This window comes from Semicossyphus pulcher, unplaced genomic scaffold (genome assembly GCF_022749685.1).
Source record: "Semicossyphus pulcher isolate SPU_LCO1_2020_fin unplaced genomic scaffold, fSemPul1.0.p SCAF_12, whole genome shotgun sequence".
In the NCBI taxonomy this organism is placed as follows: Eukaryota; Metazoa; Chordata; class Actinopteri; order Labriformes; family Labridae; genus Semicossyphus; species Semicossyphus pulcher.
The window spans coordinates 26,164,687-26,294,775 of record NW_027211626.1 but is presented as its reverse complement, the minus strand read 5'-3'; the positions used below and the strand labels follow the sequence as shown (position 1 = coordinate 26,294,775).

General features: G+C 41.7%; 1 protein-coding gene across 1 annotated transcript; it reads right to left on the bottom strand.

Annotated features, from left to right (window-relative positions):
- Positions 1-8,539: 8,539 nt before the first annotated feature.
- Positions 8,540-56,926, bottom strand: LOC138588300 (gamma-aminobutyric acid receptor subunit pi). Its single transcript, XM_069658333.1, has 9 exons — positions 56,881-56,926; positions 25,606-25,718; positions 23,641-23,708; positions 22,437-22,654; positions 18,893-18,975; positions 14,095-14,232; positions 12,162-12,314; positions 11,803-11,993; positions 8,540-9,872 (listed from the first exon to the last, which is right to left on the bottom strand). The coding sequence occupies exons 2-9, from the start codon at positions 25,643-25,645 to the stop codon at positions 9,507-9,509; spliced, it is 1,257 nt and encodes a 418-aa protein (XP_069514434.1). The 5' UTR covers positions 25,646-25,718; positions 56,881-56,926; the 3' UTR covers positions 8,540-9,506.
- Positions 56,927-130,089: the final 73,163 nt, after the last annotated feature.

The window sequence follows — 130,089 nt, the reverse complement described above, 5'->3', positions numbered from 1 at the left end:
CAGGTTTACGGTGCGAAAGGTCTGTCTCTATGTGTCAGCCCTGTGACAGACTGGTGACCAGTGTACCCCACCTTTCGCCCAATGACAGCTGGGATAGGCTCCAGCCTTCAACGGAGTCGCTGATCAATGACTTATAGTCACACAGTGTGACTATAAGTCATTAAACAGTTGTAAGACAGTAGTAGTACAAAGTAGTGTAGTGTTTGTCAGCCACGTTAACTACACGCTGCTGGGTCGTATCCAACATGACATCATGAATACCTCCAGAGCGCTGCATGCCAGAGACCGGAGATTAGCGCTCCAGTGCGATCGTGCCCCTTTCAGAAGCTCTGTAATCCAGCCTGAACTGCCGTGTCTGTTTGGAGACTTTGTCAAATAAAGTGAAATAAATCCTCACTTGAAGGGGTGGGGGGAGGTGAGGACGGTAGCGCTTCCTGCACCTGCCTATCGGTAGCCTATTTGGGACCGTGCAACCACGAATCAGATGGGCTGTTCCAACATGAAGTGGGCCGTGGCCGACAACTTGATAATTTTTTTTTTCTCCTACAATTCCCAAATTCTGTAAATGCATGTGTTTTCTTCTTATGGATCTACTTGTGTGATATTTCTGTCTTACACTGACGTGTGTGTGTCCCTCCCACCCAGGTTTTAAGCACCTAGAGTCCAACAAACTGCTCCTGTGTGATTATAGCACCTGGCAAAAGCTTTGAAAGGCTTCTCCTCCATCACTCTCTCAGTTAGCACACTGCACAAGAAGTGTGTCCTCACACCATCGTTTTCTTTAATGATCCGGAAGTGATCTTGTTTGGTTTTGCCCAAAGGTTCAAGCACACCTGTGTTTTCTTTGCTTCCTTGTTGTGTTGTTTGGTAAGTAGCAGTGTTTCTTTGTTGTTGCACGGTGGTGTTATTTAGCTAATATCACGGTAAAGGCCTGGACTCTGTCTGAACTAAGACAACACTGTTCTTTGCAGTGTTACACGTGTTAATTAGCTCTCTCTGCTGACAATAAAGAGGTGGTTTCTGTGTAGATAGAGCTAAACTGGGGGTTTATACACAAATACAACCTGTCAGGTCGGTTTGTGTCACCTTGATTTGTTTTGTTAGGTTTCATGTTTGGGTTGTTGCACATGACAATGTGGCACCTTTAGCTTTTAAGTTTTTTCAGAATGAGATTTTTGTTCTTGTAAATTGGTTCGGATGATTTGGTGGCGAGTAAACCACTGAGCTGTTTAGAGGAAATCTTTTTTAGTAACTTTGTTCTGAATCTTTGGTAGCTGGAGTTTGGTTAAAAGATACTTTGTGTACCAGAGGTGAAAAGCAACCAAAACCTGTCCTTGAATCAAGGTATCAAGTAGAGGTAAATGTCGCTATTACAATGACTATAAAAACCCTGAAACCACACTTTGTTTACTACTTTATTTTGAAAGAGAAGAAGAGAACCGCATCAGAGTTTTTGCCTGTTTAATCGACCAGAAGTGCAGACTGCAGTTTCAACCTGACAAATTAGTGCTGACCTACGAGTTGACTTTTGCAGGCAACATCAGCTTGAACTTAAAACCCATCTTGTGCTCTGCTCTCCAAAGGTTAACAGGTCTGAGTGTTGATTTCCCACTGAGTGTGAAGCCTGGACATATTGTAGCAGACTGCTCTGAGTTGTGTGAGGACCAGAAATAATGCTCAGCCTATTGTAAGGTTAAACTTTGTAGTTCCTTTAAATCCCAACAGCAGAGTGAATTCTCCCCCATGATGAGAATCACCTTGTTCCTCGACCTCACCAATAAAGGTTCGACCTGTCCTAAGCTCATCTGTGTGAGATCTTTTACTTTTAGTTTTGAAACATGTAAACAGGTCTACACCAGTAAATCGTTGACATTTCATCATTAAAACGACAGCATAAACAAAAAAAGCACTTACTAATTTTTTCTAAACACATAAAGACATAAAACAAGCATGAGCATCGTTGTGTGTGTTCTGAGTGGTTCTCTTGAGGTGGAGTCTAATAAACAGATTCAGATGCAAAACAGAACCAACCTTTCTGATCATGGTCCACAATTATTTTTCTTATTCATAGTTTCAAAACCATAACCAGGGTTACACTAGCAGTGTCCTCCACATTGTCGGCAACATTTTAATGCTTTTGTAACATTTCAGGGGAAGTCAGGATACGCAGCAGGGTCCACGGCTGAGCTTTACCTCCTGCAGAGATTCAGAACAGAAGTATAAATCAGGGGGCGCTGTTTAGCTCAGTCGGTAGAGCAGGTGCCCCATGTACAGAGGCTACAGTCCTTGTCGCACTGATCGCAGGTTCGACTCCAGGATGCTCAACACACCAGCACTTCTGCTTGAATAGCTTTTTTCCTCTGTTTTGTTGTGCCTGAACGCACCCTGGGCTTATATCCATTATCCATTATATCCATATTTTATCACTGCCTGCCTTCAGATTCCTGGTTAAAAAAAAGGCGAAATTTTATCTTTCACTCAAAATCATGTCCTTACAATACAAAGTTAAATACCCAGTAAATGCTCAGTCTTCAGTGTTACCAAATAATGCTTTTTTTTTTTGTTTGGATTTCTCATTGTAACATAACGTATGGAACACCTGTGTAACACTTCCATTTGAGACTGTATTATTTGTATTTAGAGGGACACAGCATTTTCAGTTTATAGAAAACATTCTTTCTTATTTCTACCTGAAATGACTGCTGCAGAGTTTTGTTGAGAATAAGCTGCAGTTTACTGTTTGATAACGGCTTTTTTATTTGGAAATGCAACAATGATTTTAATTCATTTTGTGTGAAGAGTTCAGCAACTTCCAAATCTTTCCTCTGTTCTGACTCCAAGCTGATTCAAATCTCTGCAGCTGCTTCACATGTATCAGAGTGGAACATGACGCTGGTCGTGTGATTGCTCGGGAGATTTCACATGATGATGGAATGAAAAAAAATATTTGGAATTTCAACCACGGTTTTTTTCCCAATAAGGTAGTAAATCAAAGTGATGGCTGAAAATTCTGCTCAGGACGGAGTCATGTCCCGAAAGTACTGCAGCCTTTCAAAACCTCTTTTTGTACGTGTGCTTTTTAACATTAATATAAAAGACTGGAAAAGTGTAATAAGGTTTGGTTTCAAAGGAGTATCGCCTTTTCAAAAAAACAAATGAAATACAATGAAAAATAACTGTAAGTGTTATAGTAGTAGGTACTGTATGTGTGCCTCTGTGATATATTGTAAGTGTCAGAATAAAGGGCTACCCAGAACTCTCCATATGTGGCGGGTTAGAGAGGGTTGTGCAGATGTTGTAATTATTTCATGATTAAATGTCATAAATGTTATAAAGCTGCATTGTTCATAATGTTTTGGACATGATTATTTAAAAACTTAATGTGTGACTTCACCTCCAGGTCTGAGCCTGACTCCATCAACAGCATCATTTAGTAACAAACGGGAAAGAAGCGGGGGAGGTGGGTATTAACAGCCTACACGGTTCAGGGCTGATTTAAAACGGTAGATTGTAGTAGTTTTTCATTTTCAACACATGAAATGCAGATTTTTTAATGTGTGGTAAGAAATGTCAACATTAAAGCCAGCCTCGTTGTGTTTCTTCGTTGTCATATTATTTGGCTTAAAGCTTAAAAACACGTAAAAATGCAGTACGACTTCAAAGCGTGATTCACCGTCACACATCTGTGAACAAAGCTGAACATAAAATATCTGATGAGGACATATGAAGGTCAAACCGTCACCTTTGATCTGTGAGCGCTCTCTCATTATGACACGTTCCCTCTGTGATCTCTGAGTAAAGGGATTTTACAGATTGATTATGTTGAGAATCAGGATTTACAGCTTGAGGATTATGAAGATAAACAAAAGCTTTGACATGAGATTATGGTCGGGCCTTTTGATCTTCATCAATCAGAGGAAAATCTCTGACATGACATCAACTCACATTTGTTTTAAAAGGCAGCTTTGCTCTAATTCCTCTCCACTGCAGTGCTTACTGAAATAAGTTTAGCCTCAGATGTCACTGTTTTCAATTTTTTTATGTATTCATTACACTATGTCAATTCACTTCAATAGGACCCTCCCTACCCTCAATAACCTATGAAAATGTGCACACGCTTGGGTTTTATGCATGAGTGTGGAAACATAGCTATAGTGCACCCTCCCAAATGTAGTAGTAGCCTCCAAAGTATGTTTCACCCAGATCTACACATTTTGAATGCTTGTGTCACATGTGAGGACCTACAAACCCTCTTGGAACCACAACCTAAACCAAACAGGAAGTCAGCCATGTTGAATTCAACTAGTCACACACCAACGTGCATGACTGTGTGAGGGCCTGTTCAATGCTTCTTTTATTTTTTTTCAACAGGTTAATGAATACAGAAAACTGAGTCATCATCCGACCGACCAAAAACACAATCAGCTTTAAAGAATCTGAGCCAGCATCAACTGTAAAACAGTTATTTCGTCTGCTTGAGGAAAGTTCATTGTTTACTCAAATATAATACTTTTAAGTAATAGAACATAGAGCATCTTTGTTTCCACTTGCAAAGGAGCAAAGTTGCCTAAAGGAAAGTATCTTCCCCCAATTACACACCCATTAAAAAGTAAAGTATGTACAGTACAACAATCTTAGATCATCTTCTCACTCTGTTTTCTGCTGACTCAGAATTAACACAGCTGCAGGGAATTAAGCACCACTCCCGCTGGGACACTGCTGCTCCAACATCTGCAACACACAAACACACATTTGCATTTCATTTCTGCGGGCTAGCTCGTCTTACCCGGGGCCCGTCTCATTTAAAATTCCAAACAACTTTCTTAAAGTGTAATGTCATCTCGACAAACTAATGCACCGCAGGCTGTTTTCATCCCCAAGGTGTTGATGGATTGGTCAGACCACGCAGGACTCAGGTAAAAGTCCCAAAAGTGTCCACATTAAGTTATCATTTGAACTTATACCCATATGTGATTCCTCAAGCTAACAAAGTTTGTGCTTCAAACAAAGCAAACCGACAGTTTCATCTTATCCACATGTTAGAATGGAAGTAAACAGAGGCTTCTCTCCTCTCTTGAAACAGAACATAAACAGACGCTACCTTCTGCATCAATTTGAAATGCTAAAAGTTGAAAAACACAACAAGGTATTATTGCAAGGTAATTGATTCAGGAACTACAAATGAAGGAGACAATATTAAATTGGGAAGCTACCATTCTGAGTGTTTGTATGTTACAGGGTACAATTTTAGGTCCACTCCTGTCCCATATTTGAATCAACAATATGTAGTCCTCTTCGACAAACAATTCCATCAGTATGCAGATGATACAGTGTTGTATTGTTGAGCTGAATCTATTTATCGAGCATTTGAAAACCTGAAGTTTCTTTATCATTGTGCAAAATTAGACCCCACCCACCTGAGCATAATTTAGTCCATCTAAATGTCAAGATATTTCTACATATTTAGTTGTAGATATTTTCTGGTATAACTTTATGAAGTTCAGTGTGAAAATGTTCTAGTCTAGTCACGATTGAAATCGATCAAGTTGTAAAGTTTAAAGGCGGAAAAATCTGTGTATCTTTCTAAATTGATCAAAACACAAAATCATCTGTTTTAAGTTATAGGTCTCTTCAAAGTATAATCTCAGAGCTAAGGTAAAGATTGGGTGCAGCTTTTTAGGTTGAGGTTTTGGTACTATACAAAAAAAAGTGACGAGAACAACCAATGAGCCAACGAGTGTACACAACACAACACTGTGAATGATGCAGGACATAAGGAAGCACCCCCAACTGACATACAGTGTCTTGCATACAAAGGAACCATCTGCATCTGTATGAGGTTTTAAATGGGGTCACTGGGGTGAGGTGTTGCTATTGGACAACAGGTGATGACAATGTGTTACACATACCAAATGATGCAATATATAAAGTGAGTGTCAACAATACACACTTTGAACCTGTTTTATTGCTATCATCCATATTCATACACCAAATAAACATGCATAGTGTTACTACCTATTTACAACAGATTAAGCAAACTGATGCCTATATATTAACATGTTACTACAGTATATAAATACATTTCACATGAAGATGTCCAAGGAACTGTGAGGTTGGCAGTCAACGTCACCTTGAGGCATTATTTGACACGTCCATCAACAGGAAAGACAGGGCAGTCCAACGGAAGCCATTTTCCTTTTACTGTTACCCAATGTTGCTGAGAAGTTGCTCCGATATGTCCTGGCAATGTTGCCCTTCATGTTCCTTTGTTCCTGCAATGTATTCTTACCTTTGTTGCGTATTTGTAACCATCTCAAAGGGTGTCCGTTCACAACAAAGCAGCACTGAAAATGTATTCGCAACCACGGAGCCGTCGGACAGTTGATGCTCTTGAGGCTCGGATCAACTTCATCATTGGGTGGCAAAACATATTACTTGCACCCACACCGACAGGAAGCTTTCGTGGTTGCTCTTGTGGTTCTTTGGCTCCATATTGGCATTCACCCCTTGTACTGTTCACTGAGAAGAAACTATCAAAACTACTACCTTGGTGCTATATTGTATAAAACCTGACAGTCTGTGTTTTATCACATAAATCTTCTACAGGTCAATGCGCATTTCAGCCACTCATCCTGTCAAAGAAAAGCTTTAAATAACAAAAAAAGAGAGGTTTGAACATCCTGCACCAGCAGAGAAAATTAGTAATCAAAGTAGAATCCTTACATTAGCCTCAGCTGAACATCTCATGATGATTCTCCTCCATCACATTAAACCGAAACAAAATCAGGCAAAGCAGAAGAAACTAAAGTTACACTTGATAATCATGCAGGAAGAACAGAATCAAACGTTTCTATTATCATCAGGCAAGGAGAGCAATCAAAAAGGTCGGTAGCAAAAGCAGATAAAAAATGAGAAGCTAAAATCAGAACATAAACAGTTTAAAATGAAGCATTAAACGTTTCTGACAATTTAGCTTGCAATTATGTTAAATACACATCCAATGATATTCTTCAAAGTGGAATGACTGAGAGTATGTTACAGCAATATTGAATAAATAAACATGCATCTCTGTTGTTTGAACTGAACCCTGTTTCTATCTGAAATGTAAAATGTTTGTCTGCTGACTGACTGCATGCTACAAACATGATATTCACATTTGAAAATGCACCTCAAAGCTGCTAGTCAAGAACCTAAAGGGAAACCAAGAGTAACAGCAAATCAAATTGGAATCTTTGGTTCTTTGGTTCACATCATGAAAGCGTACACACCGTGTCACCTGAGCTGAGACACTCACACAGCGGAAGATGACAACAGCCTGAGGAAATAAGAGTCACCTCATGCGTAACATATCCAGCTCTCTCCGTTTGGATAATGCACAAATGACGACATCCTGTTGAAACATTTTGACCATTTCATTCATATTCAAATCACTCTACAATGTGTAACACGTCTTGGTCCGTCCACGGCTTTGTGTGCTACAAAAGAAAGGTGAGAAACACTACCAGCAGCACACAGGGAGTCCTTCATATGTCACACGTGTCTGTGTCTATCCACTATAGAACATGAGCTCTGCCCAGTTTGTGTGGAGCCCCAAAGTGGTCAATATTATTTAAATAAAGATGTATTAAATAACCATCTGAATAAATAAACATATATAAATGAACCAATGTATTTCAAAATGATATGATGCTATTTAAACGTAATCACTGTTGTGTGTGTTGTTTAATATTTATGTATAAAAAGTGTTATTTCAAAATGTTTAGTTTTCCTGCTGACACCTTGACTTAGTGTCACAATTTATTGGCATTTACCTTTAGAACAATCCAACTCCCCTTTTCTCACCTTCCAGCTAGCTAGAATTCAGTGTGTTGTGTGTGTTTGTGTGTGTATCTGTGCGTGTAGGTGGATATCCTAAAAGACATGGAGGGAAGAGAAAGCCAAAGGGATACAAAGGAAGACACAGAGCAAAGAAGAAAGAAGAAGAAGAAACGTGTATCTTAAAGTTAGAAAGGTCGTGGACAGCGTCTCTGTTTAGGCAAAGAAGTGTCTGGTTTGATGATTCACGTTATGTCACAGCAGCATATTTTCTTTGTTTGCTTGTTTCATCCCGTCCAAGTCTAGAATGTATTCTAGCTGACTATGTAGGTAGCATTAGGGCCCGATCAGACAGAACGCGTTTTAGCAGCTGGGGGCTTTTTTGTCATTGTTTTCAATGAGAGCTGCTTTTGCATTGCAGAGCGTTTTTTTGTTCTATGCGCCTCATGTTCTTAAGGAAACGCTCTGAGCACCTCGAGTTGAAAAAACTTCACTCAAAGCAGAAAAGCGATTTCTGATTGTCCAATTGGATAAAAGGAGAGGGTGCGGTGCGCCTCGCGTTTTACAGCCTGCAGAACGCGCTCTGTCTGATCGGGCCCTTATCTAGCCTTCCTATTCCATATCAAAGGAGAGGTTAACTTCCTTCAGGGTGTTTTTGCAGTAGCAGTTAGTTGCTTGATTTAGATTTACTTGTGATCAATGCTGTTCAATCTAACAGGAGTAAGCTGGTTAGAGGCCCATGAGGGGCTTTATTCATATACATAACATTATAATATCATAATATCATTTACAGTTCTACATTAAGTAGATTCATGTGTTTCATAATTGGCCTTCCTTGTGAAACTGCAGCACGGACATGTGTGTTGAAAAGAGCCATCATGGCCTGATTATCAGAAAACAACTGAGGGGTCAAAGGGCGCTACACTTATAGTGTCAATGAAAGCAATGAACGCAGACACAGAGAAACAGCACGGCTCTGTGAATTAAAAAACTAAAGGACACAAAAAGAGTAAATACAAGAGTGATGGTGCAGTGATGTTGTCTTTGGGACACTGGGATAAAGATTTTAACACACTCTCCTTATTGACTCGTATCTCCAGCCCCTCATCGCTCTTTGTCATCCCTCCTCTCACATCCATTATTTATTTCTCTCTAAACGTTGTACCTGCAGGCAGAAATGGAAAATGAACTTGTAAAGTATCAACGATCAATCTATCACAGCAGAGAGTCAAGCAATGCCAGCTTCATAAAGCCTGAAGTTACAGCTCCACCTTCCCCGTGTCACAAAGTGATTATACTACAGCGTCCAATATACAGACCAGTCGATTCTTTGTCAGCATCAATGTTTTCATCTCAAGTTGTACGAGCATTTATCAATTCTCACCAAGTGTCAGCTCAGCCTAATTCCTAAAGAAAATCAGTGTTAATCAGTGTTAAGTGTTAATTGTAAAGCAAATAGACATCATTATTTCAAATGGAGCTGTAATTATAAACACTACTCCCCCCCCCCCTGAAAACTACCCTGTAGGAGTATGCTGCGTCGCTCATGAATCCAAAGTTAGAAATTTTACACACTCATCTCAAACACACCTAAATAACACTTACTGTACATACATATGTTAAAATACAGTTGTTGTCTACATACGCTGTATCTCACACTCTCTGTGACACATGCTACACTCGAGCAAGTGCTAAAAGTACAGATAATATGTCCAGTAGAGCAGGTTAACCATGACGAAGGAGAGGGGGAAGGTGACTCTGGAGTAGTTGTCTATGTGGTGGGGGTTCTCTATCCGACAGCAATATAAGGCGCTGAGCACTTTGCGGACGGTGGCCAGAACAGTGATGCACCAGTTGGTGGGCTCTGGAGGCGACGCCTCGGGCTTAGGCTCGCTGCCAGAGGGGCTGGAGGGGCTGACAGTGAGCTCTAGAGAGGCAGGAGCTGGGGTAGGAGTGGCTGCGGGCTCCTTGCGTCTCTTGGCCCTGTTGTTGTGAGTAGAGATGGTGGTGAGGATGCCGTTCATTTCATCATCAAAGTCGTGCATGTGGTGGCCGTACTGCAAGAGAGGGGAAAAGAGAGAATGGACTTAATAGAAACAAAAACATAAAACATCTGACTGAGCGTTTGTAGCGTTGGTCAAACTGGTGATGGTCATGCTGGCAATGACAACAACAACAATGTCCACCATCAGGAAGACATTGGGCCCTATCGTCCACCCAGTGCAAAGCGCCAAAGCGTCATTGCTCTTTTCCACCCGACACAGTCGTCATTTACACGCCCAGCGCCCACGTTGTGTAAATAGCAAGTGATCTTGTGCTCATGTTAGAGACTATGGATGTGTTGGTCTTAAAATGAGGTGTGGTCAGGCAAAAGGGTGGCGCGTTGCTGTCTTATGGATGCAGAAAGTGACTCCGTCTTTGACAAACAAAAACCTAGTCTAAAGTCTGAAGTCTATGGTGCAATATGTTCCTGGTATTTAGAGGACGCATTATGGTCATACATCAGCGAGTTTAAAACACAAGTCTGTTTGTCACTCACACGGGGACGCACACTTCTACTCATGAGTAAAAAGCAGTGTGTTCGCAGATACAATGAAAAAACATCGTTTAAGGGACAGGCTGCAAGCTTTTGTTTCCCTCGTCTCCTTAAATCATGATGCTGCTTTCGGTTTGTTACCGATCTGATGAGAAGTGCAGGAAGACGTGGACAAACTCACCGCTGCGTCCACACACACCTTCACCTCAGGGAGATTCCTGCGCAAGCCACGCACAGGCCAAAAACTACAGAGACACAAACTCTCCATCTCGCACGCTCATTCTGATGCGCGCTCCCTGTAATACACTCCAGTCCAGTGTCCATTACGCACGCACTGGAGAATACAGCTATGTGATCCAGCAGCAACAATAAGTAAATAAACATTTACAGCCGATCTTTCTTTGATGGTCAGCACACAGAACTTTAATAAACATGAGATCCTGTCTGTCTGGAGATTTAAATAACTATTGAAGGTTACGCTGCTGTGCCTCATGTGTAAATGTACAGGTCTCGCTTCATTTTCGTGTCTGTTGGGCTGTGAGATCACTTCAGTGTCTTTAACATCAATCCGTGCTTCGACATGTATCGTACAGTAACCTGTGTTTTTTCTGCGTTTGTGCACAGTGGAAAGAAATAAGTTGAATATGCCGGTCTGAGTCCAGTTAATATAAGAAGAATGACTGAAAGCTGCCGTGTAAATAGCAACACGCTTGCCTGCAGGCGCACCCGTCTCTTAAAGGGAATGAGAGCCGACACTCTGATTGGTTACATTCATGTTATGCCGAAAACACGCCTATGAATAATCCAGGGACTGAAGCCAACCTCTTTGCACCTTGCGCCTCGGTTTGTGCCCAGATTGTGCGCTGTGTAACCAGCAAAAGAGCGTCAGACACGCCCTGAATCACTTAGCACCATGCGCTTTAGACTGTGCGCCTCCCGCCGTGTAAATACGGCCCTTAGACTTGTGCCAGTCATAAGACTACAAGACTATTTAGTTTATAACACATTCAGACTACTGATTCTAATTGCATTTATTTTTTCCTCACATTACATCAGACTCACACTGCCTTGATTAACCAATCAGGAGTTGATTTAAGTATAAAGAACTGCTCATAAGCCAGCTAGCACTAGCATCTAGCAATTAGGCTGCCTAAGCACCAACCATCTATTCTTGGAGTGACGGCGCTGTGGCTTGGAAGTGCCAAAAAGAAAGACTTGAATTACAGCAATAATTGTCTTTTTGATCAATGTATTTGTTATATTAAATTAATATATATATAACTGTACAGTGTTTGAAAAAATAAGGGACTGGGATGCTTCAGGGAAAGTCAGCTCAAATAACAATACACGAGTAAATGAAGGTCATTTTTACCTGTACGACTTTTGTTCATGGATGAGTGAAAAAGACCATGTTGAGCCCTAAAAATACAGTGTATCCAGGAGGGTCTCACCATGAGCATGTGTGCGTCGGCGTGAGTGAGGGTGCAGAAGTGGGCCACCGCGTATTCAATGAGCGCTCCAAAGATGAAGCTGAAGCAGATTCCCAGGTAAACATCGATGGCCTTAATGAAGCAGTTTGCGTTGGGCAGGGACGTCCGGGCTCCCATCATCAGAGTGGTCATGGTCAGTACTGTGGTCACTCCTGCAACAAAACACAGACACAAACACACACACACACACACACACACACACACACACACACACACACAGATACTGGTGAAATTGGATGGACTCTTTATCAAATTACAAAACTGGACACAACACCTAAGGTTAGGTTTAACGCCATTTAAAGGACATTTGCTGACATTACCTATACAAATACGTGCTGGAACAGAGGACAAGGAGATCCAGAAGGACACCCATGAGAGGACAACGAGCAGGCTGGAGGGGACGTAGGTCTCCAGGATGAAGTACAGAATGCTCCTCTTCAGCTCAAAGTGGAAGACCAGCTTCGGGTAATTTCCTTTTAGAAGTGGGACGAAAGTTCGTCAGTGTGTTTGATAACAGAAAGCATGTGATGTGAATCAGAAATATTCTGCACAATAGCTCTACTTTTACAATATCTTTTATTCTTACGTTGTTTAAACATTATAATCAGATAGATTGCTTCAGTGGTGGCGGCAAATGGGCTGAAATGGCTGCATGTGATGCTTGGCAAATGCTTTCAATCCCAGTACGTCCACTAAAAGTGCTTGTTTTACCACTAAAGGGCTCCCATTGTTACTGAAATTGTCTGACAGCTTTAAAGAGAGGATCCCTACTGAGACAGAGCTTTTTGTTAAAGATTAAGATGCACTTTTGAAACCACAAATAACCGTTACTTTGCTTTCTTCCCTGCCACCAGACTCCATTAAGAAAAACAGCAATTTAACTTTGCAGAACAAAAATGTAGCTGGTCTACCATTGAATCGAACTGATAGTTCTTTGTGTTTTTATGTATTACAAAAATATTGTGTTGGATCCAGTTTAGACACCAAAGTCTCACAACATAACAAACAAACTTATCGACTTAGCTGTTGACCTGCATGTTTTGCGAGGTAACATTATCGTTTTGGGAATGGAGTCTGGTAGCTTTGTAATAGGAACATCTTGTTCTGGTTTTAAAGAAAGATCTTCCTCTTCCTGCACTTAGAATAACAATCTGAGCCTGTCAGTGAAATAGGCTCGTTTAGAGGATATACTTTGGATAACATTGCAGCCATTACTGCCTGTTTCAAGGCTGAGACTATCTGTTGGAGTAAATCTAAAAGTTATGCATGTATTAGTCACTTAGATCCAAAGATAAGTGACAATCAGGGCCAGGTTAAAAGTAGGGGAGACATTGTTAATATTTTCACCATAAGAGGGCGCTACTTAAACGGTGAATACTAGTTTTGTGCATCTACTTGGTCCGATGTCATGTCTTTTCTGTGACAAGCAAAGCACGCTGTTAACCGAGGTGAGGACTGATTTACCATTTTTCACATTCTAAAGTTAAAAAAAAATAACTTGACATTTTTTGTTATAATCTTCTTCTAGTTTAAAATCTTGACAATTATATATTTGTACTCTGTAGAGGAGAGAATGAAGTGTCTTGTTATACTTTTGCTAATGACCAGCTTTAAGCTAGCTTTAAGATATAGCAAACAATAGCCAACATGGTGGTTTGAAATGTGGGGGAAACAAATCTATAATCTATCTAAAAACAAATCTAAAACACCAAAGAAGGCAGGTATAAAAAGAAAGACTCCAGGTGCATCTTCATCCAGTGAAGATGAGTGCCTGTGCCTCGTTTGTGTGGAGCCATTTGCAAACAGCTGTCCAAGATAGACTTGGGTCGCAGTGCCATGGCCATGTTCCAGGATTGATTTATGTTCAATGACTGATCCATTTTTTCTGTAGCTGAATTTAATTTTGAGTTTGAAGTAAAAACAATAACCAAACAATGAATTGGTTCTTTTTTTATTTGTTGAAAAATCCAGTGTGACATCCTACCCCACATAGTGTGACAACTTACCCGCTCATGGGGCAAGGTGTCACATGTGCCTACTCACTGTTTATATGCCTATAACTCTGTACTGAAATAAGATATGAAAATGAAATGAATACATAATATATGCCTGAGATTTTGTTCTTTCATTTGGTATGCAGTTTTTAACACTAGGATGTATTGATCCCAAGATATATAAAAGAGTGTGACAAGATGCCCCGGTCTCCCCTACCTGATGTCCCCTATAAGTAAAGGTTGTGAAGGTCATTGTTACCAGTCTCATAAACGGCCTCTGACACAGATGTGTAGTGGTCCTCCACCGTGTACTGAGCCAGCTGCAGAGTGTCCAAACCACTGACAGACTCGTTTCCTCTGGTCCAGTAGAACATGACGTCATTGATGTTGTAACCCCCTGAGGGAGAAAAAGGAGCGGAAAATTACTAAATGAAATAGATTAAAGCTGCATCAATCAATATCTTTACATTAAAAATGGATTAAATAAGTTTGTGCGTGAAATGTGAGTTGTTCACAGTGAAGAAGCAACTGAGAACTATCAGCCAAAGCTTTCCTTTCTCTCAGCTCAGTCTGGACTGTGGTCTAGATCACATACCTTGAGCCTTGAGAAAAAAACTGTTGATGTGTAACAAAAAAAGTTTTGCTGTGTGAAAAATAAAATGGCCACACATTTTCTTTACAGAGGTTAAAGTGGACTTCAGCCTGTTTTGGCCAAGAAGAGTATTACAACAACAAACATTAACCTCCACATTGAAAAAAATGTAAGGAAACCCCCTTTCCTCCATCTGTGCCTAATTCATAAACACAGGAGACAAAACAATGACAGAGACAGGGCTTCTGTTAGTACACACTGCAGCTCCCCTCACACAGTACTGTGCATGGAGTAGGCAAATGAAGGGGACATACAGCTCCGGAAAAAATAGAGAGACCACTGCAAAAACATGTTTCTGTCTGGTTCTTCTGTTTATAAGTGTGTGTTTGTGTAAACATGGAAGACTGTTCATACTCATTCATTCATTAGCATCATTCATTCATGTCACGTTCTCTCTCTCCCTCTCTCTCCTTCCTGTCTGGTGATCAGCTGATTATGGGCGTATACTATTTAAGTACTAAACCAACCAGATTCAGCCTCGACGTCTGTCGACCAATCATCCCTCTGCTGTCAAATGTTAAATCTGCTCTCCTCTCTTCGCTGTCAGTTTGTCGTTTCAGCTCGATCATTGCGACACTCCTCCTCCCCGTTCACCTCCAATCCATCTCATCAGTGTCCAAGTCCAGCTCCTCAGCTCGTCCTGTCTTCACCATCATCACCACCACCAGTGTCTAGACTCCTTCGGGGGGGTATCCTATCCTGCTCTCTGCCTCTCGACATCTTCAAGTACATGAAGACATCACGATGGAGTCTAGCACAGACTTTGCACATTTCATTCTTTCCAAACTTGTAAATAAATAATTGTTCAATCTTAATTAAGTCTCTCCTGATTGAAATGTTCTAACTCAGGAAGAGTTCACAGATCAATATCTGGTGGAATAACCTGGTTGTTAATTACAGCTCTCATGCCTCTCTGCATGCTCTCTCCACCAGTCTGTCACAGAGCTGTTGGGTGATGTTAGGCCGCTCTTGGCACAGCTCGGTCGATCACATTCAGGATGTTTTCAATGGTTCAGGTCCGGATTGGGCTGGCTATGACATGTAGAGAGAGGTGCTGATTTAAGGAACATTTGGAGTGGACTCTTCAGATTTTCCAGAGCTAATCGTCGTGACATTGTGCCTTCAGGATGGACGCAAAAAGCACTGTTCCCATGGGCCACCAAGCACATTATCATGGTGTCACATTTTGGTGGCCCATATGTAAACTGATAACGCTAACTCAAAACCAAAGAGACAGTTTAACACAGCTTCCTTCACTGTGACACCTAAAATGACCATGAATTTAAATACATGAACAGAATGCCTTCTTAGTTCAGTCTCTCTTTTCTCTGTTAACGTGGAGCCCTGGCCTTTAACTGTGATGCTCTCGCTCATACATTGCAGTGCATCAGTCTGTTCTCTTTCAGCAGCTCTGTCGATGCACAGGATTGTGGGCCACAGTTTTTTACATACTGGATTTGACACACATACATTGAGAAATATAAAATCTCTTCCTGACAGGCTAAGTATACAGAAGTGGAGAGGAAAGCACCTCAGGCCTGCTGAAAGGAGAGTGGATAAAACACACACCTCTGAGTTTCTCTCTGTCTGCTGGATGTATGCAGAGTTTTTTACTGACTCATTAACGATTCATTTACACTAGGTTAAACACAGCCATTACATTTACATCTCCTGACGAGCAGATTACATTTACCAGACTGCTGCTATGATTCATAATGACTGTGGTGATGGCGATGAAGATGTTATAGAAGCAGTATTAGTGGTTTTAACTGAACCCCACAGCAGCCTCGGTGCGAACAGCTGGGAATGTTAATTGCTAAAGCTATGCTAAAGTGTGATCCTCTTATGGTTGAGTTGTTTGGGATTGCAACACATAGTGGGTGGTAAAATCCCTCTGAAGCTACATATCAGCACAAGAGGAACATTTGGCAAGAACCAAAGAGAATGTGAGAGCATCCAGTGTAAGATGTTATTTTACCCCTGAGAAGCAGACGGGGAAAGAAGCGTGCACTGCGCAGTGCTTCAGCATGTAAACAGTGAAAGTATAAAACACAGAAGCACATGGATGTTTCAAAGTGCAACATACGATCTCAGTGTTTCATGTGTGTTCTTCCAGTCACAGAGGAACTAGACCACGATTCCTTCTAACACTGTTTGACACTCAGACATCCAACAGGATCGCTAATGGAAATGCATTTGTTGTGTTCATCTTGCTCTAAAATGATGAAGCGCTTAACTCATAGCAGACTAATCATGTATTCTGCACGCGCCCAGGAGAGCCCTGATAACCCAAATACAACTTCATACAGTATGAATGTAGACAAAGACAGGGCTAAGTGTGGCCGAGCTTTTAAGAGAACAATGCAATTATAATGCTATCAATTAATGAGACCCAGAGCGGCTCCTCTGACATGTGCTGCTGCTGTTTCTCTAATTTATCTGCAGAGGGAGCAAGAGAATAAGAAGAGTGAGAAGTGCAGCCGGCTGAAGCTGAACACACACCTCAATAATCTGCTGCACATGAAGCGTTCATTAATGTTCTGTTGCTGTTTTCATGCATGAAACATGGAGCTGAGGAGGAGAAGCAGAGGCCTTACTGCTTCTTTCAGAAGATTCATTTCACATTTTTAAACCTTTGGAACATTAACAAAACAAATAATGATTTCTACTGCTTCTTATTATGTACATTTTGTAATGAGGAAGAGGAAGAGCATTGTTTTTATATGCTGCACATTTGTGGAATAATATCCTAAACTGGCTAAAACTTGCCCACAAAAATCAGTTTCCTCTCTTAATGTAATAATCTTAAGTTATTTTCCTCACATTGAACATGGCTCCCTGAAAAGAAGAAGCCGAAGCCACCATCAAAGAGGTAAGAGCCTCCACCAAAAGCAAAATTAAATCAAAGATCACAAAAGGCTGCGACTCTCCTCCGACTCTTTCTGTCACTGAATATTTAAACCACAATCCTGATCTAAACACCCTCCCACCACAAAGCTCTCTAAACCTTCATCCTGTGCAGAGGATCCACTTCTGGCACTGCGTTTAAAGAAATAAATCGTTGAATATACGTCTTCATAAAGAGAGATAAAGACTGAACAACAGGGAGAGCGAAGGGGTAGAGAGAAAACAGGAGCGACCGAGCAGCGAGATGAGACAAAGATTGTCAGAGATGTTATAGAAGTGAGACAGACGAAGAGATAGAGAGGGAAGGAGCCATCATCCTCTCAGTTACCCAGCTCCAACCTCCAGATGTCTTTTTGTCTGCTAAGTGGGACTGGAGCTGCCGTTAAACGTTTTATTTGGCACCGGGGTCCTGGTGGGCTTCTGGCAGGGATCAGACTTAGCTTAGCCTGGCTGGCTGTCATTTAATAGCAGGGAGCGAAAGCGAGGTGGAAAGTAAAGATGGCAGATGAGCGAGGGAGGTTGAGAGACAAGGAGGAGGAGGCAGAGAGAGGAATTTTTTCTCCTTCCATCTCTTCAACAGCCAAAAAAGCGTCTCGTCATGTTATTTAAATTTAATAACAATTTGCTTCATTTATAAACATCCTGCTGCTGCATTTCCCTCAGAAACCTTTGAAAATCTGTCAAAATGATGCAAATGACTCCACTAACATGGCAAGATATTTCACTGTTCTGAACAAGTGAATAGTTTCCGAAGGCTCCCGGCAGAGGTTTGATTTCTTAGGGTTTTAAAATTAGGTTATAGAATTCATAAAATATGCTTCCTGAGGGCGTGTTGGGGAAATGGCTGCTATAAAAGCAGATTTGGGAAGGTAAAAGACTGGGGTCTCATTTTTTGGAAAAAGTGAAGTGAAAATGGATATCACTCTCAGATGTGAACATGATAGAACTGGACATTATGCACATAGCTAACCAAGCTATAGTATGGTCACTTTTAATGTAAAATAGCATGACAACAACCTAAACGCCAATCCACAAACCACTCGACAACAACGCGATGGCTAAGACAAGTTTTTAATGTGTCGGTTTTTGGTGCATATTCTTGTTCTCCACAAAGCTGCATTTCCTTTCTTATTAAACATTTGCAAAGTCAGTTTTGAACCAGACCAGCGATTGTACTGCTTTAAGTTTTTACACTAAGCTAAGCTAAGCTAGCTAACAGTCTCAGTCTGCACGCACAGGAGAATACAGCATTGTGGCCTGATTTGCCCTTGTTTTGTCTGCTGTGTGTACTGTGTTAAGCATACAGTCTACACACACACACACACACACACACACACACACACACCCGAGCAGTTTAGAAGATGAGAGGAAGTGATCTGTTTGATCCTTTGGTTTGATCACATTCATCTGACATCACGCCCACCCACCGCCTCAGAGCCACAGCTTCAAGCTGCGGCTCCGCTCCACTCTCTCTTTATTAGATCTGAAGGGTCCTTACAGCTCTCCAGTTGGAGCGTGCAGGTCTGCTTGTCCATGGGGTACTTGGTCAGGTCCATGTTGCAAGCCACGGTGGTGGTGATCCTGCAAAACACAAATGTTTTTGTTGTTAAAGATAATGATGTGATTTGTGCTGTAGGTTGTAGCAGAGTGGTGGTTACGTAACATAATCCTGCTCTCTGAATGAAGCTGTGAAGAATCAGCTTGGTTGTTTTTTGGTTCTGGATGAAATCCTGCATGAAACGAGCCCTCTGCGGCACACGGCAGAAGATCATCATGTCTACCAGATGCATCGGTGTCCTGCTGTATGTCTGGGGCAGATATAAAGTTCAGTTGTATGTACAGTAATGGTTACTTTACAATAACCCACTCATTTGAAATCATTATGAATCATGTCACAAATTGGATATAATCGTATTGCCAACAAAACTACTGTATCCTCTATAAGCTTCCCTCCTACAAGCATCAATATATGAAGTCATGGAAGAGTTCAACACATCTAATGATGTGTCGTCTTCATAATGACAAAGTGTCCATGGGGCTCTGATGCAGCCATGAAAACATCATCTCTGGAGACAGTCTATTGGCTGGTAGTGGGGGGTTATTTTAGGAGGAAGTAATTGCTGTCCATATTTCACAACAGACGCTGAAGTGTCCCCTACTCAATTTAATTCTTGTGCGACTTTGACCATTAGATGCCCAACTGTCTCTGGTGAATGGCTCACTGTTTTAAAAATGCAGATGCTGGCTGAAATGTGTCGTACTCCAGCAACCCGACTTAAACAGATTCAATTGTAATTAGTTGTTTAAAAGGACGTCAGAATAACAACATTATAAAAAGCTCTGTCAGGGCCGAACACAAGACAAACAAAGACCTTTGATATGCAGATGTTTTGTAAGGAGATCCGATCAATGATTTCTGATGCACTGCAGGATGTTCAAAGGACTTTGGTAGAATCTCCGTGTTCACACAAATATTTACTCGTCTTTGCATTGACTTTGTTTGCATCACGCCATGCAAAAAAATGCACATTGCTTCAGTCAGTTTTTAACTGCTTTGAGGAATGAAAAAAAAAAAGTTAGGACCATCAAAGTGGAGTTAAGACCATCAAGATCTTAAGTTTCACACATACAGCCCCTGATGTGGATTCACTATCACTGAAAGGTACCGACATTCTGTATGAGACCAATTTTGGTGAGAAGAGGGAGGTAACAATTTCTAATTCCTCTATTTCCTATTTTGCATCCCCGATAAGAACTGGACGATCCTACACCATGAAAGCATCTCACAGTCATTCTAACTGAATCTCACTCTAACTGCTAAACATTACGCTCCCATCACCTCAGTGCTTTCTTATGTATTTTCCTCTGGCTCAGCACTCAAACATGTCCCACAGCTGTCCTTCTCCTTCACTCCACTCTGTCCCTTTTCACAGCTCCGATTCCCCGAGGACGCCGTCCCTCTCCTGACTCTCTTTTTTTTTACTCTCGCTCGTCCTGCTCTGTGACTGTGAAGCGCTGCCCTCCTCCACGTTTCCTCTGACAGGGTGACAGAGCAAACTCTGTAAGGAGGCGAAGAAATGCAGAATTACATTAATGAACAAATGGAGTCGCTGTGTGCATACGAATCTGATAAATGAAAGAATAAATTAAAACTCACAGATAAGACAAGTGTATAGAGACAGGATTAACTGAACTGAGCCTTAAAGCCTGACCCAATTCACTGTAATATGACACCCCCGAACACCCACTGATATTTTACCAGTGATTCTCCCATGTGATGTTTTTATCTTCTCTCTGTGACAAGAACATATGAAGCCACAAAAACTGCATGCAGGAGAAGAAGAACAGCGCCTGAGTGTCGTGCAGTAAAACCATCTCGGTTTTGCTATAAGATTTACAGAGACAAAGGGCAGCCAGTCATACTGTGTAAGCTGTGCCCACTGGTGCGAAAAAAAAGGGCCACAATATCACAAGATGCCTGCAGCTCATAAAAACATTAGCTTTTAGTGTCCTTTGTCCACCAGAGACTAAAAGGTATATTGGCAAAGTCAATATTTGCTTTTCTCTCTCTCTCTTCTCTCTCCTTTGTTTTCTAGGAAAAATGACCCAACTGAATGGCCAGAAGTCACTTCAATATTTAGCGCTGTTTGATCATAAGTTAAGCTAACAAAGATCTTAATCAGGCCTTCCATAGCTTAGCGTCACCCCCATAGTTTGTGTCAGGATCCCACAGATTTCACGTTCTCCCTGCTGATGCCTCTGGTTGTATAAGACCTACTTTTGTCATCTTTAAGCTTCAGTGTTTCTGTTTCTGTTTCAGCTTGTGGGCATTTTTCTGTTGTTTTCTTGCATAACAACATGAGAAGACAACACTTCTAACAATACAAGGTCAATGGAGCGTGGTGGACTGTTTCCCCCTCAGGTGTGAGCAGGCGTTAATTGTGCTTTCTCTCTCAAACAATGATAAACTTCAGACATGTTTACTGCACAGGATCTAACAGCCTTTCACAGAGCGGAAAGACAATAGCTTGTTAGTCTGCAGTAATGGCCCACTTCCCACTGCAAGGCACTGTTTGAGCGGTGAAGAAAGTAAAGGAGTTGGCTCTCTGGTAGGTCACCTGGTAGAGCACATACCATTAGAGGCCTGATTACAGCGGCCGAGGTTCCATTCAAACCCAGACTTTTTTGCTGGTCGTCATCCCCACTCTCGCTCTCTCTCACATTCACTGCGTCTCATCAGTTGTGACTAAAAGGCAAAAATGCCAAGAAATATAACCTCAACAAAAAAGAAAGTGGATGTACTCTGTAAGGAGAAGAAATACGACTTGAAGTGAGTTGTAAGAGACTTCCGGTTATTCCTGTTTTTTCAGGCATCCATCAATATCAGGTTACTCTTCAAACTGGCAGCATTGGTAATAAACGTTGATATTGATGTACATGTATAAAGAAAAGCTACTTGTGACATTGTTTTTGCCATACGGCCCAGCCCTAAGCTTCTGAGATGAAGCAGTAAAGCAGCGAGTGAGTGAGGGAGTGGAGTGAAATCAGGACCATGGATAGCTCTTACACAATCCATACACAGGCTGAGGTTACAGCATGTGACATAAAAAGAGTAGGATGTGTAAATCCCATCATCACGGACTTAAAGACCTGAACAAATTGACTTCCTGGATCATCTTTAACCTTTCTATGTATAACCCGTCTGCTTGGCCCAATCAAAAAACCACAGCGAATTTCAGAAGCCTGCCAACAGCTCGTCAGACGTTAAGCTCTTGCACACGAAGCAATAAATGCTGGAGAGATGCTAATGTGAGTTGCTTTGATAGCCCACATGTCTTTCTATTGACAGATCAAAGACCCTGCACTCATACAGTCCAATACCCAGAATCGACAAAACTACCTGCTTTGCATGCACATTATTCAACCCACGCTATCTCCCTCAGACAACTCCTTCTGCATTCCCCAGCCTGCGTTTCATCGTCTGTTGGAGCAAAAACCCCAACACATCGACCATTAAACCAACAAGTTGTCCATTTTCCCACCTTAGCGCGTAGAGGACGGTCCCGTTGGGGAAGATGCGGATCAGCCTGTTCTCCACAGTGATGTCATGGAGGAAGGACTTCTTGGAGTCGACGATGAAGGTGTCAGGGACCCAGAGCAGCTCCACCAGCCGCCCGTCCAGGCTCAGGCTCTTGTTGCCTTCAAACACCAGGCGCTCGTCCGTCCAGCGCTGACGGAGGAATATGGTGGCGGTGTAGTCCTGCAGGATCAAGGCTCAAAGGTCACACAGAGCTAATGGACATTTAGCAATTTTTAACAAGCATGTCAATAATATGCTGATGTTTTTGCAAACCAAGCTTCCCCTGTGTGCTTTTATTTCATTAGTCAGCTTGTGGGTTTTTGTGCATTGTTGAGTATTGATGGCGTCAGGTCCCTGAGCCCTTCTGTGGCTGGAGCATCAGCAATGCTTCAAGTCAGCAAGACTCGGAACATATTCTGTGCAGCACTCTCAGTCCTGATGTTACATCATGTGTAGCTACGTGCAGGGGCTGTACTGGGATCTGTTCTGTGGGGCTACTCTGTGTTTTTAGGGTTTCCAAGGATGCACATGTGTGTGTGCATAGAATACAAAATCTGATTCATATGAAGACGACTCTCACAACTGCTATGAAAACAGACCAACCAATGCTATGCAAGAAACTGATGGCAGAGCAGCTGATGACAATGAAAAGAAGCTAAGTCTTTCTCTATCCTTCATTTAATTCTACAAACACATTTAACCTTTTTTGATTCTTTTGAATTCTTGATTTAAAGTTTAAAGACCACAAGATAATTCCTTTCATCAGGTAATGCTTTAGCTAGGAGTGGTCAAACTAGCCTGGATTACCTGGCCATGGTGTCATTTGAGGTGCTCTGATAGCCTGCCTAAACAACGACTGTCCAGACGATGCTGAGCGACTTTAATACATGCGAGTTTGTGAGACAGTTCAACTCAAACTAGAGCTTGCCAGCTGGCTTACTGTTAGCTTTCAAAGATTGGTGGTAACCTTAGAATCAGAATCAGAATGAGAAATACTTGAGCGAAAAACAGGACCTACCTTGTAGTATCTAAAATAAAACATTGTTTAAGCAGAAACAAAAGTTCAAACCAATGACATGGATACAAAGCCGCTTAAAGTCAACAATTATACCAATCAAACCACAGTGAGGTTTGTTTATCAGTAGATAATAAAACTATTGTCTCACCATGTTGATCTCTGAGATGGTGTCAATGCTGGCGATGTCCAAGCTCATCCCCACCGTGACAGGGCCGTCTGCAAACACAGAGGAAACCAGTAAACTGCAGGCTGTGCCATCTCACATCTCTGCATCTGGAGCCCGCAAGGCTTGTGGCGTACACGGGACTAAACAGAGTACATTTAAAAGGCATAGCTATTTGAGGTCGTATTAGTAAGCACAGTGTTGTATAATGAAAGGTTACTGAAGGACAGAATATTTAAAAAGACCCCACATCGCTGGCACACCAACACCCGCAGTCAGTGGAGTGTGAACCTCCATGAGGGATTTAGTTCTCCCTGATTCACCATCAAAGAAGAACTTTGCTGCTCTCTTATGTTTCATCTTCCCATTCTCCCTCGCTCTCACGTATCAATCTTCATTTCTGTGAGAGAGATTAATGAGCCTCTTGTCATATTGCAGATACTGTATGTGCCTGGGTTTGAGTATATCTTTACATCTTAAGTCTTCACACAACATTAAAGAAGAAGAAAACCTTTAAATGAATCTGTTTGTCTTTTTACTGAACTTAAGCTTTACGTAAACACTTTTTAGTCTTTCTTTCTAATAACTGGTGTTTGTCCTGGACGTGAACCTGAGACTTTTCACACCTACAGCAAATCACCAACACCATGTGGAAAGAGCCAAGCCAGCCGCTTGCTCCTGCGTCCAGCTTTAATGTTAGGCTACGCTAAGCATCTGCCGGCTGTGGCTTTGTAATTAGCCTACAAAGTGCTGTAGTGGCATTAATCTTCTTATGAAGAATAGCATAATAAGTGTATTACCCAGAGGTCAAACTAATCCTTTAAGGTTGCTTTGGCATAAGAAGTAATGATTAAGTTTTGAGAAAGGGGGTAAATCCTCTTCAGAAGTGTCTTGTCAGACTGTGCCTGAGGCTGGCCAGTGGACATAGTCAAGAAAACCTGAAATACAGCATAACAGAGGAGTGCATGATAACAGCAGTACAGGAGAAACACTTTTAAAGCCTCGTCCAGGTAAAATCAAGTGTTTAACCCTTTAAACATCTCCAACTGGACATATCAATACATAAAAGGTATCAATATGTCCAGTTTCTCTCCCTTTCTCTGATTCAATATCATTTATGGATAACAGCTTTAATTAAGACTTCATCAGGTTGTAACTTTTATCTCTAAATGTTGATGTTTCTTAATTTGTATCTACCTTCCTCACTTATTACCAATCATTTCTATTTTGTTTTAATACTATTATTATTATTATAATTATTATTTATTTAATGATTTTGTCCTGTATCATTTTTTCTCTGACAGGTGAGAGAATTCATTTAATCAATGTGAGTTTGCACAGTGCTCGCAATGCACACACACGTGTGCTTTTATCATGGGGGTGTGCCAGACGTCGGCGCTCCTCGGCCGGAGGACTTATGAGTATGATGATTAGAATTCGCCTCGCTGAAGTCTGAGATGTTATTACAGATCAAACAGCGAGCAAACAAACCATAAAACCATTCTGATGGATTCCCGGAGCCGGAACAATAACGCCAGCGAGGGATTTGCAGGGAATGACATAACATCATACACTGATGGACTTTGTTTCTCTGTTGCACGCAAATTGCCTGTTGAAAATTGGAATGTAAATCACAGAAGCAGCTGCCATCTGGGTTTAACTACTAACAACATTATACTTTTAGATTTATATTTAAGTATTAGCATTTAATGCACTCTTTTACTGGCTGAATTAGTTATGATTCAGACCAATTGCTAAGATAAACTTGACTCAGTCTCATGTGACACACACATACGCAGTATATTAAAATGTATGTGTGTCAGCGTATACTGCTCAGAAGGGACAGGCAGGAATGAAATTGCAGTATGAACCCTCTGCTCTCCGTCAAACCCACATTTCCCCTGAGTGCTCTGCCTTTTCCATGGCTGCATGTGTCTGCAGTTTCCTTACTGTCAAAGAAAGGCCTGAGGTACTTGTTGTATCCTTTCATCAGCCTCTGAATGGTAGGAGGCAGAATCTCTCCTTCCTTCACTTCTGCGTTGAGCAAAGAACTCTCTAACAACCTGGGAACAAAGACAGGGAGAGAAAAGCAGAAACAAGGATTATTTTTCCTTTCAGCTCCTGTTGTGCGTTTACCAGGTGGGTTTGTCTTCAGGAGCAAACACACTATTCACTGAATCTGCAGGGCGTCGATTGAGTTCCACAGCAGGTTTTGAAACCCATGCTGAGGCAAAGAAAAGATTGAAATACAAACATGGAACTGGAGACGTAAAGAAGACGAATAAAAGCACAAAAACACTTCTTTAAATATGAAATTACCTCGAATTGACCGAGTTCAGAATATTTTAAACCATCCATCTGGCTGTTTTTCTTTTCACTAACGCCTTTCAAATTACTGTTTGCTTTCAGGAGATTTCTATCCCCCCGTTGTTTCTGAATGCTATCCTTAAAGGCACATTGAAGTGTGGGAAGATGATTATATTGCTGGCAATTGCAGCAGGGGAAAAGAACACACTTATTGCGCCTTCCCCTAGTGGTGTGTGTGTTTGTGTATAAATCAGGCTCTAAATAGAGAACGCCCGCTCTGTAGAGAGGAAGCCCCGGGGCACGTGCCGTGATGCAAGAACGGGCTGCAGCAAGACAGATCAGGCCATGTGCAGAGGAGGGAAAACATTCATCTGTACATACTGACGGAGTCCTTGTCTGTCACTGCTGTACTCAAATGTGTGACAAGGAGAGCAGGATCGTTATCATACAGCGGCGTATGCGTAATGGACTTTGGTTGAGATAATCGGGAGAATCCTTCAATGTCAGTGTGACTGTTTGCAGCTTCAGGTGCTGTGAAACGTCCGCTCTCTGGTTGGTGTTGCTTAGAAACCTCCCGTAGCTTTCCGTCAGCCGACCCTGTGGGTTTCTTCCTCGTGGTGGTGACCTTGTTTGTAATTATAGAAACATCTCAAGAAGTATGTAATAATTTATTAATGATATGATGCTGCCTGTAACCCATTATAGCTTAGTTTACTGGAGTAACACAGCCATTGCACTTTGTGGAACAAATGTAGAATCTAAAGGCACACATCACATTCATATGTCGGCCATCTTCCTAGTCTGCTAAGCTGGGAAGGAGAATAAAGTACAGTTGTGTTCCAGGTTGCAATTCGTACAAATCTCACAAATAGTTATTTAGACTATTGACAGTGAATATCTGGAGGGACATTGTGCTTCATTTCAAGGTAAAAACAACAACCCCAAAAACTATGTGAGACTACGGCTAATGTTAGCATTCAACCACGTCCTTACTAACATCGCTGTTTCATCATTTACAGTTTGGTCACAGCCGGCTGTGATTCATTTGTAGGCACGAGGCCGCAGGTACAACATCACGACCTTCAGTGTGATAGTGCTTTCATACAACAGTTATACACGCGGCAAATAGTAGTAAACAGTAACAATCAACAACAGATTCCTCAACTTAACTGAAACTGGACTTTTGTTGCTAAGCAACCCAAACATCCTCCTGCACTCTGTGTCTACTGGTGACCACAGATCAGCTGTTTTTATCATGTACATTTATCTGTTTGTTTTAATTTACCATCAACCAGTGAAACAAGAGTCTGCTGTGTGATTCAGAGGTACCAGCTTGATTAATGTAGACATACAGGGTCTGCTGTAACGTTAACAGTATTCAGAACACCTGGCTGAGGCGGAGTTATACACACAGTGAAAAGTCCCAGTGATGTTAGACTTAGACTTAGACTTAGACTCAACTTTATTGATCCCTTTGGGATGACTCCCTCTGGGAAATTCAGTCTCCAGCAGCTTATACAGTACAATACAATAGGAAAGAATCAGCACACAGAGGGTAAAAAATAAAGATCAAAATATATATATCTATCGATATATATATATATATATAAAAAAGTACAAAATTAGATAACAAAATATATAAAATATACACTCTTAGAAAATGTACAAGTAAACAGTGGGTAATAGTTCAATTAAACTAAATTAGGTTATTGCACTGTGGTATTAGGTTATTGCACTGTGGTGAGAGATTATTGCACATTGACAGATTTTTATTGCACATATGACCCTTTGAGAAATAAATAAATATTACTATTGAATAAAAGAAGTTAACTACTATTAACTTTGTGAGCTGAATTAGTGGCTACCGCTTGTGAGAGAGTCTGTCCCTGTTACCTCCTCCCCCTAAGTGAGGAGTTGTACAGCCTGATGGCATGAGGGACAAAGGAGTTCTTCAGTCGGTTAGTCCTGCACTTTGGAAGGAGCAGTCTCTCACTGAACAGGCTCCTCTGGTTGCTGATGACGGTGTGCAGAGGGTGGCTGGCATTGTCCATAATGTCCAACAGTTTGTTTAGTGTCCTTGTCTCTGCCACCGTCACCAGAGGGTCCAGCTTCATGCCGATCACAGAGCCGGCTCGCCTGATCAGTTTATCCAGTCTGGATGTGTCCTTCTTGGATGTGCTGCCTCCCCAGCACACTACAGTGTAAAAGAGGACACTGGCAACCACAGACTGGTAAAACATCCGCAGCAGTTTGCTGCAGATGTTAAAAGATGTTGTTCTCTATATCAGCGCTCGTGGAATGCCTCTTATCCAATCAGATTACTTGGTCGGAACATGCTGTTGTATAAGTAACACCATTAAATGATTACAGTTTAGCTGTTATGTAATGAAATATGTTGTTTTTCTTGAATATGTCCTGATATCCTTCAGATTTTCATCTTGACAGCATTCCAACCCTGAGCGTCATGTTTTTCAGTGTTATTGTCTCTGTTGTGATAGATCCAAACTAACTATTTAAAACAACAAAGACACACAATAACACAAACAAACTCACCAGAACAGTTAATGGCAAACAAGCAACAGCTCTGTTCTGGGAGGTAATTACTGTTTTTCATCATGGAGTCTAGTGGCTCTGAAGAAAACGATGTAATGGCTGTTTCCAAAAGAGGAAAAATAGCCTTCAACAAAAAGGTCTATCTCTGTAGGGATCCTTTCTATAATGTTGTCAGACACTTAGAATAACAATCTGAGCCTGTCAGTGGAAACAACAAGAACTTTTAGTGGATGCACTTTGATTGGGAGCATTTGCCAACAAGGATTACGTTGCAGCCTGTTTCATTGCCTGCTGAAGCAATCTGCTGGAGCTATCTCAAACCGTTTTCCACCAGCTGGTCATTTAGACCACAAAGTGTGTAAAAGTAGGCACCATGTTTAAAAACACGAGCATAACCCTTTAAGCGTCGGTCAGATTTACCGACAACCAGGGCGCTCGCATTGCTGGAAAATGTCTTTTGACAAAAGTATGATTAGCAAATTCAGCTTCAGTGAAATGTTGCCTTGGACGGTTTTGTTCACAAGATCATGAACACCATGTCCTTCATATAAATCATTACCATTTTACTGACTCACTGCTCACGACAGAGATCGAGAAATGAATCAAATCATTAAAATAACATTAAAGTTATTGTTAAAATCCGTCTCTTCACTGGTCCTTCCCCTGTCTCCCTCATGAGCAGACAGGCTGCTGAGTCCTCCTCACAGCCTCAGAGATGAACTTTAAGATGAGACAGGCAGCCACAGGAACGAAAAGCCAAAGAAAAAGTCCTCCTCATGAATCTCAGAACTTGTTTCACCTGACTGTGTCAAATCAGCTTAGACGGTGGGGTAACTGGCTCCCAGCACACTGTTGCTATGCTGCATAAAATCTCACTCACATGGCTCCCAGCCTGTTGTTTCAGCTGCTGCAGTCTTGGATTGGAAAGCCGAGTTAGTGACGGCAGTGACAGCACTCTGCCTGTGGCACACTGCATTATCAATCTGGGTCGCCCTGTGTGACCCTCATTACATTCACAAATGCTTTTTCATCTGTGAAGCTGTGTAAGTGGGTTTGTGTGTGCGTTTTTAAAAATAGCTCTCTGCAGTGACATTGGTGGAAAAACACGTTTCAAAAGGAGGATGTGATAAAAAGCATACATGAAAAGGGGCTGCTTCCTCGAGTTTCATGATTCCAATCATCAGTCTAAAAAACTCAATTTGACTCACAGTCAGTCAAATATCTGCACTTTAGTTTTTTTAAGCTGTGTCGTTTTAGAGCTGTAAACTTTACAAACCCAGTCTCAAGACGACCCCATCAGTGTTCATCATGGCAGCCAAACTGTCTGCAAAAGTCTCCACCTTTCAAAAGCAGATGGACCCATAATTCCCAACAGTAAAAACACTGAATAAAGAAGCTCCGTGTTAAAAATCAGTATCTCTCTGACGCTCTTCTTCATCAGACACAGGACGTCTGGAGGAGCTGCAAGATGAGCTGCAGCGAGCTTGTTTCTAGGGATTCCTTCAGAGTCTATCGCTCTAAATTCGGGACGACACTTTATGTTAAGTTACACATGTTCACCATTAACTAGTTGCATTTAAACATGCATATCTGCAGCACATTGGCCTTTTATTAGTCATGAATAAATCACTAATAGAAGCTATGATCTGCATATTTCTGAGAGGTGAAACTGAGACTCATGTTGGCTGAAATAAGAGATTGTGGTGACGCTGAACTGAAAAAATGAGTAAATAAACGATTTCTTCCATTTGCCACACGTAGATCACAGGATTGATTTCCTAGCACGGCAGAGCTCTTCAACCTTTGATGTTTAGTGTCAGTGTTTTGCAGTCTGACAATGAAACACTGCTCCTCTGACTCTATCCGTCTCTGTAAATCCCCAGACTCTCTAACTTTGGCTGTCTAAGCCTTCACCTGCAGACGTACTCCAACCTGCCAAACAGTCGCTATCCACTGAGCCCTGACAGCGGAGAGAAGAGAGATAGATCCTCACAATCCTTCCAGAATCACACAGGATACTAATGTTAACAACTTTGTTATTATGTGCAAGGCGGCATGGGAAGAAGACTAGAGGAGTTTTAAACTGTGTGTGCCACAGTGCACTGCAAACATGCACACACTCACACTTTATAGCACACACACACACACACTGAACACACACGCACAAACAAACATGGCTCATATTTATGTAGTGTAGTGTACCTCTCTCCCCAGATGGAAGCTCGCTGCACAATTTCCCAGAATGCACACTGACAGACCCGACACACCTGCCCACCCGGCTGCCAATCAAGAATAACAGGATGGCACACTGAATGCACACAACTGATCTGAGCAGGGCCTGTACCATACTAAGTCACTGGCTTCAATACAATAGAAAAACATTAAGATGCAAATATTTAGATATCCAAAAAACAACCAGCAGACTTCTGAGCGGAATATTTGAATAAAGCAGCTTAAGCTGAGGAGCACATCACGTTATCTAATGTGTAAGGTGGAGGTGGTGGAAGGAAGGCTCACTGTCACCTCACACCTCGTCATGTTGAAGCCCCCGATGGGCCTCCGCCTACAGACTGAACACATGCAGGTTAAACTTGGACTGCCTGCAGGTGAGATTGTTTTCTTCTGTCTGTGAGTGTTAGCCCTGTGATGGACTGACAGCCTGCCCAGAGTGGACACTGCCTGTGACCTGCTGCATCCTAGGATGGACTCTGCAAGCTTGGACTTCAAACAGGACCAACTTTATTCAAATGGATCAACTGATCCATGCATCATTTATTCAGCTTCAGCTATTCAACTTAAAGGGTCATTCCTTTATGGGTTTTTTTAACATGGGCCCAATTTCTACATATTCTACATATACATCTAAATGACTCAAAGGTACAAAAAGTTTTCTAATTGCTCCAGTAGATTGCTTCAATCCAGCAGCCACCAAGCAGTGTGTAATAGGGACTTTAAGCAGCAACGGTTGAAGAGACAGCTCCAAGTTCCACTTCCACACTTTCTGTTGTTGTAGCCCAGCCGTCTGCTACGGGAGAAAGACTGGTTTGCCGGCGTCAGTACAACATCATAGTGTAAGCAGGTATTTATGTGTCTGACAACATTACAGAAAGGATCCCTACAGAGATAGACCTTTTTGTTACAGAGGAAAATGATTATTTTAACCACAAACCAACGTTACATCGCTCTCTGCAAACACACCAGACTCCACTGACAAAAATGGTAATTTATACTAAAGAACATGGGAGTCGATAGTGCCTTGACTGATTCATTTGTTTGTTACTGTGTGATTTAGTGTTTTTAAATGGTCAGTTTGGATCCAACACAATATTTGTGTATCAAGGCAGAAGTAGACTAGCAACTCCAATGTGCGTCAAAGTAAAACGACCGTTTTTTTCAATGGAGTTTGGTGTGTTTGCAGAGAGCGATGAAACGTCTGTTTGTGGTTAAAAAAATCATCTTCCTCTGTAACAAAAATGTCTATCTCTGTAGGGATCCTTTCTATAATGTTGTCAGACACTTAGAATAACAATCTGAGCCTGTCAGTGGAAACAACAAGAACTTTTAGTGGACACACTTTGATCAATGCCAACTGAAACAATATACTATTATTCGATAGACTAGAGTTATAGAGTTGGTATAAATATAAGGTCAGTAAAGTAAGAGACTCCAGCATAGTGCACTTTTTGACTGACAAGTAATCTCTAGTTAGTGCAGTGCGAAAACAGCGGAGTAGCAGAGTAATTGACACTCACAGTGACACCAAGAGGTTCCAAAGGCATCTTATAAAGCATCCAGCAGATTACCACTTCGGCAAATTACTCAACAGTTGGATGTCGACATGAGCAGCGAGTTGGTGACATCCGAGGGCCTGATCTTTCCTGGCACTTGCAGCAGCGACACTCTCTGCACAGTCACGGTGGATCTCAACAACACCTTCTAATGTGTTAATTGGCCGGTCCCAAGTCACTGCTTCTTAGCTCTCTGACCGTAGTGGGGAGGAAGTGCCAGCAGGAGGCGATGATCAGTGTCTGTCTTTGTCACGATCACACTCGTCGCCTCCTCAGTAATGAGCGCCGAGGTTTGCTTATTCTCCTGCCTGCATCTTGTTCTCTCATTATTTCTCTCCTCATCTCTCAGCTGTCTTCACATCTTTCTCAGCATTAACAGTCAGTGTCTGATGCTTCGCTGCACCATGATGAAGATAATTATCCAAAATATTACAGCCATCATGTTACTGATAGTTTGGCAGAAATATGCAAAAAAAAAACTTGAAAACTTAATTACTTAGAAGTAACCAGTTAAAGAGGAAGGAAAGAAGGTGGAAGGTCTGTTATTTCTGTATAGCAGACCACTCCTATGAATAACAGACCGTTGCTACACACGTTGTGATCACACACTTATGAGGTCTTTATCCACTCATACTGATCTGCAGGAAGAAGTCTGGTGCATTGGGCATGTGTTGATTGGCGGCTGTGGCCCAGTGGTAGAGTCGGTCATCTTTCAATCGGAAGGTCGGAGGTTCGATCCCCAGCTCCGTCAGGCTACATGTCGAAGTGTCCTTGGGCAAGACACTGAACCCCAAATTGCTCCCGGTGGCATAGCCAATGGGTATGAATGTGATATCTGATTGACAGTTGGGAACTTTACGTAGCAGCCTCTGCCATCAGTGTGTGAATGGGTGAATGTGATATGTAGTGTAAAAGCAGCTTTGAGTGGTCGCAAAGACTAGAAAAGCGCTATATAAGTACAGTCCATTTACCATTTACCATTTGATTGGCGATTAGATCATATACCGACAACTAACATCGAGATCAAAGCGATTTTAATAACTTGGGGTGATAAGTAAGATGTTGTAAAAAATAATCTGTGCAACCTGGGCTCTGTCGTGTGTAGAGACGTGTTTCTGTTGGAGCTGAGAGAGAGAGAGAGAGAGTTAACCGAGAGGGGAAGTTTGTCACATGGTGCTCTTCTGTTTCTTCACATCAAAATATCATAAAAACACGAGATGTCGTGTTTCTAAAGAGGTCTACAGCTGACATTGACATATGTAGCACGAGCTAGTGTCAACAGACTCACAGAGTAGACATATTTCTATCAACAGGTTGACTTTAAACTTGAGTTCTTTCTGCTAATTGCTTTGATCTGACGTGATTCTGCAGAACAGACCTATATCTGTAACATGTGTAATATTTACAATAAGAGATACTGTATGCTCCACGATGTAGAAGTCAGCTACAAGCAGAACAAACAGCTAAGAAGTTACTTAAAGAAAGTTAAAGTGAGTAGAGCACAGCACGAACATCTGTCCAGCTGGTGTAGTTCAGCCAAGAGGGACCGTGACTGCAGCTGTACCGCCTCTTCTGTATGTCTGTATATATACTGTATATGAACTGTATAGTGTATATCTCGTGGCCTGCAGGTGATGCTGATGCTGATGTGTCTTGTGTTGGATGTTGGATGCGTGGGTGGAGGAACAGCTTGAGACAGAGTAATACAGGGGTGACATGGCGGCTGGAAATGAAGGACTCAAAGCCTGTGGGGGGATTCGCCTTTTCAGATCCTGTTTCATGACATGGCCTCCCCACAGACCTCCCCCCCCATCGACAACCCCCCACTCTTATTCCCAATCTCCAATGCACACAAGGCATCAGTCCAGGCAGCAGTTGCACATTTCAGAACAGATTAATTCAGCTGAACATAACCCCTGCAGAGGGCTGAGTAACACTCTCTGTGGACCCCCGTCTCCCTCTTCTTCCTCTCTTCTTCCTCCCACTCAGCAGCTTCCACGCGTTTCCCGCTCTCCTTTCATTGATTCTCGTTCCCCAAACTCCCTAAGCCGGCCTCCTCCTCTCTTTGCAGAGAAATCCCTGCAGCCGTTGGCATGGCGTGATGCTCCAGAATCACAAGAGAGCACAACATGTGTGTTCGGCGTTCTCACAGGAAGCACTTGATTAAATATTCCTCCTGCAGGAGCGCATACACATGTTTAACTTTGTTACACATTCCTCCAAACCGACACACGCACACACATTTTCATGAGATGAAGAGAAACTCAATCAGTTACATAGACTCTAATTAACATATGGTATAATTTGCTTTATAATTCTGCCAATCAAATTAATAATACAAAGCATTTAATCACATTTAATTTGCTAATTAGAAGAATTCCTCCTTGAGGGTTTGGACCAATAATGTGTCATCCTGACTCAAATAAGGTCATCCATCTATGACGTTCAACACAACGTATGTGATAAGGCAGGTCCTCAGCTCAAGCTCATTTGGGGACGTGTGGCTTTTGCAAATGTTTTTATTTATTTTAGATTATTATTCGTTTTCCACCAAGAGAATCTGTCCTACTGAGCATTGGAGATCATCCAAACCATGCAGACAGCTCCACTCCAATGCAAAGCTTCCTCCTTCCAGGCTTATAATCCTGGTGGTGGCAGCAACTGTACAAAGTGTAAAGTCAACTTAGAATTCCCAAAAAGAATCCATCGTACCTGCTACAACTTTGCATATTATACTAAGTTGTTTCCCAGTTCATCCGAAATGTTCAGACGCTTCGAGCTGGATTATAAAGTATCTATCAGTCTGTTTTTATCAACAACTTTAAAACTGTTTCAACCTTTCTCCTCAAACATGTTGTGCTCAAGGACACAAACCTGCTGCATCCTCAGATTCAGACACAAACCAATTACACACATTTTAAACTCGCAGAGCATCACAATGTTTTTGAAGATTTCAAGATTTAATCAGAAATTTGGACTAAATTTTATCTCCGTGTGAACTATTGCAGTCAGTGGAAAATAAGCTTCTTTGAACAGATGGCCGCTTATGAAGTGATAAATCTTAAAAAATTAACCACAGACATCTCCATGTTTAAGGCGGCACGATATTGGAAAAAAATGACATCGCGAAAATTGTTCTGGGATATTTACTGCGATTTTAAAAAAGTACAAGAAATGATGGCAGATAAATGCAGAGTGTTCTCATGTTAATATAAACAACAAAACAAAACCCTCTCCTACTTTCACCACACTTGGTTCAGAGACTCTGACACCAGCATGAAACAGTAGAGGGAGTTCAGGTGGAGCCACACGTTTCTTTATAGAATAAATACAAACAGACGTGTGGGCTGCAGCTGTGTTATGTATGCAGCATGTCATCCACCATTTCCAACAATGTATATTTTTAATCAGCGTGATCAGCCCGGTGACGGTAACTTTTTGAAACGAAAGCTCAACGTCTCATACGTGCTGTCGGACACAGGGCCTCACGCCGTGTGTGCTCTGCAGGTGTAGCCGCTAAAAGTAAACACCGCTCTGATAGCAGCCCGTATATGTAGCCATGGTGTTAACCAGCAGCGGGACGAGGTGTCACTGTTAACGGGAATACTGTCACTTATAAGCCACTTTGCTTAACGGAGTGTCTGCCTCGACACGATCTGTGACGGCAGCAGCGTCGCGTGCTTGTTTACAGTTTACAGGCAGGTGACACACAGACTCTGCAGCTCAGCGTCAGCTCACTCTGTGCTCTGATGAAGAGCTGCACTCATGTGATATCAGACGGACTTTTCCTGTAGATAAGATGTGGAAAACAATAAACTGGCGAGTTTGCTTCACTATCGCACATCCGGATGTGCACATGGCAATTGCGATCGTTAAGCGATAAATGGTTTAGCCCTACTCCATGTCGTCTACATTTCTCTTGATATTTGACACTGATCTGCTTTTACATGCATGACCCGCTGTCATCACAAACCTGGTGTTTGACTAAATCTAAGCTTTGTGCTTTCCTTTTTTTCCTGCGTAGCTCAACATAAATTTAACGTGCAGTTGGAGACAAGCGCTGTGAGTTTAAGACCCAGGTGATGTAGGATGAATGTCGTAGACCTACTCAGGTGTTGTGCAGTATCTGAGAGACACAGGATTTAGAGGTTTTATGATGTTTTGTGCAGGACAGCTCAGACTCAGTGCTGCAAAGCACTTGCGACGTTTGTCTCTTAATTCAGAGCCCCAGAACAAATGGTCAAGGATAGAAGCTGCTATGTTCTCTCTCTCTCTCCCCTGCATGCCGTAGCCTGGTGGCTTCCTCAGAACGACATGCTGTTAAATCAGACGAGGCATCTATTGTCTGTACTGACAGGCTGCAGCATAGAACAGGTAGCACATACGGCATTAGCTCAATCCTCAAGGTGTGCTAAAACTTTCGCTCCACATTGGATGCCTCGCCTGTCAGGTTGCATTAAACGTCTTCTTTTCTTCTTTTGCAGAGAATATTCATTTTTTTGCCGCTGTGAAATGGGATTTGAGGAGAGTCGCTGCTGCTCTCATATACTGAGATTATTCTCTCGCTCATCAGGGACTTTTCGAGGCTTCCTCAGACCCCTCAGCCGCTCGGTGCTCAGAGATGCAGAGGCAGGAAACCAGGCACCGCAAGAAAAAAGTCCTCCTGAGTTCATGTCGCAGGCTTTTGTGGATAAAAGCAGCTGTTTCTCCCTTTCATGCTATCCCAGGCAGCTCCCTAAGCTGCACTGCACAGAGGAGAATAGAACATTTACTGTCTTCATAAGCCCACTGAAGTCTGAATCTCAGCGTTGTGACATAACAAACGTGTGATTTTACTTCAGGCAAATTAGTGCAGATGGTATATGTAGACTTTAATATGCTTCTGCGTATGTTGGACTCATTTCCAACCTCTATATGGCAAACCCTTTCACCCCCATATGAACAGAGGAGATGGTTCTTTCATGATCCTGTTCAACATGATGTCAGTGAGACGTTTCCTACTTCTGATTACTGTTACTGATGACACAGTTTCAATACTTTAATCAATCACTTTGGTTTACTGACTAATACAATTGTACACAGGACTCCAAGAAATTACATTAAAATAAGCACAAATAAGACCATTTCTATTACAGAGTACTTGAAAGCAACAAATCCATATTGTAGAACTGAAGTAGTCATTCTAATTAAAGATATCTACAATTCATTTCTTATGAGTCAAACATGTTTGTTCATGATATCAAATATTAATTTATTTCTATTGGGAGTGTCAGTGCTGCACGGTGGTGCAGTGGTTAGCACTGTCGCCTCACAGCTAGAAGGTTCCTGGTTTGAATCCCGGTTCAGTCGTCGTGGGCCTTTCTGTGTGGAGTTTGCATGTTCTCCCCGTGCATGCGTGGGTTCCCTCCGGGTACTCCAGCTCCCTCCAACAGTCCAAAGACATGCTCATTAGGTTCAGTGGTGACTCTCAAGTGCTCTCTGAGTCATCTCGATGTGTTAGCCCTGTGATTGACTGGCGACCTGTCCAGATGAAACCCCTAACACTGGTCCAGTGACAGCAAAGTCTGGAACTTCATTCCGCAAAATTTTTTTTGTGATATCTGCATATCTTAAAACAGAAAAGGGCAGGTTTGTGATGTCACAAACCTAAGGAGCCAATCCCGTTCCCAAACTTAAATTGTAAAAATGTGCTTTTAATTGTTACCAGTGAGAGCTTCATTCCACATATCTTGAATCTTATCTCTGATATTTGCAGCAACAGAAAATTACACATCTACTTGTTACATCTACATTTCATTTGATAACTAGTAGATTGAGTAATTGAAATTTGGATAACAAATAGAAAATTCTACCAGTCCAATTATATAATTATAGGTATTTTCAATGATGATCATACTAAAATAAATAAATCATTTGGGCTACACATCCTAAAAACTAAATGTTGAAACTGCATTTGTATTTCTGACATATCAGAAATGTAGTTAAAGCGTGAAATATGAAACAATATTTGCATTAATCACAATCTTTTCTCTGCATGTTGAAATGAGATTGTGAATATTGTTATTATTATCTTTAAAGAAATGAAAAACAGCTCTGGAGAGACCCATCCAAATGTTCCTTAAATCTGCATCTCTCTCTGCATGTCGTGGCCGCCCACTCCAGATATGAGCCCCATTAAAACCTCCTGAATGTGATCGAGAGGAATATGGACGGTCACAGGCCATCAAACAAAGCCGAGCTGCTCCAAGAGCGGCCTAACGTCACCCAGCAGCACTGTGACAGGCTGGTGGAGAGCATGCAGAGAGGCATGAAGGCTGTCATTAAAAACCAGGTTATTCCACCAAACACTGACCTGTGAACTCTTCCTGAGTTCAAACATTATTATTCTGTTGTTTCAACATGAACTCGTTTCCTTTGCATTATTTGCAAAAGCATCTTCTGGTTTTCTGATTTTTTCAGTGGTCTCTTAATTTTCTTGGAGCTGTTTTGTGTTTTAGTTTTTGATTGTTTGACATTTGACTTAACAATGCTGATAAATGCTAATTACTGTTTCTTATTCACTGCAGATGGATGTAAAGAGCCTGCTCTTATTCTGACCTGGTTTTATTAAACATACATGCAGGCGGGAGACTTTCTCTGCTGATTATTGAAGGAGTGAGATTTATCAATGAAGTGCTCTACAGCCAATTAAAGTGAAGGATTGCTCACTTTGCTCTGTCAGCCTGTCATGCCCTCTCTCATCAACGCGGCGTTCAATCAGTTACAGCCGGCACAATCAGGAATTAAACTGTATCCTGCATCATACAGTAAATTAACTGCATTATTCATGTCAGCTCCACAGCTTATTACAGTCAGCGCATCTATTGCCTGCTATACGGGGCAATTTGTCACTTCTAATTATGACTGCAATGTTGTGAAGATGAACAATTAGAACATGTCAATATATTGGTAACAGCATCTTGACCATATAAGAAGTAGACGTAGCCTCCTGGTTCATAGGTAAACCAATGTGGAGGTGCATTAAACCTGCATTCTTTCTAATGTCCAGCAGGGGGCAGTTCGTCAAGCCAAAACTGTATTGACATCTATTAGAAATTGAGCCTGTCCTGATTTATTACCTCAGCAATCACTTTCCTCACGAGTTTATGGTGCATGTCAGTCAGTAGGCTAGCACTAACATTACTGATAACTTAATGTGTGCATACCCCTTGCTCCCCTCCAGCTCCCTCCGTCTTCTCCAAACATGGTCACCTCTAGCTCCAAAAAACAAGATGGCAAGCGCCAAAGAGCCAAACTTGAAGCTGCAAAAACACAGCTCACAAACTAGTGATAACAGCAGACACATACAGTATAGCTGTGTGGAGAACAGAATAATTTCCAGTGGAATCCACCACATTGTTCTTTTCCTCCTGTGAGGTTCACAGATATTTAACATCTTCCTTGAACCTGCTGAGACAAATCCAGCAGGGTGCAGCGGGCGCTGAGGACCTGCTCAGTCTGATGTAGATCCAAACTCTGCCCACCTCTCTTTATGCAGTTAAAGCAAGACAGCGGTCTGAGCAATGAGTCACTTATTGAATGTTATATTCAGTCAATCTCTGAAGTGGGCGCGACCCTGTTTGTCATGCAGGCGAGCAGGTCCCGTACTACTTTCCTTTAATGCTGAAGAATTACAACCAGTGCTGCAAGGTAATGTAATTTCCTCTGTCTGCAAAACACTGACGCAAAGCAAACTGGCTCTTTGGATAAAGTGGCATGAAGCAACTCAGGCTTCCAAGAGCCTTACAAAATATGGAAGGTGCAGACTAAGGTATACAGAATATGACTGAGCTAATCTGTTATTGATGGTTTTAAGGACTTGATTTCATCAATTTTAATTATAGAAAGCGTTCACAGGATAACTGTGTTTCAGAGGGCTCGCGAGTAAAACATGTTAAACACACTCTACCTCAGTGCAAACATCAAGAAACTCTGAATATGTGCTTCCAGGACAAAAAGGAATTTTTCTGTCAGTCTGTAAATATCTCACAAACTTTTGTTTAAAAAGGGGGCAACTCCACTGGTTGCAAATATTGTATGGATCCAAAGGAGAAAATGGTCCTCCTCTCTTGATTCATTCCCTCAGTAAACATGTTCCTAATGAGTTTATGGTCTCAATCTCTCTCTCATTTAGTCACTGATGGTTCCACATCAAGTAAAACCAATGATAAAGCAAAAACTAAACTTCTGGCTTGAAGAAAGTTTTGAAACAGAACGATGACAGCCAAATAGCCAAAGTAGGGACAGTCCACCAAACACGATGACGTCATCTTGGCCATGTGCATTTCTTACATACAGTCACTGGTGTTAGTCAATAAAAAGAGACTAATATTTAGAAACAGCATATTCCTGAAGGATAAAAACTTAACTACTTAACAATTAGACTGCTGCTTGTTTGACAACACTGTTATTAAAGATATGTTTTAAGACATAAAACGCTCTGCTTGAAATAATAAATTATGTCTGATGTTTTTTTTTTGCAAAATACATTTAATTCGCTTGTAAAAATCCTCCCAAAGCATCTCCTCCTTTTCCCTCATTAAACATTCCTGAATCTGCATAGGCCCCGCCTTCTATGCACATTTCCAGCCACCCCCTCCATTGTGAAAACAAAACCCGTCTCTGCCATCGTTTAGTTGCAGCTTGTTGAAACTTAGCTAGCTTGAAATGTGGTAATTAGCAGTAGTAACGTTAACGTTGGTAGTCAGTAGTGAGTTACGATGACGGTTACAGCTGGCCCGCACATTGCTGAAGTGGTTGCCATAGGTTACACATAATGAATAGTGTCACCCCGTCCATTAACGGGATTGGCTCCTTAGCTTTGTGACGTCTCAAACCTGCCAATCAGAAAGCGTGTTGTTCAGCCTGTCCTTGGTACACTGCAGTATAAAAGCAGACAGGCCCAGCCATGGAGATGACTGCTGATGTTGTCCCTGATATGTCTTTATGCACATGAATAACACCACATGGAGATGTTTACAAGGCTAAACACTGGATTTTACCTGGAGGGGGGCTTTAATGCTTTGTTTAGTTGCTGCCACAGGTGTTTCTAAAGAGGCATTCTAATGACGATGTCTCCTATCAGTGAGATCGGTGTAATTCTTTATGTTTTGTCTACAATTATTTTCCTAAAACATGATGATGATCACACATGATTCAAGTATTTAGTTGAACTTGTGAGGATTTTTTTACTGAATTGAATTCATGCTGATGCCTCTATATGACCTACAAAAGCAATTGAGACCATCAGTTGGAAGACTGACTTTATTGATGGGTCATTTTTGTTGCCTATAAGCGCTGCAACTGAGTCTGACTCTGACAAAGCAATTTACAGCACGCAGACCACAAGAGCCTTGAGTGCAACTTGAGCCAGTTAAAAGGGGGCAAGAAAATCTTTAGAGAAAACGACACGTGCATGTTCAGAATCAGAGTCAGCAAAGAGACAAGACAAACTGCTTTTCCCACAGGGGCCGCCAACATCGCCGAAAGTTCTTCACAGTTCTTTAAGTGAGTTGTCACTTGATGTTGCTGGTTTAACAAGGGGGGTGTCACCCATCTCAGCCCCTTTAATAAATCATCCTCTGCAAACATGTCATCATTTCACATTCATATATTTACTCACATCAATCAAGTGGAATGAAGTGGACTGAAACATTACTCTGACGCTGTAGACATCATCACATCAGGACCGTCACATTCATCACGAGAAATGATCACAGATGCATTTTCTGCCTCTGTGGATAATCTATAACTATGCATATTTTCCCGTCCATTACAGACAGAAGCCATCACTGAGAAAAAAACTCATCAGTTACGGAGAAAAATGTAACCATCCAGAAAATCCTCTCAGCAGGATAATTAACTGTTTTCATCTCGACGCCCGATGAAACCGAGGAAACAAGCATGTTAATGGATGCCTCCAACAAACATGTCCACACATATCTGAACTGAAGGCAGAGTTATGCTCATGAATGCTGAATCCAGCTCCATCACGCAGTAAACAACAACAATACACTGACAACAAAGTGATGTTTATCTAACTCTTTTTTCAAGAGTTATAAAGAACTACAAATCTCAATTTTTAATGCAGCAGACGGTTAGCTATGGAGGACAGAAGCTGCCAAGATAAGAAATCAACTAACTGATCTGAACCAAAAATAACCTATGAAACAAGTTCCTCTAAAATGTATCATTATTACAAATTACATGCAAATAAATTAATTATTTTAAAGTAAAGTAGTAAACTATTCAATTTAGAATAAATCAAAACATTTAATTGTAAAATAAAACGGGATTAATAAAAAAGTATATACAATAAAAACAGAAATTTAGTCAGTAATTGATGGATTTTTATTTTTTATATTGTTTTTGTTAATTTGATGACAAACACATTTTATTGTGTTGTGTATTTGATAATGATAATGAGTGCATTAAAACCCATCAAGTCTCTCTTCAGGACAGGAAACCTTTTCATTTCCATTATTGCAACATCATAAATATAATATTTTAGAATTTGACAGTTTCCAAACTTTCATGGATGTTTGTCTTGTTTGTAAAGTCTTAAATGGGCTCCCCCCCCAGCCATTAAATTATTTTATAATGAAAAAAAAAAACAATACCATAAACAGCAGAGCACAAGCTAAAGCAGACTGTGATGTACATTTCGCCAAATGGTGGTATCTGTTCAAGGCTCACACTCCTGAAACAAATCAGCAGCACGTATCAGAGACTGCGACAACTTCACCTTTAAACAACACTCAAACATTAGTTACAAACTAACCAGTCATGCACTCAGGCATAACATGTGTCTCCTCCTCTGATGCCCATTCCCGGGGGCTTTGGGATCATCTTGTATTTTAACCTACTTATTGTATGTGGGTATGTTATTTGTCATGTAAAAAATGTGTCCATTCTGTATGTAACATTGTCTGTGAGGACGTCAGTGCGCCGTCCGGTGGGCCGTCTTGTGAGGTGTCCTGTAGTCGTAAAATCTGTTGTGTTTTTTTAAGTACCTGTTTTAGGATTACGGATGAAATTTGGCTCTTGTGCTAATTGCGGCATATTTAATTTGAAGCGTATTAGTGATAGGTTGATTAATGTGCACTGTCCTAATTCAATAAATAATATTCATAATAATTAATAATAGTTCTGATTTTTGCAGCTTCTGTGCTCCAATGGCTCTCGTCCCCACCTCGTCAAATACAACAACTTTGTGTCAGCGGCTTCAAAGTACCGTAAAAATTCAGATTATAAGTCGAAACCGAGCTAAGATAGTTTTTATTAATAAAGACGTTTATTTAAAAAATGTATTTTAATTTAAAACTCACACAAATGACAGCCTACCATCTTTTTACACCATGTCAAGTTTGGCATCCTGCTAGCTAACACTGCGGTAGCTGAGCTCAGCCCACGCTAACATTGATTGTTGTGAGGGTGGCGGCTGCACTGGCGATCATGGCGGCGCATGTCTGTGACGAAGCTTTAGCTACATGATAGCGCCATCGTCTGAGTAAAATACCGCAACACAACAAAATACCTCTCTGCATTTTACACTGGTATATTGTTCATACTGGTAGGACGCAGCCCACTTTTAGATGGAAAACATGTATTGAAAGTGCGCCTTATATTTTATGGTAATTATTGATTACTTGATTGCTTTATTTTGAAAGTCTAACAAGGTGATGTAAATGTATTGTTATGTAATGTAATGGGAAAAGAGAGTGGGAATGACATGCAGCAGGGCCGAGGGTCGGAGCTGAACCGGGGGGCCACTGCGGTCCTCTGTACATGGGGCACGCGCCTTAGCTGCTGAGCTAACCCGGGACCCCGGTTATTGCTAACTTCACCACAGAACCCTAAATGCTCATATTTGAAAGCATAAGGCCTCTGACCAAGCTGCTGTATTTAATGAGTAGTGAGTGAGGACATGTTGGATACGGATACAGGTGGTTTAGATGTGGATAAATATTTAATACAGACAGCTTAGACGAGCTTCTGTCAAAACACACCAGGACTGCACTGCAGACTGAACCCTGGAATAAAAATTGTGCTTTTCCAATCTCATGGCTGTTAGAGGGCAGAAATTAACATTGAAACACCTGAAGATCGACCTCACACAGAAATGTAAAAATGCTCACAGTTGTCCAGGTGAGAGCACCTCCTCCTGTCTAATTTAAGTCTGTCAAAGTGAGTCAAACTGCCGACAAAGAACAGAGCAGTGGAGAGAAGCTGGCAGCCATTTTGTTGCATTCCTAAGACTGCACGTTAAATCTGATCCTCGAGGTGTTCCAGGGTTTTCTGTAAAGATTTAGTCGAGCTGCAGCATTAAGCTATGTATGGAAACAAGAAAATCTGCAGGAGTCTAATTATACATCGTCTGTGCCCTCTGCAGACTTTTAATTTAACTTTAATTTGAAATGCCTCATTCTTTTTAATTAAAAAAGTTCTGATAGATTCTTCATGGAGGGATAAAATCACCACAGTGACATGCTGCATTAGATCTCCTCTCTGACGCATTTATGTCCTGAAAAAGCAACTTAAATTTATGTTGCCAAGACAATAATTCACTTTGGATTCAGTGAAAAGAGCACGGAAGGCTGCAGGCTTTTATTTTGGTCAATGAGACACAGAGTATTCTTTTTATCTGACTTTTTTTGGTTACCTGTTAAAGGGGAACTGTTTACCAGCACGCCCGCAGGTTATTCCTACTGTAACAGAACTGTAACTAAAAAACAAAGATTTTCTCCATGGAGGCCCGTTCCAGTTTACCAGCTCAAAAAAACAGGAAATCACAACTTAAACATCACAAACTTATTCTTCAAATCAGCCTGTGCAGAGTTTAGTTTGAAAGGAAACCAGACACCATGAACGAGAGCGAGGAAATTCATGAAGCAGTCAGGTAAAAAGTTCACGAAGCTCCTCAGAGGTACTGTATGCAAGTGGGGAAATGTGGCGTCAAACGTACATTTCAGATGAGCTAAAAATAATGGAATTAAAGACTGCAGCAGCTTGCAGAGGATATCTAAACTTTTCCGAGCCTTGATTGTCCCTTCTTTGCTGATGAAGCTCCAGCTTTCTTGGGTATAATCTTATCCTGGTTTTGTTTGGGAAGGTATTTTCCGATGTTCACAAAAGTTTCCATCCATCTGTACTGCACAGTAAAGAATTACTAATTAATCACACAGTAATGTGGTTACTTTTGCTCAAAAGGACATTAATTAAGCAATGTCACATTAGAGTGATGGGTGATGTTGTACTGAATAGGCTATCAGCACTGGTTATCTTCGGCACCAGATCACAGCTGTGATGAACAACATCGACCTGCAGTGTGATATAGCTTTTCTACAACAGTTACACGAGCAGCAAATAGTAGTTAACAGTAATAATCAACAACAGATTATTTTTTGCTTCACCAACTCAGCTAGTTCAACAACTGAAATTGGACTTTTGTTGCCGAGCAACCCAAACATTGTTCTGCTGTCTGTAGCTGTGTCCCAATGCTGGGACTGCAGCCCTTGAAGGAGGCAGTCAACAGAGGCTGCTCCATTCATAGCCTGTGTAGACGTTAAAGCTGAACTGAAATGAGACGGTCTGGTCTACGGAGGATTTCCTGTTTGCGTCACCAGCTGTTCCCCCCCACACCCTGGAGTCACTAAATGCTGCTCCTGTCGCCTAGCAAAGATATTTTGTTTCAAGGGACGCCTTTTTTTGTGTAACGTGTAACTTGAGCTCTTTGATTGAGTTGAAACCAAAAACGTTTACTTTTAAACGTTTATTCCTCGGCCACGTAAAAGTCTGCCATCTCGTTTGAATTGGCACGCAATGCATCTCAGGATGCGTTGGAAGGATGCAACCGATGGATCCTTTGTGGCCCGGGAAATGGAGGATGCATTTGTCCACCGCACCTGAAGGAGGACACTTGCTTAACATAGTCTGAGTTTGATTTGGTTTAGTCATCTAAACTACGAGACCAAAGAGATAATGTTTGGGTCTGGATAAACACAAATGTAGTTAAAGATAACTTACATATACGTTACATTAAGAAGTGAACTCCTGCAGAGGGGTCAACGTTAACTTTAGGTTTCACACAGAAGCTGAGCCCCGGTCTCTATGGAGGTCCCTTGTTTGTTCGACCCATCGATCGCCCCGACCTCCACCCCCAGAGGACTTTAGCGCTTTTCACACTGTGTCAGTGGTACATAAGTGCTACAGCCCGCAGTCTTTCCAGCCTCTGTGTGATTGTTTCCAGGAGAAGAAAGACTGGATGTCCTAAAACTTTGAAACTGAAAGCAGTTATCTTTGGCCCTCCGGAGTCTACCTGCTTTCTGTTCGGGAAATTCGGCCCCCCGTCATCCTTCGTGAAATTAAGTAATAGAACTTTTGATTCAACATCTTATTTTGATAAACAGACACACTCTGGGGAGAGAGGCTGCTTATTCCAACTGGGAGCCCCAGAAAAAGTGAAACTGTTGTTATCATTCCAAGACTTTCAGAAAGTAATCCATGCTTTTATTAAAGCAATCCTGAAATACTGTAACTCCCTGTTTCTCCCTCTTACATATCCGACCTCTAAATTCCCCAAAGCCCACCATGACAGCTCAGGTCTGATCAGTTATTTCTGGCAGCTGGTCCTCCCTGAGCTTCTGCAGGTTTTAAATGGTTTTAAAATAATACTTTTATTAGTGTCTTTGTTACCCATTGATATTATCTCAATCTTTGACTGGCTTTTTGCTGTTAGCCTGGTTTTCTTGAAAACCTCTCCATAAAGAACTTTGTCAGCTGTTGTTTTAAATGAGCAGCGTAGCAGTGCTGGGGATAACATGTTACAAAGTAATGCGTTAGAGTAACAAGTTCTGCATGTCAAGTAATCTGTCATTTAGTAACCTTCTCATAAACAGTAATCTGTTACTGTAAAATAAATCACCGTATTTCTCTTTTCCTTTCGTCGCCACAGAAACAGAAACTCCCTGAAGCTCTGTTTCTGTTTCTGTCCTCCTTCTTGGCAGGTAGCTGCGCACCAGCAGAAGGTAAACACAGCTGTGTCAGTGCGCATGTGTAGCTAGCTAACTCAGCTAGCGAGCTGTCAGAGAGGACAGCGTTTACTTTGTGTAAATATTCACATTATTCTGAATGTTTGGGTGAAAGGGACGAGAACAACATGACGGTGAAATGTAAGCTGTGTCTGGAGGAGAAGTGCTCGTCAGCTGTGAAGAGCTCGACTTCAAATGTGAAGAAGCGTCTGCAGCTAAACACAGCTCCACAACACTGGTGGGACTAAGAGCCTGTGTTGTATTGTTGTCATGGAAACAGCTGTGCCTAATACTGTATGCCTCTGCCCAGTTCACTGTCAGACTGTTAGCATCAAAAAGAGCTGTAAAGGTTATACTGCGTCTGTCATTCCTGTTATCAGGCTGCAGAGTTACAGATTATGGGCCGTAAACGAGGCTCTGCAGAGATGGTAGAGTCGATACATTCAAAGGTAGACGTACAGCAGGCTACACGCCGTCCTGATGATATAACTCACATGTGGAACGAGTTGCAAAGGGGGTTTAATTTTTGGTAACGCAAAAGTGATCAAACGTGTTACTTTTCTCAGGAGGTAACGCAGCAACGTAACCAGTTACTTTTATAAGTAACGTTACCGAACACTGTAAATGAGCCATAGAAAAACATTTGATTTGACTCGACATCAAAGCAATAAGCTAGAGGGCAGAAATGAGAGGGCTGCCCTGATCGTCAGATTTTAAAGCTGCTGCATTTGCCAAGTTGGGAAGAACAAGCACAGACTGATTATTCAATATGCTGTGAAAAGTGACAATAAGGAGTTTTGCATGATTGTAAAAATCTAAATAATCTTACGAAGTTACAAACTTTAAACTTTTAGTGCCTTCTGATAAAGATTAAATTATAACTGTTGAGCTTTATCCTGTAAACATCAGGAAACAACCAACACAAGATCAGTTGCAAGAGGAAGATATGAAGTAAACCTCTGTGATATTCAGTTTCAGTCCCTGTCCGATGGGATAAGCTATCAGCGACAGTAACATCCTTTTAAGGCCAGCATGAGCTTCTTTATTTAATCTTCTTTTACAGGCGCTGAGATTTCAGAAGCTCAAAGGAAAGCCCAAATAAGATCTTGGTTAGTATTAATTAAAATGACACTACAAAGTGTTATCTTGGTAATAAGACCCTCGATCCTCGGTTACAGCTTTGTAGGCTCGTAATATGAAACGGACCTCGGAGCTCTGGAGGATCTCATGCAGAAATACTGTACATACAGGCTTAGGTCATTAAATTCTCCCCTTGGATACTGAAGCAGTCGCATTAATTCTCGGAAAAAATCAGACTCAGATAGTGTTCTGGCAGCTTGCAGTCTGTAAATGACGTCTGTGTTTACTAGTATCCTGTTAGAGGGGAAGGGGAGTTTAGACATGTGACCAAGTCGATTTCAGGCCCGATGCCCCCCTTCTGACAAAAGTCCTGATTTTCTGATGGTTCTAAAGATGATCTTCCAGATGTTCCTGTGGTGTGAGGGATGTTAAGAGTGAGCTTTCTTTCCATTTTAATGTGTCACATTTCCTTTAGTACTTAAATTGTTACTCTGACATCTTCTGTTTGCGTCCTTAAAGAATTAAGCTTAGAAGGAAGGGTTAATTAAGTGCTATTCATATGTGTGTGTGTGTAGAAGTTAGTGCCCCCAGTTGGGCCACCCCAGTCAAACAAGTCTGGCTCCGCCCCTGCTGCCTGTTAAAAGAAAGTGTTTCTGCCACTGTTCCAAATGTTGCTAAGTGCTGCTCCTGGTGATTCTTGTTGGGTCTCTCTCTGTACGGTCTAGACCTGCTCTTTAGTCTAGAGTGTCTATAGATAACTTCATAATAACATATTCATCAGGATATACAATAATTTGGGTAAATCAGTAAAATACGAAAATAATTTCCCATATTGAGTTGCGATGAAGCTGAGCATTCACTTACTTTCCTGAACCATGAAACATGACGTTAATCTGTATAACTCACAGGTTTGTCGAGAAGCAAGCTGAAAGTGCAGATGGATCTGCAAATATTTTCCTAATTTTTTTAACAAAATGATTACCTCAAAGTCACATCCAACTGACACCTTTGATTTGAAGTTGACATAAACTGTCTGATTGTCCGATATAAATGGAATCCCTGGAGAAACTGAGATGACAGAGTATCGGGATCGTCAGTGACAGGATTTGTAATATGAAAATGCTAAATAATGTTCTGGTTCAAACACTTAAATCATGTGCCAATCATCCTTACACCTCCTAATGGGATACTTAGTTTGTCAAAAAGTTTTTTGTACCCTGGAAGAGTTCTGGCGTCCCCTGAGGAGAGCTCCACACCTCTATTCTTCTTAATCGAGACCCCCAGTTCAGAAAGAAATGGAAGAAAACAGAGCCGGAGCTCGATACATTTCATACTGTCACTAAAGAGTTTGTATTGTTCCTCAGTAATCTGTTTGGAGTAAATAACAAGCTGCTTTCACAGAAATAAAGAAGCCGATGAGTACGTGCTGCCCTGTGGTTCGGAAGGTTTAACGCTGTCGTGTAATCAGGTCTGAGGCGAGAGGGAAAATATAAGTGACAATGGTTCCATGACTAACTGCTGTGAAAGAGGAAATGGCAGAGGAGCCCAGCAGAGGGAAGATGTTGTTTCAGATAGGGACCTACAATTAAACTTAATGAACATGAAGAAGTGGTTTTCAGTGAGCTTTGCAGCAGAAAATGATAAACGATGGGTTTTAAATAGGCGAGGAGAGGCAATTACCAACAGGCACTGTAGTCAAGAGAAAAGTCGATTTCCAGAAACTTTTAAGAATATCAATTGCCTCATTATTTCTCACAAAGGAAACGAGGGACTATGAGTAAAAAAAAATTAAAATATTCTCTATTAAAGACTTTCCATTTCATGTCTCCTGCAGACACAAGATAGTTTACTTGGTGCTTAAAGCAGAACCACGTGTAAAATATGACCGTTTAACGAGGCAGAGTGGTTTTTAAACGTCACAGAAAAAAACTGCAGAAATCTGCAGCTTTAAGTCGGCTGTTATTCAGCCGAGCCGGGCCCTGACATCCACTCTGAAACATCAGTCCTGTTATATTTTGGTATCCCTGACAAGTGACATCAGTGAGCAGCCTCAAGCATTAACGTGTCAGAAGCGCTAAAATTGAGGATCAGTCTTCCAAATCAATGTGCCAAAACACTTGTCGGAGTCAAATCTGGGTTTCTTATTTTATCTGCAGGATAAAACATACATTTAAACTGCACGCAGGGACATTTTCTGGTTCACATTAGACAAAAATAAACTTCCCCAAAACCAAAACACTCCTTTGATCAACAATAAATCCTCACAATGATATATTTTTAACACTATTTGTTTCCTCTTTAACATAAACGAAGCATATGGCAGTGTAAGCCAATTATTTTTTCATGTGCTCCGTTGAAATATAAATATAAAAACGACAGTTTGAGAGAATCCAGTCATGTAATTATTTGAGCAAAGGGATACGTTAATCCGTCCAGTGCCATTAAATTAAAAAAAGCTGACATGAAGTGGATTTCTATAGACGACTAAGTCGTGTCTCTCCAGAATAAGCAAGAAAAGCACAGCGTAAGCCTTTAATCTGCTTCAATAGGCTTCAGTTAAATTTCATCCATGCTCTCTGTAAGCAGTCAAACTGTTGGTTCCTATATGCTGTGTTATGTTTGCTATATTATCCAGGCTCCATTGAGAGATGTGGGTGTGTCAGTGTGTAAATGACTTGCAGAGGCACACACATACTTTATTAGCTTTCCACCCTGAGGCTGTTTTAACAATGACATTCTAATTAATCAGGTTATTGCACTTTAAAGAAGAGCTGTATAGAATATTTTCCCTGGATAATTTTAAGATATAACTTTATCATGGATTATACTAATTAGGCTAATATTAATTAGGCTTAACCCACCCCTGAACAGTTGTTGTCTAATCATAGCTTAGCATTAAGTAGCCATAAGCTTTGGATTAGTAAACATGGCAGAGCTGTGTGCATTTCATTTCAAACCTGTATTTAAGCCTCATAAAGCTTTGGGGTATCCCTTATTTGTAATTATGTAATGATACAGAAAAAACTAAATTAGGACAAATTAAAAAACGAGCTACACTCAATCGAACACTGAGCTGGAGTGAGGTCATGTTCTTGAACTGTCCACGTTTGGTGCACGACCTTTCTGAGTTTAGAGAACTGATCCTTGAGGAACACCTTAGGTTAGCGGTAAAAACGTCCCAAGTACAATCAAGTCACACCACATACTGCAGAGTCTGAACGTAAAGAGAATCCACAACTCAAAAGCTTTCGACATGTCAATGAAAACAGCAGCACAAAGTTGTTCACAGCCGTTGACTATACAAAAACAGGGAGGACATGACAGCTCCCTAAAGTGAAGCCAAACCCTCTCTATCGCCCCCTGCTGACTGGCTGCAGTATAGGTCATGAAGCCCGCCTCCTCCATGGTAACAGATGGGACATATAAAAAAAAAATACACGTTAAATACATTTTTCTCAAACATGGTTTCTGTCATTATAGTTAATTCTTATCATGCTGATTCATGTCCAAGTGAGACGTTTACTTTTAATTAGTTATTTGATGCTATAAAAAGGGGGTGTGGCCTCATGATTGACAGCTCTGTTGACAAATGTGGCTCCTGCAGCGTTCTGTTCCCGAGTAGCAGAGCAGAGGAGGAACGGCGAGAGGAGACGTAACTAACACTAACACTACAGTCATTGAACTTTCCTTAAGCGTGAATATCTGCTTCAGACCGACACAAGAAGCTGTTCTGCTGCTAAACACGGCGACGTGCAGGATCATTGCTGCTTTTTTTTCCATGTAAGTTATGTGTGTGTTTTGGTTAACGGAAGTGGCTATGGCGGCTCCACCCTCCGATCACTACTGTGCAGCTCTGGCTCCAAATAACGTCACCAGCGCAGGATGGCATTGCCTGTCACAGGGGGAATTTTAGCTTCAATGTTGTACAATGAGTGCAGATGGAGACATGTTGTCCATCTACAGTATATTGTCATTGCTCACACCTAATGACAGCAGAGACAGTGCTATGCAAATATAAGACTGGCGAGGGTTAAAAATAGATTTTGAGAGAAATACTTTGAGTTAGTTATTTACAAGTAATTCCAGAATTGTAGCCAGAAAGGGAAGTTTAGATATTGGCCAATAAGCATTAGGATCACTGTTGTGCCCTTCCTTTCATAATCGTAAGACTTAAACTTCAAATTTGGAAGTCTGACCCCCCCTCGTTTGTACACAATGCTTTTATTATTTATTTGTAACTTTTCCAGGAAGTTATTTGATCGATGAAGTCACTCAAAGTCGCTCCTGATTTCACTCCTGAGGCCATAAGTGTATATGTTGTTAAAAATAAATAAATATCATGTTACAGATGTAACTTGGGTGTGATCTGTCCCTCTCCCACTATCCATCTCCAGGCTTTTCGCTGTGTGTTAATTAAGGTCCCATTTCTAATGTAAATAAGATCGTTTTCTGTTAAGACCAACCCACGAAAACCTTTCAGACGAACACCCGAAAGTACCCGAAAGTGTCAGTCAGTCACATACAGACCCATGTGTTGGGCTGACCCCAGCAGTCAGCCAAGAAATGGAGCCAGTGCAAAAGTGCCAAAAGCTGCAGTTCCTCTGGTGTCCACTTGAGGCTGCCTCCAGCAGTGAGTCAGTCCCCATAGAGCCCCATGTTAAACTTTACAGCAGAAATAAACATGTTTACAGCCTGGTACAAAAAACAGTTTGGGTCTCCATAGCTCGTTTCTGTCTTCATGACAACTTTATGGGGAGAAACTTTAGGACTCCTAATTATGTACAACTTTAAGCCTTACTGTCATTGAAATGATCTTTTCCTCACCTTATCTTGTTTCTAACTTTTGTCTCTCCTGCAAAAGACACCAGCCTGTGATCATTAAGTTAAAATTAGAGCAGAGATGGAACAACCCATAAAGTCTGTCTTATTGCCATTTTGAGTCAACGATCAGTAAATACTTTATATGCCAGCTTAATCCGTGGCTGACTGCCACAAATGACTCGTCCAGGGTTTAAAAAAAACAAAAAAAAAGGCTTTTCGTTCTTTTTTGAATAACAAGCTGAGCTGTGATCCGCAGCCTCTCCTCCTGAATTTCTTGCTTTGTTCTTTTGACTAGGGGAGAAAAACAATGCTCGAATGCTGCCAGGGTTTTCACAGGAACAAGAGAGGAGGAGGTTATCTGGGGCCGGATTGACACTCCAGCGTTTGCCAGCATGTCATTATCCTCAACATGAAACGCCACATCAATCTTTTCCCCAAGCAGGCAATTCATGTCCTAGTGAGCCTTTCATGACCCATTATGAGCTTCAGCGCTGCCAAGGTCATAGGTAGTCTCCATAAAGCGGCTGGGTCAATAATGAAGCCATGAGAGATGCTGAAAATGGCTGTCATGCATTTGTATTCCTCTGGCAGCTTTCCTAATCACCGAAGCTATCAGGGCCTCTGAGCTGAGCACCACATGCTGACAGGGTCTGCTGATGGGCTGCAGGCCATGGTGGATCACACTCATTACATGGTCTCATACACACAACTTTACGTAGGTCTTAATAACTACTTTACATGTTCGTTACCTGAGGTCAGATGAAAATAAACAGAAGGCATACTGCGCAGGTTTTTCTTACAGTAACATTTACTATAAAATTCTCCCTCTTTGTATCTTTTATGGATGAATGTCTCAGTCAGTTCAAGCACTTAATGAGGAAAAACCACAATACAAGACAAAGCTCGTAAATAAATTGAGCTTGAATTTTCCAAAAGTGCCCCTCTTTATGGTGCGCTGCACATCGCTGCACTGACACACAGTGAAACACCAAATAAATGGCATCGTTCCATTTTTCATCTGAAAGCATGGAGACAAGCCAAAGTTACTGAGCATAACTAGGCCACGACGTTTGTTCTTTAAATTATAGTCAATTATCTGCAAGCATCGGCACAGAGGATTAGCTGGTTCTGACTGGACTTGTGAATGATATTATTACACGTCACACAGCTATTCATGAAGGCAGAATACCTGCATGGACGCAGTGTGAACAAGACTACAGTAAGGGAGCAAGTACTGTTAGGCTTGAGCTAACTGCTAACGTCAGCGATGCTAACATACTCACAATGTTAGCATGTTGCGGTTTAGCAGGTACAATATTTTGCACAGTCATCATCTTAGTTCAGTGTCTTAGTGTTAAAGGAGAACAGTCTAACACTGATCTACTGAGATGTTTTGATCCAAGAAAATTACAACAAAACTCTCCAAGTTGGCTCTTTAAATAAGCATGCTAATATCTGCACTATAACGTACAGCTGTGGCTGGGGAGTCATGAGTTTTGTAAGTTCTTTGTCATGAACCAAAGTTAACGAATGTAAATTAAACTGACAATCTTGAAGATTTGTTCTCTTAGTCGCCCCCTAATGACGATAAACGGTAATTGAAGGAGGACACTTCCCAATTTAACCGTTGTCGGCTGGCTCCTTTTGTCACGGTTGTAACTCTTGATTTTCTTGGCTGACAGTCGCTTTCCTTTTTAGACAGTTTGCTTCATCTGAGCGTCAAGTTTGTTTCTTTTTCTTTGGATTTTCACTTCTTGTTGAAGTTGTGTCTGCAGTTTCTTTGTTTGTTCCGCAATAGTAGATTACTGTTTACTCGCAACACTTGCAGAGACCGGAAAAGCAGCCGCTTAGCTCCTCCTACCCTCTCTGGCAGACCAACCACTGCTGGGTGATGGGAAACGCGTCACTAACTGGGCGCCGCTTGGGATCTTTTCTGTGAATGTCGCCACAGACACCCAGTCCATAATATTACTATTTACTGCAAATGCAAAGGCTTTCATCAGTGGGCCATAGGCTCAGTCACCATTGTGTTACCTCATTCAGAGATGGAAAGAAACTTAACAGACATTTATTTACATGCAAATCTTTGAGATTATTACTTTAACTTCTTTCTTTTATAGTTTCCTTGAAGAACCATATTTTAACAAAACCATGATCTTTTTATTAAACCTACCTAACTGTGATCTTTTAACCAAATGACTGCAGTTTGGTGAGATTTAGACTAAACTAGTTTAGGTTTTGGATAAGATCAAGGTCGGGCCTTAAATAGTACGTCTCTGTTGACTCCTGGTTTGACACAGGACATGAACAGCTACTATAGAGCCATGCTGAAAAAAAATGGTAAATTGCTGGTTTAAAGATAAGTGTTTGGCCATTTGCCTTTATTAGATAGGGCAGCAGAAGAGAGACAGGAAATGTTGGAAGAAGAGAGTGGGGGAAGACATGCAGCAAAGGGTCGAGGGCGGGAGTCGAACCCTTGGCCGCTGCATCAAGACTGCAGCCCCTGTATGTGGGGCGCCCGCTCTACCACTGAGGTGAACCAGCGCCCAATACTTGCAAATGTATATACGGAGCATAACTTTCACCAGTGGGAAAACCATTCAGGCTCTCTATTGACTTTGTGTTGCGTGCCTCCTTGGCGAGAGAAATGCCTAAAATCGTCAGTGTGGTTGGATGTAAACCAACAGGGTTATGAACCCAGATTTAAATTTAGCTACAGGACATTTTGTTAGCGTTTTAGCACATGGCTGCAACAGTGGCAAAAATTATTTCCCCACTGGTGGGTGTTTATTAGCATGACGTGTTGTCTTCAACAGCAGCTACATTTACATTTCAAAGCTTAGTCTTCACAATAAAATAACATGTATACATTAACTTATATAGAACAAAGATGACTAAGAAATCTAAAACTAAAAAAATAAATCAGCAGGATCTCTGGAAGCTCACAGATTCATGTAATTTATTCATTTCATGTCTGAACGCTCAAAGTGTGGCATATGGCGTTCACACAAAAAGCTGATGTATTTGGGTACATACTAATGCAGCAGGCAACCTGCTCCAGCACATTAATCCCACGGCTGATCGTGCGAAGAAGCGCTGCACTATACAGAGAATATCTTATAGCAGGATTCAGCGAGTCCCAGGGGGTTCCTCTTATCTGAAATGTGCAAAGTGCATTTTGTGCTTTGAAAGCAAACTGCAAGACGACGAGGGGCTCCTCTTCACGGTAACATCACCAAAACATCCCTTCATTCTCTCTGTGTGACCTCTGCAGGGATTACAACACCAACTGTATGCAAGGCTGACACATGTGATGCTGAATCCTGCCTCATCAGTTCTGCTCAGCAGCGCTCCAAAAAGCGTCTAAGGAATCTCACTGCTTCCTCTGAGATACACGAGGACTTGTTATTGAGTTTTGATGCGTCACAAGAAAATGCTACAAGTGATTACCTCTCTATCTCCTCCTCAGCTCACTGTGTATAAAGACCTGGTTGCATCGGTTGGTATAAATTAGACTCTGACATGACTTGATTATGCTCCCTGCCTTCAGAGAGCTTTGTGGCTGCAGATCCCTGCAGGTGTATTTCTCCTTCTGCGAGCCGTCTTACCTGCTAATGAGGAGGATGGTGAACACGGTCCCTCCAGATACGGAGAAAGCCATGGCTGCAAGAGGAGCGGAGACACCAGCTGGAGTTTATCTGGAATAAAAGCACACAAAGGACAATAACAAATTAGAGGGATGCGAGTGATGATAGTAGGCTCTGAAAATATGGATTTTGCTCCCTTTATAACCAAGTTTACTCGATGTCGTGCTCATCCACTAACTCCCACTTCCCTGTTATTAAACTGAATCAGCTGGCACACATTGCAGATAGTCTGCTCATGATTTCATTCTTTACAGTGTTCCACAAATAGCTTTATACTGAGATGATATCCATCACCCAGGTAACAGTGGTTCCTCTGTGCCAAATGTAGGACTTATTTACGGACATTCAGTATGTCGAAGCCACACAATAGAAGAATGCAGACATGCCTGAGGGACGGCACAATGACCTCTTCTCACAGACCTCGCCCTGACTCCAAGTCTGGAAGCTCCAGACTTTAGTGAAAGTAATAAAGGAGTTTCCTTCAAAGCGAGCCCCTCTCTCTCCCTCATGCATCTTTTAAGATGAAAGCAGACAGAAAGGCTTCAGAGACCAGAATGGCTTCACCACAGAGACACGACTAATGTGGACGACAAGCTGAGCTTGGGAAATATCAAATGTAAAGTTGAAAGGGAACTTCTGTGGCCGTGGCGTTAAAAGTGGCTTTGCAGAGGTGTCGGTGTGAAATACAGTGAGACCTGCTGGTCGTTATGTTACAGTGTCAGCTTAAGATTTGGTTACATAATACTGATGCATGGTGTGTGGCTCTGCAGCAGGTGAGTCGTAGTATTAATGCTATCACATAGGGTTAACGGGTTATGCTCATAATCAAAGTACGTCCACTTAAAGTTCGTCTTTTTTCCACTGAAAGGCTCAGATTGTTATTCTACGTGTGAAAACATCACAGTAAGGATCCCTGCAGAGACAGTAACAATAAGAAACAGCCGTTACATCTCTTTCACCAGATTCCAATTGAAGAAAACATAGAAAGACAACAGTAATTTTATCTTGCAGAACAGGAGCTGCAGGTCTACTGCTGCGTTGGTCTGTGAGTTTATTTGTTATTTTGTGATTTAAACGGTTAGTGTGGATCCAACACGATATTTCTGTATCACATATAACACAAGCAAACTGAGGGATTGAGGCAACTGTAGACCTGCACTTCTTATGTTGAGCAAGATAAAATTGCTGTCTTTGTCTGGTGGTTTTGAGAAGAGCAATGTGGCGGCTGTTTCTGGTTAAAAAAACACCTTGTCTTTAACAAAAAGGTCGTCTTTAAAGGGATGGACACTCAGAATAACAATCTGTGCCTGTTAGTACTTTTAGTTTTGCCCCCTAGGATTACATTGCAGCCTTTACAACCTGCTTCATGGCTGCCAGCTGGAACAATCTACTTGAGCAATTTCAGCATGTTTCATACATTTAGTCCCTAAAATATGTAAAAGTCAGTCGCAGGATTAAAAATACTGTAACTCTCCTTTAACAGAACAACTGAAAATGGAATTTACAACAAGCTTTAATGTCTTTGTGAACTAATGGGAGCGTAAGCTGCTTTTTACATTTCCTGACATTAATTCTTCTGCAAAAGCTACTAAACTTATAGTCGAACAAACACACTCTGCGCTCAGCTGCAATTAGCACTTATGTGCAGATGGAGCAATCTGATGGTAAGAGCAGAAAGCACTGGGATGATACAGCATGGCCCACTTTCTGCTAAATGTCTTTGCTGTCAACTTTGCGACAGTCAAATGGACTGCGATAAGTGACATGAGTGCTCCTGACAGACGTGCATCAATGTTTCACTCACTGCTGATGAGCTCATTCCACGGCCATGCATTATGACTCGTGTTCAGCTGATGTTAATAATGCAAAGAGTCTAAATGGAGCACATGACTTCCATCTGTTCTACATATTCTTAGAACAATCTTGATTATTACAATGACGAGTGACATTTACATTCTCATTTCCAAGTATTTTCTGTATGTTGTTTTTTGTTAAAGGTGTATACAAGAAAATACAGAAAACAGATAAAGATAAACTTTATTGATCTCTTATTGGGGGAAACAGTCAATGTGACAGGACATGACAGGGCAGAGGTGGACCTGCAACAAATGTCCTAGTCGAGAATCCTTTCAGGCTTTTTGTGCAAACAAAGCACAAAATCAGAAGTCAATAAAAGGAAAAACATAACAAGCAGCCTGGCAACTTTTCCACCAGTCCACTGACTTTATTTTTCATTATGTTGTCTGAGAAAGAGACCAATATTAGCAATATATAGTTTTTTTTATAGGACAGATTATGCAGATCTCATTATATGTGATCTTCATCTCACAAGATGTTCATGTAAATAAATGTCTGTTCAGTCACTGTCTATCGCCGAATGAGGCAACACAATGATGATTGAGCCTATGGCCCACTGATGAAAGCCTTTGCATTTGAAGTATTATGGACTGCCTGTGGCGAAAAAAACACAAGCGGCGTTTTCCATCAGCCAGCAGTGGTTGGTCTGCCAGAGAGGGTAGGCGGAGCTAAGCGGTTGCTTTTCCGGTCTCTGCAAGTGTTGCGAGTAAACAGTAATCTACTATGGCTGAACAAACAAAGAAAAGATCGGTGACTACAGATACAACTTCAACAATAAGTGAAAATCCAAAGAAAAAGAAACAAATTCGACGCTCAGGTGAAGGCAAACAGTCTGAAAAAGAAAGCCACCGTCAGCCATGAAAATCAAGAGTTACAACCGGAGCCAACCGTGGACGTCTCGCATGCAACACTGTCAGGATATCAAGTGTGCTCACGCAATTACCGTTTATCGCCAAAGGTGCCGCCAAAGAGAACGAAACTGAGATCTTCTAGATTAGTACTTTAAAATCACATTACCTGGTGGTGGCACCACAGAAACAATGCTAATGGAAGCACACGAGAAGAAAACCTTTCTAGGTTAACGTTCAGAAACAGTTTGGTCAGGTTAGTGAACAAAAACTACTTGGTTTGGTTTAGAAGAAAAGACAGGGTAAGAATAAGGACTTACATTAGTTAAGTACCAACATGGAGCGACGCTGCGAGCTCAGGCAGGCAACTCAAGCTGCATGCGTCATTCTCAACAGTCACATGACAAACACTTCCTCCCAATGTCGCGTCTATTTAAGCTGCAAGATCTCCGGTCTCTCTCTTTCTGCTCTGTCATTGCCCTGCACCTGTACTGCACTCATACTCAGCCCCACCATCACCCAAGCTTCCACCTGCAGGTTCCGGCTGGGAGGGTTTAACATATGATCACATCACTCCTCAGATTTCTGCATCTAAAACAAATCTTCGAGGAGTGATGAGGTTAGACGCCAACACAAGCTGTGTTCAAACGTGAGTTGTCTGACTGAATTACATTAATGATATTCAGGATTTTATGTGATGTACAAGAGAGAAGTAAATAAGCAGAAAGCGCTCTGGCTCCATAGTTTACAATACATTTTTTTAGAATGTAAAAAATGATTCTGTAATATTATTTTGTTCTTAAAAGCAACCGTGCACGTTTCACCTAAAAACCTTATTTTCATTGCAACTTACAAAATGCACTAAATCGACTCCCGAAATGTTCTCATCTTAAATCATATCAGTCTCAAAAATTCTGTATCGGTCGGGCCCTACTTGGAAGCCCATGGTACACCACTTGAAAGTAATTGAAGCTACATGAAGAAAGTGAAACAAGTGTAACTTTTGTACTGATGCACTGGAGACAGTTTGAACTGGAAATCAAACGCAGCAGAGTGAGGGAATTATCGAGGATGTAGTTTCAATACATAAAAAAATGTTAAAATACTTTGATAGAAAATGAATTATAAAACTCACACGCTGCTATTTGTATGTTAAATACTTTAACTGCACGTATTACGTATTCTGTTCGTCTTTCCCAGGACTTCATGTCAAGCTCCTCTCAACATTATGTATGATAATCTGAACATGCAGAATTGAATCGCATTAAAAGGTCTGAATAAGCCATTCAGTCAGACCGACAATGAGGGGATCAGGGATGCCCTTTTGAACCCTATTTGATTTAAATTATATCATTGCAATGAAATGCTTGAATGCATTTTATATACAGCTCCGGGAAAACATAGACCACTGCAAAAATATGTCTTCCTTTGTTTCTACTATTTATAGAGTAAAATTGACTTTTGTTCTATTATAACATTTAACAGTGAATTATGGATTGGAGAACATTCTGCAAAAAGGTTTGCATGCCCCATGCATAGATTGTAACCAATCACCCACCGCATATTGATCCACATTAGTTCTTACTCCTGTGCAAGAAAAGGAAAACTTCACAGAATCCATGCAACAGACCAGCTGACAAAATTCAATACCCGTACTCCAGAAGAATGCATGTAGGATATCTTTAATCATACAATCCATCCATCATCTGTACTGCTTATCCTGCTCAGGGTTGCAGGGGGGCTGGAGCCTATCCCAGCTGTCATTGGGCGAGAGGCAGGGTTACACCTGGACTGATGCCCAGTCAATCACAGGGCTGACACATAGAGACAGACGACCTTTCACGCTCACATTTACACCTATGGGCAATTTAGAGTCACCAATGAACCTAACGAGCATGTCTTTGGACTGTGGGAGGAAGCCGGAGTACCCGGAGGGAACCCACGCAGTGACTGTGTGTCTGTGTCTGCCACCCCTATAATTTAATTAATATAATAAACATAATTACAGTTATCTTGAATAGTAAAATGAGCTATTTATAGCAAAATCGTTTTGTACCAGGCTGTAAACATGTTTATTTCTGCTGTAAAAATAGGAATTTGCCCATCTGCCGTAATGTTATATTATGGTTTCTGGAGCCTCAAGTGGACACTTGAGGAACTGCAGTTGTTTGCACTTCCACATTGGCTTCACTGGCATTTTCAACACCAGAGGTTGCTGCTTGGGCATTACCCAAATGTTGATAAGCTCCTGGACATATGATGATGCTGCTATCTGTATTAATTAAAATGTGGTTTAACGTAGCTGGGACACGTATCTCGTCCGTCCTCTAACCATGCTGAAGTTGGTTGAGGTTGTGGAAGTGTTTACATTCTGTTCTCTCATGGCTGACTGAGAAAACATTAACATAACTCGGGGGTGGTTCAAAAGCAGTTTAGCTGACTTCACTCAGTCATGACTACAGTAGAGAGCAGTGGTGCAGCCAACTTACTGGAGCAATGTTTATATCACTCTTCCACTGCGTCCATCACCACTGGTGTCGGGGTTTGTGGTCATTTTGAGACTTACTGTTTGTAAAGTTAACAGACTGCCGTGCTGTTGCTCCTGAATTGCTCTGTGTGCATTCATAAAGCTTAAAACAAAAGTGTATTGATTCAGCTGACTGTAGTTATAAACTCAGGACACAGTTTGATTTATCCTCAGATACACAACATCGGTTCAGTAGCAGCCACAGCTTCTGCTAAAAAACTGTGAATATGTTTTACATCTTTTCATATCAGGTCTGTTTTTTGTAGCAAATTATCCTGACACTAAAACCGACTGTAAACACATCGAGATGCAAACAGTTTGCATAGAGAGCTCGCTGCTGACTACCACTGTTTTTACCCTGATCTTCAAAGCAGCGCCTCAGGTAAGAAACAGATATCTCAACCCTTCAGATCTCTCCTGGCATCAGCCCGAGCTCAGTGACCATCCTGAAGAGCACTTCAACATGGGATGGTGGGTAACAGCCCTCCAAAGTGAGGCCTGTCTGTCAGCCTGGCTCTCACTGCTGGACACTTGATTTTAAACCAGCTTGAAAAGGGCAGCAGCCAATATAAAAAGACATGTCAGGCAGAACTGAGTCACTTCTCCTTCGTCTCTGGATTTTCTTTCCTTTGTTGCTCTTTGACGCACTTATTTCAGGCATGCTGGATGAGTCACATCAACGGCATGTCGACCTTTGTGGCCTCAAAGCTGGTAGTGGGTACCCAAATTCACCCTGTCCCCTTAGATACTGTCCTTTCTTGATGTCATTGCCGAGACTTACTGAATGGTGGCACGGATTTCTGTCATCATTCTGTTTCAAAGCCTTGAAATATCCAACAAAAGGCTGTTCATTCATAGATGATGTTTGAGAGATGCCTGAAATATCACCAGCGGGCAGCAAAGCCACTCAAACCGATCATCAATCAATAAGATATTTACTGGTACCAGAAACTCTTGAGGCTACTGAAGTATCTTTTGTATCACCTTCAGGCCGGGTCTCTCAAATCTCTTGACATGCACAGCCTGTTTTCTGCTCCAATACTGATTTTGAAACCTCAACTTCAGCCAACACTGAGCACCGATGCCCTCCATCCACTTGTCCTGCCTATCCTCTGATAAGTGCGGGATAAGGAGCTGGGTCGTGGTGGCTGTGCAAGTTAGCCCAGATGTCGCTCTCCCCAGTAATGTTTTCCAGCTCCTCCGGGGGGTCCAGAGGCGTTCAAAGGCCAGATGAGATATTCAATCACACGGCTTGTAGGAGGACAGCGTGTAGCAACGCCCCTTTATCTCACTCTCCCCCTGGGTACATGGGCTTTGACCTTTATAGTCTTCAAAACACACAGACTCTGAACAAACTCCAATGACCAATTGTCGTTGCCCTAAATTTAAATCTGTTTATCTTACTGTTTTTTTTATTATATAACAAAGTAAGTGCTATTGCCTGTTACGTGCATCTTTCCCTTTGACAGGCTTAACCTTGCTGAACCAGCCTATAAAGGAAGTATAAGTATGAAGCTTTGACTATGTGTTCTATTTTTCAGCACCAAACCAAACTTTATAGCCAACACGTGTCTCATGTTTTACCTGCAAGATGCACATTCTAGTTTACCTGAGCAGCTGGCCGTCAGCAAGATAGAGGCAGCTCGACATGGCAGCATCGCCACTCTGAACATCAGAGCGACACTTTTTTAAACATGAAACAGTTTCACTCAGAAATTTTACAATTTGTAATTACCAGGACTCTAATTGCAAAGTTTACAGCCTGTTGCTCCTGCATTATTCTCTGTGCAGTGAAACAGACAAAAAACCCATTGCAATAACTTTATTGATCCCCAAAGGGAAATTCACTTTTCTGGCATCTCATCTACGATTTACTGAAGAATTAAAACGTCTGATGGCGATCCTCTACATCTATTCGTCCTGCAGTGAAGAGAGAGGAGCCGTCCACCGCCGCTGTTTCTTTGGTCCATTAGGTGTTATGAAGTGGATGATCCGTGTAGTTTAGAATGACCTTGACCTTCTTCACATGATTGAAGTCTCCTGATATTATTGAAAGTGCCTCAGGATGTTTGGTCTGTATCCTGGCAACTATTACATGGAGAACTTCACATGGAACTTCAGCAGCTGCCTTGGCAGGGATGAACACCAGTATTGTTATGACTGAATTCTCTTTGTACAGTATGGTCGCACACCAACTACCAACAATTCAATATCTGGACAACACATCCTCTCCTTGACAGCTACATGAGCAGGATTACACCATCTCTGGTTCACAAACAAAGCCAGACCCCCCCTTCTCTCTTACTAGCTTTAGCATCTCTGTCTCACCGTATGAGAGTGAATTAGCCAGTCGGCTTCTCGACTGATGCGTCAAATGTTCTACTTCAGGGGGTTACTGTCTTTGGTGGTTTTCTTGCAGGTGGGACACCTTGATCATGCTGCTTCACAAGTAATCCTTTTAAGCTACTTGAGTTGCAGAGGCTTCCTGGTTTTTGAGTTACTTCCTGGCCATAATTGATCAGGTTTACCAGCATCAGTGATTTAATTTACATCCCTAACAACATCAGAGCGTCTCTGTCTGAACGGCTCTCGCTCCACCAAGTAGAGTTTATCTTCCAGGTTTTCACCAGACTATGATACGCTGCACCTGCATCACCTATCCAGTCAAATGCAAACTATGAAAGTTAAAACTTGAAACTTGAAATAGTGTCCCTCTGTCCCAATGCATCCATAATTTAAGTAGAAAATATGAGTAGAAATATGATATGCAGGAGTCTTTCTACACACACCATATAAAAGCAGTCTTCCTCTCACTCAAACTTCAGTCCACTTCCTTTTCTTTTAGATATCTTTAGAGCTTCTACAAGTTCATTGGAGGAAAAATATCCTCTTACAGAATCTGTAATAGTTTCATCTGTTATCAAAGGATTTTAGTGATCTGGTCAATGTAGGGTCTCTAAGTTTGTAGCCGCGGTCTAACCACCGTTTCTTATTCTGTAAAAGTGACTGGACTCCTCAGCTTTCTTTTCGACACCGACCCTCTCAGTCCCACTTTCTTTCCTGCTCTGTCTCTTTCTCTCTTTAAAGCCCACTGAGGCAGCGTCTCACAGAAACAGTGCAGACTCTGTGGACCTCATCCAGGCGAGGGTCTCTCCTCCTGTTTCATCTGCAGGTTCAGAGGCCTCCATTCAGGCTCTGAGTGACGGGTGCTTTTCATCATCCCAGATGGTCTCCAGAGTGCGACGCCCTGCGTTATTATTGGGATGAGTTGGCAGCTTTATATATATATTTATATATACTGCTGGGGGAGGAGATCTGCAGGTCTGAAACTACAGCGAAGATGATTGTGGTGAGGTGGAGGAGGAGGAGGAGGAGGAGGAGGAGGAGGGGGACTTTGTTTAACACAGAATAGTTGAATATTTAAGTACAAAGCTACAAGAGCCTGACCACTATTGAACTTTCCCGACCAACGCTGACATTGATTTTGGAGGAGAAAAAATCACTGTTTATTGTACGGCCGGCAGGTACAGTGAATTCTTGAGCTTGAATGAACATACAACTTTTCTATGTGGACTGTGCATCGATTCTGCAACAACATCAACCTGCAAAGGTTCTCAGAAGGCGGCTCTTTAAAACACATAGCCGCGATGCTCGGCTACATGTGCTGCAGACAGTGCTGAGAGGGTCAGAGTGCTCTCTGCTGGACAAACTATGTGATGACACCATTTCTTAATCACCCCAAGCATTTTTTCTGTTTTACGTGTTCAGAAAAACAAGTTGTCATAATGGCGGAAATATATTAACAGATTAAGGTTAGAATTACCATGACCTGGATGACATATACACTGATACAGCCTGTATTGGCCTGATAATATCAGGCTCTGGTTAGCTTAGCACAAAGACTAGAAAAAGGTCTAGCCTAGCGTAAACCAAAGGTAGCAGAATCTGCATACAAACACCTGAAACGCTCACTTATTAATGCAATAATACAGCTGTGATGTGGGAGATATTTCCGATTAAACTAACTGTGTGAGGCCTCCACCGCTTCCCCAAGCTCCTGAAGTTCAGAGTAACATGAGAGTTCTCTTCAGATGCAGGTACAGTGTGATCATGGCAGCAGGCTCTAATAAGAGAAAGGAGTTTGGCGGTCTCCTTAATCATGTGGAAGTGGTTTGGCACTGAGGTGCACAAGTTGGAGGTAGCCTGGACACAGCAGCAGAACATGAGCTGAATGGTTTTCCCCATAGTAAGCCTATGTTCCCTCTGAGGAACCCTGGGTGGAAAGGAATCACAGATGAAATAGCATAAAGTCTGTTATGTAAGCACCTAGACTTAGAAGCCTTACGGCAAAAAGACACAAAATACCAGGATCATTTTTCTATATTGATAAAATTATATATTACATAATTTGTTAATGCTGTATAGCCAGAAACCATAATATAACATTACAGCAGATGGGCAAATTCCCATTTTTACAGCAGAAATAAACATGTTTACAGCCTGGTACTAAAAACGGTTCTGTTATAAATAGCTCATTTTACTATTCAAGATAACTGTAATTATGTTAATTATATTAATTAATAGCATCACCTGATGACAGACAGCTGAAGAAACCAGAATGTTCATCGGTAAAACTTAAGAATACATCAACATGCACTTAAGTTACCTATCACTAATTTTAAAGTCTGTATCCTTTTGATTAAGTAAAGGTAAAAATGTTGAATAAAGCGATTTCATATTAAAAATCAGTCTCTCTCTGACGCTCACAGGAGGTCAGGTGAGAGGGCTTCAAACTCAGCTGACATGACGGCCATATAACTAAAGTTATGTTACAGTCTCCCTATCTTTTGAGGACAACAGGAGTTCACTTTCACTTTCGTGCCCATCAGTTTCACTGTTTATTCCATGATAAATCCACCTTCTTCTCTGGCAGCTCAAACAAACCTTTGCAGTGTGACGTGGGCGTGCACTCCAGCCTGTACGAGATCAATCCATAATCATTAAAAATGTATAATTGTTGTGGACATAAGTTGTATCGCAATGCTCTATAGAGATGTTTTATTGCCGAGTCCTTATTCACTGTTTGTACTGGTTTATTTCTTGTTTCTTTTGGCTTTGAAGGAGACCTCTGAGGAAAGTTGGATTCTGGTTATTAGCCTGATGAACGACAAACACTGAAGCTTTCTAACCTGAAAACGAGCCGAAATCTAAAAACAAGCATTAATGTGTGCAGCAGCTCCACTCACAGTCCCTCCTGACTGCTGTGTCCACGTCAGAGCGCCGGAGGTACACTGACTTATGGTGTAAACATGCTTTAATGGCTGTTTTTACTGCTTTTTATTTCCTTTACTTTGACATTTTTACACTGCCCTAAAAATGAGTGATAGACAATTCAGCACATTAACCATCCAACCTCCTGCAAAGCATATGAAGCAAATGAACAAAGATGTCATACTATTCCTTCAAGAAGTACTGATGAATGAACATATACTGGACTCGTACAACTGAAGCATACAGTGCGCAGCTGAATCTCTGGGCTCTGCTCATATTTCACATGTAATCACATGTAATCCTTGAAAAGAAAAGCCTGAGGGAGAAGCGCTGATCTGAAGACACATCTGGACACTGTGACAGCTTGAGAATGGACAATACCAGAAGGACTTATAGCATCAGATTATATTACCGATGACACATGACAGTGTGCCACGGAGTCAAGGCCAGATCCCACGAGACAAGAACCAGAGAGTGACATAACAGCTGCCACGATGCACCTGCACTGCAAACCTGGCACGTACACAGAGAGACTCCAAAAGGGGGTTGAGCCACTGCCACCACTGACTCAGTAAGTGCCCTCTTGGCTGGTGGTAAATATGTAAGGCTCTTACTTCTTTTTATAATATCATGAGGGAAACATTTACAAGCATTAACAAAATAAAGCCATCAGATTCTCATCACCAGGTGCTTCCTGCTATTTTAGTTCCTCATTAGACGAGCTTCAGCCGGTTTGAAATATTTGTGTTTTTAACTGAACCGACCTGTGTTTGGTGGTGCTTAGCCGGGTGTGTGTGTGTCATGCATATCAGTGGCTCTGTGCACTCAGGTGGTTAGGTGAGAAAGCACTGAGTGTCTTAGCACTGAGTATATCATCTTATGTGCATCATCCACAAGGACATGATCTTATTTTCCCATTCCAGCCCAGGAAATCAGGCTGAATGTAACAAACAGCTCCACTGCTTTAACTTGGAGTCAGTTTGCTCTCTTACACACACTGGAAGTCTCTTTGGAAGCCGTTTCCTTGCAGCATTTTTAATTGTCCTTTTCTGAAGAAACCATTGATGTAATGTTACGGAACAGTTTTAAGTGTGGTTTCTTTAGGGAATAAGGTGTTGAAGACGTCACATTATGAATGGAGGTGTGGCAATATCAATGAAAGAACAGATAACTTATGGAAGGAGTGAGTATCGCAAGGTGAATGTGCACACCCCTGTTCTTCAGGGTAAAACGTTGCTTTAACTTCAGGACCACAATATTAGACAGTCATATAAATAGAAGTGCAACCAGGTCAGGTCACATGGTCTGCACCTGCCCTAAGAGATGTGAGTAAACTGACTGAGCTGAATCACCGGCCACCCATTCCAGTGACACACAGCACGGCTCCCATTGAGTTTTCCAGGCCACAGAAAGCAGTCGATAAGCAGGTAAAAGAAGCAAACACAAAATCAATACAAAGAGAGACAACTAAAAAAAAAAGAGCACGCTGCCACATGTCCAATGAGGTGCAGCCACTCTGATAGCTCAATCTGAGCGGGGAAGAAAACACACCCCCAGCTCTGGAGTTCTGATGATAACGGAGAGCCTTTCCATTATCTCCACACTTATGTAAATGCCTCTGCCCTTCCTGTGCCTCTGTGTGACGGCCGGTCCGCCTGAGCTGTGAGGGCTCAGTCTGAAAGGCAGCTGGCAGTTTAGAGAGAACCAAAATCTGCACCAATTACCTCACAATCTGTGCGTATTCCGCTGATTGCAGGCGGTATCATGTGGCAAATATAGTTTGAGGAAATGAGAGGAGGACTCATTCTGATGCTTCGCAGAGCTTTAGCGGCATTTTAATTAGTTTTTATCACAGAAGAATCGCTGCGTGGCCGGGAGCGTTTGTCTGTTGACTTGACAGCTTATCTGTTGCAGAGCTGCTGGAGGAGGAACGGCCAAGAAGACATCAGCACTGATAAGAACTACAGTTGTTCTGATATCAACACCAGTTATAAGGCTGTATCTGAAATGCTTCCGGTGCAGCCTTAAATAGGGGATCGGTTATCAGTGAGTACACAAGTCTGTGTCTCTATCTTTCTATCGTGATTTAATAGCCCCGAAAAAATCAACTTCTTTCAATAGATATCAGTTCTGCAGAAATCTTCTTCAACACTGCCAGCCTACACAGAAGGTGGCTCTGTGCTGCCACTACGGATGTGTTATGTCAACCACCGCGTAAGAGGGGAGGTAGAACTGATTTCAGGTCATTCATCACATTATGATAGCAAGGCACCAGTGCAGTGCAAACGGAGAATGTAACGTTAGTCAGAGCTGCACACTGAAACACAATCAGTGTTTCTACAACACTTCAGCTAACTCATCATATTCAGATGGGCAGCCAACGTTAGCTTAGCATGTTTCAGGTGCTGGGCTGGTTTTTAAGGATTCTTTCAGCGACGTCTCCTCTTCGAAACAAAAAGACCCTGCAGTGAAAACTGAAATACCACTGAATAAAGTAAAACCAGTGTCTCTCAGACACGAGAGAGACGCCTCCAAAAAATGCATTTTTTTTACAGAATTGTTTCAGCAATCATGTCACATCCCAACAGGTTAAACAGCAAAGTTTTAGAGTAACACTCTGGTTTCGGCCAATTCGCAAATTCAGGTATTAGGAAGGAGGACATGTAAAGAAATGTATCAGGACATCTCTAATACATTCCATCTAATACAGAAGGTTACACTGCATGTAAATGTCCACAGGCTATAGTGCTTAATGCTGATCAATTCTCCGTTTATGTCTCCCAGAAACACCCACCTCCCACCACACCACCCTGAGGCTCTCTATTAAATCCATTCCTGACCTTCACCTCCGTGTCACTTTGATAACTGCCACGCTTAGAATCACCCCTGTGTCCAATTAAAGGTGTCCTTTATGAGCTTGGAATACTTGATTGTTTTTCCTTTGATAGTCTGCGCACATTCTCAAAAAAGAAAGACGCTGCAAGTGAATAAAAATCAATCAATGATGAAGTGAAGCAGAAACTTGTTAACCCTCTAACCCTCCTTCACATGCACAAAGAGCATTTTTTACGCACTGGTACACCCGCAGCCCGCACAGGCACATTTAATTGAGAGCAGCAGAATTTAGGAGGGAGACGCACACACGCACGCACTGGGGCGCGCGACACACCAGCATATATTTGGCTGTTCAGTAACACCGAGTGAAAATGTTGACTACGCATGAGCATTCTGACAGATGTTTGGATCATTTCAGTTTAATAAAAGGGATCTCGGCGCACCTCAAAGTTCAAATCGTCTTTGGACTTTTTCATCCTCCCTGCTGACCGCACGCGCTGTTCAAAGGCGCGCTTGTGAGAAAAAGGCGCGACGAAAAGACAACAAACATCTCCAAAATGTGAAGCGCAGCATACACGAGCATCATTTCATACAAAAATTAGTCAGGATCATGAGGTAATTACCAGAACTTTACCTGTAACTGCAGATCGTCGCGTGCATGTCACATATGTCAGCGCATCCTGGAAATAAGAGTCCGTAACGTACAGCGTTGTCCGTCAGATCGGTGCGTTGTTGTAAGCGTGACTTCCACCCAGTTAAACCAGCACCTGCTGATCCGCGCGCACATATGCCCGCACAAACAACTGGTTGTGCTCCGTCAGCGGATTCCCATTAACCACTGTGGGCTGGACGCGCCGTTGCGCAATGACGCACGCCATGGACTCGCAGCTGATTTGGAGTCTCCAAAGCTGAGATGAATGCCCAAAATATCTGTCATGATCCTGTCTGCTCTGCGTTAACCTTCCATTACAGTAAGAGGGAAAGTATCACATTTTATGTAACAGCTAAAACCAACTGAGGAGTTTCTTCACAAAAGACATTTGGCTCGACAGGCGTTTGGAGAAATTTTGATTTAAACCGTGAGCAGGGATTCACATGTTTTAAACCAGAGTGGAATAATGGAGTCTGTATTGACACAGCACGTGCACCACGTTATTATTCCATCTCTGTTTTGGTACTTTGAAGAAATCAAGTGACAATAATCTTGTCAGTGCACGTTTAACGCTTCGCAGCAGCACTTAGAGCTATTAGACTTTCTAATCAGCTTCACGGAGAGAAAAATAGGTTGCTCTGAAATACTGAAAGGAGAGGAGGATCAGGGGGCTCCGAGTCAGCATGGAGGACCATGTGCCAGAGAGCTGCGTCTGATAGATGGAGCTCGACACCCTGCCTATAGGCCTTACCTCTGCCTCTGCCCGCGTGGGTGGACCGGAAAACTCTTCACCTCAGGGGGAGTGAGGGGCGGTCATTCAGGCAGCAGCTGATCCGATCTTAGCTCACATGTGTGTCATAACCTTTGGAGCTCAGTCTGTGTGTGGTGGGCAGGAGGCAGAGGGGATAAAGAGACAATCATTCAGAACCCCTCTGCTGGCCTCCCAGCTGAAGCGTGTTTAAAGCAGGACAGTGATTACACATGCCTGTATTAGCTTCACCTCCAGGGAGGATGCTCTCCAGCTGACCTCTTCAGTCTGAGAAGAACCCTGAACACATTTAAATAAGCATTTCATCCTGATGAAGACGGTCTGTATTTACAGTAGAATAACTTTTTTTTAAGTTTAAGTTAAAAAATTGTCTCTCTGAAGGACATTTCTACCAGCTGTGTCTTTGCAAAGCTAACTGAACCTACATGTGTTGTGTGTGATATGCAAGTCAACTTTTCCATGAGTTCTGGTTCCCCATATGAAGGGATACAATTAATCTTAGTGTTGGGAAGGCATGACAGTGATGCAAAATAAATATAACCAATACTTCCTTTAAGATCAGATTACCTGCTGAAGAAAAACCGATGAACCAGGGACAAGGCGCACTGATGTGTGGGCTGTGCAGAGCTGGTGCCATGTGGTCAACTACTGAATCTACTGGCCTTGGCCTAAAGAGGGAACGATCTAGTACATCTATATGGCATTTAGCATTAAAGCATTATTTCTAAAATGACAATTGTAATATAGTGTATCTTGATTCTTCATTTAGAGAAATTCAGTACCATGGACAGCGAACAATTCTCAATTCAAATGTGGGCACAAAAGAAAATATTAAAACTGAACTCCTCATACAGTTTCATAACTTAATGTCATTTTTGTGTTACATTTTGGGCTCCATAAAGTTACTTATACACAAGCATCTGCCCTCATGTCACCCATACTAGCCTCAGAGCGTGATAGGGGGTTGATTTTAGGGTACTGAATAGATTCCTGACCTGTGCCAACTTGATAAAAGACCAGGGTCCTCTGACTAAAATCTCTGTATGACAATACTACTTAGAAAGTCAATAAACAGAAAGAGATGCAGAACGATTTTAAATCGACACAAACTGACATGAAAACAACTACAAAGACAAAACGACCACAAAGATACACAACAGGGCTTCTACGGAACACAGAGCACCTACAGAGACAGGAAAGTCAGTGGGTGGGATATGTGAGGCAGCAAGTGAACATTTTGGCCTCGAAGTTGACGTGTTGGAAGCAGGAAAAATGGGCAAGTGTGAGGATGTGAGCGACTTTGACAAGGGTCAAAGGATGGCTAGACGACTGGGTCAGAGCATCTCCAAACCTGCTGCTCTTGTGGGGTGTTCTCAGTCTGCAGGGGTCAGCAGCGACCAAAAGTGGTCCAAGGAAGGAAAACCAGTGAACCAACGACAGGATCATGAGCGCGTGGGGAACGAAAGCTGGCTGTGTGGTCCGATCCAACAGAAGAGCTACTGAAGCTCAAATGGCTGAAAAAGTTAAAGCTGGTTCTGATAGAAAGGTGTCAGAACACACAGAGCATCACAGTTTGTTGTGTATGGGGCTGCGTAGCTGCAGACCGGTCAGGGTGCCCATGCTGACCCCTGTCCTCCGCTGAAAGGATGGGCACGTGAGCATCAGAACTGGACCAGGGAGCGATGGAAGAAGGAGGCCTGGTCTGATGAATCACGTTTCCTTTTACATCATGTGGATGACCAGCTGCGTGTGCGTCTCTTACCTGGGGAAGACATGGCACCAGCATGCACTATGGAAAGAAGGCGAGCCAGCGGAGGCAGTGTGAAGCTTTGGATAATGTTCTGCTGGGAAACCTTTGGCCCTGTCATTCATGGGGATGTTACTTTGACATGTACCACCTACTTAAACATTGTTGCAGGCCAAGTACACCCCTTCATGGAAACAGTATTCCCTAATGGCAGTGGCCTCTCTCAGCAGGATAATGCGCCCTGCCACACTGCAGACATGGTTCAGGAATGGTTTGAGGAACAACGACTTCAAAGTGTTGACTTGGCCTCCAAATTCCCCAGATCTCAATAGGTTCTTGTTTATTAACGCACACAGACAACAGCTCATTGCTCTGTTCTGAACTGTGTCACAGTTGATGTGTCCCCAGACCCCTGCACTGTTATCTGAAATAGGACAGTTTTATAACCAAAGTCTCTCATAGTGTAACCTGGTTAAGGACTCCTCTCAATGCTCAATGCTCTTTTATTCCTGCTTTAAATGTAATGTGGTCATCTACAGTAAGGGCTAAGTATTAGTACTGCTCAGTGTATGCAGGTAAACACTGTGTAATTTGCAAAAAAATACATTTCTTGGCCTGCAACATTTCGGTGCCTGCCGTCATCAGGCGAACAGTTTCTGTGTGTGTTTTCTGTTTGACAGATGTGTTGAAATAAAACCTTGTCTCCCTTTTTTTTCTGAATAATTTAAATGTAAATTATTTATTTATTGTTGAGTCTTGACAGAATTATTTTACTCTTTGACAGACAAAGTTATCTTACAGCATCTCTGACATTACCGTGGATGGGGAGAGTTCATACTGAACATACACAGAATGAACTGTGTTCCAAAGAGGCAGATTGTCTGCAGGCTTTCATTGGTTAACTTTAATAAATGAGAAAGAAGAAGATCAACTGAGTTCTTGTTTTTAAATAAATCAGTTCATTCTTGAAAAAAGAAAAAAGTGTGACGTCAGAAGAAGTGACATTTTAGACACCTCCTTCACACTTGGACATTTTTAATGTTGGCCAGAGGGTGCAGAGAAATCTAAAGGTCAGCGCGGAGTGACCTGGCAGCTCACACTGTGTAAATGTGACATGTTTAGTTTGGCCCGGCTCTTTGGTTACATGTCGTCCTCTCTGTCAGCCAGAGTTTCCTGTCTCTACTTTCAGTTGGAATAAATGTGAAGAGAAGGAAAGTATCTTCTAGTTTAACCACAAACACTGATAACGAAAAAAAGACTGAACATACGATATTACCTTTTAGTTATTATTACTTTACATTGCACTATGAAGTTCTTTTATATTTCCTATAGGCCAGCTATCTCTGAAAGGGAAATCTTTCCAATTTTCCAACATTGTCTTTATCTATCTGAGGAAGGTATATGCAGGTAAAATGATGCAGTATCTGCTGACGTTCCCTGTCTCTGTGTGTCAGCCTTTAAATCTGCTGTTCTTCCAGCAGCAGTGTCGTCATTTGAAGTTGTTGTTGTTTTCCTGAAAGAACTTCAGACTATTTCAGATGGATTTCTATTCTCCTCCTTCACTTGAATTGCAAACTAGCTACGAAAAAAAGCTATGAACAGAGAAAGCAGCATCCCAAAATATAAATGTAGAGGATGTTATTAAAGAGGAGGCGTTTTCAGGGTTTTAGGTGACTGGATGTTTAGAGGTTTTTATTTGGGAAGAGGATACGAATGAAGATATTTAGGGCAGCAAGGCTGTGCAGTGGCTGCTCGTGCACATCCTGTAAAAAACTTGTGGCTCTCAACTTGAGGGTCAGTGGCCCCGAAACAGTCACAATATAAATCTCATTGATATTATTATTATTATTTTTTGTGGTGGTGTTCGCTCCCAGAACATTTGATGTATTGCACATTTAAAAACACAAGATCCAGGAAGCCATATTAACATATTAGTTGGATAGCGGTGGCCAACAAGGGCAATCAGGCTGCAACGGCCCAAACGGTTTCCTTTAGAAACAGCCTGTTACACTGAGCGCCCCCTGCAGGCCTGGAGCACTTCCATTGTGTTGACTGGATTTGCAGCGTTTTTCTTTTGCAAGTGTTTTCTGGGTTTGTCTGTTTGGGGTTCTTTTATGATTATTTTTTGCCTTTATTTCAGACTGAGGACAATGGATAGTGGCGGAAATGGGGTAAGAGAGAGTGGGAACGACATGCAGCAAAGGGCCGAAGCCGGGAGTTGAACCCGGGGCCGCCGCATCGAGGACTATGGCCTCTGTATGTGGTCACTGATTTAACCGCTGAGCCAAACAGGAAACCATTTGTGCTGTTTGTGGACGAGTCATTCTATACACAGGGATATCAAAAGAAAACATTACAGGTCTGAATAGTGACAAATAATCTTAACGATTTTCACTTACGTTATTCATTCATCCACAATCAACATTTTCTTATTTATTAAAGTGATTAAAGTCAGGAATCTAGCATAATAACACACAAAACTGTGTCTATCTGTGGGCTTTTAAACGTTACATGCCATATAACCTAAAAAAGAATGAACAAAGGTTAAAAGTTCAGATTAAAATCACATTGGTTCTATCCTCTTGTCTGGAACGGTTTGGAGGGGAAAGGAGAGTCACAGGCTTAAGGGCAGAGTTATATAACTCACAGGTGGGATGAAGACTTCTGATTAAACACTTGGTGTTATTTTCTTGTGAGTAACGTCACAACTTCACCTCCTTAGGCCTGTGGAGATGATTAAAAATAGAAGAACCTCGAGGAAACATTTCTGTCTAGCTATAAGGATTCGCAATGCGTACACACACACAAAATGCTTTGTTTTAAGAGGTCACTAAGTGAGGAAGCGAAACATAATTTCACTGTATACTGTAAGAAGAAATATTGCATGTTTTAGATTTAACATACGCTAGTGACCTCTTAACCATGGTCATGTGACTATTGTTTTTTTGGTTAAATAGATAGTCTACCAGTTCCTCCATGTCGCAAATCAATTATCAAATAAAATGTCATATTTGCATTGTAATATGAAATGTAATTGCTCCGTCGTGCAGTATTTTTTCCCACATTGCCATCTGTCATGTCCTGTTGTCCTTGTAATGCGTTCCAGCTTTAATATCCTCTGAATATCCTTGACGTTCAAACAGGGGACCCTCCCCCTGTAATTCTTTATGCGCGTGAGAGGGCGGGACAGATGAGAAGATGAGGCCGCTGACATGAAGGCCATCCAGCTGTCAGCCTTCTCCTGCACCGCTGTGATGAATCTCCTCCTCCTGTTATATCTTTCTCTGTCACATTTGAATCCTGTTGAGGTATTTCTCCGCATCCACCTGAGCCCTCGTTCATCTGCTGCTGCTTTCACAGAACCATTCCACCAGGGTTATATGGCCATGTGCATGTTTAATGCATGATTTATGGGGGCTGTTGTCTCCGAGTTCCATCACTTAGACCTGGGTCGCCAGAGTCAAGATGCACCCTGAAACCAAAGCTTTCATGCCAGTGATCTCTGCAGCTCTCAGGGGGTCAATGTGTGATACATTATTCATTTGTAGATTTGTAGATATTAATATTTTTTTACAGGTGTGGCAGTAAAGTAAGTCTTTGAGAGTATTTCAGGTGCCACTCAAGCATTCAAGAGTGTCTCTGTCTAGTTCAGCCATTTAACATTTGACCACAGAGCCAGTAGAGCTTGCTCAGATATTAGCATGGCCATGCATTATGCAACATTTCCACAACTACAATCTTTTTAACAATTCATCTATTCAAAAGAAAAAAGAGTTTTCAATCAGTTGAAGGTGACCTTGCCCTCTCCATCTGGGTGATGGATTTCAGAGTAAAGCCTTAGAAATCACTCTCACACATTTCATTGCTGATTGTGTGTGGGCCCTGCAGAGCTGGTGCCGTGTGGTCGACCACTGAATCTACTGGCCTTGGCCTAAAGAGGGAAAGAGCAAGTAGATATATATGGCAGCGATCCAGATACCATAAACGCATCATTATTTCTAAAATAGACAACAGTAATATATTTTGATTCTGCATTTGAAAAATTCAGCACCATGGACAGCGAACATTTCTCAATTCAAATGTGGGCCGAAAGGAAAATATTAAAACTGAATGTCTGTCATTGGATCTCATTTTAATTTCATCAGAGACATTTTTAGGTTCAATTTTGGGCTCAATAAAGTTACTCCAACACAAGATTGGTCCTCTTGTCACCCATACTATCCTGGTTCCAAACCTGTGCCCACCTGATACAAGCCCGGAGTCCTTGGACCAAAACCAGTATGTCAATATTACTTGGAAAGTCAATAAACAGACCACAAAGACATGCAGAGCAATTACAAAGAGACAAAAAACAATAACACAGAGAATTTGACCACAAAGAGGAACAACAGGGCTTCTACAAAACACAAAACGCCTACAAAGACAGAAAAGGAGACTAAAATGAGAGGCAAAATAAGATAAGGCAGAGAGGAATAACACATAAAACGAGGCACAGAAAGAAGGAATATGACCACAAAGATAAAGGAACAACTTCTGAGATACAAAATGACTACAAAGGCACTAATAACAATTAAAAAAAGATGCCTAACTACCCTAAAGATACACAGTATGACTACAAAGAGATGCAAAAAATCAAGAAGGATGAACAAAATGACTCTAAAGAGAGGAAAGCATGAACAGGGTCATGCATAACATCAGCAAAGAGACGAGAAATCACCACAAAGATAACAAGAGAGAAGACACAATTAGACACAGAAAAACACCACAGAGACACGCAAAATGTCTACGAAGAGACGGCGAAAAATCTACAATGAGGCACAAAATGATTACACACAAAGCCACTGCAGGGATACAAAATGAGCACAAACAGACGCAAAAGGATCACAAAGATACACAAAACAACTACAGGAGACATAAGACTTCTACAAAAGACTACTACAGAGAAAATCTTTATTGACAGGTTTTAATTACTTATTACTTTTAAATAAATAAAACAAGTGCAATTCAACCCCCTGTGCAATACCCTCACGAGAATGTGCAATACTTCTCTCTTGAATGTATAGTCCTCTTTTTGCCATAATGTTTATACTAGAATACTATTTCTCAAATATCCTTATTATTGTTATTATTATTACTTTTTTATGTTCCTGTTTCGTTACTGCTTTCTTATTTTATTGGGGTTCTTTAAATTCTATTTTATGTCTCTATTTTTAATATTTAACCTTTCTAATCAGAGCGTCCCACCATGAGTATTTAACACGATTGTACTTGTATAATCAGGGTTATACAAGACCCAATTTTGGTATCTGAAGTTACCTGGTTTCCCTTTGGAGTGCCAATCAGCCAATTAAACAATCAGCAGGTTTTGGTGGTATGCAGGAAAAGCAGTGAGCAAAAGGGACGGATGCAATCCGCCATACTGCCATCCCAGCTTCCATCGACAGTCAGCTGACAAGTGGAGCCAGCAATCGGCTCTTGGTCGTCGTCTCTCAGCTCCATCTCCATTCTCGCTTCTAAAAATGCAGCACACAGAAAAAGGAAGTCTTAGCTGGAAGTCCTTTATCACTAACTGCTGGCTATACGCCAGAAGCCCCGAGAAGTCATTGCTCCAAGAGGATATATCATCGCCAGGTAATGGCAAATGTGTTCGAGGTTGCTACGAGAGAAAAGTGTCAATATAGACAACCATCACAACTGCAAAGAGACACAAAATGACCACAAAGAGACACAAAAACAATAACAAAAGAAACTTTCATTTGTTATTATGTTTCCATAATTTAGCCTACAATATACAGACATCTTCAAGGCTTTAAACTTGACAAACTTAACTTAGTTAAAAGTTTATAAACCTGACCCTTGTCATATATAAAAGCCTCAGTCTCTATAAAATCTGAAAAAAGTTTGCCCACCATATGCAGCCTATTTAGGGGTGTTGCAGTATCGATTATCTTTAATGGAGCAAGAAGATTTAGGCGTCAGTCACACTCTCTTGATTTATTGACAGGCCGGAGCCCCTAACTGGCAGCCAGCGAGTAAAAACCACTTCATTAAACTTTAAATATGTCCAAATCATTATATGTGGACTGCTTGGCTTGTGCCACGGAAACCAGACAAAAAATATCGACTGTAAGCTAGCAGGCGAAATGTTCTCTGTGCAACAACACTTTTTATAAGTGAACTGAAGCATCAGGATACAGATTTTTTATACATCGTCTTCAGGTTTATCATCCTCATTACGTAGCAGCTGCCTGGAAGTCTTAGAAACCCCATGATATCAAAGCTACGTAGAGTCTGGCTTCACAGGAGCGACTGTGCCCCCTCATTAGACAGATGCTGTGCCAGAGGGGACAGTGGTATATGGGGTAAACTGTTAGTGGCGTCCCTGCGTTCCTTTCACACGAACAGATGTCACAGGGAGCCACACTGTCTTGTCATTCCACCTGAGGTTTCATTTTTCCGGTGTCTTCAAATTATATTGTTTTTGTGTCGAGTGTTTTCTGACACTTGGCTGCGATAACTGGAATCACCCTGTGAAACGAGGTGTCACAAAACAGCCGTGCTCGGTTGATGAATAAATCAAAACGTGCATGTTGCAATAGTATGTAGCTGAGAAGGTAATTAGCTGAAGAATTGTGTTACTTTATGGCTAAATAATGTTCTCCTATGCAAGTCATTTATTTTGCATCGCTAGAAGGGATCTTAGGTGCAACGAGTGTTTCACTTTCTTATTATTTAAAGAAAGGAGATGAGAAGGAGATCATTTCTGCAAATGCTCCTCAAAGACACGAGTACAACCAATTTAAGCATTGCAGGAGCACACCAGGTAGATAATTGGTTCACAATGTTTTCTTCCTCGTCTCCTTCCCTGTGACATCCTTCATCTCTCACTCCGCTCTGTAAATATTTTCCCCATTTGATCCCTCGCTCATTCTGCCGCTTTCTTTGTTGTTCTCCGCCTTTGTTTTATGCACATGCATGCTCACACGTACCCAGGCAAAGCTTGGCGTTGGGCAGAAAGAGATTCCAGGAATATTCAGACTTCAAGAGTAAATAAAAGGATGTGCTTGTCATAGACACATCTATATGTGGAGAGGAGAAAAAATGTATTTTATCCACCAAAAGTTTCATCCTTTTTATCAAACTTCCTGTCAAAATAGCCTTGAGGTTACATCACCTGTCAGTTTGTCAGCTTGTTGATGCTTGTCGATTTTATCCTCAAACCAAAATCCATCAAGTCATCACTTTTATGTGACAAACCAAACATTGTGTAACCTTTCAGCGACTGAGGTAAACAGAGCGCTATAAAAAGATAAAACTTTACGCCTACAATAGAATCATGTTGATGTTGTTGGACTAACATCCACATGAGACCATCCCACTTTGACTTCTGAAAACTTTGTTTTTCTTAGCTTGAAACATTTGCTTCACTAAAAGCTGTTCAGTTACAAATGACCCCGGGCCTGCAGAAAGTGTCATAAGGACTCATAAATGTCCGAGAGATGGGGGCTCCCTCCAGGTTGGAGATGTTGTATCCGTGGACATGTCAGAGCAAATGTAATTCCAGCTGATGCAATTCGATGTGAGGATTATGGTCTTTTCTGGGCTCTTCCTCTCTGGTGTTCACACCGGTTAAGAATGCATTGAAAATGGCTGAACATGATCTTCAGCTCAGGTTGTGGTCTGCACATGTTTCTTTCCAGCAGCTTGCTAAACTCAAACCAGCAACACCTGGGCTTTATTTAAAGACGTGTGCTTCTTTAAATGCTAAAACTTAATTAATTAATTTGCTTTCCTGCCAAAAGGTAGATGAAAATATTGGTAGCACTGTCAAGTGCGTACACAGAGCCAGAAAGCAATTACCATAGCTTAGCATAAAGATTTAACACTAGGACTAACTGGTTTTAACTACTTCTAAGCATCAACACAGGTGGGTAAAGTTTACTTCCTGTGTGCAGATTGAACAAACAAGATATTGTGTGAGCTATAGAGATATTGATGCTGCATTTCTTAAACTAGGAACAAAGTTTATTCTTTGCCCTTGCATCCAGTCTTTGTGCTAAGGTATGCTAACCACCTGCTGGCTTCAGCTCTTCACTTAGAGTGGATACATTTAAGTGGATAATAGATATTAATGTATCAAAGGACCACTGTAAAACAATATGACAGTAGAGTCGCTCCACTGCTGAACCTACAGAGGAACATGACCTGAATCTGCAGCTCAGACGCTTCACTGAGCTTTAAAGTGAGTTTCAGGGTAATATTTAGGTGATTATCTGAAACTTAATAACAGCTAGCTTAGCACATTTTAATGCAATTAATAACAGCTAGGTTAGCTCATTTTAATGTGAGTAATTACAGCTAGCTTAGCTAATTTTAATGTGAGTAAAAACAGCTAGCTTAGCTCATTTTAATGTGAGTAATAACAGCTAGCTTAGCTCATTTTAATGTGAGTAATAACAGCTAGCTTAGCTCATTTTAATGTGAGTAATAACAGCTAGCTTAGCTCATTTTAATGTGAGCAATAACAGCTAGCTTAGCTCATTTTATCTAGTACGGATTGTTTGCTGAACTTACACACAGACATCTGTTTATAGAGATTAATAAGAAGGTAAATCTTTGTCAAATGACTCTGATGGGATCCGCCTGCTTTTATTCTCCACACAGACAGTTTTTCCTGCATATGTCGCAGCCTGCTGATACGTGATTGGTCAACATTACTCAGACTACAAGCGTCCTACAAATGGAAACCAGAACACTTGCCATCCCTAAAATCCACGTCCCGTTCTACAGATTCTACATTTCTAGAATCTGTAAATGACCGATCTGCTAATAAATAAATAAATAGGTTTTGTGTTTACTGGTGTTATATAATTACACTTTTCAAAAGTCTTGTTTGATCTTGGGAGACATGATTTTTTATTTGCAGAGGCACTTTCCGTGTGTGTCCGTATTTGGAGGTTTGAAAATATGGTCATCCTATGTGAGTAATAGCAGCTAGCTTAGCTCAGCTTAAGAAGGCTACTAAGTTAACCGTTGCTATGGACGCAGCTCTTATTGTAAGTGTAACAGACTATTTTAAAAGGGAAAAAACGGAAATATAATCCAAATCAATATTTTTGTCAAAGTATTGATTCTGTAGGTAATTGAGTAATAAGTGTGATAATGTATAGTTAGCAGGTTGTTACCATGGAATACATTATCTCTTACATATAACTTATTTCCACTTACCCAAGAGGCCAAAAAGTTTTTTAATCTACAGTGAGATATGAACTCAATCTTCTTATGTAACTCAATTTTCCTAATTAAACTCTTAAGCTTAAGCTGTATTAGTGTACCCTGCTCTGGGATAAAGAGTGTATTTGAATTTGTGTGTTTGTTTGCATCACCCAGATGGAATGAAGGATGGGGAGGCGGCTGAAGAGATTATCTTTAAAAGCCTTGAACATCCAGGGTTTCTTCTGTTAAGGTTCCTTTAGCAGCTGCTTACCAAACCAGTGGATGTACAGTTTATACAATTAATTATTCAAACTTATTATTGCAGAATTAACATATTACCTTACAGGACACATTTCATAGCATGCAGCTGGTTTGTTCGTTGCATGATTATTTACAGGAAACACAACAAACTCTTTACACAGTCCTCGGTCCTCATGTCCTGGTCACAGAAAAAATCTAACTGTTCAGTGGCACATTTTCAGCACAAGAACGCTCCCACTGGGCTTGTTCTGTTTGACAAACAGACCAATTAAACACTAATACACTGAGGCAAATGTACAATTTAGTGATGTAGAGAGCGTTTTGTTTCCATGGTAAAATCCTGAATGTGCTGCGTGTTTATGTCTGCGGCTGTATTGATTAATAGCTTATAAAGAGGCTTTAATAAAACATTTGAACATTGTAGAGCTCGTATAAAAACGACCCAAACTATCATCAAAGAAAGAGCCACTCTGCAGGTCGATCCTGCAGCAGTTTCATTTGGCGCTACCTGGACTTCTGTTTGGGCAGCGTTTGCATTCGAGCACATTCTGGCCCCTCTGTAGTATTTGTGTAGCAGAGTGGAACTGTTTGGCTCTCTGTGTGTATATTTACTCCCCCTCCATCTGTCTCTTTTCTACAGTTTACTTTCGCCATGTCACACGCTGAATACTTTAAAGGGATAGTTTGGTTTGTTTGAAGTGGGGTTGTATGAGATACTTATTAATACTAAGTGTGCATACAGTGGATGTTGGTCAGCACGGCCCCGGTGTCTGTCAGGTGGATCATTCGACGGTGCAGGCGTAGAACTGTCTCAGTATTGGGCCTGAAGTGTTTATGTTAACATTTAGCGCAGCTAGCCACCACTATCTAACACCATGATCACTCAGCAGTGCTCGGTGTAAGATAATAAAAACACTTTTTGTTTTAACAGTCCGTTAAAAAACACAATCAAGCACCACCTGTGACATCTTCAGAAAAGTGAAGTTTGATTTCAGTCTGTGCTAGCCGCGGTACTTCACACATGAAGGAGAACAATGTCCTCTGGTCCCCACCCGAACGGCACTTTGTCGTCTCCATAATATTGTATTTTCGTTAGTTTGTTGTTTCTTCTACAAACCGACACAAACAGCTGATCCGACACCGTACGCTGCAGGCGTAGTAACACGTATGTGTTGGGGTCCACACAAAGTAGTGCCAAATAAAGACTGTTGGTTACGGTTAATCATTCAAATATAGCGCACAATCAATAGCACTACTGATTTTTAGGTGGGACGTCCTTATTAGTGGATAAATTACGTGTGGCATTGACCCTATCTGCAGCGGCATATAGCCTAGCTTCCGTGCTGGCACTCCGGCCGGTTTCACAGTATACAGTATTAATTCATCTATTATACAAGTGATTTTGTTGGCAGAGACGTGTTTTGTTTTCGCGATGGAGGGCATTTCTGGAAACATAGCATAGTGGGCGGGGCCTATGCAGATTAATGAATTTTTAATGAGGGGGAAGGAGGAGATGCCTTGGGATGATTTTTACAAGGACATTAAACGTATTTTGCAGAAAAAAAACGTATCAGACACAATTTATTATTTCAAGCAGAGCGTTTTATATGTGTGTGACTGGAGCTGCTCTTTAAAAACAATGTGCATAGCTTTTTGGGAAGATATCATACAAAGTGTTGGTTCGGGATACGTTTAAAATCCATGTCTGAAAACAAAGACGGACTACTGTATAAATGAATTAGAGGTTGCAAATTGACCACATACCTCGGGCTACTCAACCGAAGGTGAAGTAGCTCTAAGCACACAATAAGCTGCGTTACAAAAATATAACAACCCAGACACCTCAAACTGTTAATGTAAAGATGATGAATATTTTCAAACCCCAGAAAAAAAGTATGTCAGCTCACAGAACAAAGGAATGAGGCCCGGCCTCATCGGGCCTCAGTGTAAATAACTCTATTCTTAGTGACTGGAAGCACCAGCTGATGTGAATCCACAGGTTCAGACAGCTTCTGGAAGTGTCTGTATTTGTGTTGTTGATGCAGAAAGTTTGGTGCATTAATAATCTCCTGGGAGAACACTAACTTTGTGACTGGCACATAGTTTGTTACTTGTGCTTCAGCTCTCTGGGAGGCTGTGGCTGCTGCAATAAACAGTAAGAGGGTACCAGGAGAATGTGTAACCAGCACTCAGCTACACATGCACAGGTTATGTATCACACACTGGCTAGACTCTTCCACAGTGTTTCAGACAACAACATGGAAAGGTCAGAATAACAAGGGCTGCTGCATTATTTGTCATGGCAGAAAGTATCATTGTGTGTATGTGTGTGTGCCCAAGCCACAATACAGTAATACAATCCAATAAAACAGAATCACAAACTACACACTCTCACATAACAATGTTGAAGCAACAAAAGGTAGACTGCAGACATCTCTGCATTATAACATAATGTGTAAGAAATGTCCAAAAGCTGAATATAATATTTTCCTTCAGGCCATCCAGAGTTCAGCCTGCAGGCCTCAAACCTGTGCAGAGGCCTGGAGCTGATCCACTTCTTCTCTCCTCACTAAAAGAATGCACATTTGTCTCATGCATTTCAAATCCACTGTCTTGCACCTTACTGTTGCAAAGAGTTAAATAGTTTTTGCTTAAAAATAAGTCAATTTGGTGACGACTAAATTAAAACTAAGACTAAGTTTAAATTAAAGTCAAAAAGTAAACATATTGTCTATCCGTATTAGCCCTGCGTTTGAACTGTCCAGGGTGTGTCCTTGCCTTTGGTTAAAGGGATTATTCTTTGATTTACAACCTTCTCTCTTTCTATCAGAGTTTGGTGAACAGTGAAAAAACGCCTGAAGTTTTTGCCGATTTCTCTGAAGTGCAGCTGCATAATCTCTTGTTCTTCCTGCTGGTACATGCAGGCACCAGGTTAGAAGAAGAAGAAGAAGAATAAGACACTTCAATTCACTTTCAACATAAGTTAACATAAGTAACACTTCTCGATACCACGTCTTTAAAGAGATCTCATTTAAAATGTACATGCTACAGTATAAAAGCAAAATAACTGAAGCTATAAAAAGTTGCAATCAGATTTATAAGCCAAGGCTGCCAGACAGAGAGCAGCTGTGGTCAAGTGAACCGGAGAGTGTTTCCTGATGATTTCACAGATTTTGTTTGTATGTCAAACAGAAACACACATGCAGCTCTTAAAATATCCACAACACAGAGGACAGACACAGACAGCTGTACAACCTAGCAGCTACGTGTCTGGAGTCCCTACGTCACAGTCTGCATGTTTGCTCCAAACCACTGCTCAAAGGCAAAAGGCTCAAGGTTAACAGATTTAAGTTGTCTCAAGTATGTATATGAGTATGCATATGTTCATGTTCATGTTACCTGCTATCTAGTGATTCAGTGTCTAGTGAATTAGTTACTTAACGTGTTTTTCTTCCGATCAGACAGCGGCCTCGCTCTGAGCACGGAGATCTGTGATAGGGAGTAGCCTTGAGCGGAGACTCCTGTGGTATGATGAATGATGTATGATGAAATCTTGTGTGTAGCTGTTTCTGTGTGTAGCGTTTCTCACAGGTATAATATGCACCGTGAACATAGATTCTTTATCAGTGCTCATGAGAGTTTCTGGGACTGAGTCAACGGTGACTGTCCTTCCTGAAGTCCGGCTTTAAGCCTCTTCAGCCTCACAATTCCCACAAACCTGGGGCAGACGTGAGGACCTGAGACCCAGGACCGGACTCTCTCACCGCTGTGGTTTGAGAACTGCAAAGGGCGAGAAGCCTGAAATAAGTTTTGAAAAAAAAAAACTTTTTTTTTGCTTTTAAGAATTGTGTGATTGTGGGCAACAACTCCAAGGGTTTGGGAATGTTAAATCTGGGAATACTTTAATGGGCTGTCAAGGAATTTTCTTAATTCGAATATATAACCGAATCGTCATAAAAAACGGATATTAAAATTAATATTCGATGTGAAAAAAATCAGCACTACCGCGGCTATCTTGCAAGCTATCTCATGTTCTCATGTGTTCTCGTATGTTCTCGCATGCACTCTCCTGGTTACGGAGCATTAGAAACGCACACAACGTCACTTTAAACTGATACGTTAATAATTCACTTTAGTCAAGCTGAAACCAGCTAAAACAACAACCGTGTGGCGAGTGGTCGTGATGGCGGGGCATTCAAATCCCAGCCCGGCCGGAGAGAGAGACTGCACCCCCAGCATAACAGACAGGTAAAGGTAGGTAGATCTTTTTTTAAAAGGCAGGTTTATGTTTAAATAAATACACCTGTCACAGCACAGCTCGCTCGGACAGCTGTCTGTTAAAAGTGTTTTTCTTGCTCGCGGTGGATTCATGTTGGCTCTCTGTAAATAATATCACAAATACGACGCTCTAGACCTGCTCGGTTTGTAAAGAGTCCCGAGATAACTTTTGTTATGCGTTCGTGCTATACATAAATATTGATTAATCGATGAAAATCCCATGTTTTAATTTCTACTTTCAAGTGAACTCGTGCCCACTAAGTCTGCCCGGAACCTGGGCGTCATAACTGACAACTAGCTAACCTTTAAGGCTCACGTGGCCTCGATTGCTCAATCATGTCGATTTGCCCTGTACAACATCAGGAAGATCAGACCCTATCTGTCAGAGCATGCAGCACACCTGCTGGTACAGGCTCTCGTGATATCACACATTGACTACTGCAACTCCCTACTAGCAGGCCTTCCTGCATGCACATTCAAACCTCTGCAGATCATCCAGAACGCAGCAGCGCGACTGGTCTTCAATTGATTGATTGACCTCGTTGATGTTCTTGATGATGATGAAAATAAACAACAACTTCTTTACTTCACCAGTGTCCGGTCTCACTTGTTGGCTCTTACTGACTTCGTTCCCTCCTGTCCTGATCATTGCTTGTGTTGTATTAACTCTCAGATGTACGTCTCTTTGGACAAAAGTGTCTGCTATGAAATTGTAACATTATCACACTGTAAGTGAGTATACACCCAAGAACAAACCATCAAACGTACAGAATATTTTCTGGCAATAAAATCCTCCTGAATTTTGAACACCAGTTCTTTAAAATGCCTTATTGATTAATATATCATAAAATATTATAATAATGAATATATATATATTAAAATACAGAAAAAAAACAAATGAGACACAGGTCTTGTGATTGAAGGAAATTAGACAATGCCATACTATTGACATAAGAGGGATTAAAGGATGTGGGTGTAATGGAGGAGCAGCTTTCCGTTGACTGACAAGTGATGGATGCTGATGATGATGGATGATGATGGATGACGGTTGCAGCTACACTTCATTTATTTACACGTCTCTCCACAGCCTGCTTCGCCTGCGTTCTGGGACTTTCTGCTCAACGTTTTTATGGGCTGTAATTAGGACATGGTTTTGCATAACGTGCCACCATGAGGGAGAATCCATCACACGGTGTCTGTCAGCACACTGTCAACACAAACGCATCATGAGACTGAGGAAACAAGCAAACACACACACAAACACACACATTTATCTGTATATATGTACAGTACTGTAGACAAGCTAGGAAACATGTTATATGTACATTCACATATATGAATAATATGTGGACAGTCACATAAGTGAGCTGACTCAAAGCATGCATTACTTTTCCAGAGTGCACCAGGAGAATTCTGTGTTTCTGCTCGGCGTGTATTTGAAGTTGCTTTTCAAAGTGGCTAAAAATGTTCAAAGTTTCCTAAAATAGTCTGTGAAAAGATATAAATATTCTGAATGCAAACGTGAACAATTAAAGTCTCGTCGCAGAGCCTCTCGCCTTTAATAAGGTAGCGCGGTCTGTGTGAAAGCGACTGTCTGCATGTCTGTAAGTATGATTAATAACACACACGTTTATTGAATCCGGAGTCTTTGTTGAGGTTGGCTTTGCAGCTATGGAAGTAATTACAGAAGACGTACACTGAACATCAATACACCAGCTCCTCTACTGTAAAAAGATTGTTTTATCAGTTAATGAGAATTCCTTACAACACCAGCAACCAAACAAGAAGTGATATTGATTCACGACCACGAAGTTAATGAACCTGGGTTACATGCCAGCAGCTGCGTGTTGAAATGCTGCATGCTGACCTTCTAAAGTTAACAAAGACTTTCATGTTAACAGTGCAATGTGAAGTCTAATGAATCTGTTTTATCTCAGCCTACACGATGAATCCCCGCCCAACCTGTTCTGTCGCTTGTTCCGTGACAGCTCCAATTAAAAAAATGATCAATATTACTCGGTGCTAATTTAAGTTACTATGTTAAACGGTGACATTTAATCAGGGCTAAACGAACGTGTTAAGTGTTAAGATTTGCTGGAAACAAACACAATTACCATCAAAGCTAAAGACGATGAACGCAGAGGGAGAAAGAAAGACAGACGAGTTGGGGGAACTTTTTCGAAGCTCTTCAGAAATTCAGAAGATTTCAATTTTGAATGATGGAAACATGACTCTCTTGAAGCCCCCTCGGGGTGGTGGAGGAGACAATACAGAATGAATTTTTAACTTTATGAGACAAACTTGATCTTGCTTTTCTAAATGTGCCAGACACTCTGCAGCACAGTTCTGCTGTGATACACTGGAGGGGGATTAAGACTGTGATCCTGATTAAATGACTGTTAAACTGCGAAGAACTGAGCGTAAACTCTGCTTCAAGACAGAACTGCTCGTCCCTTGTTCTAGTTTTTTTTTAAAAAGCCATCTCTGAAGCCGGTGGCTGATGCTGACGACGATAAAGCCTCTGGGAGTGACAGCCAATATTTAGAGGTTTGCGATAAAGCCAACAGTTATTCAGATAAGTGATGAAGGATCTCTGGGCCAACACTTCCTTTTCTATGCAGGTCATAAGGTCATGTTTTTGTTTTCTTTGTATTCATGTGGTTATTTCCTGTTTTATTTTGAAATACTGACCCTTGTCTCTGTCTTTCAGATGCCTGCTCTCTGTGTCTCCTGCCTCATGTGTCAGAGAGACCTGTAATTGTGCGACCTGGAACCGAACCGGACCCGTCTATTATTTGAAAGCTGGGGCCCAAACTGAGTTATGTCAGACCCGACCCTGACCGGGCGAAACAGATCCGATCAGCACCGACTTCACAGATGATTACTATTGACAAGTAACCGCTGGTCAGCTGTCAAAACAAACCTTTTTGTCCTGCCTGTGTGACGCAGCCTTCTCCCCTGAGCCTGGCCGTGCAGATAATCCTTCCTCCGCCAAGAAAGTTCATGAAACACATCCAGGTTTTCTGGTGTCCATGTTGTGTTGATAAAAACAGCTAAACTAATCCATTAGTTATTTCAGATTAAAGTCCTCTCGCTGTCACGCAGACAGATTTTACGTCTCTATATCCATTTTCTTTTAGCTTTTTCGTCCACATCAGCGAGGAAGGTGTCCATCATTACCGGCTTTGGCTTCAACTTTTCTGTGAGCCTGCAGTCACGTGACACGTCACTCAGCTGGTTGTTGCTCTTTCTTCCTTTTTTTCCCACTTTATTTACTGCACGTTCTCATGACACATTGTTGCAAGTTAAAATACACACAGCACAGTTGTAATCTTTAATCATGAACCCTTTCCCACTCAGGTATTACACATAATGTTGAACAGACCTGGAACGAGGATTATAGAACGAGTCCCAACACACACCCGTTTAACCACACGTGGGTCGGGTACAAGGTACTCAGGTTCCGGTAGACTCATGAAGACCTCTAGTGTCAAACCCGGTTCAAACCCTGGGGTTAGCTGAATATTTGCAAGTTAGCCCCGCCTTTAACTGCATACAACCATTGACCCTGGCCTGATATATTGACTGATGGATGTTTTAACTAGAAGGTTGCAGCGTGTCAGAGTAAATGGTATATTTTTAGATGTTGTTTTTCCTCCACTGCATCGCCACAGGGGTGTGTCCTTTCACCTTTCCTATTTGTGTTGTACACTAATGAGTGCCAAAGTCACTATGAGACGGGTCACATCATTACGTTTGCTGATGATTCGCCAATCGTGTCTCTCCTCAGCAGTGAGGATCCTGATCATGGCCCGGGAGTGACAGAAATTAGATTTCAGAAAAAACCCCACGATCATTTCTCCTGCTGTGATCAATAACCAGGCTGGAGGATGTGCAGCAGTATAAATATCTGGGTACTGTAATCCATGATGACCTGACCTTTGACCTCCAGGTTGCTGTATGTAAAAAAGCTCATGGAAATGTTTTACTCTTGTTTTGGTACGCATCACTCAGCATTAGAAATCGTAACAGACTGTAGACTGGTTTGACCCTGAATGAAGCACACCTGTAAAAAGTAAGGACTTTACAGAAGGCCAACTCAATCATTTCATATGATATGAGAGAGAAAATGCTTTGACTAAAATGTGATGACGTTTTATTCTCTAAAAGTAGACTAAAACTTTAAAGGGTAAAAATTACTAAAACCAAAAAGCATTTCCGTCTGAAGACTAAATCTAAAATAGCTGCAAAAATTTAGTTTTTACTTGTATTAATTGTCCATTGGACTTTTACTTATTCTTGTGTCTTTTATGTTGTCTTTGATGTATGTTTTACTGCTGACTGCAAAAACAAACTGCTCTCTCACAGGGACATAAAAACAGCCTTGAGCGCATATGTGTGTTTATAGAGATTATTAAAAGCTAAAGTATCGTCATATGATAGCTTACGTTTTCCACTTTTTCAACACAGAAATATTTTTCCTGCATACACCAAATACCCACAGAAATTCTAGTAGACAAAAATACTCGGACTACAGACTACACCAAAAACCTTGTTTCCCTCGGCTACAGATTCTGTGATCAGGTGCAAAATCTGTTGAGAGAGATTTAACAGAACATTTTCAGATGCATCTTTGTAGATTTGGTGCCTTGGCTTAACCAAGTATTTGGTTAACCTTGTGAAAGAGTTGCACGTTGGTTATGTTTAGGCACCATAGCAAGCTAGGATCATGGTTTCCGTTAACACAAGAAGTCAATGATTAGCTAGCTTTCAGGCAGAACTTAACGGCAACAAGTCTTAGCAACACAAGACACAGCACAATCGTACCAGTTAATCACAGTACAGTAGGGCAGGATCAGGTGGGACTTTACTGGTCTTACTAACAGTGCTCCCTCTCTTTAAACAGCAAATTACAAATACACATCACACCTCTAAAGTTAAAGGTATTAATATAAAATATATTCTTTTAGAACATCCTTCAATGAAGTGCACTATCCTACTTTAAACGCTACAGCTTGATTGCTCCAGTTAAAGAAGGTCAGAGAACTTTAGGCTTAACTCAGCTGCAGTGTATAAGTAGAGGTCTGACACAGCATTTCCAAATATGCCACATGCCTTTGTCAGTGGTGAGGGTCTTCTGGGTCTTCTATATTCTGAACACATTGCTTTAGTGCTTTAGAGACAGCCTTAATGAACCAAAGAGCATGCAACTGGCAAAAAGATGTGTAAGCACTAGGGGGTTTGGGAGGGCAGGGTTGGGTGATAAGTAATGCATGGTCTTATTCTGACCCATCTTATGGACTTCAAACACATTTAAATAACGGCCGGACCTCCACATATAACCTCTTTATCTGTGAAACTAGCAACTAGGCAAAGTAGGTTACCAAACAGCTTACTGTAGCAGTACGGCTTCAGTGTAACAAGTGCAGAATATAATTTCTGCAGTGAAGAAGGTCAAAACTTAATCAAGGGCAGGCCACGTTATGATCAATGAGAGGTCACTGTGATGATATTTTGTATCCACTCTGTTCCATTTTTCCAAGAGAATGCTTCACTGAGTGAGACAGGTTCTGGCTGTAGCGGTGATTAATGGCCATCGATGTTGCTGCTTAAATGGTTATAGTGGTTGTAGCTATGACTGTGGCTTACCAAGGCTGAGGTACACAGATAATATGCTAGAGTTGTGTAGGTGTAGTGAATTGAGCTGGCTGATCATTGTAATAAAGTTATTACTCTGTGCTATAAATAGCAGCCACCACTACAACCTTGTTACACCTTAGACATAGCCACTGAAACAGCTCTAGCTGCAGCTTTTGTTTAAACGCACAGTAGCCATAGAAACATTTGAAATGTAGGCCTTGGCCGAGACACAACCAAAGCTTTGCTACAGCTATCTATTTGATAGGCCCCAGCTGCAACTTTAGTATTACTATGGGTAACCATAGCAACACACCATAGTAGCAGACAGAGAAATAGCTTAAGTTAAATCCTTAGCTATAGCAATAACAACTGAATCAGCAACAATTATAGGTTAAGCCATAACATTAGCCATAAAAACAGCAACAGCTTTAGCCTTAACCATGGCAATAGCTATGGAGACAATTTGGCCATACTATAAACAACTTTAGTCTTAGCCTACTATATATAACTATAACCATAGCCATAAAACAGCCCTGTTTTAGCTCTAACCTAGCAATAGTCATGGAAACAGCTATAGTTTTAGGCTTAGGGATAGCAAAAGCCATAGACTCAGCTTAAGCTTTGGCCCTAAGTTAGCAAAAGCTAAGCAAGCTAAAACAACTAAGGAGCCTTGGACAGAAAAAAAGCTACAGTTCTGGCTTTAGCTAGCAATAGCCATTGGAACACCCACAGTTTTAGCCTTAGCCATAATAATAGCTATATAAACAGCTTGATTCTTAGCTGTACAGCTATAACCATTGCCATTAAACAGCCTTAGCTACAGTAATACCCCTAACCTAGCAGTGAACAGTTACATGTTTACGCTTATAGCAAAAGCCGTAGAGACATTGGCTAGGATAAGCCTTATCCTAAACACAACCAAAGCTATAGCAATAGCTATTTGAATAGCCACAGCATCAACTTTAGAATTACCTCACATAACAAGAGCCTTCAAAACAGATTAAATTTCAACCAAAACCATATTGATATCCATAGAATAGGAGAGATATTTAGCCTTGGCTACATAGAAATAGCTACAGTTTCAGCCTTAGCCATTTCAATCGCAAATTATTTTTAGCATTAGCCAAAGCAGTAGCCATAGCTTTTAAATATCGCCAGCTAGAGCTTTAGCCCTACCTTAGCAGTAGTCATAGAAACAGCAAAGATGTTAGCCATTGCCATAGAAACAGCTAAACTTTTAGCCTTAGCCATAATATAAAGTCTTCAAGCTTTAACCATAGCCCTTAAACATCTCTAGCGACAGTTTTAGCCTTAGCCTAGTCATAACCATAGAGCCAAGGCTACAGATGTAGCCATAGCCATGTAAACAGCCCTAGCTAGTTTCAGACTTAGCCATTGCAAAAGCCACTGATAAATGTAACTATCCCGCAGTGGCTTTACCGCTGCAATTGTGTTAACCACAGCTCTTTTTTTATAAGGAAATAAGGGGCTCCATAACAACTTTATACGTAGCAATAAAGCCATAGCATAGCATATCTCCATACAACTCAAACACCATTGTGGTTTTCTGTAAGTGGAAACTGCAGAGTTTCAGTGTTTCCAAGCAACAGGTAAAAGTAATAAGATTATAGCCTACAGTAGTGCACCGATCTAAAGACATCTTAATCTATCACCTGCTTAATCCTAGCAGTTATAAATAGAAACTCCCCTCTGTACACTGTATAGTCTATCATGTAATATTAAAGTTTATGAGGGTTTGTAGCTGGAGTCAAACATGGCTTATCACTTCAATGCAATGGGTGAGTTTAAGTATGTGTAAGCCAGCACCCAGTGTAAAATGTATTGCCTTGCATTTCTCATCTATCATGCATGCACCATCTGTCTGGGGATTCATTCCATTTTTTCTCTCTCCTCATATGTATTGTCTCTGCCTTTCACCGCCTCCCCCCACCATTCCACATTGGGAGGCTGTCTTTTTAATATCAGAATCCAGCGAGTGATCAGGTGACAGGGGTGTACACCATGTCAGATTAGCAAGTCTGTCATATTATCCAGAAATGTGTGGGAGACTACAAAACCCTGTCAAGTGCCAGAGAGGCTCACAGTATAATCTCTCAGTACAAACTCTGCCGCAGGACACGGCAGCTGATTTTTTTTTTCTGCAACGCCACAAAAAGGAGAATAAGAGAGAGGGACCATTCTTCACTCCGGCCAAAGCAGGTTTATCTGCGATGGTGTTAATACAAGTAAAAGACAATAAACATTGGCTTACATGAACGGCGTGATTACAAAGGATTAGTCATGAGAAGGAGAAGGGAATATGATGAGGAGACTCAGCTAGTTGGTGCAGCTGTTATTAGACAAATCCGTCCTGTGGGAGGGGAGGACAGATCTAGTTTAGACTGCTGCAGCATTGCATCATTTTCTCTCCAGCCAGACATGACGGCAAATTATTGACGCTAATGGGCTTCCCCACACTGAAGACATGAAACAATTTCCTCACGACAACATTTTTCGTGTAATATTCATCGGTCTTGCTAAAAGTCAATTTGCGGAGAGATTCCTGCAACTGATGCTTCTTCGACACCATTGAACCTTTTCACTTTTCAAAACACGACCTAATCAAAGGCAAAGAGAGAGCGGGGAGAACATCTAGAAAGTTCACGATGAAGAGAAGCTAGTTTTCACAGCTCCAAAACACCATAAACTGAGTCTTCAAAGCGCAATGTGTGACCTACTTCTGAGCAGCCAATTATATTATGTCTCCCTCTTGCATCTGTTTTAAATGGGTCAAGAAAAACGAGAAATCTGAAAACAAAGTTTGTGTGTTTGTACACAGAAGGTGTGGTATATGTTCTTACTTAAATACATGTCAGGATAAATGAAACATGAATGTATCTTCGTCACAAATAAACAAAAGTTACATTTCAATAAAAGTTTATTTCAGTAGTTTTAGAGTTTCTGAACACTTTCTGCAGAATAAAAGAAAGCATTATTAGCATGGTCAGACAGAAAGTGTATGACTGATTACCTCTCGGTTTGTGAACGTCCTGGACAGCACAAAAACTGGCAACCGCCTCAACAATCTGCTGCTAAACAGGTGCCCAGACATGATTAATGGAGTCAGAGCATCTGACAGCAAACAGCCAGCTTCCAAAGCACCTTTATGAGTCCTGATATGAACAAACTGTACAGTACTATTTTGCCTTTTATAATTAATAGCTCACATTGAAGAGTGACAGTATATGATGGTTACAAAGAGGAAGATATAACAGTATGGATGGATGTAAATGCAATGTTCATTTACAGTACAGTATTTACTTAAAAGTTAAGCGAGTAGTTTCTGTGCTGAAACAAAACTGATGAAATTTGAATGTTTGTAGGTAAACTTATTTTGAAAGCCTAGCCAGGCGATCTGTCATGGATGATCCTGTTTTTTTTATAATTTGGTTGTTCAGTTATATATTTAATTTGTATTTTGGTGTTAAGATATCATTTACCTGTTTTACTTTGTCACTGTAGCTTTGTCCCAATTCATCGGCTGCATCCTTCAAAGGACGTAACTTTAAATTATCTTTAAAATAATAGGTTAAGTTAAGTAACGTTTGTTATGATAGCTAGTTAGCCAGCTAGCTACCTGTTGCTAGGCGAAAAGAGCCGCGTTTGGTGGTGTAAGGTTAAGGGCGGGAACAGCTTGTGACGCGTCTCACTTCAGTTCAGCCTTAGCGCGTACACAGGCTACGAATGTCTCATCCTCCGTAGGCTGCGTCCTCCGAAGGATGCAGCCCCCACATTGAGACACAGTCTCTCGTGTTGATCTTTTTCCTGCCTTTGTGTGTTTTCCCCCTTGATTGTCTCACCTGTGCCTGATTACCTCCACCTTTGTCTTGCCATGTCTCTGTGTCAGTTCGTCTTCTTCGTTTATCTCGTGAAACCTTTATGTGAACCCGTTTTCCTTGTTCCTTTTGTTGGATTTACCTGGACTTTGAACAGTTAACTTTAGTTTTTTGCATGTTTTGCATTTTTCTGGTTATTAAATAATATCCTTGTCTGCATCTGGGTCCTCTTCCTCTTTGTTTATACACAAAGCGCGACACGATGCTTCTGTAAGATTGCTTACTTATTTATTAGAGCCTACTTGGGGGCGGCTGTGGCTGAGTGGTAGAGTCGGTCATCTCTCAATCGGAGGTGTCCTTGGGTAAGACCCTGAACAAATTGCTGAAAAAGAATGGGCATAGATCTGATTGGAGATGGGCATTTATGTCATTGCCATCAGTTTGTAAATGGGTGAATGTGTGTGAAAGCGCTTTGAGTGGTCAGAAGACAAGAAAAACACTATATAAGTACAGTCCATTTACTTGACCCTAATGTCCTGCATGCGCAGAATGACTCTAGTTGCTAGATCGTAATAATGTGAAGCGCAGGGCCACAGACCACGCTGCTGCTTTGACAAGCTGTGGAAAGCAAGTGGAAAAAGTGTTGGAGCAATTAAAACATGAGCTTGCAGATTTGTTTCTGGCATAAGTAACAAGTTGTGTAAATGATTTTGCATGTAAATATTAGATACAAATAACTGTCCAGATCATTTGCCCAATACTACCTCCACTTTTGTACAGTGGCGTGTGCAGACTGGTCGGGCAGAATATGAACATTATAACCTTTAAAAGCTGATAGTATGATTTTTGTAGGTCTTGATATGTTTGCTGTGCAGGTACCTGCACTTAGATAAAACACCAGCATTATCTTAAAAACTGGCATTAGACAGGTGCCATCAATCAGCAGACCGGTGGGGCCTTTATTAATGTAAGATTGTTGTTTACATTTTATACACGTTTCCCCACCTAGATGGAGGAGCGTGTGTGTAGTGCACAAGTAGCTAAAGTGTTTCTCTTTCTAGCGGAGCCACTAACAGAATACTGAGACCTTGTCTCCTCTTCGTGTCCCTCACAAACTCTTCAGAAAGAACTGTTGTACACACGGACGACTGAGAACCACTCCGCTGAAAAATGACTTGGCTGAAAGCGGTCATGTTCTTTTTAAACTCCATTTGAGTGCCAACAAATCCCAACACAAGCTGAAACACACAGAGAGGAAGTCTGAGTGGAATTACAGATGCTGAGGTGAGAGTCTGAAACAGGGGATAAAGCTGCTTAACAGCTCGTATGAGTTTCTATGTCTGAGAAAACAAACAGCTTACACCTCCACCAGCACAACAAAGTGTCTGTCTGCTAAACTTTGTGAGCTAACGAGGCATGAAGTGTCTGTTCCAGCTGATATCTTACCCTCTACCCTGTTGTCTCTGCCCTCTCTGACTGGATTACCAACTTAGTTTCACTCTTCTGAGGCAGTCTGATGGATTGAAGAAAATAGGTTTAAAGGCTGGAGTGTCAGTGGTATTTGATCTGAAGCTGTTGAAAACAACAACGGTCAGTAAAACTGACCATTCTAGTGTCAAACGATCCAAGTTTTCTTTGTAAGACTTTTAAGCCACTGAGACAGCAGGATGATGTGCAGGACCATGACCACCAGAAAGGCAGAACATTGTTTCATCCGTGTGTATCTTACAAACCAACCTTTGGCTAATGTACCATGCTCTGAGCACTACGTGTGACAATGCTGTAAGAGCTTTTTGTCTTGTTCCGCTTTGTCATTCTATGATCTATGATCTTCCACAGGATGATGATCTTCCTGACCAAGCTCCTCAAAATATATGCCACATTGCCAGTGTAAACTACTCCAGTCATTCTCTAAACTGAAGCTGGTCAAGATCCAGCTCAGGACAGCAGGGACATTCCAGCTGATCCAGACCAGGTCATCAGTTTGTACAAAGACATGGCCAAAAGAAGAATTCTTCTGTGGTTATTATCCCCCTTCCTTGACTTAGCTCCTCAATATATGCAGCTCATCTCGCTTATTGACATCATTACACGTGTCTGTTAGATAAATAGTTGAATAGTTCCCTGTGTGTTTTATTACAGAGGTGCAGTAGTTATACTCACATAATGTAACATTTCAATCTTAACCAGGGTTTGGTTTCACCATGGACTGTTTCGCATCACAACATTCTGCGCGCTGGTGCCCCATGACATACCGCTGATGCCGGTCAAACAGCCTGAGTACACCACTGATGATTTGTGTACTGGTCCTTTTTTCTGAACCGAACAAGTACTTTTTTCCTTTCGACTTTGTGTTTAGGTTTATGTTTTAGTAAAAGATCAGGGTTTGAGTTTAAATAATCATCAGCGTTAACTTCTAGTGTCAACAAAGAGGACGAGTGAAAGACGAAAAGCTTCAGGCAGAAAACCCTGAAGGCTGCCGGGCACATCATTTGTACGCTCACCTCGCAAAGCGTTTGTGCTGACTGATGGAAAAGGCTTTGTGATGCAGGCACCAAATATGCTCCCAGTGGAACGTTAAAATGTGTTGACTGACACTAAGTAAACGTGTCCAGGCTTCTATATATTATAATTTCATAACCATTTCAGGAGGTATGGTAGGACCACAGTACTTTATGATGACCTTTTCAGTAGTATCAGTCTAGTTAGAGTAAGTGTGTGTGTCTGTGTGAGTGTAACACAATGGCATGCCCACAAGCAAAGACTGTCTGCAGCATTAAGCAGGCAGTCAAGGCTGTTTGGGAAGAATGCACAGCAGAGCCTGAGAAGAGGAAAGAAGTGAAAGGAGGCAAAACGCCAGCGGACCCTCTGAAATAATCACTCTGTCCCGCGTCGCCCACACACTGAGATCTGTCAGCACAAAAACAGCCGCCCACTCGTTCTGTCCGAGCTCTCACAAACACGGCAGAGCCAAACTGACACCGTTCAGCAGGTTTTTGGAAAAACCATATGCCGCGTAATCACAGTCAAATCCAGACAATGGCAGAGTCCTCTGTGCAGCTCACACAGGTCACACAGTGTGCGACGGCAAAGTAAACAGCAGCTGTGCTCGTGTGTTTAATGAGAGCGTCTTCAGCCGGGGGAGGACAGGTTTCCTGGCTGGTGCTGTTGGGATGTTCGTTATAAATGTGGATGTTTAAAATGTGACAACTATGGATTGTTTATAAGAAGTGGATGTACTCGTGACGTCACCTAATGGTTTGTAGGCGATTGTTCAGAAGCCTTGAGTTCAGCATTTTGACCGTCATCATCTTTTGGAACAAAATCTGCATTGTTACGCTGCTTTCCTGATTGACAGTTAACAACCCTAAATCACACTCTGCTTTCTATTTAACTCTGAATGGGAGCATCACTGACTAAATGAACATCATGCTGTGTTGAAGAAGAATTGAAACCAGAGATTGAGACCATAAACTCAGTCCTTACTGCACTCAGAAAGAACGCAGGTTTTATGTTTGCTTGTTAGACTGAAGATCATGAAGAGCTTCCATCCACCATCCACATATTATCTAAACCACTTGTCCTTTTGAGGGGCAGGGACCTGATCCCAGGTGACATTGTACACGTCTGGCACATATAAGGCCATCGAACATTGTCATGTGCACACCTACGGCCAGTTTGGAGTCGCTAATGAACCGAACAACCATGTTTTTGTGGAAGGAGAGAGTCCATGCAGCTTTGCTTCTTCTGGACTTTTGGTGCAGATTGATCAGACTGACAGTTGGACACAAAAACAGCTGTCATCTAACTCTGAATCTGATTCTTATAGTATAACGTTGCAATAGCTGGATGGAAACATGTGACATTTTAAACCTTATTGCCAAGAATGTTGATATTGGGCGATTCAGCAAAATCCTGGATCATAATCCATAATTCAATTTTGTATTAATGGCTACGTTTTTTTTCTCAAATACATTTTCATAATATCTTCAAATGACATACTGAATAGTTATGGTTAGTGACAGTTGTGTTGATGTCAAATGAGCTGTGGTTACGGATGAGCAGCTTAAACACTTCAGGATATGGGAGATAGTGTCTGCCTGTCAGCCTCTCTGTGATGACAGGTCTCCAGGAAATAGTCTAACACATCACTCCCCTAAACTACAACTTGTCACTTTACACTTTATAATACAAACAAGATACAACATGGTAATGATCTTAGAAGTGCTGGTAGGTGATTAAGTTTTACTGAGACAGAACCAGGCTGGCAGTTTACCTGCCTCCAGCCCTTGTGCCAATAATGATAATAACATTGACTTTCAAGGGACCCAAGGACACTTTACACATGAGAATGCAAAATGATGGAAGAAAAATATACAAGCAGTGTTTGCTGTGGATGTTAGAATGACCACGGGCCTTGCTGGACAGGTATGTTCGCTGTAAGATGTATGGCTGCAGATCTTTGCAGAGAGATTAATGCTACCATGCTGAAAACTGTTCTCCCAAAAATCCTGAGGCTAGTGTCGGGAATGGTCAGATGACCCGATATACTGTGGCAGGGTGAAGGGTGGAGGGTGGAGGAGGTCTGATAGTCACTGTGGGCCGGGGGAATGGACGGATATATGTTGGATGATTTTAGATGTGATTCCGACATTGCAGAGCCAAGCTGCTATCTATCTCTGAGGCTGAAAAAAGAATCCAACATGGAAGTTTACTGACATTTTACTCCAGCAGTGAGTCAGTCCCCATAGAGCCCCATGTTAAACTTTACAGCAGAAATAAACATGTTTACAGCCTGGTACAAAAAACAGTTTGGGTCTCTACAGCTCATTTCTCTCTTCATGACAACTGTACGGGGAGAATCTTTATACAACTCACCTGTGTACATTATATTAAGGCTCATTAGGGGCGTGGCCTCTTTGAGTGACAGGTGGGAGCTGCTAGCTGTCTGCTAGGTGTCCCCTCAGCTAATTCAGTCACTGAACGTAACCTCTGGGCCGTGTTTGTGCTGTTGGAGCCTTTTGGAGATTTGTTCATGTATATATCAGACAGATAATCTGTGGTGCTGCTTTTCATTCTCCAGCCTTTTTAGTTAGTATACAATAACGTTATTTTACTTATATGTAAGCGCCTATAAGCGAGCATCTGTGTCTCTACTCACCATAGCTCCTTCAGTGTTTGTCATACATTTCAGGATTGGTTATCCAGTTTGCTTTGTTCCCCCCTGACTCAAACTACCACCGGAGATGTGTTTGAGTGGGCAGCAAGTTTGCCACGTTCCTCAAGCTCTCTTACCTTTTATAGTCTGATAAACAACTTCATTCAGCTTCCACCGCAAATAGATTCTGTGAGAAACCCTGTCATTAACAATCTAATTGGCCAGCTTATGAATTAACCTTAGACATAGACTGTATGACTCTGATACTTCAGTGTGTTCCAACCCCTCGCTCCTTTCAAGCTCCACCTTCTCGTACAAATATTGTCACTTCTGGCACCAAAATTAAACAACATGGCAAAGGCCACAACGCTGAACTTAAGGTTTCCAAATGGCATTTTACACAACACAGGGAGACAATAGCTACATCTACTCTTTATAAAACCTATCCATGGAGCCAGTGAAGATGGGTGAGGACTTTCATTGCACTGAAGTTTTACACATATTTGAGCCGGTCCAGGGCTTTGATTGGTACCCAGACAAGACTTCAGTGTGGTTGTCCAGACAAGATGTGATGACAGCCTGGATACAGGCCTCTGCCAGAGTCAGAGAATGAGGGCCGTACAAATGTTCCTTAAAGGTAGAATAAGTAGGATTTTCCTAGAAAAATAACATATAGATTTTTACAAATATAATATGAATCATCACCTCTGGGCCTCTATACGTGTGTTGGTGAGTGTGTGTGCAGACCCTTGTGAGACCCTTCCCTCTGCATCTGTTCTGTTGTTTTGCTTTGCACGGGACGTTTTCAGGAGGGGCGCTGTTGTGGTTCCCTGAGCCAATCACAGCGTAGAGGTGAGTGTGGGAGTGGTTCAAATTAGCAACTGGGCCCCATTCAGACCGGCGAACATGGAGAAAGAGTGATGCAGAGTTGGCCTTCTTTCTGTTGGACAGGTAGGTGCTTCAAACCGGGTAGGACAAGCTAACCGGCGGTTAGCATGCTAGCGCAAATGTAACCATGATGCTGTCGGTGTTAGCTTGGCGGGTGGGGCGTGTTCTAACGCAAGAGAGTGAGCTTCTGGTGAAGAAGAGCCCAGGAGGAGGGGCCCTGTTTGAATGTGTTGCTGACAAAATGCTGGAAAAATCCTACTTATTATAGCTTTAAAGAAAAGGGGAAAGTTAGTCGAAAGTTGCAATCTTGCATCATCTCTTGCATAAAGTCTAAAGCAATGGTTCTCAGCTGGTCTCGCCTCAGGACCCACCACCTCCTCCACTGTTCTAAAGCATTGCAGCCCATCAACCATCCCTCAGTATGGGGCTGCATACCAACAGTTCTCTGTTGTTTAAAGTAAGAAGTGAAAGGAACTTTCACTTCAGCAATCACAGACAGCATAAAGTTTTGTACTTCCAGTCTGGTTGTTCTGTGACGCTCCAAAGCTTTGACATCAGCAGAACAAGATGGGAAATATTACAGTGTCAAGTCTGACTTGAATCTACATGGTATCCCATCTAAGGGATATGTTTCAATTAACACAATGACAGGCTTTGAAATGTAATAGATGTTTTTGAGAGATTGTTTTCATAGATTTTCTCGGGGTGATTGACTGAAAACATGCACAATCTAAAAACTCTCAACGAAGGGATGCTGAAACATACGAGAAGTTTTGACCAAATCAAGTTAAAGTAACTGTTGAGGTCTTTCTCTACTGAAATGTTCAAAGTGCTTGAAAATGAATAACGAGTCACTTAAGGACACATAACCCTTCGATTCCACAGGATCCGTCGCCGGCGCTTTACGTGTGTGACCTCCAGAGTCGATCGCGCCCATTCAAGTCAATGACAGTGATTCCACAGTATGCGCCGCGGTCCATCTCCGGCTATTTTTGACGGAGGCCGCTTCAAACACGCATCAAGCTCAACAGAGCAGATCGTTCCAAACAGAAGTAAATAAAACATGTTTAGACCGGTACAGACTCCCGTTTTTTTCCGTTTATTTTAAGATCAACACCCTGAAATCTGGAAAAAAAGAACACTTTTAATTAAGTAGTGTACTCCTGCATGGTAGAAGCACAAAAATCCCGGAATGATTTCCGAATGAGCAGATAATCAACCTCGGATGTGCAAACTTAGCTGTAGTTTGTGTGTTGCTCTGCTAACATTGATGTTATTGCGTGATTTCTCACTTCTCGCGTGATAATGTGGTTCTCCCGCAATCTTGTGATCTTGCGAATCCAGCTGCTTGGGCCAGCGCTCCGCTGCGCTGCGGACCAGACACGCATCCTGTGGGCGAGGGCTCGCGCCGTTGACGGACCACAAACGCAGCGCAGATGGAATGTGCAGGAGACGGATCCTGTGGGCGAGGGCTCGCGCCGTTGACGGACCACAAACGCAGCGCAGACGGAATGTGCTGGAGACTGATCCTGTGGGATTGAGGGGTAAGAGTCAACAAGTACTGGTGCTTTCTGATGTAAAATGGCTCGGGTATATTCACACGCTGGGCATTTTGCTCTGAGGTCACGCTCAGTGTTGAAGCTCAAATGTTGTAATGTACTAGTTTCAGGTTTGCAAATTACACAAATGTTGGGAATCTGACAAACTGAAGAGACAATAGATGGTGACAATCTGGAGGGACATCGGACCATATTTCAAGTTAAGACAATGTTTGACAACCACTTAGGTACCGGCTTATTAGCTAGTTAGTCTTAATAGCTAACTTTAGTAGTCAAACAATTCCTTCAGCTATTACCATTAGCTAGGAATTTACCCCTTTCTTATCGTAATGGGTAACCATTAGCAAACTTACATTACCGATAGCCAGGGTTTCCATTAACCAACGTTTTTTTCACCGGTAAAATCTGTTGAAGCCCAACATCTAAAATCGCCTCGTCATAATGTCCAGTGAAAATAATATATGTTCAACAAAAAACATCACTGCGTCCCCTCAGCGCTTCAGGAATATGCGAAACCAGCCATCCAAACCATTATTCATCATTCTGGCAAAGGAATTACCATCGAGGACGAGTCAGCAGCAGCCACAGACCCTCTCATCGATGCCACAAGTGCAGGAGATGCCGCCGCTGTGATGACAGCGCTCTGCGCCTATAGAGGCTTGAATTTCTCCACGACCAAGTGGGCCAAACTGGCCAAGGTAGCCTGCATGATCCCCGTCCCCAGTGTGCCAGCAGAGAGAGGGTTCTCGCTGCAGAACAGAATTAAAACAGGGCAACGAAGTCGCCTCGGGGAGGCTTGTCAAGGTTGTCCAGAGTCCCTGGAACCAAGGCGCAGTTTTCATTGTAACATTGGTGGGGAGAACAACTTTTTGCATGCATTTAATTTAATTTTTTCTAGCAAGATTTAAAATACGATTATTCATGTCATTATATCTCCTCGTAGTCTCAGAGTAGTTTAGTTGGCAGAGAGTGAGGACAGAATGATTATCTGCTTCATCTGCTCTCTCCCTGCCTTATGAGGCAATTATGAATTCACAGATTACGCCACTCGCCGATCTCTACTGCGCAGTCAATACTCCAAATGACGTCACCATCGCAAGATGGCAGCGCCTATCACAGGGACTATTTTGGCATCACTTTCGTACAATAGGAGCAGATGGAGACGCGTCGTCCAGTTATATATACAGTCATTGCAAACAACAGCTGAGTTTGCACCTCCGAGGCTCATTTGGATATCATTCTGGGATTTTTGTGCTTTAACCTTTTACGTTGTGTTTTATTTTGAAATGACCGGATGCTCTATGCTGTTGTCGTGTCTGACTGACGCATGCTTGAAGCGGCCTCCATCAAAAATAGACTCTGTACGTATTTTTAGCGGAGCAGAGCAGAGAGATGCTACTGGGACACGTCAAAGAAGGACCGGAAATATGAGCATTGATTAGTGGGTGCGATCAACTCCGGAGGTCGCAGCACACATGGAACGCGGCGGACACGGATCCTGTGGGTTAGAGCAGTTACCTATCCTATTGTGTAACTGTTAGCCAGCTAACAATAACATTAGATAGAAATTAATGCCTTACCTATTGTATCATGAAACACTATCAAACAGCAAAGTTAGCTAGAAGGGTTTGAATGCTAGCATAAGCTGATGACTAACGGAAGCTATCGAGATCTCCAATAAGTTGGTTTGACAGGAAATATGGTCAGATTTCCCCGTGGATTTTCACATTTCACTGGTGTTGACTTTTTCCCTAAATTTGTTTGTGAATCAGGGAATGAGAACAGTCAGATAGAACCCAGCAGCATGACAACAAATGGTATTTGAGCTTCCCAGCCTGAGCGTGACCTCAGACGAAAACGATGCTGTGTTAGTGAATGAGGTTGAGTTTAAGATGTGCCAGGAGAATCTTTATGGCAAATTGGATGTGTAAAACAGAGCCATCGAGCATGTCCTGGATAAAGGTTAAACTGTTGCCATGTAACTGTTCAACAGCAGCATTTATTAACACAATCCAGCCTGCATCTCTTTCACTGGGAAAGAGAATACTCTCCACACCATTCCATTGTCATGAGTGGCAATGTGTGTGGGCAAATACCAGTGCAGTGGGCTCCAGCAGGAGATTCACTGATCATTTCGGGATGCATATGGTAGGAGGACAGAGAGGGTGGGTGGAGAGAGTAGAGAGGATGAGAGCGAGGAATTCTAATTTGCTCAGGCTTGCATGGCAAATATTTTCTGCTGAAATGTTTGCAGAGAAACAGGCTGCATGGAAAACATGCAGCTGGTTTTGCAGCATACTCTGAATGTATAATGTTTTATAATAGAATATGCTACAGTTCACATGGAGTAAACGTTTTCATCACCAGCACACATTTATCTGCAGAAATGTCAAGACATTGTGATTTGAAGTGGAATGTTCCTGAACGTTCTCACTCTCTGTCCTTGAGCAGATGCACCACTTATGTCATGGGTTTTTTTGTCACACATCATGTCATCATCACTTCCCGCTGTAGCATGAATGAGTCAAACAAGTGTAGCACTTACAGGAAACACCAGCATCAGTCTGCAGTCATGTTCCAGCAACTGCCCTGAAAAGGCATGGTGGGGGAGGGGCCTGGTTTAAGGACATCACATAAGACATCGTAGAACTCGACACATATTCACACCATCCTTCGCCTGTAGTGTGGTGGCTGTTTGAGCTGAAATGAATGGTTGTATCCTGCAGTGACCTGTAGAGTGATAAATGGCTCTGCTGTTAAGAAGCAGCAGTAAAACTTGTAATTGTGTTTGATTCTAAGTGGAACTCAATCCTCTGGAGGATAATAGCACAATGCAGAAGCTGCAGTGCTGCTTTAACACAGTTCTGTAGAGTGCTGTAAGTGACTGAACTCAGAGGCTGAAATACTTTAAACAGCTTATTACAGTAATGGAAAAAAAAAGACGTTAAAGAGTTTCTTCTTCTTTCCACACAGTGTTGTGTGTCTGTTTGTTTTCGTCTGCTTACATTTGGTTGTTTTGTCACGTTATGGATTCACAAGCAAAACTGTGACCTAACAAGTTAATTAACCTCATCTTTACCTTAATCTGCAGATTAAATCTCAGCCCAGAAATGACTGGACCCCTGAAAGGCCAATGACTGGGCCCTCCCCAAGTCATTCATATAAAAGCATGCACCTTCTTTCAACATGACCCCGAACACATACGTGTAAAAAGTGTTGTAGTACTCGAGTCCAGGACTTTGACTCTGACTCACGCATTAACAGCATTTGGACTCGGAAGATGTAGAGAGGGACTCTGACTTATTTATTGATAAGGACTTTTTTATTGTAATAATTTATTGAGTTTGTAGTGAGGGCTGTCACCTGCATTTATCTGCATGCGAGATTACTCGATGTCTTGTCCAGCAGCTGTTCCGGCTCCACAAATCGTGTGTTTTGCTTTCAAAGATTTAACCCAAATGTTAGAAAGCTGCCTGGATACTTTGTGAAAGCAAGTGCACAAAAAGTCTGAGGCCATGGTTCTCTGCCGGAAACCGGTGGATTGCCCCCTCCGGTTGGGGAGTGAGTCTTTGCCTCAAGCGACGGAGTTCAAGTATCTCGAGGTCTTGTTCACAAGTGAGCGTAAAATGGATCGTGAGATTGACAGGCGGATTGGTGCAGCATCAGCAGTAATGCAGGCGTTGTACCGGACTGTGGTGGTGAAGAGGGAGCTGAGCCTGAAGGCAAAGCTTTTGATTTACCAGTCGATCTACGTTCCAACCCTCACCTGTGGTCACAAGCTTTGGGTAGTGACCGAAAGAATGAGATCGCGGATACAAGTGGCCGAAATGAGTTTCCTTCGGAGGGTGTCTGGGCTCAGCCATAGAGATAGGGTCAGGAGCTCGGAGATCCGGGGGAGCTCGGAGTAGAGCCACTTCTCCTTCGCATCGAAAGGAGCCAGTTGAGGTGGTTCGTGCATCTGGTTAGGATGCCTCCTGGGCGCCTCCCTTTGGAGGTTTTTCCGGGCACGTCTAACTGGAAGGAGACCCCGGGGCAGACCCAGAGCTCGCTGGGGGGATTATATATCTTGTCCGGCCTGGGAACGCCTCGGAATCCCCCAGGAGGAACTGGAAAATGTTGCTGGGGAGAGGGATGCTTGGGTCACTTTGCTGAGTAGGTTGCTACCGCGACCCGGGCCCCGGATAAGCGGAAGACAATGGATGGATGGATGGAAGCGCACAAAAAGAATATCCGCATACTTGGATGATGTGTGATGAATAAAACCAAAGTTTAATGTACAGCTACGTTACTGTCACTGTAAAGGTATAAACGTGTATGCAGCTTTCGGTGTGTCGTAGTGATTCGTGGATTACAGTCATGTCACAGTGGATTGGACTAACAGGGTCTTAAAAATTAAAACCTTTGTTAATAGCAGGTGGGTTGCAGGTATTTTTAAGTTTATTACACACCTGCAGTGATTGCACTGCAGCAGAAACAAGGAGTGTGTCACCCTAGCGTGGAGCGCATTTACACATGACACACAGCGCAATGACTTAATTGATTATTTAAATCTCTAGACGCGCAGACAGGATCACTCAGTATCTAATTAAAATTAAAAGAAATGTGTTTTGTACACATCCAAAAGGTCCCACAGTCAGTCGAGGTTACAGTGAAATAGTTTGGAGTGAAACTTACAAATCCTGAGCTCCATCACAGCTGTCTTCAGAATGTTATTTAAGATGCTAAAAGTGTATCCAGTTCTCTCTGAGTTTCTGTCCTGTCAATTTACAACAGTTTAAAACAGTTTTTAGTTTTGCTGCTTAAATGTCTCAGATATTTGCTGCAGTGGCATTACTGTAACCATGGAAACAATTATAACTGCTGTTAACAGCTTTTCTAATCTTCTAAATATTTGATGAAGGCATTCATACATCAATACAACACAATAAAGAAATCACCTGAAAGCTGCTCAACATCATTTATAATCATTTATTGATCATTTGGCTCCATGTTTTAACAAAATCAGCCCCGCTAAGACCTGAGTGTAGTTTAAACATGGACTCACAGATGATGGAGAGTTAAAGCTCAGCTTAGTTTGATCATATTTTAACCTTGAGGACTCGGACTCGGATAATGAGGACTCGACTTGGACTCGGACTCGACTCGGATTCTTCTTTGGTGACTCAGACTCGACTCAGACTCAAGGTTTGGTGACTCGACTACAAGAAGAACACAGAAGAAACTGTAAGTTTAAACTTAGTGTTAGGATTAAATGTAAAAAGTCTTCACTATTATCACTATATTATTGTTTGGTTCAAAAGGTCTTGCTGGTTACCTCTTATGCTTCTCCTTTCTTTTTAGTATCTCAATTTATGCTCCAGTACGTATGGCAAGAATCCAATTAAATATAGCAACGTAGCAGTTAAGGTGATAACCTCAAAGACTTTAATGTAAATAAATGTCTCTTCAGTCTCTGTCTGTCGCCAAATGAGGTAACACAATGGTGATTGAGCCTTCGGCCCACTGATGAAAGCCTTTGCATTTGCAGTATATAGTATTATGATGGACTGGGTGTCTGTGGTGACTTTCCCAGTTAGTGACGTGTTTTCCATCAGCCAGCAGTGGTTGGTCTGCCAGGGAGGGTAGGCGGAGCTAAGCGGCTGCTTTTCTGGTCTCTGCAAGTGTTGCGAGTAAACAGTAATCTACTATGGCTGAACAAACAAAGAAAAGATGGATGACTACAGATACAACTTCAACAATAGGTGAAAATCCAAAGAAAAAGAAACAAACTCGACGCCCAGATGAAGTCAAACAATCTGAAAAGGAAAGCGACCGCCAGCCAGGAAAATCAAGAGTTACAACCGGAGCCAACCGTGGACGTCACACATGCAACACTGTCTGGATATCTGGGAAGTGTGCTCCCGCAATTCCCCTTTTCCCCCCTAACGGGCGGCCCACCTCAGCCTGACCGTAACGTCACACAGAGAAGATTTTGTTTGTTTGTTTCTTGTTTTCTTGTAACTTCACAGCTGGAGACGTTCAGCAGATTTTAAAACTTAAGTTACCTGACTGTTGATCAATTCTCACACTGAGCATAATAACGTTAGACGGAAAATAGGGACGACTAAATACTGCTATAATTTACATTTATATTGATTTTATTGTGTCCAACAACAAAAATGTACACAGTTGGGGGTCAGCCGCTACATCCTGCAAAACAACACAGCAAATAACTGTTTTGAGGTGTTTCCTAACAACATACACTGAAACAGAAAGGTAAGCACAACGCACCTATATAAACACACAAACATGGCCAGGAAACAGGAACTATCATAAAAGGCAGAAAAGACCTCCTTATCATGATATGTGTCCTGTCTCCCCATTCCTTTAATACACGGCTCTATTGGAGACGCAGTGCACGAACAATAACTGACGGTAACTAATGAAAAAGACTTCTTTGATTTTCGTTGCATCTCAGTCAGCCAAGCTCACGACTTTCTCAGTAGTTGGAATGGAGAACATCTGTCACAGCACCTAGCACAACATAAAAACAAAAGCACACAATGTAAGTTTAATAGGCTTTAGCCAGCAGTGTTTTTCAGTTTGATGTCTTTGCATCTGCCGTACGCAGCAGAGAGGCTGTCTGTTCACAGGAGGAGTCTGAAGCATACTTCCACAACATCGTGCACATCAAGCTGAGCCCCCGGGACGGGCGGCGAGTTTCGCTCTCTGGAGGATCTGAGCTAAATCTTCAAAATAAAAAGGTCCTCAGCAAAAAGATAATGTTTTTTAAGCTTATTCTTCACAATATTCTGGCTCAGCATCTTTTTTATCTGACTATGAATTGAAATTATTCTTCTATTTTCTTGCAAACTCTCATAACAAGCCTTATACTGTGCCTGGCTTTAATCAGAGGCCGTTTATGCTCCGACTGAAGCCTGAAAAGAATCTGCTGCCCAGGTCATGACTGGACTGTCCTGGCAACGTGACAGGACCGTGACAGTTTGGCCAGAGTAACCCTGATCCAAGGAAACACTGAATGAAGAAGTAAGAGAGTGACAGCTTGACCTTCAGATATTAAATTAGCGAGTGTCAGTGGATGGAGCGAGCAGCCGGCTCTCGGTTAGCAAGGTCAGGGTGTCGTAAGAAGAGGAGGAGGAGGTCTGTTTGCAGGGCCGTTCATGGCTCAGAACACTCATCCCCTGCAGGCTCCTCAAAAGAGTCAATTGAGCGACAGAGTTGTGGAAGATGTGGGCAGAGAGAGACAGTAAAGGACAGAGATAGAGACAGAGATGGGGGTAGCCTGCATGCATAAGGTTGAAGCTGATGTCTTGGCTCACAGGGGATAGATTTCCAGGAGCATAACAGCCCATCTGTGCGCTTACATAAAGTGGTTCCCTTAAGTGGGATTGTGAATTGAGAGGGAAATGCCCCAATCTGTGGCATTCAGTGTGGTGAAAGAAAAAGCCTCGTGAACCGTAAAAAAGCAGGAACCGTCCTAAAGGGCATGTGATGACAGAGAGGTATCACGCTCCCCTCCCTCCCTCTGCTCCTCTCTGTTTGATCTCTTGCTTTCAGCCTTTTCTGAGCTCTGGAAGTGACTTTACTGTAAACACAAAGTACAAGTGACTGTTCGATGACCTTTAAAAGCCGCGTTCATGACGGGTACATGTGATGTGAGTGTCTCTCCACAGTGACGCCAGAAAAACGAGTTTGTTCATAAGAATGTAGCGATACCACGGATCAGGAACACTGTTACAAGCCCCTGTATTCAAAATGTACCCAACTTAAACTACAAAAGTAAGGCACCAAAATATATATTATGAATGTTATAACATTATAGAATCACAATTATTTATATCAGGTGTGCCCCGCCTCTCACACAGCGTCAGTTAGGATTGGCTCCAGCCTAACACAAACCTCTAATGACACCTACACACTAATCGATTTGTTTTAGGCTTCATTGCAGCTGTTGGGGTTTGCACTAGAGGTCTCCATGCGTCCCTCCAAATCCTGAGACCCGATATCTGGCCCAGGTCTGCATGGATTTGGGTGAAACGGTCCAGGTCGGGTCTTATTTCATCACAGTGGGTCCTTGGTCTGTTTTTGTGTAGTACCTGAATGGATCTGAAAAGACCTGTGATCAGTCCAAAGTCAGATAGAATCACATAAACACGGTGTACGACCCGCATGATCATCAGACTGACTTTGACCAGAGTGCAAAAGGAAAATGTAAAGTTTGAGCTGCAGCAGCCGTAGGTCAGGGGCAGCGGAGCGGAGGATAGATCGATACCTTCTTCACTGAAGAAAAACTCAATTAAAACACTTGCAGCAGCTCACCTCACAACGTAAAGATGGACATCTGGAACATAACTAAAACCCTATTTATCCAGTGAGCATTTTTCCATTGAAAAGACGTTTAAAAGTGGTTCAAACGTTTTTTTCACCGACTATTTGAAGACGATTAAACGTTTCAGCAGGAAAAGATTCATCACACATTCACACGCATATCAACGGCTGATTTTGAAGTCACATGTCTTACATTATTTAGCAGCTAAAATGATATAAGTGAGCAGTGCACCACAGTCACCAACGAAAACATTACTGCAAACACTAGTGGAGTTTGATTCAATCTCATTAGAGCTGCACTGAAGTCCAGGTCAGAGGTTTCTCATGACTCATCTCCCCGTCAGGTATGAATCACCTGCGTCAGCATCCAGGGGTCGTTCTGCCGTCACAGTCAGAGCTGCACAGCCGAAGTATCTGCACATGCTCAGTCTGCTATTTTCTTCTTCTGTGGGGAATGTTTCAAACTGCTCCCTTTACGATGTCTCTGAACCTTCTTGTTAACATCACACAGCCCATAAAGAGCCGTGTTTATGATTTTTGCATGAAAAATAAAATTGTTGAAATTACGTCTTCTGCGGTGCAAAATTATGCTGCTACAGTCATCGCTTTCGTCACCCTTTCACCGCTAGAATGAACAAATTAGAGAACAGATTGTTAGCTGTCAGCATGCAAACGTTTGTTTATAGAGATTAATAAGAAGCTAAATCATCGTCAGATGATGCTGATGGGAGCTGGGATGGCATTACGGCGGATTATGTTCCGCCTGCTGTTGCTCTCCTCACGGACTGTTTTTCCTGCATACGCCGCAGCCTGCTCATACGTGATTGGTCAATATTACTGTGACTACAAGCGTACTACAAATGGAAACCAGAACACTTGCCTTCCCGGAAATCTGCTATGTAGAATCTGGAAATAGAGATTAGGTCTGAAACACGCCGAGCTGCATTCATTAGTGTTTGGGTCGGCCATTTTGGACCCTAGAAGACCACTATAGTTCCAACATGCACAACTAAACTGCGAAACAGGCTCACACATTATGTCACATCATTGTTGTCAGCATTATGAATCCTGGACATGTCGGTCCGGTTGCTAAACTACGTCAACACTGTGAGGTATGATACAGGAAAAGACGCGAGACCTCGGGTGAGACAGGAGTCAGCTGGCAATCCAAGTCGTTTTTTGTGCTGATAATAAGAAGCTCCAGAAAGAAAAGATTGTGATGTTGCAGGCTTTAAGACTCCTCCCCTTTATATTTGGCTCGCATCACATCTTGTGCAGTAATCAGTCTGTCAGGCTAACACACAGACATGAGGCTGTCTTCAGGTCTATCAGGTAAATATAGAAAGATGAATATATTTATAAAGAAATATTCTGTAAGATGCTTAAAATGATATTCAATGCCATGAGGTTCATCACCAAAAGACTACAGTGTTCCTCCGTATTCATAACCCTGCATGCTCTTGTATTGGGTCGAGTGGAAAGGCATTGTGCATTTGAATAATAGAACATGATATTAGAAAAGCATGTAATGGGGAGGCTTGAGTTTATCAGGACCAACAGTGCTTCAGGATTGCTGTTATTAAATTTGGAGATGGTCTATTTTGAATAATCCATGCAGAGAGGCCTTACTTTGGCGCATGTCCTGAGGCTGCAGCCAATCTGTCAGGCAAACAGCCAAGGAGCGACGGCGAAAAGACATCAGGCTGTGTTAAGAAACATAATGCATGCAAAAACACTATTTCCTTCCATACACATCATTTATGAGTGACCCAAATTATTTCCTCTTAGATCTCGTTCTTTGACACATCAAAAAAATGTCCTTTTTCACTCATGTCATGACAGCATTGTATTATAAGAATTTTTAAGTTACTTTTCTTATCTTCAAAGAGAAAGAAGGAGACAGAGTGAAGAGTGAGCGGGGGAGGAGGGGGGAGGAGAGGGGGAGGCAGGGAGGGAGCTGCAGCTCAGAAATTGCTTTCATAATGTGACCGTGATGTGAACTTTGTCATCAGCACGTCAACAGCTCTGCAGCAAATATATATGTATGTAAAGTGTTGAATGATCAGCTGGATGGCCGCGTCCTGCAACACGCTCATGTGTTCTACAGCCATTCGGCACACACACACACACTTTGGGAATATGGGGAAGAGGAGATAAAATGGGAAAGTGTCAGAGAGGGGGAGGGAGGTTCTGGCTGGTTACCATGGCACCTGAGCTCAGCCATGTTGCAGAAGTATTAAATATCACCAAGGGTCCTTCTGCTTTTGATCCAAACTCTGCTCCCCCTCCACATCCTGGCAGGACCAGCACCTGGCCAGAGACACACATCAGCCACCTGAGAGGAGGGAAGCATCCATATTCAGACCCACACACTGATACAAGCACACAGAGCAGCATGATGAAATACAGGTTCTAATTATCCCGGTGTAACATCCTGTGACTGACAGGCTCCTCCTGAAATATTCATGAAATGTGTTGTTTTCATCTCTTTGTGAAACGATGTGTCAGACTTTGTCTCAGTTCATAAAGTCAAGTCAGACATCTATGACATTTGAAGTGTTTCCATGACACTATATGGAGCCATATTTCTTTCTTACATGTCACTGCCAACAATTAGTGGAACCATTATGACACCACGGCGTGTGTTTGACATTTGTATCTGTGGGAAATGTCCATGAGGGATCTACAGTTCATATATGATATAATTCATTCTGGGGCTGCACCATTATGGCCAAAAGGACAATCAGGATCTTTTTGATCAATATTGAGGTCACGATTATTAATTCATTTTAGGGACATTTTTTTATTATACTTCAACATTTAAATAAACAAAGCAACGCTTTTAGTTTCATTTTCGGCTCATGTAAAAATTTAGCATCAAACCAAGACTTCAGGTTCTTTACCTGAATTTGCATCATCTGCATCATGGGTAATTTCATTGCGTCTTCTCCTTCTCTATTTCTCCTTGACATTTGGCATACAGCGCAGATAATGCCACTTTGGAGAAGTAATTGCATGACAGAATGGCATATCTTTTGTCCAACGTGTTCACTAATTTCCTGCAGCCCTCATTACCTGCAGCATTAATAGGACACATATCTTTGGCCAAATGGAATGGGACTGCATGGGTAATGTCACTTTGGGAGGATAGGGTGTCTCTGTGCAGCGTCTCTGTTCTGGATGTCTGACTTGACGCTGGACGAGGACGGGGAGCAGCTCGTTTACCCTCGTTTGTACACGATGCTTTTATTTTGAGGTGTTTCCTGAGCCGTTGTTGTTTTATATTTGTAACTTTTCCAGGAAGTGATTTTATGGATAAAGTCACTCAGGCTCCTCATTGCGGCTCCTACTTAATTTTCTCTGAAATAAAAAAATAGTCATAAGTGTCCGGCAGGCCATATATATGTTAGTAAAAATAAATCAATCACATCATGTTACAGACGTAACTCGGGTACGATCTCTCCCTCTCTCCTCTTCGCTCGCTTTCTGTCTCTCCGTCTCGGCTCATACGGTTGTTTTCACTGTGTGTTAATGAAGGTCCTGTTTGTAATGTGAAGAAGATCATTTTCTGTTCAGACCCACGGAAACCTTTAAAACAAAGACCACAAACTACACCTGGATACGGCATACAGCCAGGTAAAGTGAAGAGTGATTCATTTCTATCAGCCTAATTATTACAGTTGCACAGACGCCTCTTCATTCTGTCCTGTATATAAGCCAAGATATTCAAGTTGTGTATGGCCTTAATTAAGGTTAAACTCATGTAGAAAGACGGGGCTGGCAGGATCAGCCCAACTGAAGCCACAGCCGACACGCAGCCTGTGTGAAGACCTTGACGGCATGAGCCGGAGCCGGCACGCCACACAGACGTCACGTTCTGCTCACACTTCCAGTGTGAACGAGCCCTTAGTTTAGGGAGGGCTTTCTAGTTTTCTACGAACGGAGCATTTTAAATGTCAATATCACCATCAATCACGTCTAATTTAAATCTCCTTTGAGGAACTTTCAGTTTGTGTTGATTTTGGCGCCCCCTGTGGACAAAGCAGTACCTGTTATCTCTTTGCTGATTTTGTCCTGTACATGCTTAAGTAGTGGTTTTAAACAGGTTTCTTTAACAGTCACATGTATCACTCACTTTAATGTAAACGAAGGCAGTTAATCGCTTCATCTGACCCCCCACCAGCAGGTTCAGGCATTAAAAACAGATATATAGAAATAATCAATGTTGTCGCTGATGTCGCTCCTCACAGGAGCTTTAATCATGGGAAGACAAAATCAGGATGGGGATTAATATTTGATTCATTGTGAAGCCTTTATTCATTCATACTAAAAATGTAAATGTATATGTAAAACATAAAAATCTTTTCTATACAGGCAATTTAAAGCTTTGAATCACACAAAGAACTACAATACAAAGTGTAGTGAAGCTCACTTCCAGCGCATCACCTGTGTCATGTTTCCCTCGTGTTACATCAGCCACATTTGGACACTTGTCTCATGTCTTACACAGAGAGCAATGAACTTAATGAGCCACACAAAGATTCTGGCATGAAAAAACATGACACACAGTTATTCAGTTGGCATCAAGGCTGTTGGACTGGAGGGGAAAGGGGACAAAGTACAAAGGACCATCATGTAATAGACTGTAAGCATGGAAAATAAACCTTGAAATCTGAAGACTTGTCCATAATTATTTCAACCATCCATCCATCATCTATACTGCTTATCCTGTCCAGGGTCGCAGGGGGGCTGAAGCCAATCCAAGCCGGACTGATGACCTGTCAATCACAGGGCATACACACAGCCTTTCACACTCACATTCACACCTACGGGAAAATTTAGAATCACCAATAAAGCTAACGAGCATGTGTTTGGACTGTGGGAGGAAGTCGGAGTACCTGGAGGGAACCCACACATGCTCGGGGAGAACATGCAGATTCCACACAGAAAGGCCCATTACGTCTGAAGCGGGATCTGAGCCAGGAACCTTCTTGCCTTTAGGTGGCAGTGCTACCACCATGCTGCTCTAAACTATTTCATCATTTTAAATAAACTCTTTACTAAAGCAGAATCTAAATAAAAGCCATGGTCAGCAACGCAGTGTTTTTCATTTGGCTGTACATGAGAGCAAATATTTCCCGGCCCGTAGGAAGCAATAGTCCGTAGATAAGCAAAACTCGTGATATGTAGAGGTAATTTTCTATTAAGGCACAAGAATGATCATCTCTTTGGCGAAGGGACTCAGCGTGCATTTATGCCTATGGATGTGAGATATGGTGAATGTTCAGGTCAAGCTGTACTGAAGCTCTGTCAGTCAGCAGAAGACAGGAGGTAAAAGAGCAACCAGCGTTTCTTTCTAAGGGGTTTATTGATGCTTGTCAACGGGGAACCAGAGTGTGGCTAATCACGTATGACACCCAGTCACTACGCTGAGAGGAGGGCTGTGAGATGGAGGTGTTGGACCCTCTTTGCCAGATCAATCAGCCCGGCTTATCCTTCCACCAATCTCACTGGAAGGCTTAAAGTCTGTCGGCATGCTTAAGAAACGTTGGTGAAAACTGTTGGATGGATGAAAAACGGAGACGGCTTTGCTATAAGAAGAGGCAAGTCAGATCTCAAATGACAGAAAACCATATGGATAATATGACCTTTTATTTATTTTAACTTTTAATTGGACAAACGCCTCTTCAGTGGAGCTTAAATGTTTTTGTTTCCAAGTAAAAAAACACAAAACATTTACTCATTTCTATATTTCAAGGTGTCTTTAATGTGCATTAAAACGTGTACGTAGAAATACCTGCAAAGTTTGATTTTTCTCAGTGTTTCTGAATGCTAAGCAGCAGACACTGTCATGTACACCATGCTCAGATATACTGTCTCTGTGATCCAAGACTAATAGACTGACCATCGACCACAGTAGCAGTCCTGGAAATCTCTCCCAACTCCAGCTGGTGAATAAAAAATTTAATTTATCTTCTGTGCACTTGACTGTTCAACTGATTAATCACTTCTCAGCCGATCTTAACCTCCATCAGAAACCTTCAGGCAGGTTAATCACTCTGCTGATTAAACTGTGAAACTGTCCAGTGATAAATTAAGAGTTTTATGAAAGACCTTGACAAAGAGGACCTTTTTACTTTGCATGGGTACGAGATTATCTCACCACAAACAAGATAACCAACCGGCACGGGACAATACTCGGAATTGTCTTTCAGTGTTTATGAAACGTGGATCATGAACATAGATTAACTGCATGTTGAGAAGAGTTACATGTAAGTGGAGATATACTTGCTTTTTACCCTTTTTCAACCTTGCATTCGCGTTTACAACTGTCTCGAGCCGTACCGAGCTCACCAAGCTCAGGCCGTATGCAGCTACCGTATGTGTGGGATTTACATCAGACATGGAGACACTCGAGGAGGTTACTGTGATGTTCACTCTGAGATCAGGTCAGACACAGCTTCTGTGTGTTCGGTGGACAGAACACACTGTGCACCATCCCTGCTCCGTCTCTCCAACACGTTCCTCCGTGCACGGACGTAACGGTCCCGGTCTTGTTTCCATTTTTTTCTAGGTTTCCACGGCGACTTATCTGTCTCCAGCTATTTGATATGCATGTTTGTCTCTATGCAGTGGCAATGACGCATCGTACAGATGTGGATAATTGAGGTCTTGGTCTATCAGGTGTCTTCAGAACCTTCTGCCATTGTTGCCCCTGCTGCTGTGTTGACCCTGTCACATCCCCTCTGCCTCTACACTGCCCCTACTGTTCATGTGCAGACTGCATCTTGTGTACGCGTAGCGTTAATTTTCGAGGACGTGCACAGCCGACGCTCCAAACAGATGCAGGGAAGGCATGGCAGCCATCATGCGCACGAACGCGTAGTTAAAAGCAAGTATATCTCTGGCTTAACAAGTTTTCTAATGCTACATAAATGCCAACATGACCTCATTTAGAATACAAGGTTGTGTTTGTTTAAGCTAAATCCACACAGTCATTCTTGCCGTGCGCAACCACCGGCTCGTATTCTAAATTAACGTTGTTGGGAGGATCAGAATGAAAAGTTGACCATCATGGCATCAGATCAGAATTCATGCATGCAAATTCCTCTGATCAAGGATGGATTTTCTACAAACTTCAAAGGAACGCATTTATAAACATAAAGGGAGAACAAAACACACATGGGATGTTCAATCATATCGAAACAAATTTCAGTGCTTTGATATCGCCGTTGTTGGTTCAGAGAACAAATATAGCTCAGCTTAAGTTCAAGAAGGAAGACTGTTTCATATCATTAATTCACCATTCACATCACTCTCTCTATCACTTCCTGCTTCTCTGATCAGCTGATCAGAGGCATTTACTCTTTTATGGTAAGTATTTAACCAACCAGATCTTGCCACGACCTTAAGCAGCCAATCGTCCTGCTGCAGTCAAACTGTCAGTATGTTCTCCTCTGTGCTGCTGCCCACCTCCAATTCAATTCTTCAGTGTCCAGGTTCAGCTCATCACATCCTTTTGTCATGCCAGCCCGTTAGGTTAAGTTTTCTTTTATTTTTTCCTCATGTGTCTTGTCTGGTACTTCCTGTTTTATTTTGAAATCACTCACCCCTGTCTCTGTTAAAGGTCTGTGTCCTGCCCCTCCCCCGTCGTGTGCTCACCTGCTCCTGATTGTGCTCTCACCAGCTGTGTCTCATCACCCTCATTACCTCATGTATTTTACCCCCTGTCTTCCCTTGTCTCGTTGCCAGTTCGTTTGTACCCTTGAGTCGCATCCCAGCATTTTGTTCCTAGCTCTCGTTTTTTGACCTCTGATTCTGACCCTGTTTGCCTTTTGCCTCACGTCTGTTGGATACCATAGCCTGATTTTTTGACTGCCTATTTTGTGTACCGAAACCTTGCTGGCATTAAAACTCTGAAATCTGTCCACTGGTCTGAGTTTGCATTTGAGTCTTTCAGTCTTGGTCTCCGGTTCATGACACCTTTCTTCACCACCTCCACCAGTTTCTAGACTCCATCGGGGGGTATCCTATCCTGCTCTCTGCCTCACTACCCCTTTTAAATACACGTCATGATGGCGTCTAATCACCGAAGACTTTGCACATTTCTTATTCTTTTCTAAACTCGTAAAATAAATAATTATATATTCATAATGAAGACTCTCCGGGATGCACAGGTTAACAGGTATGTTGTTAGATGTGGATGATTTTATCAATGTACAAAAACAGCAACAAAAGGAAATATTACAAATCTTAATAATGTTAAACAAAGAATTTTATGGTAGCTTCTAAATTAAGCTTATTAAATTTACATCATTAATGCATCCACTTCTGCCATTTCACTCTCTTCCAAAAGATAAATGCAAATTAAATCAAAGTAAATATAAAACAGTGTTTTATTGTAAATAATGCATCTTATATCAACAAACAAGATTTAACCAAGGTAAAAATCCATTCGCAGAGTCTGGGTCTCTTTGTGCTGTCTGAGTGATCTGGCTTGGTTTGGAGGGAAGGAACCAAAATTGGTGTAATGCTGTTTTTCTCCCGGCAGTGTTTTGCACGAGCTGAAGATGCCGCAGAGACGACCCGCATACAGAGAATTAGAGTAGTCAAGCCGGGATGCAATGAAGGTATGGATTACTCTGTGAGTCACAAAGAGATAACATTTTAACTTAGCAAAGAGTCTTTGCTGCAAGAAGCTAGTTTCAACAACTGAAGTGATCTCTCCATCAAATTCGGAAAACAAAAGTCCATCTGTCAAAAATGACACCAAGTTTTTGACAGATGGACGTTTGTGGGCAGCGAAGGGCCAAGAGCATCAGCCCATCCAAGTTTTCACATCATTTAGACAGTTTAGCAATGGCTGAGTTGTTTCATTACATTTTGTTTTTAAAGGCAGATAGATCTGCAAAGAAATTAAAAGGAAATACAAATCCACATACAGATCCAGAGAGGGAAGAGGCAGAAATCCAAATCCAAAACCGGGCAGAGTCAAAAACTGTAGATAAACAGAACTATGAATAAGCTGCAAGCGATGTACTCACAGGGAAGAACAAAGACAATCTGGCAAATGAGGAGGGAAAACAAAGGGGTAAATGAACCGGGTGGCTAATGACATAATCAGGGGCAGGTGTGTAATGAGGACAGGTGCTGGTGATCAAGGGGCCGGGAGACACATGAAGGGAGTGACTGTAGAGACAGGAGATGTTAGACTTCAAAATTAAAGAGGAAATATGCAAGATTAACTGAATATTACAGTTTATGATAGCGGACACAGGTAGTTTGTGAGGAAAAAAATCTAGGAGATTTGGCTAGTCTGGTGCATTTCTCCCCTCGTTTATGCATTCAGCTTCCATGCACAAAAGATACCTTAAGAAACTTACAGCGTACATGTTATATTAATGCAGCAGTTGAGTATCTTTGCTTCTGTTTAACTTAATGATTCATCTCGATGGAGTGCAACCAAATCAGCAGATCCGTGCTGTGTTGGATTGGGCATCGTGTCAGTTATTGCTAAGCATGCATCCAGGGTGCCACCAAATCCAATCCCCACGCTGGAGATGTTTAAACCAATCAGTGACATCCGTCATCTCCAATGAGAGCGTGAGCAGTGAGTCAATACCCTCATTAGCTGTGTGAACACATGCTAGTATAGATAAGAAACTGTGTCCAGCTCTGACAGGCCAGATTACTTTCAAATGTCGAATTGTTTAAGCTAGCAGATTGGGAAAACCAGATCACTAAAAGTGTAAAACGTCTCTTGCGCATGAAGTAGGACACTTGAAAGGAACAGGACACATCCTTGCATGTAGAGGAAATGCAACAATCAGATTTAATTTAAAGTGAATCAAAAGTCCAATTAAAGAACCTGTAAATGATTCACTGCTCATGGTGACTCAGCTCTATTTTGGAGAGAGGGTGGTACCCTACGCCAAATCTGCGATGAGGTGTAACTGATGTGTTTAAATGCTCAACAGCATGACTCACTGCACTAATTACCTCTGTCTAATAGAAAAGAACATTAATACAGATGTATGAATAAAAAGAGACATCATAAACACACTCTAGTTTTCAACATTTGTCTTTGGACAGTCGGTTGATGTATTCCAAGAAAGGATCTGAAACAGGCACTAAGAAAGAGCTCAGAATTCAGCCTGAGGCTCATTGTGAAATCAATGTCTGTTTTTATTGAATGTCTTTTAAAAACAGAGAGCTTTGGTTTTATACACACTAATTATCCTCAGCTCAACGTGGGCTTTCTCAACAGATGCACAGTGGATTTCGGACGCCTTCATTTAAATCATTAAAACCCACGTCTGTTTAAAATTCTTTGCTGATTAAGTTATATCTCAATGTGGGTGGTCCTCATGATCACTTGCAGGGAACATTAGCATGCCTGTTTATACAGAAGGATGGGAAACATGTCAGCATTGTGTTGTATTGTGTATTTTTATTGAGAAATATACTGTATGTTTTTGTATCTTCACTTTTGTACTTTGTGGCTCTGGTGGTCAGGTTGTCTTTAATGCTTTCATTCTTTAATGTTGTGTAATGTTGTAAAATATCTGTAAATTTGACTTCTGGTACAATTCACTGGTGAAGAAAACACTTGTTCCTAAACACAACTCTGTGCATGTGAATGAATAAATCATGTAGATATAAATTCTGGTAAAGTGACTTAAAACACTTCTGGAAATATCTCCTAAACGTGAATCTAACAGGTAAAACATGAGACTCATGAAGGCTGATATAGTTTGAGTTTGTTCTGGACGAATAGTCCAAGCTTTGTAGTGAACTGCCAAATGCTGGCATGCTAACACCCAAACTAAGATTACGAAATGCCATCTTAGCATCAGCCACAGACTGTATAAAAAGATGGACGACGTGTCTCCTCTTTTGGTACCTATTTGAGGCAGCCACTGGTGGCATCATTTGGAGCCAATGTCTGTGCAGTAGAGATCACCGGTTGGAGTCGGGGTAACGACGTCCCGCCCACTCTGCTAACCAAAACAGGAGCCCTCAGGTGGGCTCAGTCTGCAGCAGAACAGCTTCTTGTGTCGGTCTGAAGCAGATATTCACGCTGATGGAAAGTTCAATGACTGTAGTGATAGTGTTAGTTATGCCACACCCCCTTTTTACAGCATCAAATAACTAATTAAAACTGCAGCCAGTGAGCAGGGGGCGATAGTGAGGGTTTGACTTCACTTTCAGGTCTTCTTTTTATACAGTCTATGGCATCAGCATGTTAGCGTTTTTGGTGTTATTATATAAGCATGCTGACATTACCATTTCACGCAGAGCACTGCTAAATACAACCTCACAGTCCAACAAGCACGAATGTGAACCCTTTAAGGCTTCTTTGAATTCCCCAGGGAATTATATTAATGACAAAGCATTTTACCAGCTTAGCATTAGCATGTAACCTTTGCTAATGTGAGCATTTTAACATGCTATCATTGGCATTTTGATAATTGAACCATTGTCAACCGCTTTAGCTTGGGCTAGCATGGCTGTATACGGTTTAACTTACTGATTTCTCAGGGATTTCTAGTAACGAGAAAAGTGGTAGTGAAATGGTAGATTGATGGCAGAGATGATCTTAACTCAGACCAATGCAAAACTTTCCGACAGGTCATTTTAATGAGCATATCAACGAACATTTTGCAAATATTTATATTTCAAATGTATTCTCGGGTGAAGTCTTAATGGCTATTTCTATTGCTTTCTATTGCAGTACATTCTGCTGTCAAGGACAAAGTATTTCATGGACACACAGATATAGAAATCTATCTCATCAATCATACATGAGGTGTTTTGACCCTGAGCCCAAAAGCAAGACAATATAGAACCTATACAGTGTGTACCTAAACAGTATAGTGTAATGGGACTTGCGTGTATGTGGAGAACAACCGTCTCCCTGTTTGTCTGCTGCCATTCTTGTGTGTGTGAGCTTCACATGTGGAAAATATTCAATTATTTATAACAATTTCAGAGTTGATCAATAATTGATTTGATCCTGCTGTTTTAACATCTTAAGGATATGCTGGTATTGTGGGGATTTCAGAGATGTTGAAAGTTATTCCGTCAGGGGGGCGAGATAATGCAGGCGACTTTATCCACACAGTGGCTTTGATTCATTATGAATGAGAGGTGAACTGTGCATGAAGCTTGATGCAGACAAATACTTTTATGGAAGATCTGACTATTATTAAAAACCCACCCACTCTTTCTGTCTCTACATCTTTATTAATGTCTCTGCAATATATCATAATTTTAAAGTGTGAAGTTTTAAAAGTTTGCCAGGTCAAATTTCATCAAAACCCTGCAGAATTACACGAGTGAGATACCAACTGCTGCTGCAAACATGGATTATTTATAGATTAGTTTTATCATTACACTCATTTTAATTATTTCCATAAAATCGTCTCATCCTAACTTCTAAGCAATTAAAAATAATTTAAAAACAAATCTGTTCTGACTCATCGTGTTTATCTGAAAGCATGTTTACGATGAGCCCGCGGGTCTGAAACACACAAGAAACAACCTTTTTTGGTTTGTGATTCTATTCATATCTGGAAAATGCTGCAGTGATTAATGCTTACACTACTGGTGGTGCATTATTTATCTTTGTTCTCCACCTTGGTGTGCATCCACACTGCTGACAAGACTGTGACATGTGGTTATATCCTCATTAAACATGGCTGTAGAATCTGTGCACTGGTCCACAAATAACTCACTCATGGATGTAATTTAATGGCAAAAGAATTTCCATTTCTTTTCTCATTTTACAAGAGACCGATATCTAAACATGCTGCATTTTAGAGAAATTGTCATATGATGGTGTGTACACAGACGCTGAATGGAACAAAATCTGCTATGAAAACCAAACAGGAGCTCAGCTTTTATTCATTGGATTGAACTCAATCTCTCTTCAGTTCCTAAATTAAATTCTGAAAAGGGTCCGGGCTTGTTATTCATGTAATCCGAGACTGTTAAGTCTCTCATTGTGAATGTGAACCACTCGAGGAGCAGCTCCACTGCCGGAGAATTAAAGTCAGATACTGTGGACACAATGAAAATGCACTGGTTGCTTTTACAGGCACATAATCTGTTATAAATTAGATTAAAAAAGCTAATTTTGGTAACATTTGGGCTGTCAATGAGGATTGCTTTGATATCACATGTTGGTACTGGATGCTCACTTTTGATCCATTTTCATTAATTGAATATTTTAAGATTATAGACATACCGACCAGCCATAAGATTATGACCAATAACATTATGGCCTAATATTGTGTAGATCCCCTTTTGCCACCAAAACAGCTCTGACCCATCGAGGCATGGACTCCACTAGACCTCTGAAGGTGTGCTGAGGTATCTGGCACCAAGACGTGAGCAGCAGATCCTCTAAGTCCTGTAAGCTGCGAGGTGGGGCCTCCATGGATCAGACTTGTACAGGGCTATTTGACATGACCGAGCAATTGAGGCCATGTAAACCTAGGTTTCGGGCAAACTGAGTGGGTATGAGTTTAGTTTGTCCAAGCTGGATGTTGATCTGTGGTTGCATGTAGGGACTGGCTGGCATGACAAGGAGCTCAGTCTTGGATATATTGAGCTGAAGGTGCCTTTTCATCCATTAAGAGATATCAGCAAGGCATGACGAGATCCGTGCCGAGGCTGTAGTGTCGTCTGGTGGGAATGACAGAATAAGCTGGGTATTGTCCTCATAGCAATGGTATGAGAAACCATGGGAGTGAATGATTGTACCAAGTGTGGTGGTATATATTGAAAAGATAAGGGTACCGAGCACTAAGGCACCCCTGTGGATAAGCTGTGGGGTTTGGACACTTCTCCCTTCCAAGATACCCTTCCTTTTGGTACATACTGACCACACTGACAAGGAACACCCCACAAGAGCTGCAGGCCCTTGTCAAAGTTGCTCACATCCTTACACATTTTTCCTGCTTCCAACACATTAACTTTGAGGACGAAATTGTTGCCTAACATATCCCACCCACTGACTGGTGCCATTGTAATGAGATAATTAATATTATTCACTGCACCTGTCAGTGGTCATAATGTTATCGGTGTATGTATAATAGATTGTATACATGTCCTTTATAGGAGTATACAGCAGTAAACATTCTTGTAAACTATAAAGCAGGACAGGTGTATTGTTCTAACCTAGTGGATGAGAGGCTGAACAAACACATTTAGCATTTTAAGAGACTATTCATCATCATATTGCACCATCTGTGGTGTCCAGATTGCCTGGCTGCTGGCTTTGTTGAGCCAACAACTCAGTCTCTGCTAGGAATCATTTATTTTACGAAGATACAAACAAACTACTTGTTCTTTTTCCTTAATTATAAAAGAGTAGCGTGTGCGTGTTTGGACTTATTCTGTGTAAATGAGCACTGAAACTGTAGGTTACATAAGAAAATGCCCATGTTGTATCACTGATATGTGGAATTACTTCTAAGATGCATTTATACAAACATTAAACTTCATACTTGTTGTGTTAAATAAATTAAAAATATTATTGTATGAGTACCCCTGCATAATAAGAGTCATTTGTTAATCCCCTCTCTAAAAACATTCAGGTATACAGCATAAAGGTGTTTCTCTCTTCAGCTCAACAGTGAGCATTCAGTAAGGCTCACATTAAGTCCCATTTATCAGCAGAGCCACTGTTGTTGCTCCGACAGTTATGAAATTTTAAACAACAAATAAAAGCACTAACTCAAACCATTAAGTAGGTCAAGTGACTGAGGAAAAAGCTCTTGCAGAAAATAATTATATATTCACATTTAAAGCCTCTCCAAAGGGTGGATATTCTCTCGCTGTGTATATTTAGAAAGAAGTGCTTAACAAATTAGCTTCAGGGTCACTGAGGAGCTTTCTGTGCTGCTTTGAAACACTGTAAGGTAATATTACATGATTCTGTCAATAAACCCTCAAACTATGAACCCAGAGTCCACTGCAGAGGGAGACACAGTCGTTTGCCTGTCTTTTATCACATCAGAAGCAATATTTAGTTTGACCAAGAAAATTATATTTGCACACTGAGTGGCCTGGTTTCTAATGATGCACTTTGAAGTTAAGAAGCGCTGGGACCATGAGCATGGAGAGGTGCTTTTTGTACTCATGTGACTGTGTGTGTCACAGAGAGAGAGGGAGAGACACGTCATCTTTCATGTCTTTATATTTGATGTTTTACTATCTTTCTTTGTTATGAAAATCTATTCAGTGAAATGTCCATCAATGTCTCCATTACCTATATCTATTTTAATAACTGGCTTTGCAGTTTCTTACCGTCCCGTGTTTGAATTTTTAATTTGAAAGATAAATTGACCTTCAAAACACCAAACAAATATAAAATAAAGCTGCCATACTTAATGATGTACAAGTAGGCCTACACAAAAAAGTAAAGTATGTAAGCCTGTATGTACATCATAATATATGGACAAAATTGTGGAAAATGTACATGGTACTAATACATTTATCTAAAAAAAGGTGCTACAATGAAATGCCACAATTTAAAAGTACAGTCACACTATGAAGTGCCATGAAAGAGTTAATATAATATGTAATATATCCAGAAACAAAAGTCATGTTTACTCGACACCGTAGGTTCAAACAAAGGTAACACACGACAGATCAGCCAATCATAGATTGAAATGATGGGTTGGCACCTTTGAAGGACAATCAAATTCCAGGGATGAGCTTGGCCAACCATATTCAGTCAATATTTATGTGGAAAAAAAATCCAATATGACTTGATTTTAGGGGCGACCATGAGTTGTTTATACTGTAGAAAGTAGTAATTTGAGTGTAGTGCAACTAAATATGTTATTTTTTACATTGAGAGTCTTTGTTAAAGCGAAACAAAAGCTGAGTGTCAACCTATTTGTTCAGCTAACTGTTTCAGATTGCTAATGAGGGGTACACGCTACAAGATTTTTGAATGGTTTTAAAGACGATCTCTCCAGATGTTCCTGTGGTATGAGGGATGTTAAGAGTGATTTTACTTCCACCGATCTGCTCGTAAGAACGTCGTGGCTGCACCGATTTCAAATCGTAAATATTAAACATGTTCAATATTTACGATCCATTATCCTGTTGTGTGGGGGGAACCCCAATGATAGCCGAGCACGCACCCTATGGATTTTCACGTGGAACGAAACAATAGCCAATCAGAAAACAAGCTGATTGAAGCAGGAAGTACAGTACACTCTGGCACAACAACCGCATCAAAAAAGTACAGCCCATGCATGTTCACGCCGTCTCCACCACTTCATCCACAGTTTGTTCTTTTTTCTTCCTGAATTTTCAGTAAAAAGTCCAAAAACTATAATCACCAATTCTTTCTGCCCGTCGCCCGCCATGTTTGTTTCCTCTAGTCTCGTTTGACCGCCAGAGTTTTGCAAGATTTCTAATTTTGAGAGTCGGACTCTGGTTGTTGGTGAATGAATCCATTGGTGTGTGGTGTGCTGTTTTGGCGTAATTGTTGCTCTCCACACACTGTAGGAGCAAAACTGTTAAATCTATAATTAATGAGACTATAGTTATAGTATATAATAGTTATAGACTATTATAATGAGACTGTGTTCGTCCTTGTCTGCCGCTCACCGACCAGGACAGCCTCCGGATCTGCTCCTGCAGCGTCTCGGGTGGTTTAAGCAATGTGACCTGCAGCCCCTTCTCTGCCATCTCCTTCGTTGCTTCCTCGGCCATGTTGTATGCGCGTGTCCCATCCACGTGAAAAATTCAAAATCTGGACAGGAAGGGTGTCTGAAAACAGATACCATTTTCCTTCAGAACCCTTAGCTTCCATGTACTGTTGCCTTTTCTTCAACACACTCGGTGCGTAGTCCTTGATAATTTTTCCACATAAAGCCATTTTTCTGCCACGCTGTTTGTAGAATTAGCTCTTTTGTCCTGTATCTCAGAAACGTAATAATGATGGATCTTGGAGGTGCTCCTTCCTTCAGCACGGGTCCAAGTGCCCGGTGTGCCCGTTCAATGTGAAGATCCACGTCCTCCGTCAGGGACAAAGCCATTTTTAATCAGTTTTCCGACAAACTCTATCATTGACGGAGACTCGTTCTTTGACCCCTCCAGAATGGAATAAACTCTAATGTTGTTTCATCTGGATCTTCCCTCTGTGCCTCCTGTCTTTCTTCCAGGTGAGCTTGAAGTTTGATCAGCTCCTCCGGCACTTCTTGTAGCGTCTGCATTCTCTCCTCTGTGTTTGAAACTCGCTCTTCTACTTCATTGAGTCTCTGTTTGGTTTTGCTGATCTCTTCTTTAATTTCCTCAAGTTGTTGTTTATTGTCTTGTCAGAAATCTTTTATCTCAGCCAGAATGATTTCCAGGCTAGCGTCCATGTTAGCTTCGCCTTTCTCTCCGTTATCGTTAGCAGGTGAGCTACCGCTAGCTGGGGGAGACTCCGGACTCTGGTTTCCGTGTAATTCGGCGTTCTGTGCAATTTTCTTAG

Coding starts and splice junctions, on each gene's coding strand:
- LOC138588300 (XM_069658333.1), bottom strand. CDS start 25,645: ATGAAAGGATACAACAAGTACCTCAGGCCTTTCTTTGACA. Junction 23,709..25,605: donor CCTCAGGCCTTTCTTTGACA/GTAAGGAAACTG, acceptor CTGTGTTTGCAG/ACGGCCCTGTCACGGTGGGG. Junction 18,976..22,436: donor ACCGTCCTCTACGCGCTAAG/GTGGGAAAATGG, acceptor TGTGTTTTGCAG/GATCACCACCACCGTGGCTT.